Below are 144,179 nucleotides of genomic sequence, written 5' to 3' on the forward strand. Positions count from 1 at the left end.
TGCCAAGCTGCCAAATTTGCCGGTCTTCTCTCTGAAACGATTATATTTACACTGTGCGAAGCTATGTCCCGTGCTGTGGTATGCGGAGACACTATACGCACCATAGTAGAACACAGAAGAAGTTTCTAAGTTGATGTAATAGCCAGTAAGAGGCACTACAATTCAATTTTCAGTTATCGATTATTGACTTTTTAGACGGCTTTCGTGTCTTGGACATGTGCTAGGACCTTACGATTTTGCACGAAGGGAGGTCTAGCACCCACGTTGCATTGGAGATTTTGAAAAGTGATCATATGCAGTAAAAACCTGAGAAATCCGCACGTTTTCGTCAATTGCTATCGAATCAACTTCGTGCCACGTTGTCACATTTGCCGCTCTTATCTCTGAAACGATTATATTTATCGTGTGCAAGGCTATGTCGGGTGCTGTGGGATGTGGAGACACTATACGCACCATAGTAGAACACAGAAGAAGCCTCTAAGCTGATGTAATAGCCAGTAAGAGGCAGTACAATTCGAGTTTTAGCTATCGATTATTGACTTTTTAGCCGTCTTTGGTGCCTTGGACGTTAGCTATGACCTTAAGATTTTGCATGAAGGGAGGTCTAGCACAGATGTTAGACGGGAGAATATGAAAAGTGTTCATACGTGGTAAAAACCTGAGAAATCCGCACGTTTTCGTCATTTGCTATCGAATCAACTTCATGCCAGATCGCCACATTTGCCGCTCTTCTCTCTGAAACGATAATATTTATCGTGTGCAAAGCTATGTCGCGTGCTCTGATATGCGGAGACACTAAACGCACCATAGCAGAACACAGAAGAAGCTTGAAAGTTGATGTAACAGATAGTAAGAGGCAGTACAATTCAAATTTTAGTTGTCGATAATTGACTTTTTAGACGGCTTTGGTGCCTTGGACATGCGCTAGGACCTTAAGATTTTGCATGAAGGGAGGTCTAGCACCCACGTTGCACTGGAGAATTAGATAAATGTTCATATGTAATAAAAACCTGAAAAATCCGCACGTTTTCGTCATTTGCTATCGAATCAACTTAATGCCAAGCTGTCAAATTTGCCGGTCTTCTCTCTGAAACGATTATATTTACACTGTGCGAAGCTATGTCCCGTGCTGTGGTATGCGGAGACACTATACGCACCATAGTAGAACACAGAAGAAGTTTCTAAGTTGATGTAATAGCCAGTAAGAGGCACTACAATTCAATTTTCAGTTATCGATTATTGACTTTTTAGACGGCTTTCGTGTCTTGGACATGTGCTAGGACCTTACGATTTTGCACGAATGGAGGTCTAGCACCCACGTTGCATTGGAGATTTTGAAAAGTGATCATATGCAGTAAAAACCTGAGAAATCCGCACGTTTTCGTCAATTGCTATCGAATCAACTTCGTGCCACGTTGTCACATTTGCCGCTCTTATCTCTGAAACGATTATATTTATCGTGTGCAAGGCTATGTCGGGTGCTGTGGGATGTGGAGACACTATACGCACCATAGTAGAACACAGAAGAAGCCTCTAAGCTGATGTAATAGCCAGTAAGAGGCAGTACAATTCGAGTTTTAGCTATCGATTATTGACTTTTTTGCCGTCTTTGGTGCCTTGGACGTTAGCTATGACCTTAAGATTTTGCATGAAGGGAGGTATAGCACAGATGTTGCACGGGAGAATGTGAAAAGTGTTCATACGTAGTAAAAACCTGAGAAATCCACAGGTTTTCGTCATTTGCTATCGAATCAACTTCATGCCAGGCTGTCACATTTGCCGCTCTTCTCTCTGAAAAGATTATATTTACCGTGTGCAAAGCTATGTCACGTGCTGTGGTATGCGGAGACACAATACGCACCATAGTAGAACACAGAAGAAGCTTCTAAGGTGTTGTAATTGCCGGTAAGAGGCAGTAAAATTCGAGGTTTAGCTATCGGTTACTGACTTTTTAGCCGGCTTTGGTGCCTTCGACATGAGCTAAGATCTTATGATTTTGCATGAAGGGATGCGTAGCACCCTCCTTGCACGGGAGAATGTGAAAAGTGTTCATATGTAGCAAAAACCTGAGAAATACGCACGTTTTCGTCATTTGCTATCGAATCAACTACATGCCAGTTCGTCACATTTGCTGCTCTTCTCTCTGAAACGATAATATTTATCGTGTGAAAGCTATGTCGCGTGCTCTGGTATGCGGAGACACTATACGCACCATAGCAGAACACAGAGAAAGCTTGAAAGTTGATGTAACAGATAGTAAGAGGCAGTACAATTAAAATTTTAGTTGTCGATAATTGACTTTTTAGACGGCTTTGGTGCTTTTGGACATGAGCTAGGACCTTAAGATTTTGCATGAAGGGAGGTCTAGCACCCACGTTGCACTGGAGAATTTGATAAATGTTCATATCTAATAAAAACCTGAGAAATCCGCACGTTTTCGTCATTTGCTATCGAATCAACTTAATGCCATGCTGTCACATTTGCCGCTCTTATCTCTGAAACGATTATATTTATCGTGTGCAAAGCTATGGCGCGTGCTGTGGTATGCGGAGACACTATACGCACCATAGTAGAACACAGAAGAAGCTTCTAAGCTGATGTAATAGCCAGTAAGAGGCAGTACAATTCGAGTTTTAGCTATCTATTATTGACTTTTTTGCCGTCTATAGTGCCTTGGACGTTAGCTATGACCTTAAGATTTTGCATGAGGGGAGGTCTAGCACAAATGTTGCACGGGAGAATGTGAAAAGTGTTCATACGTAGTAAAAACCTGAGAAATCCACACGTTTTCGTCATTTGCTATCGAATCAACTTCATGCCAGGTTGTCACATTTGACGCTCTTCTTTCTGAAACGATTTCATTTATCGTGTGCAAAGCTATGTCGCGAGCTGTGGGATGTGGAGACACTATGCGCACCATAGTAGAACACAGAAGAAGCTTCTAAGTTGATGTAATAGCCAGTAAGAGGCAGTACAATTCTGGTTTTAGTTATCGATTATTGACTTTTCAGACGGCTTTGGTCCATTGCACATGAGCTAGGACCTTACGATTTTGCATGAAGGGAGATCTTGCACCCACGTTGCACGAGATAATGTGAAAAGAGTTCTTATATAGTAAAAACCTGAGAAATCCGCACGTTTTCTTAATTTGCTATTGAATCAACTTCATGCCAGATCGACACATATTCCGCTCTTCTCCCTGAAACGTTTTTATTTATCGTGTGTAAAGCTATGTCGCGTGCTGTGGTATGCGGAGACACGATACGCACCATAGCAGATCACAGAAGAAGCTTCTGAGCTTTTGTAATAGCCAGTAAGATGCAGTACAATTAGAGTTTTAGCTATTGATTATTGACTTTTTAGCCGGCTTTGGTGCATTGGACGTGAGCTATGACCTTAAGATTTTGCATGAAGGGAGGTCTAGCACCCACGTTGCGCGAGAGAATGTGAAAAGTGTTCATATGTAGTAAAAACCTGAGAAATCCGCTCGTTTTCCTCATTTGCTATCGAATCATCTTCATGAGAGGTCGTCACATTTGCCGCTTTTCTCTCTGAAACGATTATATTTATCGTGTGCAAAGCTATGTCGCGTACTGTGGGATGTGGAGACATTATACGCAGCATAGTAGAACACAGAAGAAGCTTCTAAGCTGATGTAATAGCCAGTAAGAGGCAGTACAGTTCAATTTTCAGTTATCGATTATTGACTTTTTAGACGGCTTTCATGTCTTGGACATGTGCTAGGACCTTACGATTATGCACGAAGGGAGGTCTAGCACCCACGTTGCATTGGAGATTTTGAAAAGTGATCATATGCAGTAAAAACCTGAGAAATCCGCACGTATTCGTCAATTGCTATCGAATCAACTTCGTGCCACGTTGTCACATTTGCCGCTCTTATCTCTGAAACGATTATATTTATCGTGTGCAAGGCTATGTCGGGTGCTGTGGGATGTGGAGACACTATACGCACCATAGTAGAACACAGAAGAAGCCTCTAAGCTGATGTAATAGCCAGTAAGAGGCAGTACAATTCGAGTTTTAGCTATCGATTATTGACTTTTTAGCCGTCTTTGGTGCCTTGGACGTTAGCTATGACCTTAAGATTTTGCATGAAGGGAGGTCTAGCACAGATGTTGGACGGGAGAATGTGAAAAGTGTTCATACGTAGTAAAAACCTGAGAAATCCACACGTTTTCGTCATTTGCTATCGAATCAACTTCATGCCAGGTTGTCACATTTGCCGCTCTTCTTTCTGAAACGATTATATTAATCGTGTGCAAAGCTATGTCGCGAGCTATGGGATGCGGAGACACTATGCGCACCATAGTAGAACACAGAAGAAACTTCTAAGTTGATGTAATAGCTAGTAAGAGGCAGTACAATTCTAGTTTTAGTTATCGATTATTGACTTTTCAGACGGCTTTGGTCCATTGCACATGAGCTAGGACCTTACAATTTTGCATGAAGGGAGGTCTTGCACCCACATTGCACGAGATAATGTGAAAAGAGTTCTTATGTAGTAAAAACCTGAGAAATCCGCACGTTTTCGTCATTTGCTATCGAATCAACCTCATTACAGGAGGTCACATTTGCCGGTCTTCTTTCTGAAACGATTATATTTACCGTGTGCAAAGCTATGTCACGTGCTGTGGTATGCGGAGACACAATACGCACCATAGTAGAACACAGAAGAAGCTTCTAAGGTGATGTAATTGCCGGTAAGAGGCAGTAAAATTCGAGGTTTAGCTATCGGTTACTGACTTTTTAGCCGGCTTTGGTGCCTTCGACATGAGCTAGGACCTTACGATTTTGCACGAAGGGAGGTCTAGTACCCACGTTGCACGGGAGAATGTGAAAAGTGTTCATATGTTGTAAAATCCTGAGTAATCCGCACGTTTTCGTCATTTGCTATCGAATCAACCACATTACAGGTCGTCACATTTGCCGGTCTTCTCTCTGAAACGATTACATTTACCGTGTGGAAAGCTATGTCACGTGCTGTGGTATGCGGAGACACAATACGCACCATAGTAGAACACAGAAGAAGCTTCTAAGGTGATGTAATTGCCAGTAAGAGGCAGTAAAATTAAGGGTTTAGCTATCGGTTACTGACTTTTTAGCCGGCTTCGGTGCATTCGACATGAGCTAAGATCTTATGATTTTGCATGAAGGGATGCGTAACACCATCCTTGCACGGGAGAATGTGAAAAGTGTTCATATGTAGCAAAAACCTGAGAAATACGCACGTTTTCGTCATTTGCTATCGAATCAACTTTATGCCAGGTCGTCTCATTTGCTGCTCTTCTCTCTGAAACAATAATATTTATCGTGCGCAAAGCTATGTCGCGTGCTCTGGTATGCGGAGACACTACACGCACCATAGCAGAACACAGAAGAAGCTTGAAAGTTGATGTAACAGATAGTAAGAGGCAGTACAATTCAAGTTTTAGTTGTCGATAATTGACTTTTTAGACGGCTTTGGTGCCTTGGACATGAGCTAGGACCTTAAGATTTTGCATGAAGGGAGGTCTAGCACCCACGTTGCACTGGATAATTTGATAAATGTCCATATGTAATAAAAACCTGAGAAATCAGCACGTTTTCGTCATTTGCAATCGAATCAACTTCATGCCATGCTGTCACATTTGCCGCTCTTCTCTCTGAAACGATTATATTTATCGTGTGCAATGCTATGTCGCGTGCTGTGGGGTGTGGAGACCCTATACGCACCATAGTAGATCACAGAAGAAGCTTCTAAGCTGATGTAATAGCCAGTAAGAGGCAGTACAGTTCAATTTTCAGTTATCGATTATTGACTTTTTAGACGGCTTTCGTGTCTTGGACATGTGCTAGGACCTTGCGATTTTGCACGAAGGGAGGTCTAGCACCCACGTTGCATTGGAGATTTTGAAAAGTGATCATATGCAGTAAAAACCTGAGAAATCCGCACGTTTTCGTCAATTGCTATCGAATCATTTTAGTGCCACGTTGTCACATTTGCCGCCCTTATCTCTGAAACGATTATATTTATCGTGTGCAAGGCTATGTCGGGTGCTGTGGGATGTGGAGACACTATACGCACCATAGTAGAACACAGAAGAAGCTTCTAAGGTGATGTAATAGCCAGTAAGAGGCAGTACAAATCGAGTTTTAGCTATCGATTATTGACTTTTTAGCCGTCTTTGGTGCCTTGGACGTTAGCTATGACCTTAAGATTTTGCATGAAGGGAGGTCTAGCACAGATGTTGGACGGGAGAATGTGAAAAGTGTTCATACGTAGTAAAAACCTGAGAAATCCACACGTTTTCGTCATTTGCTATCGAATCAACTTCATGCCAGGTTGTCACATTTGCCGCTCTTCTTTCTGAAACGATTATATTAATCGTGTGCAAAGCTATGTCGCGAGCTATGGGATGAGGAGACACTATGCGCACCATAGTAGAACACAGAAGAAGCTTCTAAGTTGATGTAATAGCTAGTAAGAGGCAGTACAATTCTAGTTTTAGTTATCGATTATTGACTTTTCAGACGGCTTTGGTCCATTGCACATGAAATAGGACCTTACGATTTTGCATGAAGGGAGGTCTGGCACCCACGTTGCACGGGAGAATGTGAAAAGTGTTCATATGTTGTAAAATCCTGAGACATCCGCACGTTTTCGTCATTTGCTGTCGAATCAACCACATTACAGGTCGTCACATTTGCCGGTCTTCTCTCTGAAACGATTACATTTACCGTGTGCAAAGCTATGTCACGTGCTGTGGTATGCGGAGATACAATACACACCATAGTAGAACACAGAAGAAGCTTCTAAGGTGATGTAATTGCCAGTAAGAAGCAGTAAAATTAAGGGTTTAGCTATCGATTATTAACTTTTTAGACGGCTTTGGTGTCTTGGACATGAGGTAGGACCTTACGATTTTGCACGAAGGGAGGTCTGGCACCCACGTTGCACGGGAGAATGTGAAAAGTGTTCATATGTTGTAAAATCCTGAGACATCCGCACGTTTTCGTCATTTGCTGTCGAATCAACCACATTACAGGTCGTCACATTTGCTGGTCTTCTCTCTGAAACGATTACATTTACCGTGTGCAAAGCTATTTCACGTGCTCTGGTATGCGGAGACACTATACGCACCATAGCAGAACATAGAAGAAGGTTGAAAGTTGATGTAACAGATAGTAAGATGCAGTACAATTCAAATTTTAGTTGTCGATAATTGACTTTTTAGACGGCTTTATTGCCTTGGACATGAGCTAGGACCTGAAGATTTTGCATGAAGGGAGGTCTAGCACCCACGTTGCACTGGAGAATTTGATAATTGTCCATATGTAATAAAAACCTGAGAAACCAGCACGTTTTCGTCATTTGCTATCGAATAAACTTAATGCCATGCTGTCACATTTGCCAGTCTAATCTCTGAAACGATTATATTTATCGTGTGCAAAGCTATGTCGCGTGCTGTGGTATGCGGAGACACTATACGCACCATAGTAGAACACAGAAGAAGCTTCTAAGTTGATGTAATAGCCAGTAAGAGGCAGTACAATTCAAGTTTTAGTTATCGATTGTTGACTTTTAGACGGCTTTGCTGCCATGGAAATGCGCTAGGAACTTACGATTTCATATGAAGGGACGTCTAGGACCCACGTTGCACACGAGAATGTGAAAAGTGTTCATATGTAGTAAAAAACTGAGAAATCCCCACGTTTTCGTCATTTGCTATCGAATAAACTTCATGCCAGATCGTCACATTTTCCGCTCTTCTCTCTGAAACGATTTAATTTATCGTTTGCAAAGCTATGTCGCGTACTGTGGGATGTGGAGACACTATACGCACCATAGTAGAACACAGAAGAAGCCTCTAAGCTGATGTAATAGCCAGTAAGAGGCAGTACAATTCGAGTTTTAGCTATCGATTATTGACTTTTTAGCCGTCTTTGGTGCCTTGGACGTTAGCTAGGACCTTACGATTTTGCATGAAGGGATGCCTAGCACCCTCCTTGCACGGGAGAATGTGAAAAGTATTCATATGTAGCAAAAACCTGAGAAATACGCACGTTTTCGTCATTTGCTATCGAATCAACTTCATGCCAGTTCGACACATTTGCTGCTCTTCTCTCTGAAACGATAATATTTATCGTGTGCAAAGCTATGTCGCGTGCTCTGGTATGTGGAGACACTATACGCACCATAGCAGAACACAGAAGAAGCTTGAAAGTTGATGTAACAGATAGTAAGAGGCAGTACAATTCAAATTTTAGTTGTCGATAATTGACTTTTTAGACGGCTTTGGTGCTTTTGGACATGAGCTGGGACCTTAAGAGTTTGCATGAAGGGAGGTCTAGCACCCACGTTGCACTGGAGAATTTGATAATTGTTCATATCTAATAAAAACCTGAGAAATCCGCACGTTTTCGTCATTTGCTATCGAATCAACTTAATGCCATGCTGTCACATTTGCCGCTATTATCTCTGAAACGATTATATTTATCGTGTGCAAAGCTATGGCGCGTGCTGTGGTATGCGGAGACACTGTACTCACCATAGTAGAACACAGTAGAAGCTTCTAAGGTGATGTAATTGCCAGTAAGAGGCAGTAAAATTAAGGGTTAAGCTATCGATTATTAACTTTTTAGACGGCTTTGGTGTCTTGGACATGAGGTAGGACCTTACGATTTTGCACGAAGGGAGGTCTGGCACCCACGTTGCACGGGAGAGTGTGAAAAGTGTTCATATGTTGTAAAATCCTGAGACATCCGCACGTTTTCGTCATTTGCTATCGAATCAACCACATTACAGGTCGTCACATTTGCCGGTCTTCTCTCTGAAACGATTACATTTACCGTGTGCAAAGCTATTTCACGTGCTCTGGTATGCGGAGACACTATACGCACCATAGCAGAACATAGAAGAAGGTTGAAAGTTGATGTAACAGATAGTAAGATGCAGTACAATTCAAATTTTAGTTGTCGATAATTGACTTTTTAGACGGCTTTATTGCCTTGGACATGAGCTAGGACCTGAAGATTTTGCATGAAGGGAGGTCTAGCACCCACGTTGCACTGGAGAATTTGATAAATGTCCATATGTAATAAAAACCTGAGAAATCAGCACGTTTTCGTCATTTGCTATCGAATAAACTTAATGCCATGCTGTCACATTTGCCGCTCTAATCTCTGAAACGATTATATTTATCGTGTGCAAAGCTATGTCGCGTGCTGTGGTATGCGGAGACACTATACGCACCATAGTAGAACACAGAAGAAGCTTCTAAGTTGATATAATAGCCAGTAAGAGGCAGTACAATTCAAGTTTTAGTTATCGATTGTTGACTTTTAGACGGCTTTGCTGCCATGGAAATGCGCTAGGAACTTACGATTTCATATGAAGGGACGTCTAGGACCCACGTTGCACACGAGAATGTGAAAAGTGTTCATATGTAGTAAAAAACTGAGAAATCCCCACGTTTTCGTCATTTGCTATCGAATCAACTTCATGCCAGATCGTCACATTTTCCGCTCTTCTCTCTGAAACGATTTAATTTATCGTTTGCAAAGCTATGTCGCGTACTGTGGGATGTGGAGACACTATACGCACCATAGTAGAACACAGAAGAAGCCTCTAAGCTGATGTAATAGCCAGTAAGAGGCAGTACAATTCGAGTTTTAGCTATCGATTATTGACTTTTTAGCCGTCTTTGGTGCCTTGGACGTTAGCTAGGACCTTACGATTTTGCATGAAGGGATGCCTAGCACCCTCCTTGCACGGGAGAATGTGAAAAGTATTCATATGTAGCAAAAACCTGAGAAATACGCACGTTTTCGTCATTTGCTATCGAATCAACTTCATGCCAGTTCGACACATTTGCTGCTCTTCTCTCTGAAACGATAATATTTATCGTGTGCAAAGCTATGTCGCGTGCTCTGGTATGTGGAGACACTATACGCACCATAGCAGAACACAGAAGAAGCTTGAAAGTTGATGTAACAGATAGTAAGAGGCAGTACAATTCAAATTTTAGTTGTCGATAATTGACTTTTTAGACGGCTTTGGTGCTTTTGGACATGAGCTGGGACCTTAAGATTTTGCATGAAGGGAGGTCTAGCACCCACGTTGCACTGGAGAATTTGATAAATGTTCATATCTAATAAAAACCTGAGAAATCCGCACGTTTTCGTCATTTGCTATGGAATCAACTTAATGCCATGCTGTCACATTTGCCGCTATTATCTCTGAAACGATTATATTTATCGTGTGCAAAGCTATGGCGCGTGCTGTGGTATGCGGAGACACTGTACTCACCATAGTAGAACACAGAAGAAGCTTCTAAGTTGATGTAATAGCCAGTAAGAGGCAGTACAATTCAAGTTTAAGTTATCGATTGTTGACTTATAGACGGCTTTGGTGCCATGGAAATGGATTTCACACTGGAGAGTGTGAAAAGTGTTCATATGTAGTAAAAAACTGAGAAATCCGCACGTTTTCGTCATTTGCTATCGAATCAACTTTATGCCAGGTCGTCACATTTTCCGCTCTTATCTCTGAAACGATTATATTTATCATGTGCAAAGCTATGGCTCGTGCTGTGGTATGCGGAGACACTGTACTCACCATAGTAGAACACAGAAGAAGCTTCTAAGCTGATGTAATAGCCAGTAAGACGCAGTACAGTTCAATTTTCAGTTATCGATTATTGACTTTTTAGACGGCTTTCGTGTCTTGGACATGTGCTAGGACCTTACGATTTTGCACGAAGGGAGGTCTAGCACCCACGTTGCATTGAAGATTTTGAAAAGTGATCATATGCAGTAAAAACCTGAGAAATCCGCACGTTTTCGTCAATTGCTATCGAATCAACTTCATGCCAGGTTGTCACATTTGCCACTCTTCTTTCTGAAACGATTACATTTATCGTGTGGAAAGCTATGTCGCGAGCTATGGGATGCGGAGACACTATGCGCACCATAGTAGAACACAGAAGAAGCTTCTAAGTTGATGTAATAGCTAGTAGAGGCAGTACAATTCTAGTTTTAGTTATCGATTATTGACTTTTCAGACGGCTTTGGTCCATTGCACATGAGCTAGGACCTTACGATTTTGCATGAAGGGAGGTCTCGCACCCATGTTGCACGAGATAATGTGAACAGTGCTCTTATGTAGTAAAAACCTGAGAAATCCGAACGTTTTCGTCATTTGCTATCGAATCAACCTCATTACAGGAGGTCACATTTGCCAGTCTTCTATCTGAAACGATTATATTTACCGTGTGCAAAGCTATGTCACGTGCTGTGGTATGCGGAGACACAATACGCACCATAGTAGAACACAGAAGAAGCTTCTAAGGTGATGTAATTGCCGGTAAGAGGCAGTAAAATTCGAGGTTTAGCTATCGGTTACTGACTTTTTAGCCGGCTTTGGTGACTTCGAAATGAGCTAAGATCTTATGATTTTGCATGAAGGGATGCCTAGCACCCTCCTTGCACGGGAGAATGTGAAAAGTGTTCATATGTAGCAAAAACCTGAGAAATACGAACGTTTTCGTCATTTGCTATCGAATCAACTTCATGCCAGTTCGTCACATTTGCTGCTCTTCTCTCTGAAACGATAATAATTATCGTGTGCAAAGCTATGTCGCGTGCTCTGGTATGCGGAGACACTATACGCACCATAGCAGAACACAGAAGAAGCTTGAAAGTTGATGTAACAGATAGTAAGAAGCAGTACAATTCAAATTTTAGTTGTCGATAAATGACTTTTTAGACGGCTTTGGTGCTTTTGGACATGAGCTAGGACCTTAAGATTTTGCATGAATGGAGGTCGAGCACCCACGTTGCACTGGAGATTTTGATAAATGTTCATATCTAATAAAAACCTGAGAAATCCGCACGTTTTCGTCATTTGCTATCGAATCAACTTAATGCCATGCTGTCACATTTTCCGCTCTTCTCCCTGAAACGATTTCATTTATCGTGTGCAAAGCTATGTCGCTTACTGTGGGATGTGGAGACACTGTACGCACCATACTAGAACACAGAAGAAGCTTCTAAGTTGATGTAATAGACAGTAAGAGAATGTACAATTCAAGTTTTAGTTATCGATTACTGAAATTTTAGCGGGCTTTGGTGTCTTGGAAATGAGCTATGACGTTAAGATTTTGCATGAAGTCGGGTCTAGCACTCATGTAGCACGAGAGAATGTGAAATGTGTTCATATGTAGTAAAAACCTGAGAAATCCGCACGTTTTCCTCATTTGCTATCGAATCAACTTTATGCCAGGTCGTCACATTTTCCGCTCTTATCTCTGAAACGATTATATTTATCATGTGCAAAGCTATGGCTCGTGCTGTGGTATGCGGAGACACTGTACTCACCATAGTAGAACACAGAAGAAGCTTCTAAGCTGATGTAATAGCCAGTAAGAGGCAGTACAGTTCAATTTTCAGTTATCGATTATTGACTTTTTAGACGGCTTTCGTGTCTTGGACATGTGCTAGGACCTTACGATTTTGCACGAAGGGAGGTCTAGCACCCACGTTGCATTGAAGATTTTGAAAAGTGATCATATACAGTAAAACCTGAGAAATCCGCACGTTTTCGTCAATTGCTATCGAATCAACTTCGTGCCACGTTGTCACAATTGCCGCTCTTATCTCTGAAACGATTATATTTATCGTATGCAAGGCTATGTCGGGTGCTGTGGTATGTGGAGACACTATACGCACCATAGTAGAACACAGAAGAAACTTCTAAGCTGATGTAATAGCCAGTAAGAGGCAGTACAATTCGAGTTTTAGCTATCGATTATTGACTTTTTAGCCGTCTTTAGTGCCTTGGACGTTAGCTATGAAATTAAGATTTTGCATGAAGGGAGGTCTAGCACAAATGTTGCACGGGAGAATGTGAAAAGTGTTCATACGTAGTAAAAACCTGAGAAATCCACACGTTTCCGTCATTTGCTATTGAATCAACTTCATGCCAGGTTGTCACATTTGCCGCTCTTCTTTCTGAAACGATTTCATTTATCGTGTGCAAAGCTATGTCGCGAGCTATGGGATGTGGAGACACTATACGCACCATAGTAGAACACAGAAGAAGCTTCTAAGTTGATGTAATAGCCAGTAGGAGGCAGTACAATTCTGGTTTTAGTTATCGATTATTGACTTTTCAGACGGCTTTGGTCCATTGCACATGAGCTAGGACCTTACGATTTTGCATGAACGGAGATTTTGCACCCGTGTTGCGCTAGAGAATGTGAAAAGTGTTCATATGTAGTAAAAACCTGAGAAATCCGCACGTTTTCCTCATTTGCTATCGAATCATCTTCATGCCAGGTCGTCACATTTGCCGGTCTTCTCTGTGAAACGATTATATTTATCGTGTGGAAAGCTATGTCGCGTACTGTGGGATGTGGAGACACTATACGCACCATAGTAGAACACAGAAGAAGCTTCAAAGCTGGCGTAATAGCCAGTAAGAGGCAGTACAATTCAACTTTCACTTATCGATTATTGACTTTTTAGACGGCTTTGGTGTCTTGGACATGAGCTAGGACCTTACGATTTTGCACGATGGGAGGTCTAGCACCCACGTTGCACGGGAGAATGTGAATAGTGTTCATATGTTGTAAAAACCTGAGTAATCCACACGTTTTCGTTATTTCCTATCGAATCAACCTCATTACAGGTCGTCACATTTGCCGGTCTTCTCTGTGAAACGATTATATTTACCGTGTGCGAAGCTATGTCACGTGCTGTGGTATGCGGAGACACTATACGCACCATAGTAGATCACAGAAGAAGCTTCTAAGCTGATCTAATTGCCAGTAAGAGGCAGTAAAATTCGAGGTTTAGCTATCGATTACTGACGTTTTAGCCGGCTTTGGTGCTTTCGACATGAGCTAAGATCTTATTATTTCGCATGAATGGATGCCTAGCACCCTCCTTGCACGGGAGAATGTGAAAAGTGTTGATATGTAGCAAAAACCCGAGAAATACGCACGTTTTCGTCATTTGCTATCGAATCAACTTCATGCCAGGTCGTCACATTTGCTGCTCTTCTCTCTGAAACGATAATATTTATCGTGTGCAAAGCTATGTCGCTTGTTCTGGTATGCGGAGACACTATACGCACCATAGCAGAACACAGAAGAACCTTTAAAGTTGATGTAACAGGTAGTAAGATGCAGTACAATTCAAATTTTAGTTGCCGATAATTGACTTTTTAGACGGCTTTGGTGCTTTTAGACACGAGCTAGGACCTTAAGATTATGCATGAATGGAGGTCTAGCAGCCACGTTGCACTGGAGAATTTGATAAATGTTCATATGTAATAAAAACCTGAGAAATCCGCACGTTTTCGTCATTTGCTATCGAATCAATTTAATGCCATGCTGTCACATTTGCCGCTCTTACCTCTGAAACGATTATATTTATCGTGTGCAAAGCTGTGTCGCATACTGTGGGATGTAGGGACACTATACGCACCATAGTAGAACGGAAGAAGCTTCTAAGTTGATGTAATGTCCAGTAAGAGGCAGTACAATTCAAGTTTTAGTTATCGATTATTGATTTTCAGACGGCTTTGGTGACTTGGACATGAGCTAGGACCTTACGATTTTGCACGAAGGGAGGTCTAGCACCCACGTTGCACGGGAGAGTGTGAAAAGTGTTCATATGTTGTAAAAACCTGAGATATTGGCGCGATTTCCTCATTTGCTATCGAATCAACTTCATGCCAGATCGTCACATTTGCCGCTCTTCTCTCTGAAACGATAATATTTATCGTGTGCAAAGCTATGTCGCGTGCTCTGGTATGCGGAGACACTAAACGCACCATAGCAGAACACAGAAGAAGCTTGAAAGTTGATGTAACAGATAGTAAGAGGCAGTACAATTCAAATTTTAGTTGTCGATAATTGACTTTTTAGACGGCTTTGGTGCCTTGGACATGAGCTAGGACCTTAAGATTTTGCATGAAGGGAGGTCTAGCACCCACGTTGCACTGGAGAATTAGATAAATGTTCATATGTAATAAAAACCTGAAAAATCCGCACGTTTTCGTCATTTGCTATCGAATCAACTTAATGCCAAGCTGTCAAATTTGCCGGTCTTCTCTCTCAAACGATTATATTTAACCTGTGCGAAGCTATGTCCCGTGCTGTGGTATGCGGAGACACTATACGCACCATAGTAGAACACAGAAGAAGTTTCTAAGTTGATGTAATAGCCAGTAAGAGGCAGTACAATTCTAGTTTCAGTTATCGATTGTTGACTATTAGACGGCTTTGGTGCCATGGAAATGCGCTAGGAACTTACGATTTCGCATGAAGGGACGTCTAGGACCCACGTTGCACGGAGGAATGTGAAAAGTGTTCATATGTAGTAAAAAACTGAGAAATCCGCACGTTTTCGTCATTTGCTATCGAATCAACTTCATGCCAGATCGTCACATTTGCCGCTCTTCTCTCTGAAACGATAATATTTATCGTGTGCAAAGCCATGTCGCGTGCTCTGATATGCGGAGACACTAAACGCACCATAGCAGAACACAGAAGAAGCTTGAAAGTTGATGTAACAGATAGTAAGAGGCAGTACAATTCAAATTTTAGTTGTCGATAATTGACTTTTTAGACGGCTTTGGTGCCTTGGACATGCGCTAGGACCTTAAGATTTTGCATGAAGGGAGGTCTAGCACCCACGTTGCACTGGAGAATTAGATAAATGTTCATATGTAATAAAAACCTGAAAAATCCGCACGTTTTCGTCATTTGCTATCGAATCAACTTAATGCCAAGCTGCCAAATTTGCCGGTCTTCTCTCTGAAACGATTATATTTACACTGTGCGAAGCTATGTCCCGTGCTGTGGTATGCGGAGACACTATACGCACCATAGTAGAACACAGAAGAAGTTTCTAAGTTGATGTAATAGCCAGTAAGAGGCACTACAATTCAATTTTCAGTTATCGATTATTGACTTTTTAGACGGCTTTCGTGTCTTGGACATGTGCTAGGACCTTACGATTTTGCACGAAGGGAGGTCTAGCACCCACGTTGCATTGGAGATTTTGAAAAGTGATCATATGCAGTAAAAACCTGAGAAATCCGCACGTTTTCGTCAATTGCTATCGAATCAACTTCGTGCCACGTTGTCACATTTGCCGCTCTTATCTCTGAAACGATTATATTTATCGTGTGCAAGGCTATGTCGGGTGCTGTGGGATGTGGAGACACTATACGCACCATAGTAGAACACAGAAGAAGCCTCTAAGCTGATGTAATAGCCAGTAAGAGGCAGTACAATTCGAGTTTTAGCTATCGATTATTGACTTTTTAGCCGTCTTTGGTGCCTTGGACGTTAGCTATGACCTTAAGATTTTGCATGAAGGGAGGTCTAGCACAGATGTTAGACGGGAGAATATGAAAAGTGTTCATACGTGGTAAAAACCTGAGAAATCCGCACGTTTTCGTCATTTGCTATCGAATCAACTTCATGCCAGATCGCCACATTTGCCGCTCTTCTCTCTGAAACGATAATATTTATCGTGTGCAAAGCTATGTCGCGTGCTCTGATATGCGGAGACACTAAACGCACCATAGCAGAACACAGAAGAAGCTTGAAAGTTGATGTAACAGATAGTAAGAGGCAGTACAATTCAAATTTTAGTTGTCGATAATTGACTTTTTAGACGGCTTTGGTGCCTTGGACATGCGCTAGGACCTTAAGATTTTGCATGAAGGGAGGTCTAGCACCCACGTTGCACTGGAGAATTAGATAAATGTTCATATGTAATAAAAACCTGAAAAATCCGCACGTTTTCGTCATTTGCTATCGAATCAACTTAATGCCAAGCTGTCAAATTTGCCGGTCTTCTCTCTGAAACGATTATATTTACACTGTGCGAAGCTATGTCCCGTGCTGTGGTATGCGGAGACACTATACGCACCATAGTAGAACACAGAAGAAGTTTCTAAGTTGATGTAATAGCCAGTAAGAGGCACTACAATTCAATTTTCAGTTATCGATTATTGACTTTTTAGACGGCTTTCGTGTCTTGGACATGTGCTAGGACCTTACGATTTTGCACGAATGGAGGTCTAGCACCCACGTTGCATTGGAGATTTTGAAAAGTGATCATATGCAGTAAAAACCTGAGAAATCCGCACGTTTTCGTCAATTGCTATCGAATCAACTTCGTGCCACGTTGTCACATTTGCCGCTCTTATCTCTGAAACGATTATATTTATCGTGTGCAAGGCTATGTCGGGTGCTGTGGGATGTGGAGACACTATACGCACCATAGTAGAACACAGAAGAAGCCTCTAAGCTGATGTAATAGCCAGTAAGAGGCAGTACAATTCGAGTTTTAGCTATCGATTATTGACTTTTTTGCCGTCTTTGGTGCCTTGGACGTTAGCTATGACCTTAAGATTTTGCATGAAGGGAGGTATAGCACAGATGTTGCACGGGAGAATGTGAAAAGTGTTCATACGTAGTAAAAACCTGAGAAATCCACAGGTTTTCGTCATTTGCTATCGAATCAACTTCATGCCAGGCTGTCACATTTGCCGCTCTTCTCTCTGAAAAGATTATATTTACCGTGTGCAAAGCTATGTCACGTGCTGTGGTATGCGGAGACACAATACGCACCATAGTAGAACACAGAAGAAGCTTCTAAGGTGTTGTAATTGCCGGTAAGAGGCAGTAAAATTCGAGGTTTAGCTATCGGTTACTGACTTTTTAGCCGGCTTTGGTGCCTTCGACATGAGCTAAGATCTTATGATTTTGCATGAAGGGATGCGTAGCACCCTCCTTGCACGGGAGAATGTGAAAAGTGTTCATATGTAGCAAAAACCTGAGAAATACGCACGTTTTCGTCATTTGCTATCGAATCAACTACATGCCAGTTCGTCACATTTGCTGCTCTTCTCTCTGAAACGATAATATTTATCGTGTGAAAGCTATGTCGCGTGCTCTGGTATGCGGAGACACTATACGCACCATAGCAGAACACAGAGAAAGCTTGAAAGTTGATGTAACAGATAGTAAGAGGCAGTACAATTAAAATTTTAGTTGTCGATAATTGACTTTTTAGACGGCTTTGGTGCTTTTGGACATGAGCTAGGACCTTAAGATTTTGCATGAAGGGAGGTCTAGCACCCACGTTGCACTGGAGAATTTGATAAATGTTCATATCTAATAAAAACCTGAGAAATCCGCACGTTTTCGTCATTTGCTATCGAATCAACTTAATGCCATGCTGTCACATTTGCCGCTCTTATCTCTGAAACGATTATATTTATCGTGTGCAAAGCTATGGCGCGTGCTGTGGTATGCGGAGACACTATACGCACCATAGTAGAACACAGAAGAAGCTTCTAAGCTGATGTAATAGCCAGTAAGAGGCAGTACAATTCGAGTTTTAGCTATCTATTATTGACTTTTTTGCCGTCTATAGTGCCTTGGACGTTAGCTATGACCTTAAGATTTTGCATGAGGGGAGGTCTAGCACAAATGTTGCACGGGAGAATGTGAAAAGTGTTCATACGTAGTAAAAACCTGAGAAATCCACACGTTTTCGTCATTTGCTATCGAATCAACTTCATGCCAGGTTGTCACATTTGACGCTCTTCTTTCTGAAACGATTTCATTTATCGTGTGCAAAGCTATGTCGCGAGCTGTGGGATGTGGAGACACTATGCGCACCATAGTAGAACACAGAAGAAGCTTCTAAGTTGATGTAATAGCCAGTAAGAGGCAGTACAATTCTGGTTTTAGTTATCGATTATTGACTTTTCAGACGGCTTTGGTCCATTGCACATGAGCTAGGACCTTACGATTTTGCATGAAGGGAGATCTTGCACCCACGTTGCACGAGATAATGTGAAAAGAGTTCTTATATAGTAAAAACCTGAGAAATCCGCACGTTTTCTTAATTTGCTATTGAATCAACTTCATGCCAGATCGACACATATTCCGCTCTTCTCCCTGAAACGTTTTTATTTATCGTGTGTAAAGCTATGTCGCGTGCTGTGGTATGCGGAGACACGATACGCACCATAGCAGATCACAGAAGAAGCTTCTGAGCTTTTGTAATAGCCAGTAAGATGCAGTACAATTAGAGTTTTAGCTATTGATTATTGACTTTTTAGCCGGCTTTGGTGCATTGGACGTGAGCTATGACCTTAAGATTTTGCATGAAGGGAGGTCTAGCACCCACGTTGCGCGAGAGAATGTGAAAAGTGTTCATATGTAGTAAAAACCTGAGAAATCCGCTCGTTTTCCTCATTTGCTATCGAATCATCTTCATGAGAGGTCGTCACATTTGCCGCTTTTCTCTCTGAAACGATTATATTTATCGTGTGCAAAGCTATGTCGCGTACTGTGGGATGTGGAGACATTATACGCAGCATAGTAGAACACAGAAGAAGCTTCTAAGCTGATGTAATAGCCAGTAAGAGGCAGTACAGTTCAATTTTCAGTTATCGATTATTGACTTTTTAGACGGCTTTCATGTCTTGGACATGTGCTAGGACCTTACGATTATGCACGAAGGGAGGTCTAGCACCCACGTTGCATTGGAGATTTTGAAAAGTGATCATATGCAGTAAAAACCTGAGAAATCCGCACGTATTCGTCAATTGCTATCGAATCAACTTCGTGCCACGTTGTCACATTTGCCGCTCTTATCTCTGAAACGATTATATTTATCGTGTGCAAGGCTATGTCGGGTGCTGTGGGATGTGGAGACACTATACGCACCATAGTAGAACACAGAAGAAGCCTCTAAGCTGATGTAATAGCCAGTAAGAGGCAGTACAATTCGAGTTTTAGCTATCGATTATTGACTTTTTAGCCGTCTTTGGTGCCTTGGACGTTAGCTATGACCTTAAGATTTTGCATGAAGGGAGGTCTAGCACAGATGTTGGACGGGAGAATGTGAAAAGTGTTCATACGTAGTAAAAACCTGAGAAATCCACACGTTTTCGTCATTTGCTATCGAATCAACTTCATGCCAGGTTGTCACATTTGCCGCTCTTCTTTCTGAAACGATTATATTAATCGTGTGCAAAGCTATGTCGCGAGCTATGGGATGCGGAGACACTATGCGCACCATAGTAGAACACAGAAGAAACTTCTAAGTTGATGTAATAGCTAGTAAGAGGCAGTACAATTCTAGTTTTAGTTATCGATTATTGACTTTTCAGACGGCTTTGGTCCATTGCACATGAGCTAGGACCTTACAATTTTGCATGAAGGGAGGTCTTGCACCCACATTGCACGAGATAATGTGAAAAGAGTTCTTATGTAGTAAAAACCTGAGAAATCCGCACGTTTTCGTCATTTGCTATCGAATCAACCTCATTACAGGAGGTCACATTTGCCGGTCTTCTTTCTGAAACGATTATATTTACCGTGTGCAAAGCTATGTCACGTGCTGTGGTATGCGGAGACACAATACGCACCATAGTAGAACACAGAAGAAGCTTCTAAGGTGATGTAATTGCCGGTAAGAGGCAGTAAAATTCGAGGTTTAGCTATCGGTTACTGACTTTTTAGCCGGCTTTGGTGCCTTCGACATGAGCTAGGACCTTACGATTTTGCACGAAGGGAGGTCTAGTACCCACGTTGCACGGGAGAATGTGAAAAGTGTTCATATGTTGTAAAATCCTGAGTAATCCGCACGTTTTCGTCATTTGCTATCGAATCAACCACATTACAGGTCGTCACATTTGCCGGTCTTCTCTCTGAAACGATTACATTTACCGTGTGGAAAGCTATGTCACGTGCTGTGGTATGCGGAGACACAATACGCACCATAGTAGAACACAGAAGAAGCTTCTAAGGTGATGTAATTGCCAGTAAGAGGCAGTAAAATTAAGGGTTTAGCTATCGGTTACTGACTTTTTAGCCGGCTTCGGTGCATTCGACATGAGCTAAGATCTTATGATTTTGCATGAAGGGATGCGTAACACCATCCTTGCACGGGAGAATGTGAAAAGTGTTCATATGTAGCAAAAACCTGAGAAATACGCACGTTTTCGTCATTTGCTATCGAATCAACTTTATGCCAGGTCGTCTCATTTGCTGCTCTTCTCTCTGAAACAATAATATTTATCGTGCGCAAAGCTATGTCGCGTGCTCTGGTATGCGGAGACACTACACGCACCATAGCAGAACACAGAAGAAGCTTGAAAGTTGATGTAACAGATAGTAAGAGGCAGTACAATTCAAGTTTTAGTTGTCGATAATTGACTTTTTAGACGGCTTTGGTGCCTTGGACATGAGCTAGGACCTTAAGATTTTGCATGAAGGGAGGTCTAGCACCCACGTTGCACTGGATAATTTGATAAATGTCCATATGTAATAAAAACCTGAGAAATCAGCACGTTTTCGTCATTTGCAATCGAATCAACTTCATGCCATGCTGTCACATTTGCCGCTCTTCTCTCTGAAACGATTATATTTATCGTGTGCAATGCTATGTCGCGTGCTGTGGGGTGTGGAGACCCTATACGCACCATAGTAGATCACAGAAGAAGCTTCTAAGCTGATGTAATAGCCAGTAAGAGGCAGTACAGTTCAATTTTCAGTTATCGATTATTGACTTTTTAGACGGCTTTCGTGTCTTGGACATGTGCTAGGACCTTGCGATTTTGCACGAAGGGAGGTCTAGCACCCACGTTGCATTGGAGATTTTGAAAAGTGATCATATGCAGTAAAAACCTGAGAAATCCGCACGTTTTCGTCAATTGCTATCGAATCATTTTAGTGCCACGTTGTCACATTTGCCGCCCTTATCTCTGAAACGATTATATTTATCGTGTGCAAGGCTATGTCGGGTGCTGTGGGATGTGGAGACACTATACGCACCATAGTAGAACACAGAAGAAGCTTCTAAGGTGATGTAATAGCCAGTAAGAGGCAGTACAAATCGAGTTTTAGCTATCGATTATTGACTTTTTAGCCGTCTTTGGTGCCTTGGACGTTAGCTATGACCTTAAGATTTTGCATGAAGGGAGGTCTAGCACAGATGTTGGACGGGAGAATGTGAAAAGTGTTCATACGTAGTAAAAACCTGAGAAATCCACACGTTTTCGTCATTTGCTATCGAATCAACTTCATGCCAGGTTGTCACATTTGCCGCTCTTCTTTCTGAAACGATTATATTAATCGTGTGCAAAGCTATGTCGCGAGCTATGGGATGAGGAGACACTATGCGCACCATAGTAGAACACAGAAGAAGCTTCTAAGTTGATGTAATAGCTAGTAAGAGGCAGTACAATTCTAGTTTTAGTTATCGATTATTGACTTTTCAGACGGCTTTGGTCCATTGCACATGAAATAGGACCTTACGATTTTGCATGAAGGGAGGTCTGGCACCCACGTTGCACGGGAGAATGTGAAAAGTGTTCATATGTTGTAAAATCCTGAGACATCCGCACGTTTTCGTCATTTGCTGTCGAATCAACCACATTACAGGTCGTCACATTTGCCGGTCTTCTCTCTGAAACGATTACATTTACCGTGTGCAAAGCTATGTCACGTGCTGTGGTATGCGGAGATACAATACACACCATAGTAGAACACAGAAGAAGCTTCTAAGGTGATGTAATTGCCAGTAAGAAGCAGTAAAATTAAGGGTTTAGCTATCGATTATTAACTTTTTAGACGGCTTTGGTGTCTTGGACATGAGGTAGGACCTTACGATTTTGCACGAAGGGAGGTCTGGCACCCACGTTGCACGGGAGAATGTGAAAAGTGTTCATATGTTGTAAAATCCTGAGACATCCGCACGTTTTCGTCATTTGCTGTCGAATCAACCACATTACAGGTCGTCACATTTGCTGGTCTTCTCTCTGAAACGATTACATTTACCGTGTGCAAAGCTATTTCACGTGCTCTGGTATGCGGAGACACTATACGCACCATAGCAGAACATAGAAGAAGGTTGAAAGTTGATGTAACAGATAGTAAGATGCAGTACAATTCAAATTTTAGTTGTCGATAATTGACTTTTTAGACGGCTTTATTGCCTTGGACATGAGCTAGGACCTGAAGATTTTGCATGAAGGGAGGTCTAGCACCCACGTTGCACTGGAGAATTTGATAATTGTCCATATGTAATAAAAACCTGAGAAACCAGCACGTTTTCGTCATTTGCTATCGAATAAACTTAATGCCATGCTGTCACATTTGCCAGTCTAATCTCTGAAACGATTATATTTATCGTGTGCAAAGCTATGTCGCGTGCTGTGGTATGCGGAGACACTATACGCACCATAGTAGAACACAGAAGAAGCTTCTAAGTTGATGTAATAGCCAGTAAGAGGCAGTACAATTCAAGTTTTAGTTATCGATTGTTGACTTTTAGACGGCTTTGCTGCCATGGAAATGCGCTAGGAACTTACGATTTCATATGAAGGGACGTCTAGGACCCACGTTGCACACGAGAATGTGAAAAGTGTTCATATGTAGTAAAAAACTGAGAAATCCCCACGTTTTCGTCATTTGCTATCGAATAAACTTCATGCCAGATCGTCACATTTTCCGCTCTTCTCTCTGAAACGATTTAATTTATCGTTTGCAAAGCTATGTCGCGTACTGTGGGATGTGGAGACACTATACGCACCATAGTAGAACACAGAAGAAGCCTCTAAGCTGATGTAATAGCCAGTAAGAGGCAGTACAATTCGAGTTTTAGCTATCGATTATTGACTTTTTAGCCGTCTTTGGTGCCTTGGACGTTAGCTAGGACCTTACGATTTTGCATGAAGGGATGCCTAGCACCCTCCTTGCACGGGAGAATGTGAAAAGTATTCATATGTAGCAAAAACCTGAGAAATACGCACGTTTTCGTCATTTGCTATCGAATCAACTTCATGCCAGTTCGACACATTTGCTGCTCTTCTCTCTGAAACGATAATATTTATCGTGTGCAAAGCTATGTCGCGTGCTCTGGTATGTGGAGACACTATACGCACCATAGCAGAACACAGAAGAAGCTTGAAAGTTGATGTAACAGATAGTAAGAGGCAGTACAATTCAAATTTTAGTTGTCGATAATTGACTTTTTAGACGGCTTTGGTGCTTTTGGACATGAGCTGGGACCTTAAGAGTTTGCATGAAGGGAGGTCTAGCACCCACGTTGCACTGGAGAATTTGATAATTGTTCATATCTAATAAAAACCTGAGAAATCCGCACGTTTTCGTCATTTGCTATCGAATCAACTTAATGCCATGCTGTCACATTTGCCGCTATTATCTCTGAAACGATTATATTTATCGTGTGCAAAGCTATGGCGCGTGCTGTGGTATGCGGAGACACTGTACTCACCATAGTAGAACACAGTAGAAGCTTCTAAGGTGATGTAATTGCCAGTAAGAGGCAGTAAAATTAAGGGTTAAGCTATCGATTATTAACTTTTTAGACGGCTTTGGTGTCTTGGACATGAGGTAGGACCTTACGATTTTGCACGAAGGGAGGTCTGGCACCCACGTTGCACGGGAGAGTGTGAAAAGTGTTCATATGTTGTAAAATCCTGAGACATCCGCACGTTTTCGTCATTTGCTATCGAATCAACCACATTACAGGTCGTCACATTTGCCGGTCTTCTCTCTGAAACGATTACATTTACCGTGTGCAAAGCTATTTCACGTGCTCTGGTATGCGGAGACACTATACGCACCATAGCAGAACATAGAAGAAGGTTGAAAGTTGATGTAACAGATAGTAAGATGCAGTACAATTCAAATTTTAGTTGTCGATAATTGACTTTTTAGACGGCTTTATTGCCTTGGACATGAGCTAGGACCTGAAGATTTTGCATGAAGGGAGGTCTAGCACCCACGTTGCACTGGAGAATTTGATAAATGTCCATATGTAATAAAAACCTGAGAAATCAGCACGTTTTCGTCATTTGCTATCGAATAAACTTAATGCCATGCTGTCACATTTGCCGCTCTAATCTCTGAAACGATTATATTTATCGTGTGCAAAGCTATGTCGCGTGCTGTGGTATGCGGAGACACTATACGCACCATAGTAGAACACAGAAGAAGCTTCTAAGTTGATATAATAGCCAGTAAGAGGCAGTACAATTCAAGTTTTAGTTATCGATTGTTGACTTTTAGACGGCTTTGCTGCCATGGAAATGCGCTAGGAACTTACGATTTCATATGAAGGGACGTCTAGGACCCACGTTGCACACGAGAATGTGAAAAGTGTTCATATGTAGTAAAAAACTGAGAAATCCCCACGTTTTCGTCATTTGCTATCGAATCAACTTCATGCCAGATCGTCACATTTTCCGCTCTTCTCTCTGAAACGATTTAATTTATCGTTTGCAAAGCTATGTCGCGTACTGTGGGATGTGGAGACACTATACGCACCATAGTAGAACACAGAAGAAGCCTCTAAGCTGATGTAATAGCCAGTAAGAGGCAGTACAATTCGAGTTTTAGCTATCGATTATTGACTTTTTAGCCGTCTTTGGTGCCTTGGACGTTAGCTAGGACCTTACGATTTTGCATGAAGGGATGCCTAGCACCCTCCTTGCACGGGAGAATGTGAAAAGTATTCATATGTAGCAAAAACCTGAGAAATACGCACGTTTTCGTCATTTGCTATCGAATCAACTTCATGCCAGTTCGACACATTTGCTGCTCTTCTCTCTGAAACGATAATATTTATCGTGTGCAAAGCTATGTCGCGTGCTCTGGTATGTGGAGACACTATACGCACCATAGCAGAACACAGAAGAAGCTTGAAAGTTGATGTAACAGATAGTAAGAGGCAGTACAATTCAAATTTTAGTTGTCGATAATTGACTTTTTAGACGGCTTTGGTGCTTTTGGACATGAGCTGGGACCTTAAGATTTTGCATGAAGGGAGGTCTAGCACCCACGTTGCACTGGAGAATTTGATAAATGTTCATATCTAATAAAAACCTGAGAAATCCGCACGTTTTCGTCATTTGCTATGGAATCAACTTAATGCCATGCTGTCACATTTGCCGCTATTATCTCTGAAACGATTATATTTATCGTGTGCAAAGCTATGGCGCGTGCTGTGGTATGCGGAGACACTGTACTCACCATAGTAGAACACAGAAGAAGCTTCTAAGTTGATGTAATAGCCAGTAAGAGGCAGTACAATTCAAGTTTAAGTTATCGATTGTTGACTTATAGACGGCTTTGGTGCCATGGAAATGGATTTCACACTGGAGAGTGTGAAAAGTGTTCATATGTAGTAAAAAACTGAGAAATCCGCACGTTTTCGTCATTTGCTATCGAATCAACTTTATGCCAGGTCGTCACATTTTCCGCTCTTATCTCTGAAACGATTATATTTATCATGTGCAAAGCTATGGCTCGTGCTGTGGTATGCGGAGACACTGTACTCACCATAGTAGAACACAGAAGAAGCTTCTAAGCTGATGTAATAGCCAGTAAGACGCAGTACAGTTCAATTTTCAGTTATCGATTATTGACTTTTTAGACGGCTTTCGTGTCTTGGACATGTGCTAGGACCTTACGATTTTGCACGAAGGGAGGTCTAGCACCCACGTTGCATTGAAGATTTTGAAAAGTGATCATATGCAGTAAAAACCTGAGAAATCCGCACGTTTTCGTCAATTGCTATCGAATCAACTTCATGCCAGGTTGTCACATTTGCCACTCTTCTTTCTGAAACGATTACATTTATCGTGTGGAAAGCTATGTCGCGAGCTATGGGATGCGGAGACACTATGCGCACCATAGTAGAACACAGAAGAAGCTTCTAAGTTGATGTAATAGCTAGTAGAGGCAGTACAATTCTAGTTTTAGTTATCGATTATTGACTTTTCAGACGGCTTTGGTCCATTGCACATGAGCTAGGACCTTACGATTTTGCATGAAGGGAGGTCTCGCACCCATGTTGCACGAGATAATGTGAACAGTGCTCTTATGTAGTAAAAACCTGAGAAATCCGAACGTTTTCGTCATTTGCTATCGAATCAACCTCATTACAGGAGGTCACATTTGCCAGTCTTCTATCTGAAACGATTATATTTACCGTGTGCAAAGCTATGTCACGTGCTGTGGTATGCGGAGACACAATACGCACCATAGTAGAACACAGAAGAAGCTTCTAAGGTGATGTAATTGCCGGTAAGAGGCAGTAAAATTCGAGGTTTAGCTATCGGTTACTGACTTTTTAGCCGGCTTTGGTGACTTCGAAATGAGCTAAGATCTTATGATTTTGCATGAAGGGATGCCTAGCACCCTCCTTGCACGGGAGAATGTGAAAAGTGTTCATATGTAGCAAAAACCTGAGAAATACGAACGTTTTCGTCATTTGCTATCGAATCAACTTCATGCCAGTTCGTCACATTTGCTGCTCTTCTCTCTGAAACGATAATAATTATCGTGTGCAAAGCTATGTCGCGTGCTCTGGTATGCGGAGACACTATACGCACCATAGCAGAACACAGAAGAAGCTTGAAAGTTGATGTAACAGATAGTAAGAAGCAGTACAATTCAAATTTTAGTTGTCGATAAATGACTTTTTAGACGGCTTTGGTGCTTTTGGACATGAGCTAGGACCTTAAGATTTTGCATGAATGGAGGTCGAGCACCCACGTTGCACTGGAGATTTTGATAAATGTTCATATCTAATAAAAACCTGAGAAATCCGCACGTTTTCGTCATTTGCTATCGAATCAACTTAATGCCATGCTGTCACATTTTCCGCTCTTCTCCCTGAAACGATTTCATTTATCGTGTGCAAAGCTATGTCGCTTACTGTGGGATGTGGAGACACTGTACGCACCATACTAGAACACAGAAGAAGCTTCTAAGTTGATGTAATAGACAGTAAGAGAATGTACAATTCAAGTTTTAGTTATCGATTACTGAAATTTTAGCGGGCTTTGGTGTCTTGGAAATGAGCTATGACGTTAAGATTTTGCATGAAGTCGGGTCTAGCACTCATGTAGCACGAGAGAATGTGAAATGTGTTCATATGTAGTAAAAACCTGAGAAATCCGCACGTTTTCCTCATTTGCTATCGAATCAACTTTATGCCAGGTCGTCACATTTTCCGCTCTTATCTCTGAAACGATTATATTTATCATGTGCAAAGCTATGGCTCGTGCTGTGGTATGCGGAGACACTGTACTCACCATAGTAGAACACAGAAGAAGCTTCTAAGCTGATGTAATAGCCAGTAAGAGGCAGTACAGTTCAATTTTCAGTTATCGATTATTGACTTTTTAGACGGCTTTCGTGTCTTGGACATGTGCTAGGACCTTACGATTTTGCACGAAGGGAGGTCTAGCACCCACGTTGCATTGAAGATTTTGAAAAGTGATCATATACAGTAAAACCTGAGAAATCCGCACGTTTTCGTCAATTGCTATCGAATCAACTTCGTGCCACGTTGTCACAATTGCCGCTCTTATCTCTGAAACGATTATATTTATCGTATGCAAGGCTATGTCGGGTGCTGTGGTATGTGGAGACACTATACGCACCATAGTAGAACACAGAAGAAACTTCTAAGCTGATGTAATAGCCAGTAAGAGGCAGTACAATTCGAGTTTTAGCTATCGATTATTGACTTTTTAGCCGTCTTTAGTGCCTTGGACGTTAGCTATGAAATTAAGATTTTGCATGAAGGGAGGTCTAGCACAAATGTTGCACGGGAGAATGTGAAAAGTGTTCATACGTAGTAAAAACCTGAGAAATCCACACGTTTCCGTCATTTGCTATTGAATCAACTTCATGCCAGGTTGTCACATTTGCCGCTCTTCTTTCTGAAACGATTTCATTTATCGTGTGCAAAGCTATGTCGCGAGCTATGGGATGTGGAGACACTATACGCACCATAGTAGAACACAGAAGAAGCTTCTAAGTTGATGTAATAGCCAGTAGGAGGCAGTACAATTCTGGTTTTAGTTATCGATTATTGACTTTTCAGACGGCTTTGGTCCATTGCACATGAGCTAGGACCTTACGATTTTGCATGAACGGAGATTTTGCACCCGTGTTGCGCTAGAGAATGTGAAAAGTGTTCATATGTAGTAAAAACCTGAGAAATCCGCACGTTTTCCTCATTTGCTATCGAATCATCTTCATGCCAGGTCGTCACATTTGCCGGTCTTCTCTGTGAAACGATTATATTTATCGTGTGGAAAGCTATGTCGCGTACTGTGGGATGTGGAGACACTATACGCACCATAGTAGAACACAGAAGAAGCTTCAAAGCTGGCGTAATAGCCAGTAAGAGGCAGTACAATTCAACTTTCACTTATCGATTATTGACTTTTTAGACGGCTTTGGTGTCTTGGACATGAGCTAGGACCTTACGATTTTGCACGATGGGAGGTCTAGCACCCACGTTGCACGGGAGAATGTGAATAGTGTTCATATGTTGTAAAAACCTGAGTAATCCACACGTTTTCGTTATTTCCTATCGAATCAACCTCATTACAGGTCGTCACATTTGCCGGTCTTCTCTGTGAAACGATTATATTTACCGTGTGCGAAGCTATGTCACGTGCTGTGGTATGCGGAGACACTATACGCACCATAGTAGATCACAGAAGAAGCTTCTAAGCTGATCTAATTGCCAGTAAGAGGCAGTAAAATTCGAGGTTTAGCTATCGATTACTGACATTTTAGCCGGCTTTGGTGATTTCGACATGAGCTAAGATCTTATGATTTTGCATGAAGGGATTCTTAGTACCCTCCTTGCACGGGAGAATGTGAAAAGTGTTCATATGTAGAAAAAACCTGAGATATACGCACGTTTTCGTCATTTGCTATCGAATCAACTTCATGCCAGGTCGTCACATTTGCCGCTCTTCTCTCTGAAACGATTATATTTACCGTGTGCGAAGCTATGTCACGTGCTGTGGTATGCGGGACACTATAAGCACCATAGCAGAACACAGAAGAAGCTTGAAAGTTGATGTAACAGATAGTAAGAGACAGTACAATTCAAATTTTAGTTGTCGATAATTGACTTTTTAGACGGCTTTGGTGCCTTGGACATGAGCTAGGACCTTAAGTTTTTGCATGAAGGGAGTCCTAGCACCCACATTACACTGGAGAATTTGATAAATGTTCATATGTAGTAAAAAACTGAGAAATGCGCACGTTTTCGTCAATTGCTATCGAATCAACTTAATGCCATGCTGTCACATTTGCCGCTCTTATCTCTGAAACGATTATATTTATCGTGTGCAAAGCTATGGCGCGTGCTGTGGTATGACGAGACACTGTACTCACCATAGTAGAACACAGAAGAAGCTTCTAAGTTGATGTAATAGCCAGTAAGAGACAGTACAATTCAAGTTTAAGTTATCGATTGTTGACTTTTAGACGGATTTGGTGACATGGAAATGCGCTAGGAACTTACGATTTCACATGAAGGGACGTCTAGGACCCACGTTGCACGGGAGAGTGTGAAAAGTGTTCATATGTAGTAAAAAACTGAGAAATCCGCACGTTTTCGTCATTTGCTATCGAATCAACTTCATGCCAGATCGTCACATTTGCCGTTCTTCTCTCTGAAACGATTTCATTTATCGTGTGCATAGCTATGTCGCTTACTGTGGGATGTGGAGACACTATACGCACCATACTAGAACACAGAAGAAGCTTCTAAGTTGATGCAATAGCCAGTAAGAGGCAGTACATTTTTATTTTTAGTTATCGATTATTTACTTTTCAGACGGCTTTGGTGCATTGCACATGAGCTAGGACCTTACGATTTTGCATGAAGGGAGGTCTTGCACCCACGTTGCACGAGATAATGGGAAAAGGGTTAATATGTAGTAAAAACCTGAGAAATCCGCACGTATTCGTCATTTGCTATTGAATCAACTTCATGCCAGATCGACACATATTCCGCTCGTCTCTCTGGAACGATTATATTTATCTTGTGCAAAGCTATGTCGCGTGCTGTGGTTTGCGCAGACTCTATACCCACCATAGTAGAACACAGGAGCTTCTAAGTTGACGTAATAGCCAGTAAGATGCATTACAATTCAAGTTTTTGTTACCGATTATGGACTATTTAGCCGGCTTTGGTGCCTTTGACATGAGCTAGGATCTTATGATTTCGCATGAAGGGAGGCCTAGCATCCTCGTTGCACGGGAGAATGTGAAAAGTGTTCATATGTAGTAAAAACCTGAGAAATCCGCCCGTTTTCGTCATTTGTTACGGAATGAACTTCATGCCAGGTCGTCACATTTGCCGTTCTTCTCTCTGAAACGATTATATTTATCGTGTGCAAAGCTATGTCGTGTGCTGTGATATGCGGAGACACTATACGCACCATAGTAAAACACAGAAGAAGCTTCTAAATTGATGTAATAGCCAGTAAGAGGCAGTACAATCAAGTTTTAGTTATCGATTGTTGACTTTTAGACGGCTTTGGTGCCATGGAAATGCGCAAGGAACTTACGATTTCACATGAAGGGACGTTGCACGGGAGAATGTGATAAGTGTTCATATGTAGCAAAAAACTGAGAAATCCGCACGTTTTCGTCATTTGCTATCGAATCAACTTCATGCCAGATCGTCACATTTGCCGCTCTTCCCTCTGAAACGATTTCATTTATCGTGTGCAAAGCTTTGTTGCGTACTGTGGGATGTGGAGACACTATACGCACCATACTAGAACACAGAAGAAACTTCAAAGTTTATGTAATAGCCAGTAAGCAGCAGTAAAATTCTAGTTATAGTTATCGATTATTGACTTTATAGACGGCTTTAATGCCTTGGACATTATCTAGGATCTTACGATTTTGCATGAAATGAGGTCCTGCACCCACGTAGCATGGGAGAATGTGGAAAGTGTTCATATGTGGTAAAAACCTGAGAAATTCGCACGTTTTCGTCATTTGCTATAGAATTAACTTCATGCCAGATCGTCACATTTGCCGTTCTTCTCTCTGAAACGATTATATTTATCGTGTGCAAAGCTATGTCGTATGCTGTGGTATGCGGAGACACTATACGCACCATAGTAGAACACAGCAGAAGCTTCTTAGTTGATGCAATAGCCAGTAAGAGGCAGTACAGTTCAATTTTTAGTTATCGATTATTGACTTTTCAGACGGCTTTGGTGTCTTGGACATGAGCTACGACCTTACGATTTTGCATGAAGGGAGGTCTAGCACCCATGTTGCACGGGAGATTGTGAAAAGTGTTCATATGTAGTAGAAAACCTGAGAAATCCGCACGTTTTCGTCATTTGCTATCGAATCAACTTCATGATAGATGGTCACATTTGCCGCTCTTCTCTCTGAAACGATTATATTTATCGTGTGGAAAGCTATGTCGCGTGCTGTGGTATGCGGAGACACTATACGCACCATAGCAGAACACAGAAGAAGCTTGAAAGTTGATGTAACAGATAGTAAGAGGCAGTACAATTCGAGTTTTAGCTATCGATTATTGACTTTTTAGCCGGCTTTGGTGCCTTGGACGTTAGCTATGACCTTACGATTTTGCATGAAGGGAGGTCTAGCACCCACGTTGCACGGGATAATGTGAAAAGTGTTCATATGTAGTAAAAACCTGAGAAATCCGCACGTTTTCGTCATTTGCTATCGAATCAACATCATTACAGGTCATCACATTTGCCGGTCTTCTCTCTGAAACGATTATATTTACCGTGTGCAAAGCTATGTCGCGTGCTGTGGTATGCGGAGACGCTATACGCACCATAGTAGAACACAGAAGAAGCTTCTAAGTTGATGTAATAGCCAGTAAGAGGCAGTACAATTCAAGTTTTAGTTATCTATTGTTGACTGTTTAGACGTCTTTGGTGCTTTGGACATGAGCTAGGACCTTACGATTTCACATGAAGGGACGTCTAGGACCCACGTTGCACGGGAGAATGTGAAACGTGTTCATATGTAGTCAAAAACTGAGAAATCCACACGTTTTCGTCATTCGCTATCGAATCAACATCATGCCAGGTTGTCACATTTTCGCTCTTCTCCCTGAAACGATAATATGTATCGTGTGCAAAGCTATGGCGCGTGCTGTGGTATGCCGAGACACTATACGCACCATGGCAGAACACAGACAAAGCTTGAAATTTGATGTAACAGATAGTAAGAGGCAGTACAATTCAAATTTTAGTTGTCGATAAATGCCATTTTAGACGGCTTTGGTGCCTTGGACATGAGCTAGGACCTTAAGATTTTGCATGAAGGGAGTCCTAGCACCCACATTACACTGGAGAATTTGATAAATGTTCATATGTAGTAAAAAACTGAGAAATGCGCACTTTTTCGTCATTTGCTATCGAATCAACTTAATGCCATGCTGTCACATTTGCCGCTCTTATCTCTGAAACGATTATATTTATCGTGTGCAAAGCTATGGCGCGTGCTGTGGTATGCCGAGACACTGTACTCACCATAGTAGAACACAGAAGAAGCTTCTAAGTTGATGTAATAGCCAGTAAGAGGCAGTACAATTCAAGTTTAAGTTATCGATTGTTGACTTTTAGACGGCTTTGGTGACATGGAAATGCGCTAGGAACTTACGATTTCACATGAAGGGGCGTCTAGGACCCACGTTGCACGGGAGGGTTGAAAAGTGTTCATATGTAGTAAAAAATTGAGAAATCCGCACGTTTTCGTCATTTGCTATCGAATCAACATCATGCCAGATCGTCACATTTACCGTTCTTCTCTCTGAAACGATTTCATTTATCGTGTGCAAAGCTATGTCGCTCACTGTGGGATGTGGAGACAGTATACGCTCCATAGTAGAACACAGAAGAAGCTTCTCAGCTGATGTAATAGCCAGTAAGAGGCAGTACAGTTCAATTTTCAGTTATCGATTATTGACTTTTTAGACGGCTTTCGTGTCTTGGACATGTGCTAGGACCTTACGATTTTGCACGAAGGGAGGTCTAGCACCCTCCTTGAACGGGAGAATGTGAAAAGTGTTCATATGTTGTAAAAACCTGTGAAATCTGCACGTTTTCGTCATTTGCTATCGAATCAATTTTATGCCAGATTGTCACATTTGCCGATCTTCTCTATGAAATGTTTATATTTATCGCGTGCAAAGCTATGTCGCGTACTGTGGTATGCGGAGACACTATACGCACCATAGTAGAACGGAAGAAGCTTCTAAAATGATGTAATATCCAGTAAGAGGCAGTACAATTCAAGTTTAGTTATCGAGTATTGATTTTTAGACGGCTTTGGTGGCTTGGACATGAGCTAGGAGCTTACGATTTTTCATGAAGGGAGATCTAGCACCCACGTTACAAGGGAGAATGTGAAAAGTGTTCATATGTAGTAGAAAATATGAGAAATTCGCCCGTTTTCGTCATTTGCTATCGAATCAACTTCATGCCAGATGGTCACATTTGCCGCTCTTCTCTCTGAAACGATTATATTTATCGTGTTGAAAGCTATGTCGCGTGCTGTGGTATGCGGAGACACTATGCGCACCATAGTAGAACACAGAAGGAGCTTCTAAGTTGATGTAATAGCCAGTAAGAGGCAGTACAATTCAAGTTTTAGTTATCTATTGTTGACTGTTTAGACGTCTTTGGTGCTTTGGACATGGGCTAGGACCTTACGATTTCACATGAAGGGACGTCCAGGACCCACGTTGCACGGGAGAATGTGAAACGTGTTCATATGTAGTCAAAAACTGAGAAATCCACACGTTTTCGTCATTCGCTATCGAATCAACATCATGCCAGGATGTCACATTTGCCGCTCTTCTTTCTGAAACGATTTCATTTATAGTGTGCAAAGCTATGTCGCGTGCTGTGCTATGTGGAAACACTATACGCACCATAGTAGAACACAGAAGAAGCTTCTAAGTTGATGTAATAGCCAGTAAGAGGCAGTACAGTTCAACTTTCAGTTATCGATTATTGACTTTTTAGACGGCTTTGGTGCCTTGGACATGAGCTAGGACCTTAAGATTTTGCATGAAGGGAGTCCTAGCACCCACATTACACTGGAGAATTTGATAAATGTTCATATGTAGTAAAAAACTGAGAAATGTGCACGTTCTCGTCATTTGCTATCGAATCAACTTAATGCCATGCTGTCACATTTGCCGCTCTTATCTCTGAAACGATTATATTTATCGTGTGCAAAGCTATGGCGCGTGCTGTGGTATGCCGAGACACTGTACTCACCATAGTAGAACACAGAAGAAGCTTCTAAGTTGATGTAATAGCCAGTAAGAGGCAGTACAATTCAAGTTTAAGTTATCGATTGTTTACTTTTAGACGGCTTTGGTGACATGGAAATGCGCTAGGAACTTACGACTTCACATGAAGGGACGTCTAGGACCCACGTTGCACGGGAGAGTGTGAAAAGTGTTCATATGTAGTAAAAACCTGAGAAATCCGCCCGTTTTCGTCATTTGTTACGGAATGAACTTCATGCCAGGTCGTCACATTTGCCGTTCTTCTCTCTGAAACGATTATATTTATCGTGTGCAAAGCTATGTCGTGTGCTGTGGTATGCGGAGACACTATACGCACCATAGTAAAACACAGAAGAAGCTTCTAAATCGATGTAATAGCCAGTAAGAGGCAGTACAATTAAAGTTTTAGTTATCGATTGTTGACTTTTAGACGGCTTTGGTGCCATGGAAATGCGCAAGGAACTTACGATTTCACATGAAGAGATGTTGCACGGGAGAATGTGAAAAGTGTGCATATGTAGTAAAAAACTGAGAAATCCGCACGTTTTCGTCATTTGCTATCGAATCAACTTCATGCCAGATCGTCACATTTGCCGCTCTTCTCTCTGAAACGATTTCATTTATCGTGTGCAAAGCTACGTTGCGTACTTCATGCCAGATCGTCACATTTGCCGCTCTTCTCTCTGAAACGATTTCATTTATCGTGTGCAAAGCTATGTTGCGTACTGTGGGATGTGGAGACACTATACGCACCGTACTAGAACACAGAAGAAGCTTCATAGTTGATGTAATAGCCAGTAAGCAGCAGTAAAATTCTAGTTATAGTTATCGATTATTGACTTTATAGACGGCTTTAATGCCTTGGACATGATCTAGGATCTTACGATTTTGCATGAAATGAGGTCCTGCACCCACGTAGCATGGGAGAATGGGGAAAGTGTTCATATGTGGTAAAAACCTGAGAAATTCGCACGTTTTCGTCATTTGCTATAGAATTAACTTCATGCCAGATCGTCACATTTGCCGTTCTTCTCTCTGAAACGATTATATTTATCGTGTGCAAAGCTATGTCGTATGCTGTGGTATGCGGAGAAACTATACGCACCATAGTAGAACACAGCAGAAGCTTCTAAGTTGATGTAATAGCCATTAAGAGGCAGTACAGTTCAATTTTTAGTTATCGATTATTGACTTTTCAGACAGCTTTGGTGTCATGGACATGAGCTACGACCTTACGATTTTTCATGAAGGGAGGTCTAGCACATACGTTACAAGGGAGAATGTGAAATGTGTTCATATGTAGTAGAAAACCTGAGAAATCCGCACGTTTTCGTCATTTGCTATCGAATAAACTTCAAGATAGATGGTCACATTTGCCGCTCTTCTCTCTGAAACGATTATATTTGTCGTGTGGAAAGCTATGTCGCGTCCTGTGGTATGCGGAGACACTATACGCACCATAGCAGAACACAGAAGAAGCTTGAAAGTTGATGTAACAGATAGTAAGAGGCAGCACAATTCGAGTTTTAGCTATCGATTATTGATTTTTAGCCGGCTTTGGTGCCTTGGACGTTAGCTATGACCTTACGATTTTGCATGAAGGGAAATCTAGCACACACGTTGCACGGGATAATGTGAAAAGTGTTCATATGTAGTAAAAACCTGAGAAATCCGCACGTTTTCGTCATTTGCTATCGAATCAACATCATTACAGGTCGTCACATTTGCCGGTCCTCTCTCTGAAACGATTATATTTACCGTGTGCAAAGCTATGTCGCGTGCTGTGGTATGCGGAGACGCTATACGCACCATAGTAGAACACAGAAGAAGCTTCTAAGTTGATGTAATAGCCAGTAAGAGGCAGTACAATTCATTTTTTAGTTATCTATTGTTGACTGTTTAGACGTCTTTGGTGCTTTGGACATGAGCTAGGACCTTACGATTTCACATGAAGGGACGTCTAGGACCCACGTTGCACGGGAGAATGTGAAACGTGTTCATATGTAGTCAAAAACTGAGAAATCCACACGTTTTCGTCATTCGCTATCGAATCAACATCATGCCAGGTTGTCACATTTGCCGCTCTTCTTTCTGAAACGATTTCATTTATAGTGTGCAAAGCTATGTCGCGTGCTGTGCTATGTGGAAACACTATACGCACCATAGTAGAACACAGAAGAAGCTTCTAAGTTGATGTAATAGCCAGTAAGAGGCAGTACAGTTCAACTTTCAGTTATCGATTATTGACTTTTTAGACGGCATTGGTGTTTTGGACATGAGCTAGGACCTTACGATTTTGCATGAATGGAGGTCTAGCACCCATGTTGCACGTGAGAATGTGAAAAGTGTTCATATGTAGTAATAACCTGAGAAATACGCACGTTTTCGTCATTTACTATCGAATCAACTTCATGCCAGGTCGTCACATTTGCCGCTCTTCTCCCTGAAACGATAATATGTATCGTGTGCAAAGCTATGTCGCGTGCTCTGGTATGCGGAGACACTATACGCACCATGGCAGAACACAGACAAAGCTTGAAATTTGATGTAACAGATAGTAAGAGGCAGTACAATTCAAATTTTAGTTGTCGATAAATGACTTTTTAGACGGCTTTGGTGACTTGGACATGAGCTAGGACCTTAAGATTTTGCATGAAGGGAGGCACAGCACCCACGTTGCACGGGGGAATTTGAGAAATGTTCATATGTAATAAAAACCTGAGAAATCCGTACGTTTTCGTCATTTGCTATTGAATCAACTTCATGCCAGGTCATCACATTTGCCGCTCTTATCTCTGAAACGATTATATTTATCGTGTGCAAAGCTATGCCTCGAGCTGTGGTATGCGGAGACACTATACGCACCATAGTAGAACACAGAAGAAGATTCTAAGTTGATGTAATGGCCAGTTAGAGGAAGTACAATTCAAGTTTTAGTTATCGATTGTTGACTTTTAGACGGCTTTGGTGCCATGGATATGCGCTAGGAACTTACGATTTCACATGAAGGGACGTCTAGGACCCACGTTGCACGGGAGAATGTGAAAAGTGTTCATATGTAGTAAAAAACTTAGAAATCCGCACGTTTTCGTCATTTGCTATCGATTCAACTTCATGCCAGGTCGTCACATTTGCCGCTCTTCTCTCTGAAACGATTATATTTACCGTGTGCAAAGCTATGTCGCGTGCTGTGGTATGTGGAGACTCTATACGCCCCATAGTAGAACACAGAAAAAGCTTCTAAGTTGATATAATAGCCAGTAAGAGGCAGTACAATTCTAGTTTTAGTTATCGATTATTCACTTTTTAGACGGCTTTGGTGCATTCGACATGAGCTAGGACCTTACGATTTTGCATGAAGGGAGGCCTAGCACCCATGTTTCACGGGAGATTGTGAGAAGTGTTCATATGTAGTAATAACCTGAGAAATTCGCACGTTTTCGTCATTTGCTATCGATTCAACTTCATGCCAGGTCGTCACATTTGCCGCTCTTCTCTCTGAAACGATTATATTTACCGTGTGCAAAGCTATGTCGCGTGCTGTGGTATGTGGAGACTCTATACGCCCCATAGTAGAACACAGAAAAAGCTTCTAAGTTGATATAATAGCCAGTAAGAGGCAGTACAATTCTAGTTTTAGTTATCGATTGTTGACTTTTAGACGGCTTTGGTGCCATGGATATGCGCTAGGAACTTACGATTTCACATGAAGGGACGTCTAGGACCCACCTTGCAAGGGAGAATGTGAAAAGTTTTCATATGTAGTAAAAAACTGAGAAATCCACACGTTTTCGTCATTTGCTATCGAATCAACTTCATGCCAGATCGTCACATTTGCCGCTCTTCTCTCTGAAACGATTTCATTTATCGTGTGCAAAGCTATGTCGCGTACTGTGGTATGCGGAGACACTATACGCACCATAGTAGAACACAGAAGAAGATCCTAAGTTGATGTAATAGCCAGTAACAGGAAGTACAATTCAAGTTTTAGTTATCGATTATTGAATTTTTAGCCACCTTTTGTGCCTTGGACGTGAGCTATGACATTAAGATTTTGCATGAAGGGATGTGTAGCACCCACGTGCATTGGAGATTTTGAAAAGGATCACATGCAGTCAAAACCTGAGAAGTGCACACATTTTCGTCATTCACAATCGAATCAACTTCATGCCAGATCGTCACATTTGAAGCTCTTCTCTCTGAAACGATTATATTGCACCCACGTTGCACGAGATAATGGGAAAAGGGTTAATATGTAGTAAAAACCTGAGAAATCCGCACGTATTCGTCATTTGCTATTGAATCAACTTCATGCCAGATCGACACATATTCCGCTCGTCTCTCTGGAACGATTATATTTATCTTGTGCAAAGCTATGTCGCGTGCTGTGGTTTGCGCAGACTCTATACCCACCATAGTAGAACACAGGAGCTTCTAAGTTGACGTAATAGCCAGTAAGATGCATTACAATTCAAGTTTTTGTTACCGATTATGGACTATTTAGCCGGCTTTGGTGCCTTTGACATGAGCTAGGATCTTATGATTTCGCATGAAGGGAGGCCTAGCATCCTCGTTGCACGGGAGAATGTGAAAAGTGTTCATATGTAGTAAAAACCTGAGAAATCCGCCCGTTTTCGTCATTTGTTACGGAATGAACTTCATGCCAGGTCGTCACATTTGCCGTTCTTCTCTCTGAAACGATTATATTTATCGTGTGCAAAGCTATGTCGTGTGCTGTGATATGCGGAGACACTATACGCACCATAGTAAAACACAGAAGAAGCTTCTAAATTGATGTAATAGCCAATAAGAGGCAGTACAATCAAGTTTTAGTTATCGATTGTTGACTTTTAGACGGCTTTGGTGCCATGGAAATGCGCAAGGAACTTACGATTTCACATGAAGGGACGTTGCACGGGAGAATGTGATAAGTGTTCATATGTAGCAAAAAACTGAGAAATCCGCACGTTTTCGTCATTTGCTATCGAATCAACTTCATGCCAGATCGTCACATTTGCCGCTCTTCCCTCTGAAACGATTTCATTTATCGTGTGCAAAGCTTTGTTGCGTACTGTGGGATGTGGAGACACTATACGCACCATACTAGAACACAGAAGAAGCTTCAAAGTTTATGTAATAGCCAGTAAGCAGCAGTAAAATTCTAGTTATAGTTATCGATTATTGACTTTATAGACGGCTTTAATGCCTTGGACATTATCTAGGATCTTACGATTTTGCATGAAATGAGGTCCTGCACCCACGTAGCATGGGAGAATGTGGAAAGTGTTCATATGTGGTAAAAACCTGAGAAATTCGCACGTTTTCGTCATTTGCTATAGAATTAACTTCATGCCAGATCGTCACATTTGCCGTTCTTCTCTCTGAAACGATTATATTTATCGTGTGCAAAGCTATGTCGTATGCTGTGGTATGCGGAGACACTATACGCACCATAGTAGAACACAGCAGAAGCTTCTTAGTTGATGCAATAGCCAGTAAGAGGCAGTACAGTTCAATTTTTAGTTATCGATTATTGACTTTTCAGACGGCTTTGGTGTCTTGGACATGAGCTACGACCTTACGATTTTGCATGAAGGGAGGTCTAGCACCCATGTTGCACGGGAGATTGTGAAAAGTGTTCATATGTTGCAAAAAACCTGAGAAATCCGCACGTTTCCGTCGTCTGCTATCGAATCAACTTTATGCCAGATCGTCACATTTGCCGCTATTTTCTATGAAACGTTTATATTTATCGCGTGCAAAAGCTATGTCGCGTACTGTGGTATGCGGAGACACTATACGCACCATAGTAGAACGGAAGAAGCTTCTAAGTTGATGTAATATCCAGTAAGAGGCAGTACAATTCAAGTTTTAGTTATCGATTATTGATTTTTAGATGGCTTTGGTGGCTTGGACATGAGCTAGGACCTTACGACTTTTCATGAAGGGAGGTCTAGCACATACGTTACAAGGGAGAATGTGAAATGTGTTCATATGTAGTAGAAAACCTGAGAAATCCGCACGTTTTCGTCATTTGCTATCGAATCAACTTCATGATAGATGGTCACATTTGCCGCTCTTCTCTCTGAAACGATTATATTTATCTTGTGGAAAGCTATGTCGCGTGCTGTGGTATGCGGAGACACTATACGCACCATAGCAGAACACAGAAGAAGCTTGAAAGTTGATGTAACAGATAGTAAGAGGCAGTACAATTCAAGTTTAAGTTATCGATTGTTGACTTTTAGACGGCTTTGGTGACATGGAAATGCGCTAGGAACTTACGATTTCACATGAAGGGACGTCTAGGACCCACGTTGCACGGGAGGGTGTGAAAAGTGTTCATATGTAGTAAAAAATTGAGAAATCCGCACGTTTTCGTCATTTGCTATCGAATCAACATCATGCCAGATCGTCACATTTACCGTTCTTCTCTCTGAAACGATTTCATTTATCGTGTGCAAAGCTATGTCGCTCACTGTGGGATGTGGAGACAGTATACGCTCCATAGTAGAACACAGAAGAAGCTTCTCAGCTGATGTAATAGCCAGTAAGAGGCAGTACAGTTCAATTTTCAGTTATCGATTATTGACTTTTTAGACGGCTTTCGTGTCTTGGACATGTGCTAGGACCTTACGATTTTGCACGAAGGGAGGTCTAGCACCCTCTTTGAACGGGAGAATGTGAAAAGTGTTCATATGTTGTAAAAACCTGTGAAATCTGCACGTTTTCGTCATTTGCTATCGAATCAATTTTATGCCAGATTGTCACATTTGCCGATCTTCTCTATGAAATGTTTATATTTATCGCGTGCAAAGCTATGTCGCGTACTGTGGTATGCGGAGACACTATACGCACCATAGTAGAACGGAAGAAGCTTCTAAAATGGTGTAATATCCAGTAAGAGGCTGTACAATTCAAGTTTTAGTTATCGAGTATTGATTTTTAGACGGCTTTGGTGGCTTGGACATGAGCTAGGAGCTTACGATTTTTCATGAAGGGAGATCTAGCACCCACGTTACAAGGGAGAATGTGAAAAGTGTTCATATGTAGTAGAAAATATGAGAAATTCGCCCGTTTTCGTCATTTGCTATCGAATCAACTTCATGCCAGATGGTCACATTTGCCGCTCTTCTCTCTGAAACGATTATATTTATCGTGTGCAAAGCTATGTCGCGTGCTGTGGTATGCGGAGACACTATGCGCACCATAGTAGAACACAGAAGGAGCTTCTAAGTTGATGTAATAGCCAGTAAGAGGCAGTACAATTCAAGTTTTAGTTATCTATTGTTGACTGTTTAGACGTCTTTGGTGCTTTGGACATGGGCTAGGACCTTACGATTTCACATGAAGGGACGTCCAGGACCCACGTTGCACGGGAGAATGTGAAACGTGTTCATATGTAGTCAAAAACTGAGAAATCCACACGTTTTCGTCATTCGCTATCGAATCAACATCATGCCAGGATGTCACATTTGCCGCTCTTCTTTCTGAAACGATTTCATTTATAGTGTGCAAAGCTATGTCGCGTGCTGTGCTATGTGGAAACACTATACGCACCATAGTAGAACACAGAAGAAGCTTCTAAGTTGATGTAATAGCCAGTAAGAGGCAGTACAGTTCAACTTTCAGTTATCGATTATTGACTTTTTAGACGGCTTTGGTGCCTTGGACATGAGCTAGGACCTTAAGATTTTGCATGAAGGGAGTCCTAGCACCCACATTACACTGGAGAATTTGATAAATGTTCATATGTAGTAAAAAACTGAGAAATTCGCACGTTTTCGTCATTTGCTATCGAATCAACTTAATGCCATGCTGTCACATTTGCCGCTCTTATCTCTGAAACGATTATATTTATCGTGTGCAAAGCTATGGCGCGTGCTGTGGTATGCCGAGACACTGTACTCACCATAGTAGAACACAGAAGAAGCTTCAAAGTTGATGTAATAGCCAGTAAGAGGCAGTACAATTCAAGTTTAAGTTATCGATTGTTGACTTTTAGACGGCTTTGGTGACATGGAAATGCGCTAGGAACTTACGACTTCACATGAAGGGACGTCTAGGACCCACGTTGCACGGGAGAGTGTGAAAAGTGTTCATATGTAGTAAAAACCTGAGAAATCCGCCCGTTTTCGTCATTTGTTACGGAATGAACTTCATGCCAGGTCGTCACATTTGCCGTTCTTCTCTCTGAAACTATTATATTTATCGTGTGCAAAGCTATGTCGTGTGCTGTGGTATGCGGAGACACTATACGCACCATAGTAAAACACAGAAGAAGCCTCTAAAATGATGTAATAGCCAGTAAGAGGCAGTACAATTAAAGTTTTAGTTATCGATTGTTGACTTTTAGACGGCTTTGGTGCCATGGAAATGCGCAAGGAACTTACGATTTCACATGAAGAGATGTTGCACGGGAGAATGTGAAAAGTGTTCATATGTAGTAAAAAACTGAGAAATCCGCACGTTTTCGTCATTTGCTATCGAATCAACTTCATGCCAGATCGTCACATTTGCCGCTCTTCTCTCTGAAACGATTTCATTTATCGTGGGCAAAGCTACGTTGCGTACTTCATGCCAGATCGTCACATTTGCCGCTCTTCTCTCTGAAACGATTTCATTTATCGTGTGCAAAGCTATGTTGCGTACTGTGGGATGTGGAGACACTATACGCACCATACTAGAACACAGATGAAGCTTCATAGTTGATGTAATAGCCAGTAAGCAGCAGTAAAATTCTAGTTATAGTTATCGATTATTGACTTTATAGACGGCTTTAATGCCTTGGACATGATCTAGGATCTTACGATTTTGAATGAAATGAGGTCCTGCACCCACGTAGCATGGGGGAATGTGGAAAGTGTTCATATGTAGTAAAAACCTGAGAAATTCGCACGTTTTCGTCATTTGCTATAGAATTAACTTCATGCCAGATCGTCACATTTGCCGTTCTTCTCTCTGAAACGATTATATTTATCGTGTGCAAAGCTATGTCGTATGCTGTGGTATGCGGAGAAACTATACGCACCATAGTAGAACACAGCAGAAGCTTCTAAGTTGATGTAATAGCCATTAAGAGGCAGTACAGTTCAATTTTTAGTTATCGATTATTGACTTTTCAGACGGCTTTGGTGTCTTGGACATGAGCTACGACCTTACGATTTTGCATGAAGGGAGGTCTAGCACCCACGTTGCACGGGAGAATGTGAAAAGTGTTCATATGTTGCAAAAAACCTGAGAAATCCGCACGTTTCCGTCGTCTGCTATCGAATCAACTTTATGCCAGATCGTCACATTTGCCGCTATTTTCTATGAAACGTTTATATTTATCGCGTGCAAAAGCTATGTCGCGTACTGTGGTATGCGGAGACACTATACGCACCATAGTAGAACGGAAGAAGCTTCTAAGTTGATGTAATATCCAGTACGAGGCAGTACAATTCAAGTTTTAGTTATCGATTATTGATTTTTAGATGGCTTTGGTGGCTTGGACATGAGCTAGGACCTTACGATTTTTCATGAAGGGAGGTCTAGCACATACGTTACAAGGGAGAATGTGAAATGTGTTCATATGTAGTAGAAAACCTGAGAAATCCGCACGTTTTCGTCATTTGCTATCGAATAAACTTCATGATAGATGGTCACATTTGCCGCTCTTCTCTCTGAAACGATTATATTTGTCATGTGGAAAGCTATGTCGCGTCCTGTGGTATGCGGAGACACTATACGCACCATAGCAGAACACAGAAGAAGCTTGAAAGTTGATGTAACAGATAGTAAGAGGCAGTACAATTCGAGATTTAGCTATCGATTATTGATTTTTAGCCGGCTTTGGTGCCTTGGACGTTAGCCATGACCTTACGATTTTGCATGAAGGGAAATCTAGCACACACGTTGCACGGGATAATGTGAAAAGTGTTCATATGTAGTAAAAACCTGAGAAATCCGCACGTTTTCGTCATTTGCTATCGAATCAACATCATTACAGGTCGTCACATTTGCCGGTCCTCTCTCTGAAACGATTATATTTACCGTGTGCAAAGCTATGTCGCGTGCTGTGGTATGCGGAGACGCTATACGCACCATAGTAGAACACAGAAGAAGCTTCTAAGTTGATGTAATAGCCAGTAAGAGGCAGTACAATTCATTTTTTAGTTATCTATTGTTGACTGTTTAGACGTCTTTGGTGCTTTGGACATGAGCTAGGACCTTACGATTTCACATGAAGGGACGTCTAGGACCCACGTTGCACGGGAGAATGTGAAACGTGTTCATATGTAGTCAAAAACTGAGAAATCCACACGTTTTCGTCATTCGCTATCGAATCAACATTATGCCAGGTTGTCACATTTGCCGCTCTTCTTTCTGAAACGATTTCATTTATAGTGTGCAAAGCTATGTCGCGTGCTGTGCTATGTGGAAACACTATACGCACCATAGTAGAACACAGAAGAAGCTTCTAAGTTGATGTAATAACCAGTAAGAGGCAGTACAGTTCAACTTTCAGTTATCGATTATTGACTTTTTAGACGGCATTGGTGTTTTGGGCATGAGCTAGGACATTACGATTTTGCATGAATGGAGGTCTAGCACCCATGTTGCACGTGAGAATGTGAAAAGTGTTCATATGTAGTAATAACCTGAGAAATACGCACGTTTTCGTCATTTACTATCGAATCAACTTCATGCCAGGTCGTCACATTTGCCGCTCTTCTCCCTGAAACGATAATATGTATCGTGTGCAAAGCTATGTCGCGTGCTCTGGTATGCGGAGACACTATACGCACCATGGCAGAACACAGACAAAGCTTGAAATTTGATGTAACAGATAGTAAGAGGCAGTACAATTCAAATTTTAGTTGTCGATAAATGACTTTTTAGACGGCTTTGGTGACTTGGGCATGAGCTAGGACCTTAAGATTTTGCATGAAGGGAGGCCCAGCACCCACGTTGCACGGGGGAATTTGAGAAATGTTCATATGTAATAAAAACCTGAGAAATCCGTACGTTTTCGTCATTTGCTATTGAATCAACTTCATGCCAGGTCGTCACATTTGCCGGTCCTCTCTCTGAAACGATTATATTTATCGTGTGCAAAGCTATGCCTCGAGCTGTGGTAAGCGGAGACACTATACGCACCATAGTAGAACACAGAAGAAGATTCTAAGTTGATGTAATGGCCAGTTAGAGGAAGTACAATTCAAGTTTTAGTTATCGATTGTTGACTTTTAGACGGCTTTGGTGCCATGGATATGCGCTAGGAACTTACGATTTCACATGAAGGGACGTCTAGGACCCACGTTGCACGGGAGAATGTGAAAAGTGTTCATATGTAGTAAAAAACTTAGAAATCCGCACGTTTTCGTCATTTGCTATCGATTCAACTTCATGCCAGGTCGTCACATTTGCCGCTCTTCTCTCTGAAACGATTATATTTACCGTGTGCAAAGCTATGTCGCGTGCTGTGGTATGTGGAGACTCTATACGCCCCATAGTAGAACACAGAAAAAGCTTCTAAGTTGATATAATAGCCAGTAAGAGGCAGTACAATTCTAGTTTTAGTTATCGATTATTCACTTTTTAGACGGCTTTGGTGCATTCGACATGAGCTAGGACCTTACGATTTTGCATGAAGGGAGGCCTAGCACCCATGTTTCACGGGAGATTGTGAGAAGTGTTCATATGTAGTAATAACCTGAGAAATTCGCACGTTTTCGTCATTTGCTATAGAATTAACTTCATGCCAGATCGTCACATTTGCCGTTCTTCTCTCTGAAACGATTATATTTATCGTGTGCAAAGCTATGTCGCGTGCTGTGCTATGTGGAAACACTATACGCACCATAGTAGAACACAGAAGAAGCTTCTAAGTTGATGTAATAGCCAGTAAGAGGCAGTACAGTTCAACTTTCAGTTATCCATTATTGACTTTTTAGACGGCATTGGTGTTTTGGACATGAGCTAGGACCTTACGATTTCACATGAAGGGACGTCTAGGACCCACGTTGCACGGGAGAATGTGAAAAGTGTTCATATGTAGTAAAAAACTTAGAAATCCGCACGTTTTCGTCATTTGCTATCGATTCAACTTCATGCCAGGTCGTCACATTTGCCGCTCTTCTCTCTGAAACGATTATATTTACCGTGTGCAAAGCTATGTCGCGTGCTGTGGTATGTGGAGACTCTATACGCCCCATAGTAGAACACAGAAAAAGCTTCTAAGTTGATATAATAGCCAGTAAGAGGCAGTACAATTCTAGTTTTAGTTATCGATTATTCACTTTTTAGACGGCTTTGGTGCATTCGACATGTGCTAGGACCTTACGATTTTGCATGAAGGGAGGCCTAGCACCCATGTTTCACGGGAGAATGTGAAAAGTGTTCATATGTAGTCAAAAACTGAGAAATCCGCACGTTTTCGTCATTTGCTATTGAATCAACTTCATGCCAGGTCGTCACATTTGCCGCTCTTCTCTCTGAAACGATTATATTTATCGTGTGCAAAGCTATGTCTCGTGATGTGGTATGCGGAGACACTATACGCACCATAGTAGAACACAGAAGATGCTTCTAAGTTGATGTAATAGCCAGTAAGAGGAAGTACAATACAAGTTTTAGTTATCGATTGTTGACTTTTAGACGGCTTTGGTGCCATGGATATGCGCTAGGAACTTACGATTTCACATGAAGGGACGTCTAGGACCCACGTTGCAAGGGAGAATGTGAAAAGTTTTCATATGTAGTAAAAAACTGAGAAATCCACACGTTTTCGTCATTTGCTATCGAATCAACTTCATGCCAGATCGTCACATTTGCCGCTCTTCTCTCTGAAACGATTTCATTTATCGTGTGCAAAGCTATGTCGCGTACTGTGGTATGCGGAGACACTATACGCACCATAGTAGAACACAGAAGAAGATCCTAAGTTGATGTAATAGCCAGTAACAGGAAGTACAATTCAAGTTTTAGTTATCGATTATTGAATTTTTAGCCACCTTTTGTGCCTTGGACGTGAGCTATGACATTAAGATTTTGCATGAAGGGATGTGTAGCACCCACGTGCATTGGAGATTTTGAAAAGGATCACATGCAGTCAAAACCTGAGATGTGCACACATTTTCGTCATTCACAATCGAATCAACTTCATGCCAGATCGTCACATTTGAAGCTCTTCTCTCTGAAACGATTATATTTATCGTGTGCAAAGTTATTTCGCGTGCTGTGGTTATCGGTGAAACTATACGCACCATAGTAGAACACAGAAGAAGCTTATAAGTTGATGTAATAGCCAGTAAGAAGCAGTAAGATTCAAGTTTTAGCTATCGATTATTGACTTTTTAGATGACTTTGGTGCCTTGGACTTGAGCTAGGACCTTAAGATTTTGCATGAAGTGAGGTCTAGCACCCACGTCGCATGGGAGAATGTGAAAAGTGTTAATATGTAGTAAAAACCAGAGAAATCCGCACGTTTTCGTCATTTGCTGGAGAATCAACTTCATGCCAGATCGTGTCATTTGAAGCTGTGGTATGTGGAGACTCTATACGCCCCATAGTAGAACACAGAAAATAATCCTAAGTTGATGTAATAGCCAGTAACAGGAAGTACAATTCAAGTTTTAGTTATCGATTATTGAATTTTTAGCCACCTTTTGTGCCTTGGACGTGAGCTATGACATTAAGATTTTGCATGAAGAGATGTGTAGCACCCACGTTGCATTGGAGATTTTGAAAAGGATCACATGCAGTCAAAACCTGAGAAGTGCACACATTTTCGTCATTCACTATCGAATCAACTTCATGCCAGATCGTCACATTTGAAGCTCTTCTCTCTGAAACGATTATATTTATCGTGTGCAAAGCTATTTCGCGTGCTGTGGTTATCGGTGAAACTATACGCACCATAGTAGAACACAGAAGAAGCTTATAAGTTGATGTAATAGCCAGTAAGAAGCAGTACAATTCAAGTTTTAGTTATCGATTATTGACTTTATAGACGGCTTTGGTGCCTTGGACATGAGCAAGTACCTTACGATTTTGCATGAAGGGAGGTCTAGCACCCATGTTGCACGAGAGAATGTGAAACGTGTTCATATGTAGTAAAAACCTGAGAAATCCACACATTTTCGTCATTCGCTATCGGAACAACTTCATGCCAGAACGTCACATTTGAAGCTCTTCTCTCTGAAACGATTATATTTATCGTGTGCAAAGGTATGTCGCGTGCTGTGGTATGCTGAGATACTATACGCACCATAGTATAACACAGAAGAAGCTTCTAAGTTGATTTAATAGCCAATAAGAGGAAGTACAATTGAAGATTCAGTTATCGATTGTGGACTTCTGAGCCAGCTTAGGTGCCTTGGACATGAGCTAGGGCCTCAAGATTTTACATGAAGGAAGGTCTAGCAACCACGTTGCATTGGAGATTTTGAAAAGTGATCATATGCAGTAAAAACCTAAGAAGTCCGCACGTTTTCGTCAATTGCTGTCGAATCAACTTCGTACCAGGTTCTCTCATTTTCCGCTCTTATCTCTGAAACGATTATGTTTATCATGTGCAAGGCTATGTCGGGTGCTGTGGGAAGTGGAGACACTATACGCACTATAGTAGAACACAGAAGAAGCTTCTAAGTTGATGTAATAGCCAGTAAGAGGCAGTACAATTCAAGTTTAATTTATCGATTATTGACTTTATAGACGGCTTTGGTGCCTTGTTCATGAGCTAAGACCTTAAGATATTGCATGAGGTGAGGTCTAGCACCCACGTTGGATGGGAGAATGTGAAAAGTGTTCATTTGTAGTAAAAACCTGAGAAATCCGCACGTTTTCGTCATTTGCTATCGTATCACCTTCATGCCGTCACATTTGCAGCTATTCTCTCTGAAACGATTATATTTATCGTGTGCAGAGCTATGTCGCGTGCAGTGGGATGTGGCGACACTATACGCACCATAGTAGAACACAGAAGAAGCTTCTAAGCTTATGTAATAGCCAGTAAGAGGCAGTACAGTTCAATTTTCAGTTATCGATTATTGACTTTTTAGACGGCTATGGTGCCTTGGACATGTGCTAGGACCTTACAATTTTGCATGAAGGGAGGTCTAGCACCCACGTTGCATTGGAGATTTTGAAAATGATCATATGCAGTAAAAACCTGAGAAATCCGCACGTTTTCGTCAATTGCTATCGAATCGACTTCGTTCCAGGTTGTCACATTTGCCGCTCTTATCTCTGAAACGATTATATTTATCGTGTGCAAGGCTATGTCGGGTGCTGTGGGATGTGGAGACACTATACGCACCATAGTAGAACGGAAGAAGCTTCTAAGCTGATGTAATAGCCAGTAAGAGGCAGTACAATTCAAGTTTTAGTTATCGATTATTGACTTTTTAGCCGGCTTTGGTGCCTCGGACGTGAGCTAGGACCTTAAGATTTTGCATGAAGCGGGGTCTATCATCCATGTTAAACGAGAGAATGTGAAATGTGTTCATATGTAGTAAAAACCTGAGAGATTCGCACGTTTTCGTCATTTGCTATCGAATCTACTTCATGCCTGGTCGTCACATTTGCCGCTCTTCTCTCTGAAACGGTTACATTTATCGTGTGCAAAGCTATGTCGCGTGCTGTGGTATGCGGAAACACTATATGCACAATAGTAGAACACAGAAGAAGCTTCTAAGTTGATGTAATAGCCAGTAAGTATCAGTACAGTTCAAGTTGTAATTATCGATTATTGACTTTTTAGACGGGTTTGGTGCCTAGGACATGAGCTAGGACCTTACGATTTTGCATGAAGGGAGGTCTAACACCAACGTTGCACGGGAGAATGTGAAAAGTGTTCATATGTAGTAAAAACCTAAAAAAATCGGCACGTTTTCGTCATTTGCTATCGAATCAACTTCATGCCATGTTGTCACATTTGCCGCTCTTATCTCTGACACTATTACATTTATCGTGTGCAGAGCTATGTCGCATGCTGTCGGATATGGAGACACTATACGCACCATAGTAGAACACAGAAAAAGCTTCTAAGTTGATGTAATAGCCAGTAAGAGGCAGTACAATTCAAGTTTTAGTTATCGATTACTGACTTTTTAGCCGGCATTGGTGCCTTTGACAAGAGGTAGGACCTTAAGAGTTTGCATGAAGGGAGGTTTGCATGTCGCGTGATGTGGTATGCGGAGACACTATACGCACCATAGTAGAACACAGAAGAATCTTCTAAGTTGATGTAATAGCCAGTAACAGCCAGTACAATTCAAGTTTTAGCTATCGATTATTGACCTTTTAGCCGTCTTGGGTGCCATGGACATGAGCTATGACCTTAAGATTTTGCATAAAGGGAGGTCTAGCACCCACGTCGCATGGGAGAATGTGAAAACTTTTCATATGTAGTAAAAACCTGAGAAATCCACACATTTTCGTCATTCGCTATCGAATCAACTTCATGCCAGAACGTCACATTTGAAGCTCTTCTCTCTGAAACGATTATATTTATCGTGTGCAAAGGTATGTCGCGTGCTGTGGTATGCGGAATTACTATACGCACCATAGTAGAACACAGAAGAAGCATCTAAGTTGATTTAATAGCCAATAGGAGGAAGTACAATTGAAGTTTCAGTTATCGATTGTTGACTTCTGAGCCGGCTTTGGTGCCTTGGACATGAACTACGTCCTTAAGATTTTGCATAAAGTGAGGTCTAGCACCCACGTCGCATGGGGAATGTGAAAAGTGTTAATATGTAGTAAAAACCTGAGAAATCCACACGTTTTCGTCACTTGCTGGAGAATCAACTTCATGCCAGATCGTCACATTTGCCGCTCTTCTCTCTGAAACGATTACATTTATCGTGTGCAAAGCTATTTCGCGTGCTGTGGTTATCGGTGACACTATACGCACCATAGTAGAACACAGAAGAAGCTTATAAGTTGATGTAATAGCCAGTAAGAAGCAGTGAAATTCAAGTATTAGCTATCGATTATTGACTTTTTAGATGGCTTTGGTGCCTTAGACTTGAGCTAGGACCTTAAGATTTTGCATGAAGGGAGGTCTAGCACCCACGTCGCATAGGAGATTTTGAAAAGTGATCATATGCAGTAAAAACCTGAGAAGTCCGTACGTTTTCGTCATTTCTATCGAATAAATTTCATGCTAGATCGTCACATTTGCCGCTCTTCTCTCTGAATCGATTATATTAGTCGTTTGTAAAGCAATGTCGCGTGCTGTGGTAGGCGGAGACTCTATACACACCATAGTAGAACACAGAAAAAGCTTCTAAGTTGATGTAATAGCCAGTAAGAGGCAGTACAATTCAAATTTTAGTTATCGATTATTGACTTTTTTCCGGCTTTGCTGCCTCTTGACATGAGCTAGGACCTTAACATTTTGCATGAATGGAGGCCTAGCACCCACGTTGCACGGGAGTATGTGAGAAGTCTTCATATGTAGAAAAAACCTGAGAAATCCGCACGTTTTCTTCAAATGCTATCGAATCAACTTCGTGCCAGGTTGTCACATTTGCCGCTCTTCTTTCTGAAACGATTTCATTTATCGTGTGCAAAGCTATGTCGCGTGCTGTGGAATGTGGGATACGCACCATAGTAGAACACAGAAGTAGCTTCTAAGCTGATGTAATAGCCAGTAAGAGGCAGTACAGTTCAACTTTCAGTTATCGATTATTGCCTTTTTAGACGGCTTTGGTGTCTTGGACATTAGCTAGGACCTTACGATTTTGCATGAAGGGAGGTCTAGCACCCACGTTGCACGAGAGAATGTGAAAAGTGTTCATATGTAGTAAAAACCTGAGAAATCCGCACGTTTTAATCATTTGCTAACGAATAAATTTCATTCCAGATCGTCACAATTGCCGCTCTTCTCTCTGAAACAATTATATTTGTCGTTTGTAAAGCTATGTCGCGTGCTGTGGTAGGTGGAGACACTATACGCACCATAGTAGAACACAGAAAAAGCTTCTAAGCTGATGTAATAGCTAGTAAGAGGCAGTACAATTCAGGTTTTAGTTATCGATTACTGAATTTTTAGACGGCTTTGGTTCATTTGACAAGAGGTAGGACCTTATGAGTTTGCATGAAGGGAGGTCTAGCACCCACGTTGCATTGGAGAATGTTAAAAGTGTTCATATGTAGTAAAACCTGAGAAATCCGCACGTTATCGTCATTTGTTATCGAATCAGTTTCATGCCAGATCATCATACTCGCCGCTCTTCTCTTTTAAAAGATTATTTTATCGTGTGCAAAGTTATGTCGCGTGCTGTGGTATGCGGAGACACTATACGCACCATAGTAGAACACAGAAGAATCTTCTAAGTTGATGTAATATCCAGTAACAGCCAATACAATTCAAGTTTTAGTTATCGATTATTGACTTTTTAGCCGGCTTTGGTGCCTTGGACATGAGCTAGGACCTTAAGATTTTGCATAAAGGGAGGTCTAGAACCCACGTCGCATGGGAGAATGTGAAAAGTGTTCATATGTAGTAAAAACCTGAGAAATCCACACATTTTCGTCATTCGCTATCGAATCAACTTCATGCCAGAACGTCACATTTGAAGCTCTTCTCTCTGAAACGATTATATTTATCGTGTGCAAAGCTATGTCGCGTGCAGTGGGATGTGGAGACACTATACGCACCATAGTAGAACACAGAAGAAGCTTCTAAGTTGATTTAATAGCCAATAAGAGGAAGTACAATTGACGTTTCAGTTATCAATTGTGGACTTCTGAGAAGGCTTAGGTGCCTTGGTCATGAGCTAGGCCCTTAAGATTTTACATGAAGGGAGGTCTAGCAACCACGTTGCATTGGAGAGGTTGAAAAGTGATCATATGCAGTAAAAACCTAAGAAATCCGCACGTTTTCGTCAATTGCTATCGATTCAACTTCGTGCTAGGTTGCACATTTGCCGCTCTTATCTCTGAAACGATTATATTTATCATGCGCAAGGCTATGTCGAGTGCTGTGGTATGCGGAGACACTATACGCACCATAGTAGAACACAGAAGAATCTTCTAAGTTGATGTAATAGCCAGTAACAGCCAGTACAATTCAAGATTTAGTTATCGATTATTGACTTTTTAGCCGGGTTTGGTGGCTTGGACAGGAGCTAAGACCTTAAGATATTGCATGAAGGGAGGTCTAGCACCCACGTTTCATGGGAGAATGTGAAAAGTGTTCATTTGTAGTAAAAACCTGAGAAATCCGCACGTTTTCGTCATTTGCTATCGTATCAACTTCATGTCGTCACATTTGCCGCTCTTCTCTCTTAAAAGATTATTTTATCGTGTGCAAAGTTATGTCGCGTGCTGTGGTATGTGGAGACACTATACGCACCATAGTAGAACACAGAAGAAGCTTCTAAGCTTATGTAATAGCCAGTAAGATGCAGTACAGTTCAATTTTCAGTTATCGATTATTGACTTTTTAGACGGCTTTGGTGCTTTGGACATGTGCTAGGATCTTACAATTTTGCATGATGGGAGGTCTAGCTTCCACGTTGAACGGGAGAATGTGAAAAGTGTTCATATGTAGTAGAAAACCTGTGAAATCCGCACGTTTACGTCATTTGCTATCGAATCATCTTCATGCCAGATGGTCACATTTGCCGCTCTTCTCTCTGAAACGATTATATTTATCGTGTGCAAGGCTATGTCGCATGCTGTGGTATGTGGAGACACTATACGCACCATAGTAGAACGGAAGAAGCTTCTAAGTTGATATAATATTCAATAAGAGGCAGTACAATTCAAGTTTTAATTATCGATTATTGATTTTTAGACGGCTTTGGTGCCTTGGACATGAGCTAGGACCTTAAAATTTTTCATGAAGGGAGGTGTAGCACCCACGTTACAAGGGAGAATGTGAAAAGTGTTAATATGTAGTAGAAAACCTGAGAAATCCGCAGGTTTTCGTCATTTGCTATCGAATCAACTTCATGCCAGGTGGTCACATTTGCCGCTCTTCTCTCTGAAACGATTATATTTATCGTGTGCAAAGCTATGTCGCGTGCTGTGGTATGCGGAGACGCTATACGCACCATAGCAAAACACAGAATAATCTTGAAAGTTGATGTTACAGATAGTAAGAGGCAGTACAATTCAAGTTTTAGCCTTCGATTATTGTCTTTTTGCCGGCTTTATTGCCTTGGACGTGAGCTAGGACCTTACGATTTGGCATGCAGAGGGGTCTAGCATCCATGTTATACGATAGAACGTGAAATGTGTTCATATGTAGTAAAAACCTGCGAAATCCGCACGTTTTCGTCATTTGCTATCGATTCAACTTAATGCCAGGTCGTCACTTTTGGCGCTCTTTCCTCTGAAACGATTATATTTACCGTGTGCAAAACCATGTCGCGTCCTGTAGTATGCGGAGACACTATACGCACCATTGTAGAACACAGAAGAAGTTTCTAATTTGATGTAGTAGCCAGTAAGAGGCAGTACAATTTAAGTTTTTTTATCAATGATTGACTTTTTAGACGGCTCTGGTGTCTTGGACATGAGCTAGGACCTTAAGATATTGCATGAAGGGAGGTGTAGCACCCACGTTGCATGGGAGAATGTGAAAAGTGTTCATATGTAGTAAAAACCTGAGTAATCCGCACGTTTTAGTCATTTGCTATCGTATCAACTTCATGCCAGATCGTCACATTTGCCGGTCTTCTCTCTGAAACGATTATATTTACCGTGTGCAAAGCCATGTCGCGTACTGTGGTATGCGGAGACACTATACGCACCATAGTAGAACACAGAAGAAGCTTCTAAGTTGATGTAAAAGCCAGTAAGAGGCAGTACAATTCAAGTTTTAGTTATCGATTGTTGACTGTTTAGACGTCTTTGGTGCCTTGGACATGCGCTAGAACCTTACGATTTCACATGAAGGGACGTCTAGGGCCCACGTTGCACGGGAGAATGTGAAAAGTGTTCATATGTAGTAAAAACCTGAGAAATCCGCACGTTTTCGTCATTTGCTATCGAAACAATTTCATGACAGGTTGTCACATTTGCCGCTCTTCTTTCTGAAACGATTTCATTTATCGTGTGCAAAGCTATGTCGCGTGCTGTGGAATGTGGGATACGCACCATAGTAGAACACAGAAGAAGCTTCTAAGCTGAAGTAATAGCCAGTAAGAGGCAGTACAGTACAACTTTCAGTTATCGATTATTGACTTTTTAGACGGCTTTGGTGTCTTGGACATCAGCTAGGACCTTACGATTTTGCATGAAGGGAGGTCTAGCACCCACGTTGCACGAGAGAATGTGAAAAGTGTTCATATGTAGTAAAAACCTGAGAAATCCGCACGTTTTAATCATTTGCTATGGAATAAATTTCATTCCAGATCGTCACATTTGCCGCTCTTCTCTCTGAAACAATTATATTTATCGTGTGCAAAGCTATGTCGCGTGCTGTGGTATGCGGAGACACTATACGCACCATAGAAGAACACAGAAGAAGCTTCTAAGTTGATGTAACAGCCAGTAACAGGCAGCACAATTAAAGCTTTAGTTATTGATTATTGACTTTTTTGACGGCATTGTTGCCTTGGACATCAGCTAGGTCCATACGATTTTGCATGAAGGGAGTTCTAGCACCCTCGTTTCCCGGGAGAATGTTAAAAGTGTTCATATGTAGTGAAAACCTGAGAAATCCGCACGTTTTCGTCATTTGCTATCGAATCAACATCATGCCAGATCGTCACATTTGCCGCTCTTCTCACTGTAACGATTATATTTATCGTGTGCAAAGCAATGTCGCGTGCTCTGGTATGAGGAGACACTATACGCTCCATAGCAGAACACAGAAGAAGCTTCTAAGTTGATGTAATAACCAGTAAGAGGCAGTACAATTCAAGTTTTTTGTTATCGATTATCGACTTTTTAGACGGCTTTGGTGCCTTGGACATGAGCTAGGACCTTACGATTTTGCATGAATGGAGTTCTTGCACCCACGTTGCACGGGAGAATGTGAAAAGTGTTCATATGTAGTAAAAACATGAGAAATCCCCACGTTTTCGTCATTTACTGGTCAATCAACTACGTGAAAGATCGTCACATTCGCCGCTCTTCTCTCTGAAACGATTATATTTATCGTGTGCAAAGTTATGTCGCGTGGTGTGGCATGCGGAGACGCTATACGCACCATAGTAGAACACCGAAGAAGTCACTAAGTTGATGTAATAGCCAGTAAGAGGCAGTTCAATCCTCGTTTTAGTTATCGATTATTGACTTTTTACACGGGTTTGGTGCTTTGGAGATGAGCTAGGACCTTACGATTTTGCGTGAACGGAGGTGTAGCACCCACGTTGCACGGGAGAATGTGAAAAGTGTCAATATGTAGTAAAAACCTGAGAATTCCGCACGTTTTCGTCATTTGCTGGCGAATCAACTTCATGCCAGATCGTCACGTTTGCCGCTCTTCTCTCTGAAACGATTATATTTATCGTGTGCAAAGCTATGTCGCGTCCTGTGGTATGCGCAGATACTATATGCACCATAGTAGAACACAGAAGAAGCTTCTAAGTTGATGTAGTAGCCAGTAAGAAGCAGTACAATTCAAGTTTTATTTATACATTATTGACTTTATAAACGGCTTTGGTGCCTTTGACATCAGCTAGGACCTTAAGATTTTGCATGAAGGGAGTTCCAGCACCCTCGTTGCCCGGGAGAATGTGAAAAGTGTTCATATGTAGTAGAAACCCGAGAAATCAACACATTTTCGTCATTCGCCATCGAATCAACTTCATGCCACAACGTCACATTTGAAGCTCTTGTCTCTGAACCGATTATATTTATCGTTTGCAAAGCTATGTCGCGTGCTGTGGTATGCGGAGATACTATACGCACCATAGTAGAACACAGAAGAAGCTACTAATATGATGTAATAGCCAGTAAGAGGCAGTACAATTCAAGTTTTAGTTATCGATTATTGACTTTTTAGACGGCTTTGGTGCCTTGGACATGAGCTAGAACCTTAAGATTTTGCATGAACGGAGGTCTTGCACCCACGTTGCCCGGAAGAATGTGAAGAGTGTTCATATGTAGTATAAACCTGAAATATCCGCTCGTTTTCATCATTTGCTATCGTATCAACTTCATGCCAGAACGTCACATTTGAAGCACTTCTCTCTGAAACGATTATATTTATCGTGTGCAAAGCTATGTCGCGTGCTGTGGTTTGCGGAGACAATATACGCACCATAGGTGAACACAGAAGAAGCTTCTAAGTTGATGTAATAGCCAGTAAGAGGCAGCACAATTAAAGCTTTAGTTATTGATTATTGACTTTTTAGACAGCATTGTTGCCTTGGACATGAGCTAGGTCCATACGATTTTGCATGAAGGGAGTTATAGCACCCTCGTTTCCCTGGAGAATGAGAAAAATGTTCATTTGTAGTGAAAACCTGAGAAATCCGCACGTTTTCGTCATTTGCTATCCAATCAACATCATGCCAGATCGTCACATTTGCCGCTCTTCTCACTGTAACGATTATATTTATCGTGTGCAAAGTTATGTCCCGTGCTGTGGTATGCGGAGACACTATACGCACCATAGTAGAACACCGAAGAAGTCACTAAGTTGATGTACTAGCCAGTAAGAGGCAGTACAATTCAAGTTTTAGTTATCGATTATTGACTTTTTAGACGGCTTTGGTGCCTTGGACATGAGCTAGAACCTTAAGATTTTGCATGAACGGAGGTCTAGCAGCCACGTTGCACGGGAGAATGTGAAAAGTGTTCACATGTAGTAAAAACATGAGAAATCCGCACGTTTTCGTCATTTACTGGCAAATCAACTACATGAAAGATCGTCACATTCGCCGCTCTTCTCTCTGATACGATTATATTTATCGTGTGCAAAGTTATGTCGCGTGCTGTGGTATGCGGAGACGCTATACGCACCATAGTATAACAACGAAGAAGTCACTAAGTTGATGTAATAACCAGTAAGAGGCAGTTCAATTCTCGTTTTACTTATCGATTACTGAATTTTACACAGATTTGGTGCTTTGGAGATGAGCTAGGACCTTACGATTTTGCGTGAACGGAGGTCTAGCACCCACGTTGCACGGGAGAATGTGAAAAGTGTTAATATGTAGTAAAAACCTGAGAATTCCGCACGTTTTCGTCATTTGCTGGCGAATCAACTTCATGCCAGATCGTCACATTTGCCGCTCTTCTCTCTGAAACGATTATATTTATCGTGTGCAAAGCTATGTCGCGTCCTGTGGTATGCGGAGATACTATATGCACCATAGTAGAACACAGGAGAAGCTTCTAAGTTGATGTAATAGCCAGTAAGAAGCAGTACAATTCAAGTTTTATTTATACATTATTGACTTTGTAGACGGCTTTGGTGCCTTTGACATCAGCTAGGACCTTAAGATTTTGCATGGTGGGTGTTCCAGCACCCTCGTTTCCCGGGAGAATGTGAAAAGTGTTCATATGTAGTAAAAACCTGAGAAATCTACACATTTTCGTCATTCGCTATCGAATCAACTTCATGCCAGAACGTCACATTTGAAGCTCTTCTCTCTGAAACGATTATATTTATCGTTTGCAAAGCTATGTCGCGTGCTGTGGTATGCGGAGATCCTATACGCACCATAGTAGAACACAGAAGAAGCTACTAATTTGATGTAATAGCCAGTAAGAGGCAGTACAACTCAAGTTGTAGTTATCGATTATTGACTCTTTAAACTGCTTTGGTGCCTTAGACATGAGCTAGAATCTTAAGATTTTGCATGAACGGAGGTCTTGCACCCACGTTGCCCGGGAGAATGTGAACAGTGTTCATATGTAGTAAAAACCTGAAATATCCGCCCGTTTTCATCATTTGTTATCGTATCAACTTCATGCCAGAACGTCACATTTGAAGCTCTTCTCTCTGAAACGATTATATTTATCGTGTGCAAAGCTATGTCGCGTGCTGTGGTATGCGGAGACACTATACGCACCATAGTAGAACACAGAAGAAGCTTCTAAGTTGATGTAATAGCCAGTAAGAGGCAATACAATTCAAGTTTCAGATTTCGATTGTGGACTTCTGAGCCGGCTTTGGTGCCTTGGACATGCTAGGGCCTTAAGATTTTGCATGATGGGAGGTCTAGCACCCACGTCGCATGGGAGAATGTGAAAAGTGTTAATATGTAGGAAAAATCTGGGACATCCGCACGTTTTCGTCATTTGCGGGCGAATCAACTTCATGCCAGAACGTCACATTTGCCGCTCTTCTCTCTGAAACGATTATATTTATCGTGTGCAAAGCTATGTCGCGTGCTGTGGTATGTGGAGACACTATACGCACCATAGAAGAACACAGAAGAAGCTTCTAAGTTGATGTAACAGCCAGTAACAGGCAGCACAATTAAAGCTTTAGTTATTGATTATTGACTTTTTAGACGGCATTGTTGCCTTGGACATCAGCTAGGTCCATACGATTTTGCATGAAGGGAGTTCTAGCACCCTCGTTTCCCGGGAGAATGTTAAAAGTGTTCATATGTAGTGAAAACCTGAGAAATCCGCACGTTTTCGTCATTTGCTATCGAATCAACATCATGCCAGATCGTCACATTTGCCGCTCTTCTCACTGTAACGATTATATTTATCGTGTGCAAAGCAATGTCGCGTGCTCTGGTATGAGGAGACACTATACGCTCCATAGCAGAACACAGAAGAAGCTTCTAAGTTGATGTAATAACCAGTAAGAGGCAGTACAATTCAAGTTTTTTGTTATCGATTATCGACTTTTTAGACGGCTTTGGTGCCTTGGACATGAGCTAGGACCTTAAGATTTTGCATGAATGGAGTTCTTGCACCCACGTTGCACGGGAGAATGTGAAAAGTGTTCATATGTAGTAAAAACATGAGAAATCCCCACGTTTTCGTCATTTACTGGTCAATCAACTACGTGAAAGATCGTCACATTCGCCGCTCTTCTCTCTGAAACGATTATATTTATCGTGTGCAAAGTTATGTCGCGTGGTGTGGCATGCGGAGACGCTATACGCACCATAGTAGAACACCGAAGAAGTCACTAAGTTGATGTAATAGCCAGTAAGAGGCAGTTCAATCCTCGTTTTAGTTATCGATTATTGACTTTTTACACGGGTTTGGTGCTTTGGAGATGAGCTAGGACCTTACGATTTTGCGTGAACGGAGGTGTAGCACCCACGTTGCACGGGAGAATGTGAAAAGTGTCAATATGTAGTAAAAACCTGAGAATTCCGCACGTTTTCGTCATTTGCTGGCGAATCAACTTCATGCCAGATCGTCACGTTTGCCGCTCTTCTCTCTGAAACGATTATATTTATCGTGTGCAAAGCTATGTCGCGTCCTGTGGTATGCGCAGATACTATATGCACCATAGTAGAACACAGAAGAAGCTTCTAAGTTGATGTAGTAGCCAGTAAGAAGCAGTACAATTCAAGTTTTATTTATACATTATTGACTTTATAAACGGCTTTGGTGCCTTTGACATCAGCTAGGACCTTAAGATTTTGCATGAAGGGAGTTCCAGCACCCTCGTTGCCCGGGAGAATGTGAAAAGTGTTCATATGTAGTAGAAACCCGAGAAATCAACACATTTTCGTCATTCGCCATCGAATCAACTTCATGCCACAACGTCACATTTGAAGCTCTTCTCTCTGAACCGATTATATTTATCGTTTGCAAAGCTATGTCGCGTGCTGTGGTATGCGGAGATACTATACGCACCATAGTAGAACACAGAAGAAGCTACTAATATGATGTAATAGCCAGTAAGAGGCAGTACAATTCAAGTTTTAGTTATCGATTATTGACTTTTTAGACGGCTTTGGTGCCTTGGACATGAGCTAGAACCTTAAGATTTTGCATGAACGGAGGTCTTGCACCCACGTTGCCCGGAAGAATGTGAAGAGTGTTCATATGTAGTATAAACCTGAAATATCCGCTCGTTTTCATCATTTGCTATCGTATCAACTTCATGCCAGAACGTCACATTTGAAGCACTTCTCTCTGAAACGATTATATTTATCGTGTGCAAAGCTATGTCGCGTGCTGTGGTGTGCGGAGACACTATACGCACCATAGTAGAACACAGAAGAAGCTTCAATGTTGATGTAATAGCCAGTAAGACGCAGTACAATTCAAGTTCCAGTTATCGTTTATTGACTTTTTAGACAGCATTGTTGCCTTGGACATGAGCTAGGTCCATACGATTTTGCATGAAGGGAGTTATAGCACCCTCGTTTCCCTGGAGAATGAGAAAAATGTTCATATGTAGTGAAAACCTGAGAAATCCGCACGTTTTCGTCATTTGCTATCCAATCAACATCATGCCAGATCGTCACATTTGCCGCTCTTCTCACTGTAACGATTATATTTATCGTGTGCAAAGTTATGTCCCGTGCTGTGGTATGCGGAGACACTATACGCACCATAGTAGAACACCGAAGAAGTCACTAAGTTGATGTACTAGCCAGTAAGAGGCAGTACAATTCAAGTTTTAGTTATCGATTATTGACTTTTTAGACGGCTTTGGTGCCTTGGACATGAGCTAGAACCATAAGATTTTGCATGAACGGAGGTCTAGCAGCCACGTTGCACGGGAGAATGTGAAAAGTGTTCACATGTAGTAAAAACATCAGAAATCCGCACGTTTTCGTCATTTACTGGCAAATCAACTACATGAAAGATCGTCACATTCGCCGCTCTTCTCTCTGAAACGATTATATTTATCGTGTGCAAAGTTATGTCGCGTGCTGTGGTATGCGGAGACGCTATACGCACCATAGTATAACACCGAAGAAGTCACTAAGTTGATGTAATAACCAGTAAGAGGCAGTTCAATTCTCGTTTTACTTATCGATTACTGAATTTTACACAGATTTGGTGCTTTGGAGATGAGCTAGGACCTTACGATTTTGCGTGAACGGAGGTCTAGCACCCACGTTGCACGGGAGAATGTGAAAAGTGTTAATATGTAGTAAAAACCTGAGAATTCCGCACGTTTTCGTCATTTGCTGGCGAATCAACTTCATGCCAGATCGTCACATTTGCCGCTCTTCTCTCTGAAACGATTATATTTATCGTGTGCAAAGCTATGTCGCGTCCTGTGGTATGCGGAGATACTATATGCACCACAGTAGAACACAGGAGAAGCTTCTAAGTTGATGTAATAGCCAGTAAGAAGCAGTACAATTCAAGTTTTATTTATACATTATTGACTTTGTAGACGGCTTTGGTGCCTTTGACATCAGCTAGGACCTTAAGATTTTGCATGGTGGGTGTTCCAGCACCCTCGTTTCCCGGGAGAATGTGAAAAGTGTTCATATGTAGTAAAAACCTGAGAAATCTACACATTTTCGTCATTCGCTATCGAATCAACTTCATGCCAGAACGTCACATTTGAAGCTCTTCTCTCTGAAACGATTATATTTATCGTTTGCAAAGCTATGTCGCGTGCTGTGGTATGCGGAGATCCTATACGCACCATAGTAGAACACAGAAGAAGCTACTAATTTGATGTAATAGCCAGTAAGAGGCAGTACAATTCAAGTTTTAGTTATCGATTATTGACTCTTTAAACTGCTTTGGTGCCTTAGACATGAGCTAGAATCTTAAGATTTTGCATGAACGGAGGTCTTGCACCCACGTTGCCCGGGAGAATGTGAACAGTGTTCATATGTAGTAAAAACCTGAAATATCCGCCCGTTTTCATCATTTGTTATCGTATCAACTTCATGCCAGAACGTCACATTTGAAGCTCTTCTCTCTGAAACGATTATATTTATCGTGTGCAAAGCTATGTCGCGTGCTGTGGTATGCGGAGACACTATACGCACCATAGTAGAACACAGAAGAAGCTTCTAAGTTGATGTAATAGCCAGTAAGAGGCAATACAATTCAAGTTTCAGATTTCGATTGTGGACTTCTGAGCCGGCTTTGGTGCCTTGGACATGCTAGGGCCTTAAGATTATGCATGATGGGAGGTCTAGCACCCACGTCGCATGGGAGAATGTGAAAAGTGTTAATATGTAGGAAAAATCTGGGACATCCGCACGTTTTCGTCATTTGCGGCCGAATCGACTTCATGCCAGAACGTCACATTTGCCGCTCTTCTCTCTGAAACGATTATATTTATCGTGTGCAAAGCTATGTCGCGTGCTGTGGTATGTGGAGACACTATACTCACCATAGTAGAACACAGAGGAAAATTCTAAGTTGATGTAATAGCCAGTAAGAGGCAGTACACCTCAAGTTTTAGTTATCGATTATTGACTTTTTAGAAGGCTTTGGTGCCTTGGATATGTGCTAGGACCTTAAGATTTTGCATGAAGGGAGTTCTTGCACCCACGTTGCACGGGTGGATGTGAAAAGTGTTCATATGTAGTAAAAACCTAAGAAATCCGCACTTTTTCATCATTTGCTATCGAATAAATTTCATGCCAGATCGTCACAATTTCCGCTCTTCTCTCTGAAACGATTATATTAGTCGTTTGTAAAGCTATGTCGCGTGCTGTGGTATGCGGAGACACTATACGAACTATAGTAGAACACAGAAGAAGCTTCTAAGTTGATGTAATACCCAGTAAGAGGCAGTACAATTCAAGTTTTAGTTATCGATTATTGACTTTTTAGACGGCTGTGGTGCCTTGGACATGAGCTAGGACCTTACGATTTTGCATGAAGGGAGGTCTAGCACCGATGTTGCACCGGAGAATGTGAAAAGTGTTCATATATAATAAAAACCTGAGGAATCCGCACGTTTTCGTCATTTGCTATCGAATCAACTTCATGCCAATTCGTCACATTTGCGCTCTTCTCTCTGAAACGATTATATTTATCGTGTGCAAAGGTATGTCGCTTGCTGTGGTATGTAGAGACACTATACGCACCATAGTAGAACACAGAAGAAGCTTCTATGTTGATGTAATAGCCAGTTAGAGGCAGTACAATTAGAGTTTTAGTTAACGATTATTGACTTTTTAGACGGCTTTGGTGCCTTGGATATGAGTTAGCGCCTTAAGATTTTGCATGATGGGAGTTGTAGCACCCACGTCGCACGGGAGTATGTGAAAATTGTTCATATGTAGTAAAAACCTGAGAAATCCGCACGTTTTCGTCAATTTCTATCGAATCAACTTCATGCCAGAACGTCACATTTGCCGCTCTTCTCTCTGAAACGATTATATTATCGTGTGCATAGCAATGTCGCGTGCTGTGGTATGAGGAAACACTATACGCACCATAGTGTAAGAAGCTTCTAAGTTGATGTAATAGCCAGTAAGAGGCAGTACAATTAAAGTTTTAGTTATCGATTATTGACTTTTTAGACGGCTTTGATGACTTGGACATTAGCTAGGACCTTAAGATTTTGCATCAAGGGAGGTATAGCACCCACGTTGGAAGGGAGAATGTGAAAAGTGTTCATATGTAGTAAAAACCTGAGAAAGCCGCACATTTTCTTCATTCGCTATCGGATAAACTTCATGCCAGAATGTAACATTTATAGCTCTTCTCTCTGAAACGATTATATTTATAGTGTGCAAAGCTATGTCGCGTGCTGTAGTATGCGGAGACACTATACGCACCACAGAAGAACACAGAAAACTTTTCTAAGTTGATGTAATTGCCAGTAAGAGGCAGTACAATTCAAGTTTTAGTTATCGATACTTGATTTTTAAAGACGGCTTCGGTGCCTTGGACATGAGCTGGGGCCTTAAGTTTTGCATGAAGGGAGGTCTAGCACTCAAGTTGCACGGGAGAATGTGAAAAGTGTTCATATGTAGTGAAAACATGAGAAATCCGCACGTTTTCGTCATTTGCTATCGAATCAACTTCATGCCAGATCGTCACATTTGCAACTCTTCTCTCTGAAACGATTATATTTATCGTGAGCAAAGCTATGTCGCGTGCTGAGGTTATTGGAGACACTAGACGCACCACAGTAGAACACAGAAGAAGCTTCTAAGTTGATGTAATAGCCAGTTAGAGGCAGTACAATTCAAGTTTTAGTTATCGATTATTGACTCATTAGACGGCTTTGGTGCCTTGGACATGAGCTAGGACCATACGATTTTGCATTAAGAGAGGTCTAACAGCCACGTTGCACGGGAGAATGTGAAAAGTGTTCATATGTAGTGAAAACCTGAGAAATCCGCTGGTTTTCGTCATTTCCTATCGAATCAACTTGATGCCAGATCGTCACATTTGCCGCTCTTCTCTCTGAAACAGTTATATTTATCGAGTGGAAAGCTATGTCGCGTGCTGTAGTATGCGAAGACACTATACGCACCATAGTAGACCACAGAAGAAGCTTCTAAGTAGATGTAATAGCCAGTAAGAGGCAGTACAATTCAAGTTTTAGTTATCGATTATTGACTTTTCAGACGGCTTTGATGCCTTGGACATGAGCTAGGACCTTACGATTTTGCATTAAGAGAGGTCAAGCAGCCACGTTGCACGGGAGAATGTGAAAAGTGTTCATATGTAGTGAAAACCTGAGAAATCTGCTGGTTTTCGTCATTTCCTATCGAATCAACTTCATGCCAGATCGTCACATTTGCCGCTCTTCTCTCTGAAACGATTATATTTATCGTGTGCAAAGCTATGTTGCGTGCTGTGGTTTGCGGAGACACTGTACACACCATAGTAGAACACAGAGGAAGCTTCTAAGTTGATGTAATAGCCAGGAAGAGGCAGTACAATACAAGTTTTAGTTATCGATTATTGACTTTTTAGACGGCTGTGGTGCCTTGGACATGAGCTAGGACCTTACGGTTTTGCATGATGGGAGGTCGGGCACCCACGTCGCACCGGATAAAAGTGTTCATATATAGTAAAAACCTGAGAAATCCGCACGTTTTCGACATTAGCTATCGAATCAACTTCATGCCAGATCGTCACATTTGCCGCTCTTCTCGCTGAAACGATTATATTTACCGTGTGCAAAGCTATGTGGCGTGCTGTGGTATGTTGAGACACTATACTCACCATAGTAGAACACAGAGGAAGCTTCTAAGTAGATGTAATAGCCAGTAAGAGGCAGTACAATACAAGTTTTAGTTATCGATTATTGACTTTTTAGACGGTTTTGGTGCCTTGGACATTAGCTAGGACCTTAAGATTTTGCATCAAGGGAGGTATAGCACCCACGTTGGAAGGGAGAATGTGAAAAGTGTTCATATGTAGTAAAAACCTGAGAAAGCCGCACATTTTCTTCATTCGCTATCGGATAAACTTCATGCCAGAATGTAACATTAGTAGCTCTTCTCTCTGAAACGATTATATTTATAGTGTGCAAAGCTATGTCGCGTGCTGTAGTATGCGGAGACACTATACGCACCACAGAAGAACACAGAAAACTTTTCTAAGTTGATGTAATTGCCAGTAAGAGGCAGTACAATTCAAGTTTTAGTTATCGATACTTGATTTTTAAAGACGGCTTCGGTGCTTTGGACATGAGCTGGGGCCTTAAGTTTTGCATGAAGGGAGGTGTAGCACTCACGTTGCACGGGAGAATGTGAAAAGTGTTCATATGTAGTGAAAACATGAGAAATCCGCACGTTTTCGTCATTTGCTATCGGATCAACTTCTTGCCAGATCGTCACATATGTCGCTCTTCTCTCCGAAACGATAATATTTATCGTGTGCAAAGCTATGTTGCGTGCTGTGGTTTGCGGAGACACTATACACACCATAGTAGAACACAGAGGAAGCTTCTAAGTTGATGTAATAGCCAGTAAGAGGCAGTACAATACAAGTTTTAGTTATCGATTATTGACTTTTTAGACGGCTGTGATGCATTGGACATGAGCTAGGACCTTACGATTTTGCATGATGGGAGGTCTAGCACCCACGTTGCACCGGAGAATGTGAAAAGTGTTCATATATAGTAAAAACCAGAGAAATAATCACGTTTTCATCATTTGCTATCGAAATCATGCCAGAACGTCACACTTGCGCTCTTCTCTCTGAAACGATTATATTAATCGTGTGCAAAGCTATGTCGCGTGCTGTGGTATGCGGAGACACTTATCGCACCATAGTAGAACACAAAGGAAGTTACTAAGTTGATGTAAAAGCCAGTAAGAGCCAGTACAATTCAAGTTTTGGTTATCGGTTATTGACTTTTTAGCTGAATTTGGTGCCTTGTTCATGAGCTAGGACGCTACTATTTTGCATGAAGGGAGGGCTAGCATCCACGTTGCACGAAAGAATGTGAAAAGTGTTCATATGTAGTAAAAACCTGAGAAATCCGCACGTTTTCGTCATTTGCTATTGAATCACCTTCATGCCAGATCGTCACATTTGCCGCTCTTCTCTCTGAAAAAATTAAGGTTATCGTGTGTAAAGCTATGTCGCGTGCTGTGGTATGCGGAGACACTATACGCACTATAGTAGAACACAGAAGAAGCTTCTAAGTTTATGTAATATCCAGTAAGCAGCAGTACAATTTAAGTTTTAGATATTGATTATTGACCTTTAGACGGCTTTGGTGCCTTGCACATTACCTAGGAACTTACGATCTTGCCTGAATGGAGGTCTAGCACCCACGTTGCATGGGAGAATGTCAAAAGTATTTATATGTAGTATAAAAGCTGAGAAATCCGCAGATTTCCGTCATTTGCTATCCAATCAACTTCATGACCGGTCGTCACATTTGCCGCTCTTCTCTCTGAAACGATTATATTTATCGTGAGCAAGCCTATGTCGCTTGCTGTTTTATGCGGAGACACTATACGCACCATAGTAGAACACAGATGAAGCTTCTAATATGAAGTAATATCCAGTAAGCAGCAGTACAATTTAAGTTTTCCATATCGATTATTGACTTTTTAGACGGCTTTGGAGCCTTGGGCATTAGTTAGGAACTTACGATCTTGCCTGAAGGGAGGTCTAGCACCCACGTTGCCCGGGAGAATGCGAAAAGTGTCCATATGCACTATAAACCTAAGAAATCCGCACGTTTTTGTCACTTGCTATCGAATCAACTTCATGCCAGGTCGTCACATTTGCGCTCTTCTCTCTGAAACATTTATATACATCGTGTGGAAATCTATGTCGCTTACTGTGGTATGCGGAGACACTATATGCACGATAGTAGAACATAGAAGAAGCTTCTATGTTGACGTAATAGCCAGTAAGAGGCAGTACAATTCAAGTTTTCGTTATCGATTATTGACTTTTTAAACGGTTTTGGTTCCTTGTACATGAGCTAGGACCTTACGATTTTGCATGAAGGGAGGTCTACACCCACGTTGCCCGGGAGAATGCGAAAAGTGTTCATATGTTGTATAAACCTAAGAAATCCGCACATTTTTGTCACTTGCTATCGAATCAACTTCATGCCCGGTCGTCATATTTGCAACTCTTCTCCCTGAAACGATAATATTTGGCGTGTGGAAACAATGTCGCGTGCTGTGGTATGCGGAGACACTATACGCACCATAGTAGAACACAGAAGAAGCTTCTAAGTTGATGTAATAGCCAGTAAGCAGCAGTACAATTCAAGTTTTAACTATCGATTGTTGACTTTTTAGACGGCTTTGGTGCCTTGGACATGAGCTAGGACCTTACGATTTTGCATAAAGTGAGGTCTAGCACCCACGTTGCATGGGAGAATGTAAAAAGTGTTCATATGTAGTAAAAACCTGAGAAATCCTCACGTTTTCCTAATTTGCTGTCGATTCAACTTCATGCATGATCGCCACATTTGCCGCTTTTCTCTCTGAAACGATTATGTTTATCGTGTGCAAAGCTATGTCGCGTGCTGTGGTATGCGGAGGAACTATACGAACCATAGTAGAACACAGAAGAAGCATCTAAGTTGATGTAATAGCCAGTTCGCACTAGTACAATTCATATTTTATTTATCGATTATTGACTTTTTAGACGGGTTTGGTGCTTTGGACATGAGCTAGTAACTTAAGATTCTGCATGGAGGGAGGTCTAGCACCGACGTTGGATGGGAGAATGTGAAAAGTGTTCATATGTAGTAAAAACCTGAGAAATCCGTACGTCTACGTCATTTGCTGTCAAATCAACTTCATGCCTGATCGTCACATTTGCCGCTCTTTTCTCTGAAACGATTATATTTATCGTGTGCAAATCTATGTCGCGTGCTGTGGTATGCGGAGACACTATACGCACCATAGTAGAACAGAGAAGATGCTTCTAAGTTGATGTAATAGCCAGTAAGAGGCAGTACAATTCAGGTTTTAGTTATCGATTGTTGACTTTTTATGCGGCTCTGGTGCCTTGGACATGAGCTATGACCTTAAGAGTTTGCATGAAGGGAGGTCCAGCACCCACGTTGCCCAGGAGAATGTGAAAAGTGTTCATATGTAGAAAAACCTGAGAAATCGGCACGTTTTCGTCATCTGCTGTCGAATTAACTTCATGCCTGATCGTCACATTTGCCGCTCTCCTCTCTAAAACGATTATATTTATCGTGTGCAAATCTATGTCGCGTGCTGTGGTATGCGGAGACACTATACAGACCGTAGTAGAACCCAGAAGAAGCTTCTAAGTTAATGTAAAAGCCAGTATGCAGCAGTACAATTTAAGGTTTAGTTATCGATTATTGACTTTTTAGATGGCTTTGGTGCCTTGGACATTAGCTAGGACCTTAAGATTTTGCATGAAGATCGGTCTAGCACCCACGTCACATGGGAGAATGTGAAATGTGTTAATATGTAGTAAAAAGCTGAGAAATCCGCACGTTTTCGTCATTTGTTGGCGAATCAACTTCATGCCAGACCGTCACATTTGCCGCTCTTCTCTCTGAACGATTATATTTATCGTGTTCAAAGCTACGTTGCGTGCTGTGGTATGAGGAGACACTATATGCACCATAGAAGTAGCCTCTAAGTTGATGTTATAGCCTGTAAGAGGCAGTACAATTCAAGTTTTAGTTATCGATTATTGACTCTTTAGACGGCTTTGGTGCCTTGGACATGAGCTAGGACCTTACGATTTGGATGAATGGAGGTCTAGCACCCACGATGCACGGGAGAATGTGAAAAGTCTTCATATGTAGTAAAAACCTGAGAAATCCGCACGTTTTCGTCATATGTTCCTCAGGGAAGCGTCCTGGGACCTCTACTGTTCCTGATCTATATAAATGACCTGGGTGACAATCTGAACAGTTCTCTCAGACTGTTCGCAGATGATGCTGTAATTTACCGTCTAGTAAGGTCATCCGAAGACCAGTATCAGCTGCAAAGCGATTTAGAAAAGATTGCTGTATGGTGTGTCAGGTGGCGGTTGACGCTAAATAACGAAAAGTGTGAGATGATCCACATGAGTTCCAAAAGAAATCCGTTGGAATTCGATCACTCGATAAATAGTACAATTCGCAAGGCTGTCAATTCAACTAAGTACCTGGGTGTTAAAATTTCGAACAACTTCATTTGGAAGGACCACATAGATAATATTGTCGGGAAGGCGAGCCAAAGGTTGCGTTTCATTGGCAGGACACTTAGAAGATGCAACAAGTCCACTAATGAAACAGCTTACACTACACTCGTTCGTCTTCTGTTAGAATATTGCTGCGCGGTGTGGGATCCTTACCAGGTGGGATTGACGGAGGACATCGAAAGGGTGCAAAAAACGGGCAGCTCATTTTGTATTATCGCGTTATAGGGGAAAGAGTGTGGCAGATATGATACACCAGTTGGGAAAGAAGTTATTACAGCATAGACGTTTTTCGTCGCGGCGAGACCTTTTTACGAAATTTCAGTCACCAACTTTCTCTTCCGAATGCGAAAATATTTTGTTGAGCCCAACCTACATAGGTAGGAATGATCATCAAAATAAAATAAGAGAAATCAGAGCTCGAACAGAAAGGTTTAGGTGTTCGTTATTCACGCTCGCTGTTCGGGAGTGGAATAGTAGAGAGATAGTATGATTGTGGTTTGATGAACCCTCTGCCAAGCACTTAAATGTAAATTGCAGAGTAGTCATGTAGATGTAGATGTAGATTTGATATCGAATCAACTTCATGCCACATCGTCACATTTGTCGCTCTTCTCTCTGAAACGATTATATTTATCGTGTGCAAAGCTATGTCATTTGCTGTGGTATGCGGAGACACTATACGCAACATAGTAGAACACTGAAGAAGCTTCTAAGTTGATGTAATAGCCAGTAAGAAGCAGTACAATTCAAGTTTTATTTATACCTTATTGACTTTATAGACGGCTTTGGTGCCTTGGGCATCAGCTAGGACCTTAAGATTTTGCATGAAGGGAGTTCCAGCACCCTCGTTGCCCGGGTATATGTGAAAAGTGTTCATATGTAGTAAAAACCTGAGAAATCAACACATTTTCGTCATTCGCTATCGAATCAACTTCATGCCAGAACGTCACATTTGAAGCTCTTCTCTCTGAAACGATTATATTTATCGTGTGCAAAGCTATGTCGCGTGCTGTGGTACGCGGAGATACTATAAGCACCATAGTAGAACACAGAAGAAGCTAATAATTTGATGTAATAGCCAGTAAGAGGCAGTACAATTCAAGTTTTAGTTATCGATCATTGACCTTTTAGACGGCTTTGGTGCCTTGGACATGAGCTAAGACCTTAAGATTTTGCATGAACGGAGGTCTTGCACCCACGTTGCCCGGGAGAATGTGAAGAGTTTTCATATGTAGTAAAAACCTGAAAAATCCGCCCGTTTTCATCATTTGCTATCGTATCAACTTCATGCCAGAACGTCAAATTTGAAGCTCTTATCTCTGAAACGATTATATTTATCGTGTGCAAAGCTATGTCGCGTGCTGTGGTATGCGGGGACACTATACGCACCATAGTAGAACACAGAAGAACCTTCTAATTTGATGTAATAGCCAGTAAGAGGCAGTACAATTCAAGTTCTACTTATCGGTTATTGACTTTTTAGACGGCTTTGGTGCCTTGGACATGGGCTACTACCTTAAGATTTGGCATGAAGGGAGGTCTAGCACCCACGTTGCACCGGAGAACGTGAAAAGTGTTCATTTATAGTAAAAACCTGAGAAATCCGCACGTTTTCGTCATTTGCTATCGAATCAACTTCATGCCAGATCGTCACATTTCCCGCTCTTCTCTCTGAAACGATTGTATTTATCGTGTGCAAAGCTAAGTCGCGTGCTGTGGTATGCGGAGACACTACAATCACCATAGTAGAACACAGAGGAAGCTTCTAAGTTGATGTAATAGCCAGTAAGAGGCAGTACAATACAAGTTTTAGTTATCGATTATTGACTTTTTAGACGGCTTTGATGCCTTGGACATGAGCTAGGACCTTACGATTTTGCATTAAGACAGGTCTAGCAGCCACGTTGCACGGGAAAATGTAAAAAGTGATCATATGTAGTAAAAACCTAAGAAATCAGCACGTTTTCGTCAATTGCTATCGAATCATCTTCATGCCAGAACGCCACATTTGCCGCTCTTCTCTCTGAAACGATTATATTTATCGTGTGGGAAGCTACGCTGCGTGCTGTGGTTTGTGGAGACACTATAGTCACCATAGTAGAACACAGAGGAAGCTTCTAAGTTGATGTAATAGACAGTAAGAGGCAGTACAATTCAAGTTTTAGTTATCGACTATTGAATTTTTAGCCCGCTTTGTTGCCTTGGACGTGAGCTATGACAATAAGATTTTGCATGAAGGGGGGGGTCTAGCACCCATGTTGCACGAGAGAATGTGAAATGTATTCATATGTAGTAAAAACCTGAGAAATCCGCAGGTTATCGTCATTTGCTATCGAATCAGTTTCATGCCACATCATCATACTTGCCGCTCTTCTCTCTTAAAAGATTATATTTATAGTGTGCAAAGTTATTTCGCGTGCTGTGATATGCGGAGACACTATTCGCACCATAGTAGAACACAGAAGACTCTTCTATTTTGATGTAATAGCCAGTAACAGCCGGTACAATTCAAGTTTTAGTTATCGATTATTGACTTTTTAGCCGGCTTTGGTACCTTGGACATCAGCTAGGACCTTAAGATTTTCTATGAAGGGAGTTCTAGCTCCCACGTTGCCCGGGAGAATGTGAAAAGTGTTCATATGTAGTAAAAACCTAAGAAATCGACACATATTCGTCATTCGCTATCAAATCAACTTCATGCCAGAACGTCACACTTGTAGCTCTTCTCTCTGAAACGATTGTATTTATCGTGTGCAAAGCTAAGTCGCGTGCTGTGGTATGCGGAGACACTACAATCACCATAGTAGAACACAGAGGAAGCTTCTAAGTTGATGTAATAGCCAGTAAGAGGCAGTACAATTGAAGTATTAGTTATCGATTATTGACGTTTTAGATGGCTTTGATGCCTTGGACATGAGCTAGGACCTTACGATTTTGCATTAAGAGAGGTCTAGCAGCCACGTTGAACGGGAGAATGTGAAAAGTGTTCATATGTAGTAAAAACCTGAGAAATCCGCACGTTTTCGTCATTTGCTATCGAATCAACTTCATGCCAGATCGTAACATTTTCAGCTCTTCTCTCTGAAACGATTATATTTATCGTGTACAAAGCTACGTCGCGTGCTGTGGCATGCGGAGACACTATACGCACCATAGAAGAACACAGAGGAAGCTTCTAAGTTGATGTAATAGCCAGTAACACGCCGTACAATTCAAGTTTTACTTATTGATTGTTGACTTTTTAGACGGCTTTGGTGCCCTGGACATGAGCTAGTACCTTAAGTTTTGCATGAAGGGAGCTCTAGCAACTACGTTGCATCGGAGAATATGAAAAGTGGTCATATGTAGTGAAAACCTGAGAAATGCGCACGTTTTCGTCATTTGCTATCGAATCAAAATCACGCCAGATCGTCACATCTGTCGCTCTTCTCTCTGAAACGATTATATTTATAGTTTGCAAAGCTATGTCGCGTGCTGTGGTATGCGGAGACACTATACGCACCATAGTGGAACACAGAAAAAGCTTCTAAGTTGATGTAATAGCCAGTAAGAGGCAGTACAATTAAAGTTTTAGTTATCGATTATTGACTTTTTAGACAGCTGTGGTGCCTTGGGCATGAGTTAGGACCTTAAGATTTTGCATGAACGGAGGTCTTGCACCCACGTTGCCCGGAAGAATGTGAATAGTGTTCATATGTTGTAAAAACCTGAAAAATCAACACGTTTTCATCATTTTCAATCGTATCAACTTCATGCCAGAACGTCACATTTGAAGCTCTTCTCTCTGAAACGATAATATTTATCGTGTGAAAAGCTATGTCGCGTGCTGTGGTATGCGGAGACACTATACGCACCATAGTAGAACACACAACAAGCTTCTAAGTTGATGTAATAGCCAGTAAGAGGCTGTACAATTCAAGTTTCAGTTTTCGATTGTGGAATTCTGAGCCGGCTTTGGTGCCTTGGACATGTGCTAGGGCCTTAAGATTTTGCATGATGGGAGGTGTAGCATCCACGTTGCACGAGAGAATGTGAAAAGTGTTCATATGTAGTAAAAACATGAGGAATCCGCACGTTTAAGTCATTTACTGGCAAATCAAGTTCATGAAAGATCGTCACATTCGCCGCTCTTCTCTCTGAAACGATTATATTTATCGTGTGCAAAGTAATGTCGCGTGCTGTGGTATGCGTAGACACTATACGCACCATAGTAGAACACAGAAGAAGTTTCTAAGTTGATGTAATAGCCATTAAGAGGCAGTACAATTCAAGTTTTAGTTATCGAGTATTGACAATTTTGACGGCTTTGGTGCCTTGGATTTAAGCTAGGACCTTAAGATTTTGCATGAAGGGAGGTATAGCATCCACGTTGCATAGGAGAATGTGAAAAGAGTTCATATGTAGTAAAAACCTGAGAAAGCCGCACATTTTCTTCATTCGCTATCGAATAAACTTCATGCCAGAACGTCACATTTGAAGCTCTTCTCTCTGAAATGATTATATTTTTCATGTGCAAAGCTATGTCGCTTTCTGTGGTTTGCGGAGACACTATACGCACCGCAGTAGAACACAGAAGAAGCTTCTAAGTTGATGTAAAAGCAAGGAATAGGCAGTACAATTCAAGTTTCAGTTATCGATTGTTGACTTCTTAGCCGGCTTTGGTGACTTGGACATAAGCTAGGACCTTAAGATTTTGCATGAAGGGAGGTCTAGCACCCACGTTGCACGGGAGAATGTGAAAATTGTTCATATGTAGTAAAAACCTGAGAAATCTGCACGTTTTCATCAATTTCTCTCGAATCAATGTCATGTCAGAACGTCACATTTCAAGCTCTTCTCTCTTAAACGATTATATTTATCGTGTGCAAAGCTATGTCGCGTGCTGTGGTATGCGGAGACACTATACGCACCATAGTAGAACACAGAGGAAGCTTCTAAGTTGATGTAATAGCTAGTAAGAGGCAGTACAATTCAAGTTTTAGTTATCGATTATTGACTTTATAGACGGCTGTGGTGCCTTGGACATGAGCTGCGACCTTACGATTTTGCATGAAGGGAGGTCTAGCACCAATGTTGCACCCGAGAATGTGAAAAGTGTTCATATATAGTAAAAACCTGATAAGTCCGTACGTTTTCGTCTTTTGCTATCTAATCAAATTCGTGCCAGATCGGCACATTTGCCGCTCTTCTCTCTGAAACGATTATATTTATCGTGTGCAAAGCTATGTCGCGTGCTGTGGTATGCGGAGACACTATACGCTCCATAGTAGAACACACAAGAAGCTTCTAAGTTGATGTAATAGCCAGTAAGAGGGTGTACAATTCAAGTCTTAGTTTTCGATTGTGGATTTCTGAGCCGGCTTTGGTGCCTTGGACATGTGCTAGAGCCTTAAGATTTTCCATGATGGGAGGTCTAGCACCCACGTTGCACGAGAAAATGTGAAAAGTGTTCATATGTAGTAAAAACATGAGGAATCCGCACGTTTTCGTCATTTACTGGCAAATCAAGTTCACGAAAGATCGTCACATTCGCCGCTCTTCTCTCTGAAACGATTATATTTATCGTGTGCAAAGTTATGTCGCGTGCTGTGGTATGCGGAGACGCTATACGCACCATAGTAGAACACCGAAGAAGTCATTAATTTGATGTAATAGCCAGTAAGAGGCAGTGGAATTCAAGTTTTAGTTATCGATTATTTTTTTTTGACGACTTTGGTGCTTTGGAGATGAGCTAGGACTTTGAGATTTTCCGTGGACGGACGTCTAGCACCCACGTTGCACGAGAGAATGTGAAAAGTGTTCATATGTAGTAAAAACCTCAGAAATCGACACGTTTTCATCATTCGTTATCGAATCAACTTCATGCCAGAAAGTCACATTTGCCGCTCTTCTCTCTGAAACGATTATTTTTATTGTGTGCAAGGCTATGTCGTGTGCTGCGGTATGCGGAGACACTATACGCACCATAGTAGAACACAGAATAAGTTTCTAAGTTGATGTAATAGCCAGTAAGAGGGAGGATAATTCAAGTTCCAGTTATCGATTGTTGACTTCTTAGCCGGCTTTGGTGCCTTGGACATAAGCTAGGACCTTAAGATTTTGCATGAAGGGAGGTCTAGCATCCACGTTGCATAGGAGAATGTGAAAAGTGTAGATATGTAGTAAAAACCTGAGAAAGCCGCACATATTCTTCATTCGCTATCGAATCAACTTCATGCCAGAACGTCACATTTCAAGCTCTTCTCTCTTAAACGATTAGTTTTATCGTGTGCAAAGCTATGTCGCGTGCTGTGGTATGCGGAGACACTATACGCACCATAGTAGAACACAGAAGAAGTTAGTAATTTGATGTAATAGCCAGTAAGAGTCAGTATAATTCTAGTTTTACTTATAGATTATTGACTTTTTAGACGGCTTTGGTGCCTTGGACATGAGGTAGGACCTTAAGATTTTGCATGAACGGAGGTCTAGCACCCACGTTGCACGGGAGAATGTGAAAAGTGTTCATATGTAGTAAAAATGAGAGAAATCCGCACGTTTTCGTCATTTGCTATAGAGTCAACTTTATGCCAGGTGAGCTGGGACCTTACGATTTTGCATGAACGGAGGTCTAGAACCCACGTTGCACGGGAGAATGTGAAAAGTGTTCATATGTAGTAAAGATCTGAGAAATCAGCACGTTTTCGTCATTTTTCTATCGTATCAACTTCATGCCAGATCGTCACATTTGCCGCTCTTCTCTCTGAAACGATTATATTTAGCGTGTGCATAGCTACTTCGCGTGCTGTGGTTATCAGGGACGCTATACGCTCCGTGGTAGAACACAGAAGAAGCTTACAAGTTGATGTAATAGCCAGTTAGAGGCAGTACTATACAAGTTTTAGTTATCGATTATTGACTTTTTAGACGGTTTTGGTACCTTGTACATGAGCTAGGACCTTAATATTTTGCATGAAGGGAGATCTAGCACCAATGTTGCACCCGAGAATGTGAAAAGTGTTCATATATAGTAAAAACCTGATAAGTCCGTACGTTTTCGTCTTTTGCTATCTAATCAAATTCATGCCAGATCGGCACATTTGCCGCTCTTCTCTCTGAAACGATTATATTTATCGTGTGCAAAGCTATGTCGCGTGCTGTGGTATGCGGAGACACTATACGCACCATAGTAGAACACAGAAGAAGCTCCCAAGTTGATGTAAAAGCCAGTAAGAGGCAGTACAATTCAAGTTTAAGTTATCGATTGCTCACTTCTTAGCCGGCTTTCGTGCATTGGACATGAGCTAGGACCTTAGGATTTTGCATGAAGGGAGATCTAGCACCAATGTTGCACCCGAGAATGTGAAAAGTGTTCATATATAGTAAAAACCTGACAAGTCCGTACGTTTTCGTCTTTTGCTATCTAATCAAATTCATGCCAGATCGGCACATTTGCCGCTCTTCTCTCTGAAACGATTATATTTATCGTGTGCAAAGCTATTTCGCGTGCTGTGGTTATCAAGGACGCTATACGCTCCATGGTAGAACACAGAAGAAGCTTCCAGGTTGATGTAATAGCCAGTTAGAGGCAGTACTATACAAGTTTTAGTTATCGATAATTGACTTTTTAGACGGTTTTGGTACCTTGTACATGAGCTAGGACCTTAATATTTTGCATGAAGGGAGATCTAGCACCAATGTTGCACCCGAGAATGTGAAAAGTGTTCATATATAGTAAAAACCTGATAAGTCCGTACGTTTTCGTCTTTTGCTATCTAATCAAATTCATGCCAGATCGGCACATTTGCCGCTCTTCTCTCTGAAACGATTATATTTCTCGTGTGCAAAGCTATGTCGCGTCCTGTGGTATGCGCAGATACTATATGCACCATAGTAGAACACAGAGGAAGCTCCCAAGTTGATGTAAAAGCCAGTAACAGGCAGTACAATTCAAGTTTAAGTTATCGATTGCTGACTTCTTAGCCGGCTTTCGTGCATTGGACATGAGCTAGGACCTTAGGATTTTGCATGAAGGGAGATCTAGCACCAATGTTGCACCCGAGAATGTGAAAAGTGTTCATATATAGTAAAAACCTGATAAGTCCGTACGTTTTCGTCTTTTGCTATCTAATCAAATTCATGCCAGATCGGCACATTTGCCGCTCTTCTCTCTGAAACGATTATATTTATCGTGTGCAAAGCTATGTCGCGTGCTGTGGTATGCGGAGACACTATACGCACCATAGTAGAACACAGAAGAAGCTCCCAAGTTGATGTAAAAGCCAGTAAGAGGCAGTACAATTCAAGTTTAAGTTATCGATTGCTGACTTCTTAGCCGGCTTTCGTGCATTGGACATAAGCTAGGACCTTAGGATTTTGCATGAAGGGAGATCTAGCACCAATGTTGCACTCGATAATGTGAAAAGTGTTCATATATAGTAAATACCTGATAAGTCCGTACGTTTTCGTCTTTTGCTATCTAATCAAATTCATGCCAGATCGGCACATTTGCCGCTCTTCTCTCTGAAACGATTATATTTATCGTGTGCAAAGCTATTTCGCGTGCTGTGGTTATCAAGGACGCTATACGCTCCATGGTAGAACACAGAAGAATCTTCCAAGTTGATGTAATAGCCAGTTAGAGGCAGTACTATACAAGTTTTAGTTATCGATTATTGACTTTTTAGACGGTTTTGGTACCTTGTACATGAGCTAGGACCTTAATATTTTGCATGAAGGGAGGTGTAGCACCCACGTTGCTTGGGAGAATGCTAAAAGTGTTCATATGGAGTAAAAACCTGAGAAATCCCCACGTTTTCGTCATTTGCTGGCGAATCAACTTCATGCCAGATTGTAACAATTTGCCGCTCTTCTCTCAGAAACGATTATATTTATCGTGTGCAAAGCTATTTCGCGTGCTGTTGTATGCGGAGACACTATACGCACCATAGTAGAACACAGAAGGAGTTAGTAAGAGTCAGTATAATTCTAGTTTTACTTATAGATTATTGACTTTTTAGACGGCTTTGGTGCCTTGGACATGAGGTAGGACCTTAAGATTTTGCATGAACGGAGGTCTAGCACCCTCGTTGCACGGGAGAAAGTGAAAAGTGTTCATATGTAGTAAAAATGAGAGAAATCCGCACGTTTTCGTCATTTGCTGTAGAGTCAACTTTATGCCAGGTGAGCTGGGACCTTAAGATTTTGCATGAACGGAGGTCTAGCACCCACGTTGCACGGGAGAATGTGAAAAGTGTTCATATGTAGTAAAGATCTGAGAAATCCGCACGTTTTCGTCATTTTTCTATCGTATCAACTTCATGCCAGATCGTCACATTTGCCGCTCTTCTCTTTGAAACTATTATATTTATCGTGTGCCAAGCTATATCGCGAGCTTTGGTTTTCGAAGACACTACACGCACCATAGGAGAACACACAAGAAGCTTCTAAGTTGATATAATAGCCAGTAAGAGGCAGTACAATTCAAGTTATAGGTATCGATTATTGACTTTTTTGACGGCTTTGGTTCCTTGGACATGAGCTAGGAACTTACGATTTGGCATGAAGGGAGTTCTAGCACCCACGTTGCACGGGCTAATGTGAAAATCGTTCATATGTAGTAAAAACCTGAGAAATCTGCACGTTTTCATCAATTTCTCTCGAATCAATGTCATGCCAGCACGTCACATTTCAAGCTCTTCTCTCTTAAACGATTATATTTATCGTGTGCAAAGCTATGTCGCGTGCTGTGGTATGCGGAGACACTATACGCACCATAGTAGAACACAGAAGAAGCTTCTAAGTTGATGTAATAGGTAGTAAGAGGCAGTACAATTCAAGTTTTAGTTACCGATTATTGACTTTATAGACGGCTGTGGTGCCTTGGACATGAGCTGCGACCTTACGATTTTGCATGAAGGGAGGTCTAGCACCAATGTTGCACCCGAGAATGTGAAAAGTGTTCATATATAGTAAAAACCTGATAAGTCCGCACGTTTTCGTCTTTTGCTATCTAATCAAATTCATGCCAGATCGGCACATTTGCCGCTCTTCTCTCTGAAACGATTATATTTATCGTGTGCAAAGCTATTTCGCGTGCTGTGGTTATCAAGGACGCTGTACGCTCCATGGTAGAACACAGAAGAAGCTTCCAAGTTGATGTAATAGCCAGTTAGAGGCAGTACTATACAAGTTTTAGTGATCGATTATTGACTTTTTAGACGGTTTTGGTACCTTGTACATGAGCTAGGACCTTAATATTTTGCATGAAGGGAGGTCTAGCACCCACGTTGCACCACAGAATGTGAAAAGTGTTCATATATAGTAAAAACCTGATAAGTCCGTACGTTTTCGTCTTTTGCTATCGAATCAACTTCATGCCAGATCGTCACATTTGCCGCTCTTCTCTCTGAAACGATTATATTTATCGTGTGCAAAGCTATGTCGCGTGCTTTGGTATGCGGAGACACTATACGCACCATAGTGGAACACAGAAGAAGCTCCTAAGTTGATGTAAAAGCCAGTAAGAGGCAGTAAAATTCAAGTTTCAGTTATCGATTGCTGACTTCTTAGCCGGCTTTCGTGCATTGGACATGAGCTAGGACCTTAAGGTTTTGCATGAATTGAGGTCTAGCCCCCGCGTTGCTTGGGAGAATGCGAAACATGTTCATGTGTAGTAAAAACCTCAGAATTTCGCACGTTTTCGTCATTTGCTATCAAATCAAATTAATGCCAGATCGTCACATTTGCCGTTCTTCTCTCTGATACGATTATATTTATCGTGTGCGAAGCTATTTCGCGTGCTGTTGTATGCGGAAGAACTATACGCACCATAGTAGAACCCCGAAGAAGCTTCTAAGTTGATGTAATAACCAGTAAGAGGCAGTACTTTTCAAGTTTTAGTTATCGATTATTGACTTTTTAGACGGCTTTGGTGAATTGGACATGAGCTAGGACCTTAAGATTTAGCATGAACGGAGGTCTAGCAGGCACGTTGCACGGGAGAATGTGAAAAGTGTTCATATGTAGTAAAAACATGAGAAATCCGCACGCTTTCGTCATTTACTGGCGAATCAACTTCATGTCAAATCGTCACATTTGACAGTCTTCTCTCTGAAACGATTATATTTATCGTGTGCAAAGCTATGTCGCGTGCTGTGGTATGCGGAGATACTATACGCACCATAGTAGAACACATAAGATGCTTCTAAAATGATGTAACAGCCTGTAAGAGGCAGAACCATTCAAGTTTCAGTTATCGATTGTTGACTTCTTAGCCAGCTTTGGTGCCTTGGACATGAGGTAGGATCTTAAGATTTTGTATGAAGGGAGGTGTAGCACCCACGTTGCATGGGGAATGCGAAGAGCGTTAATATGTAGTAAATATCTGAGAAATCGACAAGTTTTCATCATTCGTTATCGAATCAACTTCATGCCAGAACGTCACATTTGCCGCTCTTCTCTCTGAAAAGATTATTTTTATTGAGTGCAAGGCTATGTCGCGTGCTGCGGTTTGCGGAGACACTATACGCACCATAGTAGAACACAGAAGAAGCTTCTAAGTTGATGTAAAAGCAAGGAATAGGCAGTACAATTCAAGTTTCAGTTATCGATTGTTGACTCCTTAGCCGGCTTTGGTGCCTTGGACATAAGCTAGGACCTTAAGATTTTGCATGAAGGGAGGTCTAGCATCCACGTTGCATAGGAGAATGTGAAAAGTGTTCATATGTAGTAAAAACCTGAGAAAGCCGCACATATTCTTCATTCGCTAACGAATCAACTTCATGCCAGATCATCACATTTCAAGCTCTTCTCTCTTAAACGATTGTTTTTATCGTATGCAAAGCTATGTCGCGTGCTGTTGTATGCGGAGACACTATACGCACCATAGTAGAACACAGAAGAAGTTAGTAATTTGATGTAATAGCCAGTAAGAGTCAGTATAATTCTAGTTTTAGTTATAGATTATTGACTTTTTAGACGGCTTTGGTGCCTTGGACATGAGGTAGGACCTTAAGATTTACCATGAACGGAGGTCTAGCACCCACGTTGCACGGGAGAATGTGAAAAGTGTTCATATGTAGTAAAAATGAGAGAAATCCGCACGTTTTCGTCATTTGCTATAGAGTCAACTTTATGCCAGGTGAGCTGGGACCTTAAGATTTTGCATGAACGGAAGTCTAACATCCACGTTGCACGGGAGAATGTGAAAAGTGTTCATATGTAGTAAAGATCTGAGAAATCCGCACGTTTTCGTCATTTTTCTATCGTATCAACTTCATGCCAGATCGTCGCATTTGCCGCTCTTCTCTTTGAAACTATTATATTTATCGTGTGCCAAGCTATATCGCGAGCTGTGGTTTGCGGAGACACTACACGCACCATAGGAGAACACAGAAGAAGCTTCTAAGTTGATATAATAGCCAGTAAGAGGCAGTACAATTCAAGTTATAGGTATCGATTATTGACTTTTTTGACGGCTTTGGTGCCTTGGACATGAGCTAGGGCCTTAAGAATTTGCATGAAGGGAGGTCTAGCACCCACGTTGCATAGGAAAATGTGAAAAGTGTTCATATTTAGTTAAAACCTAAAGAGAGCCGCACATTTTCTTCATTCGCTATCGAATCAACTTCATGCCAGAACGTCACATTTGAAGCTCTTCTCTCTGAAACGATTATACACTCCTGGAAATGGAAAAAAGAACACATTGACACCGGTGTGTCATACCAATCATACTTGCCTTGGACACTGCGAGAGGGCTGTATAAGCAATGATCACACGCACGGCACAGCGGGCACACCAGGAACCGCGGTGTTGGCCGTCGAATGGCGCTAGCTGCGCAGCAATTGTGCACCGCCGCCGTCAGTGTCAGCCAGTTTCCCGTGGCATACGGAGTTCCATTGCAGTCTGTAACACTGGTAGCATGCCGCGACAGCGTGGACGTGAACTGTATGTGCAGTTGGCGGACTTTGAGCGAGGGCGTATAGTGGGCATGCGGGAGGCTGGGTGGACGTACCGCCGAATTGCTCAACACGTGGGGCGTGAGGTCTCCACAGTACATCGATGTTGTCGCCAGTGATCAGCGGAAGGTGCACGTGCCCGTCGACCAGGGACCAGACCGCAGTGACGCACGGATGCACGCCAATACCGTAGGAAGCTACGCAGTGCCGTAGGGGACCGCACCGCCACTTCGAAGCAAATTAGGGACACCTATGCTCCTGGGGTATCGGCGAGGACAATTCGCAACCGTCTCCATGAAGCTGGGCTACGGTCCCGCACACCGTTAGGCCGTCTTCCGCTCACGCCCCAACATCGTGCAGCCCGCCTCCAGTGGTGTCGCGACAGGCGTGAATGGAGGGACGAATGGAGACGTGTCGTCTTCAACGATGAGAGTCGCTTCTGCCTTGGTGCCAATGATGGTCGTATGCCTGTTTGACGACGTGCAGGTAAGCGCCACAATCAGGACTGCATACGACCGAGGCACACAGGGCCAACACCCGGCATCATGGTGTGGGGAGCGATCTCCTACACTGGCCGTACACCTCTGGTGATCGTTGAGAGGACACTGAATAGTGCACGGTACATCCAAACCGTCATCGAACCCATCGTTCTACCATTCCTAGACCGGCAAGGGAACTTGCTGTTCCAACAGGACAATGCACGTCCGCATGTATCCCGTGCCACCCAACGTGCTCTAGATGGTGTAAGTCAACTACCCTGGCCAGCAAGATCTCCGGATCTGTCCCCCACTGAGCATGTTTGGGACTGGATGAAGCGTCGTCTCACGCGGTCTACACGTCCAGCACGAACGCTGGTCCAATTGAGGCGCCAGGTGGAAATGGCATGGCAAGAAGTTCCACAGGACTACATCCAGCATATCTACGATCGTCTCCATGGGAGAATAGCAGCCTGCATTGCTGCGAAAGGTGGATATACACCGTACTAGTGCCGACATTGTGCATGCTCTGTTGCCTGTGTCTATGTGCCTGTGGTTCTGTCAGTGTGATCATGTGATGTATCTGACCCCATGAATGTGTCAATAAAGTTTCCACTTCCTGGAACAATGAATTCAGGGTGTTCTTATTTCAATTTCCAGGAGTGTATTTATCGTGTGCAAAGCTATAGCACGTGCTGTGGTATTCGGAGACACTATACGCACCATAGCAGAACACAGAAGAAGCTTCTAAGTTGATGGAATAGCCAGTAAGAGGCAGTACAATTCAAGTTTTAGTTATCGATTATTGACTTTTTAGACGGCTTTGGTGCCTTGGACCTGAGCTAGGACCTTACGATTTTTCATGAAGGAAGCTCTAGCACCCACGTTGCCCGGGAGAATCTGATAAGTGTTCATACCTAGTAAAAATCTGAGAAATCTGCACGTTCTCGTCATTTTCTATCGAATCAACTTCATGCCAGGTCGTCACATTTGCCACTCTTCTCTCTGAAACGATTATATTTATCGTGTGCAAAGCCATGTGACGTGCTGGGGTATCCGGAGACACTATACGCGCATAGTAGAACACAGATGAACCTTCAACGTTGATGTAATAGCCAGTAAGAGGTAGTACAATTCAAGTTTTAGTTATTGACTATTGATTTTTTATACGGCTTTGGTTCCTTGGACATGAGCTAGGACGTTAAGATTTTGCATGAATCGATGTCTAGCAGCAACGTTGCATGGGAGAATGTGAAAAGTGTTCATATGAAGTAAAAACCAAACCAATCCGCACGTTTACGTTCTTCTCTACCGAATCAGCTTCATGCCTGATCGTCACATTTGCCGCTCTTTTCTCTGAAACGATTATATTTATCGTGTGCAAAGCTATGTCGCGTGCTGTGGTATGCGGAGACACTATACGCACCATAGTAGAACACAGAAGAAGCTTCTAAGTTGATGTAATAGGTAGTAAGAGGCAGTACAATTCAAGTTTTAGTTACCGATTATTGACTTTATAGACGGCTGTGGTGCCTTGGACATGAGCTGCGACCTTACGATTTTGCATGAAGGGAGGTCTAGCACCAATATTGCACCCGAGAATGTGAAAAGTGTTCATATATAGTAAAAACCTGATAAGTCCGTACGTTTTCGTCTTTAGCTATCTAATCAAATTCATGCCAGATCGGCACATTTGCCGCTCTTCTCTCTGAAACGATTATATTTATCGTGTGCAAAGCTATTTCGCGTGCTGTGGTTATCAAGGACGCTGTACGCTCCATGGTAGAACACAGAAGAAGCTTCCAAGTTGATGTAATAGCCAGTTAGAGGCAGTACTATACAAGTTTTAGTGATCGATTATTGACTTTTTAGACGGTTTTGGTACCTTGTACATGAGCTAGGACCTTAATATTTTGCATGAAGGGAGGTCTAGCACCCACGTTGCACCACAGAATGTGAAAAGTGTTCATATATAGTAAAAACCTGATAAGTCCGTACGTTTTCGTCTTTTGCTATCGAATCAACTTCATGCCAGATCGTCACATTTGCCGCTCTTCTCTCTGAAACGATTATATTTATCGTGTGCAAAGCTATGTCGCGTGCTTTGGTATGCGGAGACACTATACGCACCATAGTGGAACACAGAAGAAGCTCCTAAGTTGATGTAAAAGCCAGTAAGAGGCAGTAAAATTCAAGTTTCAGTTATCGATTGCTGACTTCTTAGCCGGCTTTCGTGCATTGGACATGAGCTAGGACCTTAAGGTTTTGCATGAATTGAGGTCTAGCCCCCGCGTTGCTTGGGAGAATGCGAAACATGTTCATGTGTAGTAAAAACCTCAGAATTTCGCACGTTTTCGTCATTTGCTATCAAATCAAATTAATGCCAGATCGTCACATTTGCCGTTCTTCTCTCTGATACGATTATATTTATCGTGTGCGAAGCTATTTCGCGTGCTGTTGTATGCGGAAGAACTATACGCACCATAGTAGAACACCGAAGAAGCTTCTAAGTTGATGTAATAACCAGTAAGAGGCAGTACTTTTCAAGTTTTAGTTATCGATTATTGACTTTTTAGACGGCTTTGGTGAATTGGACATGAGCTAGGACCTTAAGATTTAGCATGAACGGAGGTCTAGCAGGCACGTTGCACGGGAGAATGTAAAAAGTGTTCATATGTAGTAAAAACATGAGAAATCCGCACGCTTTCGTCATTTACTGGCGAATCAACTTCATGTCAAATCGTCACATTTGACAGTCTTCTCTCTGAAACGATTATATTTATCGTGTGCAAAGCTATGTCGCGTGCTGTGGTATGCGGAGATACTATACGCACCATAGTAGAACACATAAGAAGCATCTAAGTTGATGTAACAGCCAGTTCGCACTAGTACATTTCAAGTTTTAGTTATCGATTATTGACCTTTTAGACGGGTATGGTGCATTTGGACATTAGCTAGGAACTTAAGATTCTGCATGGAGGGAGGTCTAGCACCGACGTTGCATGGGAGAATGTGAAAGGTGTTCATATGTAGTAAAAACCTGAGATGTCCGCACGTTTACGTCATTTGTTGTCGAATCAACTTCATGCCTGATCGACACGTTCGGCGCTCTTCTTAATGAAACGATTATATTTTTCGTGTGTAAATCTATGTCGCGTGCTGTGGTATGCGGAGACACAATACAGACAGAAGTAGAACCCAGAAGAAGCTTCTAAGTTAATGTAAAAGCCAGTATGCAGCAGTACAATTCAAGATTTAGTTATCGATTATTGACTTTTTAGATGGGTTTGGTGCATTGGACATGAGCTAGTACTTTACGATTTTGCATGAAGTGAGGTCTAGCACCCACGTTGCATGGGAGAATGTGAAAAGTGCTAATATGTGGTAAAAACCTGAGAAATCCGCACGTTTTCGTCATTTGCTGTCAAATCAAATTCATGACTGATCGTCACATATGCCGCTCTTCTCTCTGAAACATTATATTTATCGTGTGCAAAGCTATGTCGCGTGGTGTGGTATGCGGAGACACTATACTCACCATAGTAGGACACAGAAGAAGCTTCTAAGTTGATGTGATAGCCAGTAAGAGGCAATAAAATTCAATTTTTAGTTATGAATTAATGACTTATTAGACAGCTTTTGTGCCTTGGAATGAGCGAAGACGTAAAGATTTTGCATGAATCGATGTCTAGCACCAACGTTGCACGGGAGAACGTGAAAAGTGTTCATATGTAGTAATAACCAGACGAATACGCACGTTTACGTTCTTTTCTGTCGAATCACCTTCATGCCTGATCGTCACATTTGCCGCTCTTTTCTCTGAAACGATTATATTTATCGTAGGCAAAGCTATGTCGCGTGCTGTGGTATGCGGAGTCATTATACACACCATAGTAGAACAGAGAAGAAGCTTCTAAGTTGATGTAATAGCCAGTAAGAGGCAGTAAAATTCAAGTTTTAGTTATCGATTGTTGACTTTTAATGCGGCTTTGGTGCCTTGGACATGAGATATGACCTTAATAGTTTGCATGAATGGAGGTATAGCACCCACGTTGCATGGGAGAATGTGAAAAGTGTTCATATATAGTAAAAACCTGAGAAATCCGCACGATTTCGTCATTTGCTATCGAATCAACTTCATGCCACATCGTCACATCTGCTGCTCTTCTCCCTTAAAGAATTATATTTATCGTGTGTAAGACTATGCACGTGCTGTGGTATGCGGAGACACTATAGCACCATAGTAGATCACAGAAGAAGCGTCGAAGTTGATGTAATAGCCAGAAAGCATCAGTACAATTCAAGTTTTAGTTATCGATTATTGACTTTTTAGACGACTTGCGTGCCTTGGACTTGGGTTAGGACCTTAGATTTTGCATGATGTGAGGTCTTGCAGCCAAGTTGCATGGGAGAATGTGAAAAGTGTTCACACCTGAGAAATCCGCACGTTTTCGTTATTTGCTATCGAATCAACTTCATGCCAGGTCGTCACATTTGCCGCTCTCCTCTCTGAAACGATTGTGTCTATCGTGTGCAAAGATATGTTGCGTGCTGTGGTATGCTGAGACACTATACGCACCATAGTAGAACACACAAAAAGCTTCTATGTTGATGTAATAGACAGTAACAGGCAGTACAATTCAAGTTTTAGTTATTGATTATTGACTTTTTAGAAGGCTTTGGTGCCTTGGACATGAGCTAGGACCTTAAGATTTTGCAACGAAGGAGGTCTAGCACCCACTTGCATACGAGAATGTGAGAAGTGTTCATATGTAGTAAAAACCTGAAAAATCGGCAAGTTTTCGTCATTTGCTGTCGAATCACCTTCATACCAGATCGTAACATTTGCCGCTCTTCTCTCTGAAACGATTATATTTATCGTGTGTAAAGCAATGTCGCATGTTGTGGTATGCGGAGACACTATACGCACCATTGTAGAACACAGAAGAAGCTTCTATGTTAATGTAATAGCCAGTGGGCAGCATTACAATTCAAGTTTTAGGTATCGATTAACATACTTTTTAGACCTCTTTGGTGCCTTGGACATGAGCTAAGACCTTACGATTTTGCATAAAGGGATGTCTAGCACGCACGTAGCACGGGAGAATGTGAAAAATATTCATATCTAGTTAAATCCTGAGAAATCCGCACGTTTTCATTTGCTATGGAATCAACTTCATGCCGGATCGTCACATTTGCCGCTCTTTTCTCTGAAATGATTATATTTTTCGTGTGCAAAGCTATGTCGCGTGCTGTGGTATGCGGAGACACTATACGCACCATAGTAGAACACAGAAGAAGCATCTAAGTTGATGTAACAGCCAGTTCGCACTAGTACATTTCAAGTTTTAGTTATCGATTATTGACTTTTTATACGGGTATGGTGCTTTTGGACATTAGCTAGGAACTTAAGATTCTGCATGGAGGGAGGTCTAGCACCGACGTTGCATGGGAGAATGTGAAAGGTGTTCATATGTAGTAAAAACCTGAGATGTTCGCACGTTTACGTCATTTGCTGTCAAATCAACTTCATGCCTGATCGACACGTTCGGCGCTCTTCTTAATGAAACGATTATATTTATCGTGTGTAAATCTATGTCGCGTGCTGTGGTATGCGGAGACACTATACAGACAGAAGTAGAACCCAGAAGAAGCTTCTAAGTTAATGTAAAAGCCAGTATGCAGCAGTACAATTCAAGATTTAGTTATCGATTATTGACTTTTTAGATGGGTTTGGTGCATTGGACATGAGCTAGTACTTTACGATTTTGCATGAAGTGAGGTCTAGCACCCACGTTGCATGGGAGAATGTGAAAAGTGCTAATATGTGGTAAAAACCTGAGAAATCCGCACGTTTTCGTCATTTGCTGTCAAATCAAATTCATGACTGATCGTCACATATGCCGCTCTTCTCTCTGAAACATTATATTTATCGTGTGAAAAGCTATGTCGCGTGGTGTGGTATGCGGAGACACTATACTCACCATAGTAGGACACAGAAGAAGCTTCTAAGTTGATGTAATAGCCAGTAAGAGGCAATAAAATTCAATTTTTAGTTATGAATTATTGACTTATTAGACAGCTTTTGTGCCTTGGAATGAGCGAAGACGTTAAGATTTTGCATGAATCGATGTCTAGCACCAACGTTGCACGGGAGAACGTGAAAAGTGTTCATATGTAGTAAAAACCAGACGAATACGCACGTTTACGTTCTTTTCTGTCGAATCACCTTCATGCCTGATCGTCACATTTGCCGCTCTTTTCTCAGAAACGATTATATTTATCGTAGGCAAAGCTATGTCGCGTGCTGTGGTATGCGGAGTCATTATACACACCATAGTAGAACAGAGAAGAAGCTTCTAAGTTGATGTAATAGCCAGTAAGAGGCAGTAAAATTCAAGTTTTAGTTATCGATTGTTGACTTTTAATGCGGCTTTGGTGCCTTGGACATGAGATATGACCTTAATAGTTTGCATGAATGGAGGTATAGTACCCACGTTGCATGGGAGAATGTGAAAAGTGTTCATATATAGTAAAAACCTGAGAAATCCGCACGATTTCGTCATTTGCTATCGAATCAACTTCATGCCACATCGTCACATCTGCTGCTCTTCTCCCTTAAAGAATTATATTTATCGTGTGTAAGACTATGCACGTGCTGTGGTATGCGGAGACACTATACGCACCATAGTAGATCACAGAAGAAGCGTCGAAGTTGATGTAATACCCAGAAAGCAGCAGTACAATTCAAGTTTTAGTTATCGATTATTTACTTTTTAGACGACTTGCGTGCCTTGGACTTGGGTTAGGACCTTAGATTTTGCATGAAGTGAGGTCTTGCAGCCAAGTTGCATGGGAGAATGTGAAAAGTGTTCACACCTGAGAAATCCGCACGTTTTCGTTATTTGCTATCGAATCAACTTCATGCCAGGTCGTCACATTTGCCGCTCTCCTCTCTGAAACGATTGTGTCTATCGTGTGTAAAGCAATGTCGCAAGCTGTGGTATGCGGAGACACTATACGCACCATAGTAGAACACAGAAGAAGCTTCTATGTTAATGTAATAGCCAGTAATCAGCATTACAATTCAAGTTTTAGGTATCGATTAACATACTTTTTAGACCTGTTTGGTGCCTTGGACATGAGCTAAGACCTTACGATTTTGCATAAAGGGATGTCTAGCACGCACGTAGCACGGGAGAATGTGAAAAATGTTCATATGTAGTTAAATCCTGAGAAATCCGCACGTTTTCATTTGCTATGGAATCAACTTCATGCCAGATCGTCACATTTGCCGCTCTTCTCTCTGAAACGATTATATTTATACTGTGCAAAGCTACGTCGCGTGCTGTGGTATGCGGAGACACTATACGCACCGTAGTAGAATACAGAAGAAGCTTCTAAGTTGATGTATTAGCCAGTAAGCTGCAGAAAAATTCAACTTTTAGTTATGGATTATTGACTTTTTAGACGGCTTTAATGCCTTAGACATGAGATAGGACCTTAAGATTTTGCATGAAATGAAGTCTAGCACCCACGTAGCATGGGAGAATGTGAAAAGTGTTCATATGTAGTAAAAACCTCAGAAATCCGCACGTTTTCTTCATTTGCTATCGAATTAGCTTCATGCCTGATCGCCACATTTGACGCTCTTCTCTCTGAAACGATTATATTTATCGTGTGCAAAGCTATGTCGCGTGCTGTGGTAGGCGGAGACACTATACGCACCATAGTAGAACACAGAAGAAGCTTCTAAGTTGATGTAATAGCTAGTAAGAGGCAGTACAATTCAAGTTTTAGTTATCGATTATTGACTTTATAGACGGGTGTGGTGCCTTGGACATGAGCTACGACCTTACGATTTTGCATGAAGGGAGGTCTAGCACCAATGTTGCACCCGAGAATGTGAAAAGTGTTCATATATAGTAAAAACCTGATAAGTCCGTACGATTTCGTCTTTTGCTATCTAATCAAATTCATGCCAGATCGGCACATTTGCCGCTCTTCTCTCTGAAACGATTATATTTATCATGTGCAAAGCTATGTCGCGTGCTGTGGTATGCGGAGACACTATACGCACCATAGTAGAACACAGAAGAAGCTTCTAAGTTGATGTAATACCCATTAAGAGGCAGTACTATTCAAGTTTTAGTTATCGAGTATTGACAATTTAGACGGCTTTGGTGCCTTGGACATAAGCTAGGACCTTAAGATTTTGCATGAAGGGAGGTCTAGCATCCACGTTGCATAGGAGAATGTGAAAAGAGTTCATATGTAGTAAAAACCTGAGAAAGCCGCACATTTTCTTCATTCGCTATCGAATCAACTTCATACCAGAACGTCACATTTGAAGCTCTTCTCTCTGAAATGATTATATTTTTCGTGTGCAAAGCTATGTCACGTTCTGTGGTTTGCGGAGACACTATACGCACCGTAGTAGAACACAGAAGAAGCTTCTAAGTTGATATAATAGCCAGTAGGGGGCAGTACAATACAAGTTATAGGTATCGATTATTGACTTTTTTGACGGCTTTGGTGCCTTGGACATGAGCTAGGAACTTACGATTTGGCATGAAGGGAGTACTAGTACACACGTTGCACGGGAGAATGTGAAAATTGTTCATATGTATTAAAAACCTGAGAAATCTGCAGGTTTTCGTCAATTTCTCTCGAATCAATGTCATGCCAGAACGTCACATTTCAAGCTCTTCTCTCTTAAACGATTATATTTATCGTGTGCAAAGCTATGTCGCGTGCTGTGGTATGCGGAGACACTATACGCACCATAGTAGAACACAGAAGAAGCTCCTAAGTTGATGTAAAAGCCAGTAAGAGGCAGTACAATTCAAGTTTCAGTTATCGATTGCTGACTTCTGAGCCGGCTTTGGTGCCTTAGACATGAGCTAGGGCCTTAAGGTTTTGCATGCATTGAGGTCTAGCACCCGCGTTGCTTGGGAGAATGCGAAAAATGTTCATGTGTAGTAAAAACCTGAGAATTCCGGACGTTTTCGTTATTTGCTATCGAATCTAATTAATGCCAGATCGTCACATTTGCCGTTCTTCTCTCTGATACGATTATATTTATCGTGTGCAAAGCTATTTCACGTGCTGTGGTTTTCGGGGACCCTATTCGCACCATGGTAGAACACAGAAGAAGCTTCTAAGTTGATGTAATAGCCAGTAAGAGGCAGTACAATTCAAGCGTTTGTTATCGATTATTGACTTTTTAGACGGCTTTGATGCCTTGGACATGAGCTAAGACCTTAGGATTTTGCATGAATTGAGGTCTAGCACCCACGTTGCTTGGGAGAATGCTAAAAGTGTTCATATGGAGTAAAAACCTGAGAAATCCGCACGTTTTCGTCATTTGCTGGCGAATCAACTTCATGCTAGAACGTCACATTTGAAGCTCTTCTCTTTGAAACGATTATACACTCCTGGAAATGGAAAAAAGAACACATTGACACCGGTGTGTCATACCAACCATACTTGCTCCGGACACTGCGAGAGGGCTGTATAAGCAATGATCACACGCACGGCACAGCGGGCACACCAGGAACCGCGGTGTTGGCCGTCGAATGGCGCTAGCTGCGCAGCAATTGTGCACCACCGCCGTCAGTGTCAGCCAGTTTCCCGTGGCATACGGAGTTCCATTGCAGTCTGTAACACTGGTAGCATGCCGCGACAGCGTGGACGTGAACAGTATGTGCAGTTGACGGACTTTGAGCGAGGGCATATAGTGGGCATGCCGGAGGCCGGGTGGACGTACCGCCGAATTTGCTCAACACGTGGGGCGTGAGGTCTCGACAGTACATCGATGTTGTCGCCAGTGATCAGCGGAAGGTGCACGTGCCCGTCGACCAGGGACCAGACCGCAGTGACGCACGGATGCACGCCAATACCGTAGGAAGCTACGCAGTGCCGTAGGGGACCGCACCGCCACTTCGATGCAAATTAGGGACACCAATGCTCCTGGGGTATCGGCGAGGACAATTCGCAACCGTCTCCATGAAGCTGGGCTACGGTCCCGCACACCGTTAGGCCGTCTTCCGCTCACGCCCCAACATCGTGCAGCCCGCCTCCAGTGGTGTCGCGACAGGCGTGAATGGAGGGACAAATGGAGACGTGTCGTCTTCAACGATGAGAGTCGCTTCTGCCTTGGTGCCAATGATGGTCGTATGCCTGTTTGACGACGTGCAGGTAAGCGCCACAATCAGGACTGCATACGACCGAGGCACACAGGGCCAACACCCGGCATCATGGTGTGGGGAGCGATCTCCTACACTGGCCGTACACCTCTGGTGATCGTTGAGAGGACACTGAATAGTGCACGGTACATCCAAACCGTCATCGAACCCATCGTTCTACCATTTCTAGACCGGCAAGGGAACTTGCTGTTCCAACAGGACAATGCACGTCCGCATGTATCCCGTGTCACCCAACGTGCTCTAGATGGTGTAAGTCAACTACCCTGGCCAGCAAGATCTCCGGATCTGTCCCCCACTGAGCATGTTTGGGACTGGATGAAGCGTCGTCTCACGCGGTCTACACGTCCAGCACGAACGCTGGTCCAATTGAGGCGCCAGGTGGAAATGGCATGGCAAGAAGTTCCACAGGACTACATCCAGCATATCTACGATCGTCTCCATGGGAGAATAGCAGCCTGCATTGCTGCGAAAGGAGGATATACACCGTACTAGTGCCGACATTGTGCATGCTCTGTTGCCTGTGTCTATGTGCCTGTGGTTCTGTCAGTGTGATCATTTGATGTATCTGACCCCATGAATGTGTCAATAAAGTTTCCACTTCCTGGAACAATGAATTCAAGGTGTTCTTATTTCAATTTCCAGGAGTGTATTTATCGTGTGCAAAGCTATGTCGCGTGCTGTGGTTTGCGGAGACTCTATACGCACCATAGTAGAACAGAGAAGAAGCTTCTAAGTTGATGTAATAGCCAGTAAGAGGCAGTACAATTCAAGTTTTAGTTATCGATTGTTGACTTTTTATGCGGCTTTGGTGCCTTGGACATGAGCTATGACCTTAAGAGTTTGCATGAAGGGAGGTATAGCACCCACGTTGCATGGGAGAATGTGAAAAGTGTTCATATATAGTAAAAACCTGATAAATCCGCAGGTTTTCGTCATTCGGTATCGAATCAACTTCACGCCAGGTCGTCACATTTGCCGCTCTTCTCTCTGAAACGATTATATTTATCGTGTGCAAAGCTATAGCACGTGCTGTGGTATTCGGAGACACTATACGCACCATAGCAGAACACAGAAGAAGCTTCTAAGTTGATGGAATAGCCAGTAAGAGGCAGTACAATTCAAGTTTTAGTTATCGATTATTGATGTTTCAGACGGGTTTGGTGCCTTGGACCTGAGCTAGGAACTTAAGATTTGGCATGAAGGGAGGTCTACCACCACGTTGCCCGGGAGAATGTGAAAAGTGTTATATGTAGTAAAAACCTGAGACATCAGCACGTATACGTCATTTGCAGTTGAATCAACTTCATGCCTGATCGTCACATCTGCCGCTCTTCTCTCTGAAAGGATTATATTTATCGTGTGCAAAGCTATGTCGCGCGGTGTGGTATGCGGAGACACTATACGCACCATAGTAGAACACAGAAGAAGCTTCTAAGTTGATTTAATAGCCAGTAAGCAGCAGTACAATTCAAGTTTTAGTTATCGATTATTGACTTTTTAGACGGCTTTGGTGCCTTGGACCTGAGCTAGGACCTTACGATTTTTCATGAAGGAAGCTCTAGCACCCACGTTGCCCGGGAGAATCTGATAAGCGTTCATACCTAGTAAAAATCTGAGAAATCAGCACGTTCTCGTCATTTTCTATCGAATCAACTTCATGCCAGGTCGTCACATTTGCCACTATTCTCTCTGAAACGATTATATTTATCGTGTGCAAAGCTATGTGACGTGCTGTGGTATGCGTAGACACTATACGCGCATAGTAGAACACAGATGAACTTTCAACGTTGATGTAATAGCCAGTGAGAGGTAGTACAATTCAAGTTTTAGTTATTGACTATTGATTTTTTATACGGCTTTGGTTCCTTGGACATGAGCTAGGACGTTAAAATTTTGCATGAATCGACGTCTAGCAGCAACGTTGCATGGGTGAATGTGAAAAGTGTTCATATGTAGTAAAAACCAAACAAATCCGCACGTTTACGTTCATCTCTGTCGAATCAGCTTCATGCCTGATCGTCACATTTGCCGCTCTTTTCTCTGAAACGATTATATTTATCGTAGGCAAAGCTATGTCGCGTGCTGTGGTATGCGGAGACACTATACGCACCATAGTAGAACACGGAAGAAGCTTCTAATTTCATGTAATAGCCATTAAGAGGCAGTACAATTGAAGTTTTAGATATTGATTATTGACTTTGTAGACGGCTTTGGTGCCTTGGACATTAGCTAGGAACTTACGATCTTGCCTGAAGGGAGGTCTAGCACCCACGTTGCATGGGAGAATGTCAGAAGTATTCATATGTAGTATAAAAGCTGAGAAATCCGCACATTTCCGTCATTTGCTATCGAATCAACTTCATGACCAGTCGTCACATTTGCCGCTCTTCTCTCTGAACCGATTATATTTATCGTGTGCAATGCTATGTCGCGTGAAGTGGTATGCGGAGACATTATACGCACCATAGTGGAACAGAGAAGAAGTTTCTAAGTTGATGTAATAGCCAGTAAGGGGCAGTACAATTCAAGTCTTAGTTATCGATTATTGATTTTTAAACGGCTTTGGTTCCTTGTACATGAACTAGGACCTTACGATTTTGCATGAAGGGAGGTCTCGCACCCACGTTGCCGGGAGAATGCGAAATGTGTTCATATGTAGTAAAAACCTTAGAAATCCGCCCATTTTCGTCATTTGCTATCGAATCAACTTCATGCCAGGTCGTCACATTTGCCGCTCTTCTCACTGAAACGATTATATTTATCATGTGCAAACATATGTCGCGTGCAGTGGTATTCGGAGACACTATACGAACCATTGTAGAACACAGATGAAGCTTCTAAGTTGATGTAATTGCCAGTAAGCAGCAGTACAATTCAAGTTTTAGTTATCGATTACTGGTTTTTTAGACGACTTTGGTGCCTTGGACATGAGCTAGGACCTTTAGATTTTGCATGAAGTGTGGTATAGCACCCACGTTGCATGGGAGAATGTGAAAAGTGTTCATGTGTGTAAAAAACCTTAGAAATCCGCCCGTTTTCGTTATTTACCATCGAATCAATTTCATGCCAGGTCGTCACATTTGCCGCTCTTCTCACTGAAACGATTATATTTATCATGTGCAAACATATGTCGCCTGCTGTGGTATGCGGAGACACTATGCGCACCATAGTATAACACAGAAGAAGCTTCTAAGTTGATGTAATAGCCAGTAAGCAGCAGTACAATTCAAATTTTAGTTGTCGATTATTGACTTTTTAGACGGCTTTGATTACTTGGATCTGAGCTACGACTTTACGATTTTGCAAGAAGGGAGGTGTAGCAGCCACGTTGAATCGGAGAATGTGAAAAGTGTTCATATGTTGCAAAACCATAGAAATCCAAACGTTTTCTTCATTTGCTATCGAATCAACTTCATGCCAGATCGTCATATTTTCCGCTCTTCTCTTTGAAACGATTATATTAATCGTGTGCAAAGCTATATCACGTTTTTTGGTATGCGCAGACACTATGCGCACCATAATAGAACACAGAAACAGCTTCTAAGTTGATCTAGTAGCCAGTAAGCAGCAGTACAATTCAAGTTTTGGTTATCGCTTATTGACTTTTTAGACTTCTTTGGTGCCTTGGACATGAGGTAGGACCTTAAGATTTTGCAAGGAAGGAGGTCTAGCACCCACTTGCATGCGAGAATGTGAGAACTGTTCATATGTAGTAAAAACCTAAAAAATCCGCAAGTTTTGTTCATTTGCTGTCGAATCACCTTCATACCAGATTGACATATTTGCCGCTCTTTTCTGTGAAACGATTATCTTTATCATTTGCAAAGCTATGTCGCGTGCTGTGGTATGCGGAGTCACTATACGCACCATAGTACAAAGCAGAAGAAGTATCTAAGTTGATGTAATAGCCAGTAAGCCGCAGTACAATTCAAGTTTTAGTTATCGATTATTGACTTTTTAGAATTTTATGGTGCCCGGACATGAGCTAGGACCTTACGATTTGGCATAAAGGGAGTTCTAGCCCCCACCTCGCATTGGAGAATGTGAAATGTGTTCACATGTAGTAAAAACCTGAGAAATCCGCACGTTTTCGTCATTTGCTATCGAATCAACTTCATGCCACATAGTCACATTTGCCGCTCTTCTCCCTGAAACGATTATATTTATCATGTGCAAAGCTACGTCGCGTCCTGTGGTATGCGAAGCCACTATGTGCACCATAGTAGAACACAGAAAAAGCTTATAAGTTAATGTAATAGCCAGTAAGCAGCAGTACAATTAAAGTATTATTTATAGATTATTGACCTTTAACACAGCTTTTGTGCCTTGGCCATGATCTAGGACCTTAAGATTTTACATGAAGGGTGGTCTTGCACCCACGTTGCATGGGAGAATGTGAAAAGTGTTCATATGTATCAAAACATGAGAAATTCGCACGTTTTCGTCATTTGCTATCGAATCAACTTCATGCCAGGTCGTCACATTTGTCGCTCTTCTCTCTGAAACGATCATATTTATCGTGTGCAAAGCTATGTCGCCTGCTGTGGTATGCAGTGACACTATACGCACCATAGTAGAACACAGAAGAAGCTTCTAAGTTGATGTAATAGCCAGTAAGCAGCAGTACAATTCAAGTTTTAGTTATCGATTATTGACTTTTTAGACGCATTTGGTGCCTTGGACATGAGCCAAGACCTTGAGATTTTGCATGAAGGGAGGTGAAGCACCCACGTTGCATGGGAGAATGTGGAAAGTGTTCATATGTAGTAAAAACCTGGGAAATGCTCACATTTTCGTCATTTGCTACCGAATCAACTTCATGCCACATCGTCACATTTGCCACTCTTCTCTCTGAAACGATCATATATATCGTGTGCAAAGCTATGTCGCGTGCTGTGGTATGCAGAGACACTATACGCACCGTAGTAGAACACAGAAGAAACTCCTAAGTTGATGTAATAGCCAGTAAGCAGCAGTAAAATTCAAGTTTTAGTTATCGGTTATTAACTTTTGAGACGGCTTAAATGCCTCAGACATGAGCTAGGTTCTTAGGATTTAGCATGAAATGAGGTCTAGCACCCACTTAGCATGGGAGAATGTGAAAAGTATTCATATGTAATAAAAACCTGAGAAATCCGCACGTTTTCGTCATTTGCTATCGAATTAACTTCATGCCATATCGTCACATTTGCCGCTCTTCTCTCTGAAACGATTATATTTATCGTGTGCTAAGCTATGTCTCGTGCTGTGGTATGCGGAGACACTATACGCACCATAGTAGAACACAGAAGAAGCTTCTAAGTTGATGTAATAGCCAGTAAGCAGCAGTAAAATTCAAGTTTGAGTCATCGATTATTGACCTTTTAGACGGCTTTTGTGTCTTGGCCATTGACCTTTTAGACGGCTTTTGTGTCTTGGCCATAATCTAGGACCTTAGGATTTTGCATGAAGGGTGGTCTAGCATACACATTGCATGGGAGATTGTGAAAAGTGTTCATATGTTAAAATCCTGAGAAATCCGCACGTTTTCGTCAATTGCAAACGAACCAACTTCATACCAGATCGTCACATTTGCCGCTCTTCTCTCTGAAACGATTATATTTATCGTTTGCAAAGCTATGTCGCGTGCTGTAATATGCGGAGTCACTATACGCAAAATAGTAGAACACAGAAGAAGATTCTAAATTGATGTAATAGCCAGTAAGCAACAGTACGATTCAAGTTTTAGTTATCAGTTATTGACTTTTTAGACGGCTTTGGTGAGTTGAACATGAGCTAGAACCTTACGATTTTCCATGGAGGGAGGTCCAGCACCCACGTTGCATGGGAGAATTTGAAAAGTATTCATATGTAGTAAAAACATGAGAAATCCGATACTATTTTTCATTTGCTATCGAATCAACTTCATGCCTGATCGTCACATTTGCCGCTCTTCTCAATGAAACGATTATATTTATCGTGTGCAGAGCTATATCGCGTGCTGTGGTATGGGGAGACACTATACGCACCGTAGTACAACACAGAAGAAGCTTCTAAGTTGATGTAATAGCCAGTAAGCAGCAGTACAATTCAGGATTTAGTTGTCGATTATTGACTTTTTAGACGGCTTTGGTTACTTGGATATGAGGTGGGACCATAAGATTTTGCATGAAGTGAGGTCTAGCAACCACGTTGAATGGGAGAATGTGAAAAGTGTTCATATGTATCAAAACCATAGAAATCCAAACGTTTTCGTCATTTGCTATCGAATCAACTTCATGCCAGGTCGTCACATTTGCCACTCTTCTCTCTGAAACGATCATATTTATCGTGTGCAAAGCTATGTCGCCTGCTGTGGTATGCAGAGACACTATACGCACCATAGTAGAACACAGAAGAAACTCCTAAGTTGATGTAATAGCCAGTAAGCAGCAGTACAATACAAGTTTTAGTTATCGATTATTAACTTTTGAGACGGCTTTAATGCCTCAGACATGAGCTAGGGTCTTAAAATTTTGCATGAAATGAGGTCTAGCACCCTAGTAGCATGGGAGAATGTGAAAAGTGTTCATATGTAGTAAAAACCTCAGAAATGCACACGTTTTCGTTATTTGCTATCGAATCAACTTTATACCAGATCGACACATTTGCCGCCCTTTTCTCTGAAACAATTATATTTATCGTGTGCAAAGCTATGTCTCGTGCTGTGGTATGCGGAGACACTATACGCACCATAGTAGAACACAGAAGAAGCTTCTAAGTTGATGTAATAGCCAGTAAGCAGCAGTAGAATTCAAGTTTTAGCTATCGATTATTGACTGTTTGGACGGCTTTGGTGCTTTGGACACGAGCTAGGACCTTAAGGTTTGCATGAAGGGAGGGCTAGCACTCACTTGCATGCGAGGATGTGAGAAGTTTCATATGTAGTAAAAACCTGAGAAATCCGCACGTTTTCGTCATTTGCAACCGAACCAACTTCATGCCAGATCGTCACATTTGCCGCTCTTCTCTCTGAAACGATTATATTTATCGTTTGCAAAGCTATGTCGCGTGCTGTGGTATGCAGAGTCACTATACGCAAAATAGTAGAACACAGAAGAAGATTCTAAATTGATGTAATAGCCAGTAAGCAGCAGTACAATTCAGGATTTAGTTGTCGATTATTGACTTTTTAGACGGCTTTGGTTACTTGGATATGAGGTAGGACCATAAGATTTTGCATGAAGTGAGGTCTAGCAACCACGTTGAATGGGAGAATGTGAAAAGTGTTCATATGTATCAAAACCATAGAAATCCAAACGTTTTTGTCATTTGCTATCGAATCAACTTCATGCCAGGTCGTCACATTTGCCGCTCTTCTCTCTGAAACGATTATATTTATCGTGTGCAAAGCTATATCGCGAGCTGTGGTATGCGGAGACACTATACGCACCATGGTAGAACACAGAAGAAACTCCTAAGTTGATGTAATAGCCAGTAAGCTGCAGTAAAATTCTAGTTTTAGTTATCGATTATTGACTTTATAGACGGCTTTAATGCCTTGGACATGAGCTAGGATCTTAAGATTTTGCTTGAAATGAGGTCTAGCACTCACTTGCATGCGAGGATGTGAGAAGTGTTCATATGTAGTAAAAACCTGAGAAATCCGCACGTTTTCGTCTTTTGCTATCGAATCAACTTCATGCCACATCGTCACATTTGCCGCTCATCTCCCTGAAACCATTATATTTATCATGTGCAAAGGTACGTCGCGTGCTGTGGTAAGCGGAGACACTATGCGCACCATAGTGGAACACAGAAGAAGCTTCTAAGTTGATGTAATAGCCAGTAAGCAGCAGTACAATTCAAGTTTTAGTTATCGATTATTGACTTTTTAGACGGCTTTAATGCCTTGGACTAGGGCTAGGATCTTACGATTTTTCATGAAATGAGGTCTAGCACCCACGTAGCATGAGAGAATGTGAAAAGTGTTCATATGTAGTAAAAACATGAGAAATCCGCACGCTTTCGTCATTTACTGGCGAATCAACTTCATGTCAGATCGTCACATTTCAAGCTCTTCTCTCTTAAACGATTATTTTTATCGTGTGCAAAGCTATGTCGCGTGCTGTGGTATGCGGAGACACTATACGCACCATAGTAGAACACAGAAGAAGTTAGTAAGAGTCAGTAAAATTCTAGTTTTACTTATAGATTATTGACTTTTTAGACGACTTTGGTGCCTTGGACATGAGGTAGGACCTTAAGATTTTGCATGAACGGAGGTCTAGCACCCACGTTGCACGGGAGAATGTGAAAAGTGTTCATATGTAGTAAAGATCTGAGAAATCCACACGTTTTCGTCATTTTTCTATCGTATCAACTTCATGCCAGATCGTCACATTTGCCGCTCTTCTCTTTGTAACTATTATATTTATCATGTGCCAAGCTATATCGCGAGCTTTGGTTTTCGGAGACACTACACGCACCATAGAAGAACACAGAAGAAGCTTCTAAGTTGATATAATAGCCAGTAAGAGGCAGTACTATTCAAGTTATAGGTATCGATTATTGACTTTTTTGACGGCTTTGGTTCCTTAGACATGAGCTAGGAACTTACGATTTGGCATGAAGGGAGTTCTAGCACCCACGTTGCACGGGAGAATGTGAAAATTGTTCATATGTAGTAAAAACCTGAGAAATCTGCACGTTTTCATCAATTTCTCTCGAATCAATGTCATGCCAGAACGTCACATTTTAAGCTCTTCTCTCTTAAACGATTATATTTATCGTGTGGAAAGCTATGTCGCGTGCTGTGGTATGCGGAGACACTATACGCACCATAGTAGAACACAGAAGAAGCTTCTAAGTTGATGTAATAGCTAGTAAGAGGCAGTACAATTTAAGTTTTAGTTATCGATTATTGACTTTATAGACGGCTGTGGTGCCTTGGACATGAGCTGCGACCTTACGATTTTGCATGAAGGGAGGTCTAGCACCAATGTTGCACCCGAGAATGTGAAAGGTGTTCATATATAGTAAAAACCTGATATGTCCGTACGTTTTCGTCTTTTGCTATCTAATCAAATTCATGCCAGATCGGCACATTTGCCGCTCTTCTCTCTGAAACGATTATATTTATCGTGTGCAAAGCTATTTCGCGTGCTGTGGTTATCAAGGACGCTGTACGCTCCACGGTAGAACACAGAAGAAGCTTCCAAGTTGATGTAATAGCCAGTTAGAGGCAGTACTATACAAGTTTTAGTGATCGATTATTGACTTTTTAGACGGTTTTGGTACCTTGTACATGAGCTAGGACCTTAATATTTTGCATGAAGGGAGGTCTAGCACCCACGTTGCACCACAGAATGTGAAAAGTGTTCATATATAGTAAAAACGTGAAAAATCCGCACGTTTTCGTCATTTACTATCGAATCATCTTCATGCCAGATCGTCACATTTGCCGCTCTTCTCTCTGAAACGATTATATTTATCGTGTGCAAAGCTATGTCGCGTGCTGTGGTATGCGGAGACACTATACGCACCATAGTGGAACACAGAAGAAGCTCCTAAGTTGCTGTAAAAGCCAGTAAGAGGCAGTAAAATTCAAGTTTCAGTTATCGATTGCTGACTTCTTAGCCGGCTTTCGTGCATTGGACATGAGCTAGGACCTTAAGGTTTTGCATGAATTGAGGTCTAGCCCCCGCGTTGCTTGGGAGAATGCGAAACATGTTCATGTGTAGTAAAAATCTCAGAATTCCGCACGTTTTCGTCATTTGCTATCAAATCAAATTAATGCCAGATCGTCACATTTGCCGTTCTTCTCTCTGATACGAATATATTTTTCGTGTGCGAAGCTATTTCGCGTGCTGTTGTATGCGGAAGAACTATACGCACACTAGTAGAACACCGAAGAAGCTTCTAAGTTGATGTAATTGCCAGTAAGAGGCAGTACATTTCAAGTTTTAGTTATCGATTATTGACTTTTTAGACGGCTTTGGTGAATTGGACATGAGCTAGGACCTTAAGATTTTGCATGAAGGGAGACCTAGCACCAATGTTCCACGGGATAATGTGAAAAATGTTCATATGTAGTAAAAACCTCAGAAATTCGCTCGTTTTAGTCATTTGCTATCGAATCAACTTCATGCCAGATCGTCACATTTGCCGCTCTTCTCTCTGAAACGATTATATTTATCGTGTGTAAAGCTACGTCGCGTGCTGTGGTATGCGGAGACACTATACGCACTTTAGTAGAACACAGAAGAAGCTTCTAAGTTGATGTTATAGCCAGTAAGCAGCAGTACAAGTCAAGTTTTATTTATCGATTATTGACTGTTTAGACGACTTTGGTGCCTTGCACATGATCTAGGACCTTAACATTTTGCATGTAGTGAGGTCATGCACCCACGTTCCCCGGGAGAATGTGAAAAGTGTTCATATCTAGTAAAAACCTTAGAAATCCGCCCATTTTCGTCATTTGCTATCGAATCAACTTCATGCCAGGTCGTCACATTTGCCGCTCTTCTCACTGAAACGGTTATATGTATCGTGTGCAAAGCTATGTCGCGTGCAGTGGTATTCGGAGACACTATACGAACCATTGTAGAACACAGAAGAAGCTTCTAAGTTGATGTAATTGCCAGTAAGCAGCAGTACAATTCAAGTTTCTGTTATCGATTATTGATTTTTTAGACGGCTTTGGTGCCTTGGACATGATCTAGAACCTTACCGTTTTGCATGAAGGGAGGTCTAGCACCCACGTTGCATGTGAGAATGTGAAAAGTGTTCATATGTAGTAAAAACCTTAGAAATCCGCCCATTTTCGTCATTTGCTATCGAATCAACTTCATGCCAGGTCGTCACATTTGCCGCTCTTCTCACTGAAACGATTATATTTATCATGTGCAAACATATGTCGCGTGCAGTGGTATTCGGAGACACTATACGAACCATTGTAGAACACAGATGAAGCTTCTAAGTTGATGTAATTGCCAGTAAGCAGCAGTACAATTCAAGTTTTAGTTATCGATTACTGGTTTTTTAGACGACTTTGGTGCCTTGGACATGAGCTAGGAACTTTAGATTTTGCATGAAGTGTGGTCTAGCACCCACGTTGCATGGGAGAATGTGAAAAGTGTTCATGTGTATAAAAAACCTTAGAAATCCGCCCGTTTTCGTTATTTGCCATCGAATCAATTTCATGCTAGGTCGTCACATTTGCCGCTCTTCTCACTGAAACGATTATATTTATCATGTGCAAACATATGTCGCCTGCTGTGGTATGCGGAGACACTATGCGCACCATAGTAGAACACAGAAGAAGCTTCTAAGTTGATGTAATAGCCAGTAAGCAGCAGTACAATTCAAATTTTAGTTGTCGATTATTGACTTTTTAGACGGCTTTGATTACTTGGATCTGAGCTACGACTTTACGAAATTGCAAGAAGGGAGGTGTAGCAGCCACGTTGAATCGGAGAATGTGAAAAGTGTTCATATGTTGCAAAACCATAGAAATCCAAACGTTTTCTTCATTTGCTATCGAATCAACTTCATGCCAGATCGTCATATTTTCCGCTCTTCTCTTTGAAACGATTATATTAATCGTGTGCAAAGCTATATCACGTTTTTTGGTATGCGCAGACACTATACGCACCATAATAGAACACAGAAACAGCTTCTAAGTTGATCTAGTAGCCAGTAAGCAGCAGTACAATTCAAGTTTTGGTTATCGCTTATTGACTTTTTAGACTTCTTTGGTGCCTTGGACATGAGGTAGGACCTTAAGATTTTGCAAGGAAGGAGGTCTAGCACCCACTTGCATGCGAGAATGTGAGAACTGTTCATATGTAGTAAAAACCTAAAAAATCCGCAAGTTTTGTTCATTTGCTGTCGAATCACCTTCATACCAGATTGACATATTTGCCGCTCTTTTCTGTGAAACGATTATCTTTATCATGTGCAAAGCTATGTCGCGTGCTGTGGTATGCGGAGTCACTATACGCACCATAGTACAAAGCAGAAGAAGTATCTAAGTTGATGTAATAGCCAGTAAGCCGCAGTACAATTCAAGTTTTAGTTATCGATTATTGACTTTTTAGAATTTTTTGGTGCCCGGACATGAGCTAGGACCTTACGATTTGGCATAAAGGGAGGTCTAGCCCCCACCTCGCATTGGAGAATGTGAAATGTGTTCACATGTAGTAAAAACCTGAGAAATCCGCACGTTTTCGTCATTTGCTATCGAATCAACTTCATGCCACATAGTCACATTTGCCGCTCTTCTCCCTGAAACGATTATATTTATCATGTGCAAAGCTACGTCGCGTCCTGTGGTATGCGAAGACACTATGTGCACCATAGTAGAACACAGAAAAAGCTTATAAGTTGATGTAATAGCCAGTAAGCAGCAGTACAATTAAAGTATTATTTATAGATTATTGACCTTTAACACAGCTTTTGTGCCTTGGCCATGATCTAGGACCTTAAGATTTTACATGAAGGGTGGTCTTGCACCCACGTTGCATGGGAGAATGTGAAAAGTGTTCATATGTATCAAAACATGAGAAATTCGCACGTTTTCGTCATTTGCTATCGAATCAACTTCATGCCAGGTCGTCACATTTGTCGCTCTTCTCTCTGAAACGATCATATTTATCGTGTGCAAAGCTATGTCGCCTGCTGTGGTATGCAGTGACACTATACGCACCATAGTAGAACACAGAAGAAGCTTCTAAGTTGATGTAATAGCCAGTAAGCAGCAGTACAATTCAAGTTTTAGTTATCGATTATTGACTTTTTAGACGCATTTGGTGCCTTGGACATGAGCCAAGACCTTGAGATTTTGCATGAAGGGAGGTGAAGCACCCACGTTGCATGGGAGAATGTGGAAAGTGTTCATATGTAGTAAAAACCTGGGAAATGCTCACATTTTCGTCATTTGCTACCGAATCAACTTCATGCCACATCGTCACATTTGCCACTCTTCTCTCTGAAACGATCATATATATCGTGTGCAAAGCTATGTCGCGTGCTGTGGTATGCAGAGACACTATACGCACCGTAGTAGAACACAGAAGAAACTCCTAAGTTGATGTAATAGCCAGTAAGCAGCAGTAAAATTCAAGTTTTAGTTATCGGTTATTAACTTTTGAGACGGCTTAAATGCCTCAGACATGAGCTAGGTTCTTAGGATTTAGCATGAAATGAGGTCTAGCACCCACTTAGCATGGGAGAATGTGAAAAGTATTCATATGTAATAAAAACCTGAGAAATCCGCACGTTTTCGTCATTTGCTATCGAATTAACTTCATGCCATATCGTCACATTTGCCGCTCTTCTCTCTGAAACGATTATATTTATCGTGTGCTAAGCTATGTCTCGTGCTGTGGTATGCGGAGACACTATACGCACCATAGTAGAACACAGAAGAAGCTTCTAAGTTGATGTAATAGCCAGTAAGCAGCAGTAAAATTCAAGTTTGAGTCATCGATTATTGACCTTTTAGACGGCTTTTGTGTCTTGGCCATAATCTAGGACCTTAGGATTTTGCATGAGGGGTGGTCTAGCATACACATTGCATGGGAGATTGTGAAAAGTGTTCATATGTTAAAATCCTGAGAAATCCGCACGTTTTCGTCAATTGCAACCGAACCAACTTCATGCCAGATCGTCACATTTGCCGCTCTTCTCTCTGAAACGATTATATTTATCGTTTGCAAAGCTATGTCGCGTGCTGTAATATGCGGAGTCACTATACGCAAAATAGTAGAACACAGAAGAAGATTCTAAATTGATGTAATAGCCAGTAAGCAACAGTACGATTCAAGTTTTAGTTATCAGTTATTGACTTTTTAGACGGCTTTGGTGAGTTGAACATGAGCAAGAACCTTACGATTTTCCATGGAGGGAGGTCCAGCACCCACGTTGCATGGGAGAATTTGAAAAGTATTCATATGTAGTAAAAACATGAGAAATCCGATACTATTTTTCATTTGCTATCGAATCAACTTCATGCCTGATCGTCACATTTGCCGCTCTTCTCAATGAAACGATTATATTTATCGTGTGCAGAGCTATATCGCGTGCTGTGGTATGGGGAGACACTATACGCACCGTAGTACAACACAGAAGAAGCTTCTAAGTTGATGTAATAGCCAGTAAGCAGCAGTACAATTCAGGATTTAGTTGTCGATTATTGACTTTTTAGACGGCTTTGGTTACTTGGATATGAGGTGGGACCATAAGATTTTGCATGAAGTGTGGTCAAGCAACCACGTTGAATGGGAGAATGTGAAAAGTGTTCATATGTATCAAAACCATAGAAATCCAAACGTTTTCGTCATTTGCTATCGAATCAACTTCATGCCAGGTCGTCACATTTGCCACTCTTCTCTCTGAAACGATCATATTTATCGTGTGCAAAGCTATGTCGCCTGCTGTGGTATGCAGAGACACTATACGCACCATAGTAGAACACAGAAGAAACTCCTAAGTTGATGTAATAGCCAGTAAGCAGCAGTACAATACAAGTTTTAGTTATCGATTATTAACTTTTGAGACGGCTTTAATGCCTCAGACATGAGCTAGGGTCTTAAAATTTTGCATGAAAAGGTCTAGCACCCTAGTAGCATGGGAGAATGTGAAAAGTGTTCATATGTAGTAAAAACCTCAGAAATGCACACGTTTTCGTTATTTGCTATCGAATCAACTTTATACCAGATCGACACATTTGCCGCTCTTTTCTCTGAAACAATTATATTTATCGTGTGCAAAGCTATGTCTCGTGCTGTGGTATGCGGAGACACTATACGCACCATAGTAGAACACAGAAGAAGCTTCTAAGTTGATGTAATAGCCAGTAAGCAGCAGTAGAATTCAAGTTTTAGCTATCGATTATTGACTGTTTGGACGGCTTTGGTGCTTTGGACACGAGCTAGGACCTTAAGGTTTGCATGAAGGGAGGGCTAGCACTCACTTGCATGCGAGGATGTGAGAAGTTTCATATGTAGTAAAAACCTGAGAAATCCGCACGTTTTCGTCATTTGCAACCGAACCAACTTCATGCCAGATCGTCACATTTGCCGCTCTTCTCTCTGAAACGATTATATTTATCGTTTGCAAAGCTATGTCGCGTGCTGTGGTATGCAGAGTCACTATACGCAAAATAGTAGAACACAGAAGAAGATTCTAAATTGATGTAATAGCCAGTAAGCAGCAGTACAATTCAGGATTTAGTTGTCGATTATTGACTTTTTAGACGGCTTTGGTTACTTGGATATGAGGTAGGACCATAAGATTTTGCTTGAAATGAGGTCTAGCACTCACTTGCATGCGAGGATGTGAGAAGTGTTCATATGTAGTAAAAACCTGAGAAATCCGCACGTTTTCGTCTTTTGCTATCGAATCAACTTCATGCCACATCGTCACATTTGCCGCTCATCTCCCTGAAACCATTATATTTATCATGTGCAAAGGTACGTCGCGTGCTGTGGTATGCGGAGACACTATGCGTACCATAGTGGAACACAGAAGAAGCTTCTAAGTTGATGTAATAGCCAGTAAGCAGCAGTACAATTCAAGTTTTAGTTATCGATTATTGACTTTTTAGACGGCTTTAATGCCTTGGACTAGAGCTAGGATCTTACGATTTTTCATGAAATGAGGTCTAGCACCCACGTAGCATGAGAGAATGTGAAAAGTGTTCATATGTAGTAAAAACATGAGAAATCCGCACGCTTTCGTCATTTACTGGCGAATCAACTTCATGTCAGATCGTCACATTTCAAGCTCTTCTCTCTTAAACGATTATTTTTATCGTGTGCAAAGCTATGTCGCGTGCTGTGGTATGCGGAGACACTATACGCACCATAGTAGAACACAGAAGAAGTTAGTAAGAGTCAGTAAAATTCTAGTTTTACTTATAGATTATTGACTTTTTAGACGAGTTTGGTGCCTTGGACATGAGGTAGGACCTTAAGATTTTGCATGAACGGAGGTCTAGCACCCACGTTGCACGGGAGAATGTGAAAAGTGTTCATATGTAGTAAAGATCTGAGAAATCCACACGTTTTCGTCATTTTTCTATCGTATCAACTTCATGCCAGATCGTCACATTTGCCGCTCTTCTCTTTGTAACTATTATATTTATCGTGTGCCAAGCTATATCGCGAGCTTTGGTTTTCGGAGACACTACACGCACCATAGGAGACCACAGAAGAAGCTTCTAAGTTGATATAATAGCCAGTAAGAGGCAGTAAAATTCAAGTTATAGGTATCGATTATTGACTTTTTTGACGGCTTTGGTCCCTTAGACATGAGCTAGGAACTTACGATTTGGCATGAAGGGAGTTCTAGCACCCACGTTGCACGGGAGAATGTGAAAATTGTTCATATGTAGTAAAAACCTGAGAAATCTGCACGTTTTCATCAATTTCTCTCGAATCAATGTCATGCCAGAACGTCACATTTTAAGCTCTTCTCTCTTAAACGATTATATTTATCGTGTGGAAAGCTATGTCGCGTGCTGTGGTATGCGGAGACACTATACGCACCATAGTAGAACACAGAAGAAGCTTATAAGTTGATGTAATAGCTAGTAAGAGGCAGTACAATTTAAGTTTTAGTTATCGATTATTGACTTTTTTGACGGCTTTGGTTCCTTAGACATGAGCTAGGAACTTACGATTTTGCATGAAGGGAGGTCTAGCACCAATGTTGCACCCGAGAATGTGAAAAGTGTTCATATATAGTAAAAACCTGATAAGTCCGTACGTTTTCGTCTTTTGCTATCTAATCAAATTCATGCCAGATCGGCACATTTGCCGCTCTTCTCTCTGAAACGATTATATTTATCGTGTGCAAAGCTATTTCGCGTGCTGTGGTTATCAAGGACGCTGTACGCTCCACGGTAGAACACTGAAGAAGCTTCCAAGTTGATGTAATAGCCAGTTAGAGGCAGTACTATACAAGTTTTAGTGATCGATTATTGACTTTTTAGACGGTTTTGGTACCTTGTACATGAGCTAGGACCTTAATATTTTGCATGAAGGGAGGTCTAGCACCCACGTTGCACCACAGAATGTGAAAAGTGTTCATATATAGTAAAAACGTGAAAAATCCGCACGTTTTCGTCATTTACTATCGAATCAACTTCATGCCAGATCGTCACATTTGCCGCTCTTCTCTCTGAAACGATTATATTTATCGTGTGCAAAGCTATGTCGCGTGCTGTGGTATGCGGAGACACTATACGCACCATAGTGGAACACAGAAGAAGCTCCTAAGTTGCTGTAAAAGCCAGTAAGAGGCAGTAAAATTCAAGTTTCAGTTATCGATTGCTGACTTCTTAGCCGGCTTTCGTGCATTGGACATGAGCTAGGACCTTAAGGTTTTGCATGAATTGAGGTCTAGCCCCCGCGTTGCTTGGGAGAATGCGAAACATGTTCATGTGTAGTAAAAATCTCAGAATTCCGCACGTTTTCGTCATTTGCTATCAAATCAAATTAATGCCAGATCGTCACATTTGCCGTTCTTCTCTCTGATACGATTATATTTATCGTGTGCGAAGCTATTTCGCGTGCTGTTGTATGCGGAGATACTATACGCACCATAGTAGAACACATAAGATGCTTCTAAAATGATGTAACAGCCTGTAAGAGGCAGAACCATTCAAGTTTTAGTTATCGATTATTGACTTTTTAGACGGCTTTGGTGAATTGGACATGAGCTAGGACCTTAAGATTTAGCATGAACGGATGTCTAGCAGCACGTTGCACGGGAGAATGTGAAAAGTGTTCATATGTAGTAAAAACATGAGAAATCCGCACGCTTTCGTCATTTACTGGCGAATCAACTTCATGCCAGATCGTCACATTTGACAGTCTTCTCTCTGAAACGATTATATTTATCGTGTGCAAAGCTATGTCGCGTGCTGTGGTATGCGGAGATACTATACGCACCATAGTAGAACACATAAGATGCTTCTAAAATGATGTAACAGCCTGTAAGAGGCAGAACCATTCAAGTTTCAGTTATCGATTGTTGACTTCTTAGCCAGCTTTGGTGCCTTGGACATGAGGTAGGATCTTAAGATTTTGTATGAAGGGAGGTGTAGCACCCACGTTGCATGGGGAATGCGAAGAGCGTTAATATGTAGTAAAAATCTGAGAAATCGACAAGTTTTCATTATTCGTTATCGAATCAACTTCATGCCAGAACGTCACATTTGCCGCTCTTCTCTCTGAAACGATTATTTTTATTGAGTGCAAGGCTATGTCGCGTGCTGCGGTTTGCGGAGACACTATACGCACCATAGTAGAACACAGAAGAAGCTTCTAAGTTGATGTAAAAGCAAGGAATAGGCAGTACAATTCAAGTTTCAGTTATCGATTGTTGACTCCTTAGCCGGCTTTGGTGCCTTGGACATAAGCTAGGACCTTACGATTTTGCATGAAGGGAGGTCTAGCATCCACATTGCATAGGAGAATGTGAAAAGTGTTCATATGTAGTAAAAACCTGAGAAAGCCGCACATATTCTTCATTCGCTAACGAATCAACTTCATGCCAGATCGTCACATTTCAAGCTCTTCTCTCTTTAACGATTATTATTATCGTGTGCAAAGCTATGTCGCGTGCTGTTGTATGCGGAGACACTATACGCACCATAGTAGAACACAGAAGAAGTTAGTAATTTGATGTAATAGCCAGTAAGAGTCAGTATAATTCTAGTTTTAGTTATAGATTATTGACTTTTTAGACGGCTTTGGTGCCTTGGACATGAGGTAGGACCTTACGATTTTCCATGAACGGACGTCTAGCACCCACGTTGCACGGGAGAATGTGAAAAGTGTTCATATGTAGTAAAAATGAGAGAAATCCGCACGTTTTCGTCATTTGCTATAGAGTCAACTTCATGCCAGGTGAGCTGGGACCTTAAGATTTTGCATGAACGGAGGTCTAACATCGACGTTGCACGGGAGAATGTGAAAAGTGTTCATATGTAGTAAAGATCTGAGAAATCCGCACGTTTTCGTCATTTTTCTATCGTATCAACTTCATGCCAGATCGTCGCATTTGCCGCTCTTCTCTTTGAAACTATTATATTTATCGTGTGCCAAGCTATATCGCGAGCTGTGGTTTGCGGAGACACTACACGCACCATAGGAGAACACAGAAGAAGCTTCTAAGTTGATATAATAGCCAGTAAGAGGCAGTACAATTCAAGTTATAGGTATCGATTATTGACTTTTTTGACGGCTTTGGTGCCTTGGACATGAGCTAGGGCCTTAAGAATTTGCATGAAGGGAGGTCTAGCACCCACGTTGCATAGGAAAATGTGAAAAGTGTTCATATTTAGTTAAAACCTAAAGAGAGCCGCACATTTTCTTCATTCGCTATCGAATCAACTTCATGCCAGAACGTCACATTTGAAGCTCTTCTCTCTGAGACGATTATACACTCCTGGAAATGGAAAAAAGAACACATTGACACCGGTGTGTCATACCAACCATACTTGCTCCGGACACTGCGAGAGGGCTGTATAAGCAATGATCACACGCACGGCACAGCGGGCACACCAGGAATCGCGGTGTTGGCCGTCGAATGGCGCTAGCTGCGCAGCAATTGTGCACCGCCGCCGTCAGTGTCAGCCAGTTTCCCGTGGCATACGGAGTTCCATTGCAGTCTGTAACACTGGTAGCATGCCGCGACAGCGTGGACGTGAACTGTATGTGCAGTTGACGGACTTTGAGCGAGGGCGTATAGTGGGCATGCGGGAGGCTGGGTGGACGTACCGCCGAATTGCTCAACACGTGGGGCGTGAGGTCTCCACAGTACATCGATGTTGTCGCCAGTGATCAGCGGAAGGTGCACGTGCCCGTCGACCAGGGACCAGACCGCAGTGACGCACGGATGCACGCCAATACCGTAGGAAGCTACGCAGTGCCGTAGGGGACCGCACCGCCACTTCGAAGCAAATTAGGGACACCTATGCTCCTGGGGTATCGGCGAGGACAATTCGCAACCGTCTCCATGAAGCTGGGCTACGGTCCCGCACACCGTTAGGCCGTCTTCCGCTCACGCCCCAACATCGTGCAGCCCGCCTCCAGTGGTGTCGCGACAGGCGTGAATGGAGGGACGAATGGAGACGTGTCGTCTTCAACGATGAGAGTCGCTTCTGCCTTGGTGCCAATGATGGTCGTATGCCTGTTTGACGACGTGCAGGTAAGCGCCACAATCAGGACTGCATACGACCGAGGCACACAGGGCCAACACCCGGCATCATGGTGTGGGGAGCGATCTCCTACACTGGCCGTACACCTCTGGTGATCGTTGAGAGGACACTGAATAGTGCACGGTACATCCAAACCGTCATCGAACCCATCGTTCTACCATTCCTAGACCGGCAAGGGAACTTGCTGTTCCAACAGGACAATGCACGTCCGCATGTATCCCGTGCCACCCAACGTGCTCTAGATGGTGTAAGTCAACTACCCTGGCCAGCAAGATCTCCGGATCTGTCCCCCACTGAGCATGTTTGGGACTGGATGAAGCGTCGTCTCACGCGGTCTACACGTCCAGCACGAACGCTGGTCCAATTGAGGCGCCAGGTGGAAATGGCATGGCAAGAAGTTCCACAGGACTACATCCAGCATATCTACGATCGTCTCCATGGGAGAATAGCAGCCTGCATTGCTGCGAAAGGTGGATATACACCGTACTAGTGCCGACATTGTGCATGCTCTGTTGCCTGTGTCTATGTGCCTGTGGTTCTGTCAGTGTGATCATGTGATGTATCTCACCCCATGAATGTGTCAATAAAGTTTCCACTTCCTGGAACAATGAATTCAGGGTGTTCTTATTTCAATTTCCAGGAGTGTATTTATCGTGTGCAAAGCTATGTCGCGTGCTGTGGTTTGCGGAGACTCTATACGCACCATAGTAGAACAGAGAAGAAGCTTCTAAGTTGCTGTAATAGCCAGTAAGAGGCAGTACAATTCAAGTTTTAGTTATCGATTGTTGACTTTTTATGCGGCTTTGGTGCCTTGGACATGAGCTATGACCTTAAGAGTTTGCATGAAGGGAGGTATAGCACCCACGTTGCATGGGAGAATGTGAAAAGTGTTCATATATAGTAAAAACCTGATAAATCCGCACGTTTTCGTCATTCGGTATCGAATCAACTTCACACCAGGTCGTCACATTCGTCGCTCTTCTCTCTGAAACGATTATATTTATCGTTTGCAAAGCTATAGCACGTGCTGTGGTATTCGGAGACACTATACGCACCATAGTAGAACACAGAAGAAGCTTCTAAGTTGATGGAATAGCCAGTAAGAGGCAGTACAATTCAAGTTTTAGTTATCGATTATTGATGTTTCAGACGGGTTTGGTGCCTTGGACCTGAGCTAGGAACTTAAGATTTGGCATGAAGGGAGGTCTACCACCACGTTGCCCGGGAGAATGTGAAAAGTGTTATATGTAGTAAAAACCTGAGACATCAGCACGTATACGTCATTTGCAGTTGAATCAACTTCATGCCTGATCGTCACATTTGCCACTCTTCTCTCTGAAACGATTATATTTATCGTGTGCAAAGCTATGTGACCTGCTGTGGTATGCGGAGACACTATACGCGCATAGTAGAACACAGATGAACCTTCAACGTTGATGTAATAGCCAGTAAGAGGTAGTACAATTCAAGTTTTAGTTATTGACTATTGATTTTTTATACGGCTTTGGTTCCTTGGACATGAGCTAGGACGTTAAGATTTTGCATGAATCGACGTCTAGCAGCAACGTTGCATGGGAGAATGTGAAAAGTGTTCATATGTAGTAAAAACCAAACAAATCCGCACGTTTACGTTCTTCTCTGTCGAATCAGCTTCATGCCTGATCGTCACATTTGCCGCTCTTTTCTCTGAAACGATTATATTTTTCGTGTGCAAAGCTATGTCGCGTGCTGTGGTATGCGGGGACACTATACGCACCATAGTAGAACACAGAAGAAGCATCTAAGTTGATGTAACAGCCAGTTCGCACTACTACATTTCAAGTTTTAGTTATCGATTATTGACTTTTTAGACGGGTATGGTGCTTTTGGACATTAGCTAGGAACTTAAGATTCTGCATGGAGGGAGGTCTAGCACCGACGTTGCATGGGAGAATGTGAAAAGTGTTCATATGTAGTAAAATCCTGAGATGTTCGCACGTTTACGTCATTTGCTGTCGAATCAACTTCATGCCTGATCGACACGTTCGGCGCTCTTCTCAATGAAACGATTATGTTTATCGTGTGTAAATCTATGTCGCGTGCTGTGGTATGCGGAGACACTATACAGACAGAAGTAGAACCCAGAATAAGCTTCTAAGTTAATGTATAAGCCAGTATGCAGCAGTACAATTCAAGATTTAGTTATCGATTATTGACTTTTTAGATGGCTTTGGTGCATTGGACATGAGCTAGTACTTTACGATTTTGCATGAAGTGAGGTCTAGCACCCACGTTGCATGGGAGAATGTGAAAAGTGCTAATATGTGGTAAAAACCTGAGAAATCCGCACGTTTTCGTCATTTGCTGTCAAATCAAATTCATGACTGATCGTCACATATGCCACTCTTCTCTCTGAAACATTATATTTATCGTGTGCAAAGCTATGTCGCGTGGTGTGGTATGCGGAGACACTATACTCACCATAGTAGAACACAGAAGAAGCTTCTAAGTTGATGTAATAGCCAGTAAGAAGCAATAAAATTCAATTTTTAGTTATGAATTATTGACTTATTAGACAGCTTTTGTGCCTTGGAATGAGCGATTACGTTAAGATTTTGCATGAATCGATGTCTAGCACCAACGTTGCACGGGAGAACGTGAAAAGTGTTCATATGTAGTAAAAACCCAGACGAATACGCACGTTTACGTTCTTTTCTGTCGAATCACCTTCATGCCTGATCGTCACATTTGCCGCTCTTTTCTCTGAAACGATTATATTTATCGTAGGCAAAGCTATGTCGCGTGCTGTGGTATGCGGAGTCATTATACACAGCATAGTAGAACAGAGAAGAAGCTACTAAGTTGATGTAATAGCCAGTAAGAGGCAGTAAAATTCAAGTTTTAGTTATCGATTGTTGACTTTTTATGCGGCTTTGGTGCCTTGGACATGAGATATGACCTTAAGAGTTTGCATGAATGGAGGTATAGCACCCACGTTGCATGGGAGAATGTGAAAAGTGTTCATATATAGTAAAAACCTGAGAAATCCGCACGTTTTCGTCATTTGCTATCGAATCAACTTCATGCCACATCGTCACATTTGCTGCTCTTCTCCCTTAAAGAATTATATTTATCGTGTGTAAGACTATGCACGTGCAGTGGTATGCGGAGATACTATACGCACCATAGTAGATCACAGAAGAAGCGTCGAAGTTGATGTAATAGCCAGAAAGCAGCAGTACAATTCAAGTTTTAGTTATCGATTATTGACTTTTTAGACGGCTTTAATGCCTTAGACATGAGATAGGACCTTAAGATTTTGCATGAAACGAAGTATAGCACCCGCGTAGCATGGGAGAATGTGAAAAGTGTTCATATGTAGTAAAAACCTGAGAAATCCGCACGTTTTCTTCATTTGCTATCGAATTATCTTCATTCCAGATCCTCACATTTGCCGCTCTTCTCTCTGAAACGATTCTATTTGTCGTGTGCAAGGCAATGTCTCGTGCTGTGGTACGCGGAGACACTATAGGCACCATAGTAGAACACAGAAGAAGCTTCTATGTTGATGTAATAGCCAGTAAGCAGCATTACAATTCAAGTTTTAGGTATCGATTAACATACTTTTTAGACCTCTTTGGTGCCTTGGACATGAGCTAAGACCTTACGATTTTGCATAAAGGGATGTCTAGCACGCACGTAGCACGGGAGAATGTGAAAAATGTTCATATGTAGTTAAATCCTGAGAAATCCGCACGTTTTCATTTGCTATGGAATCAACTTCATGCCAGATCGTCACATTTGCCGCTCTTCTCTCTGAAACGATTAAATTTATCGTGTGCAAAGCTATGTCGCGTGCTGTGGTAGGCGGAGACACTATACGCACCATAGTAGAACACAGAAGAAGCTTCTAAGTTGATGTAATAGCTAGTAAGAGGCAGTACAATTCAAGTTTTAGTTATCGATTATTGACTTTATAGACGGGTGTGGTGCCTTGGACATGAGCTACGACCTTACGATTTTGCATGAAGGGAGGTCTAGCACCAATGTTGCATCCGAGAATGTGAAAAGTGTTCATATATAGTAAAAACCTGATAAGTCCATACGTTTTCGTCTTTTGCTATCTAATCAAATTCATGCCAGATCGGCACATTTGCCGCTCTTCTCTCTGAAACGATTATATTTATCGTGTGCAAAGCTATGTCGCGTGCTGTGGTATGCGGAGACACTATACGTACCATAGTAGAACACAGAAGAAGCTTCTAAGTTGATGTAATAGCCATTAAGAGGCAGTACTATTCAAGTTTTAGTTATCGAGTATTGACAATTTAGACGGCTTTGGTGCCTTGGACATAAGCTAGGACCTTAAGATTTTGCATGAAGGGAGGTCTAGCATCCACGTTGCATAGGAGAATGTGAAAAGAGTTCATATGTAGTAAAACCTGAGAAAGCCGCACATTTTCTTCAATCGCTATCGAATCAACTTCATGCCAGAACGTCACATTTGAAGCTCTTCTCTCTGAAATGATTATATTTTTCGTGTGCAAAGCTATGTCGCGTTCTGTGGTTTGCGGAGACACTATACGCACCGTAGTAGAACACAGAAGAAGCTTCTAAGTTGATATAATAGCCAGTAGGAGGCAGTACAATACAAGTTATAGGTATCGATTATTGACTTTTTTGACGGCTTTGGTGCCTTGGACATGAGCTAGGAACTTACGATTTGGCATGAAGGGAGTACTAGCACACACGTTGCACGGGAGAATGTGAAAATTGTTCATATGTATTAAAAACCTGAGAAATCTGCACGTTTTCGTCAATTTCTCTCGAATCAATGTCATGCCAGAACGTCACATTTCAAGCTCTTCTCCCTTAAACGATTATATTTATCGTGTGCAAAGCTATGTCGCGTGCTGTGGTATGCGGAGACACTATACGCATCATAGTAGAACACAGAAGAAGCTCCTAAGTTGATGTAAAAGCCAGTAAGAGGCAGTACAATTCAAGCGTTTGTTATCGATTATTGAATTTTTAGACGGATTTGATGACTTGGACATGAGCTAAGACCTTAGGATGTTGCATGAATTGAGGTCTAGCACCCACGTTGCTTGGGAGAATGCTAAAAGTGTTCATATGGAGTAAAAACCTGAGAAATCCGCACGTTTTCGTCATTTGCTGGCGAATCAACTTCATGCTAGATTGTCACATTTGCCGCTCTTCTCTCAGAAACGATTATATTTATCTTATGCGAAGCTATTTCGCGTGCTGTTGTATGCGGAAGAACTATACGCACCATAGTAGAACACCGAAGAAGCTTCTAAGTTGATGTAATAACCAGTAAGAGGCAGTACATTTCAAGTTTTAGTTATCGATTATTGACTTTTTAGACGGCTTTGGTGCCTTGGACATGAGCTAGGACCTTAAGGTTTTGCATGAAGGGAGGTCTAGCACCCACGTTGCATAGGAAAATGTGAAAAGTGTTCATATTTAGTTAAAACCTAAAGAGAGCCGCACATTTTCTTCATTCGCTATCGAATCAACTTCATGCCAGAACGTCACATTTGAAGCTCTTCTCTCTGAAACGATTATACACTCCTGGAAATGGAAAAAAGAACACATTGACACCGGTGTGTCATACCAACCATACTTGCTCCGGACACTGCGAGAGGCCTGTATAAGCAATGATCACACGCACGGCACAGCGGGCACACCAGGAACCGCGGTGTTGGCCGTCGAATGGCGCTAGCTGCGCAGCAATTGTGCACCACCGCCGTCAGTGTCAGCCAGTTTCCCGTGGCATACGGAGTTCCATTGCAGTCTGTAACACTGGTAGCATGCCGCGACAGCGTGGACGTGAACAGTATGTGCAGTTGACGGACTTTGAGCGAGGGCATATAGTGGGCATGCCGGAGGCCGGGTGGACGTACCGCCGAATTGCTCAACACGTGGGGCGTGAGGTCTCCACAGTACATCGATGTTGTCGCCAGTGATCAGCGGAAGGTGCACGTGCCCGTCGACCTGGGACCAGACCGCAGTGACGCACGGATGCACGCCAATACCGTAGGAAGCTACGCAGTGCCGTAGGGGACCGCACCGCCACTTCGAAGCAAATTAGGGACACCTATGCTCCTGGGGTATCGGCGAGGACAATTCGCAACCGTCTCCATGAAGCTGGGCTACGGTCCCGCACACCGTTAGGCCGTCTTCCGCTCACGCCCCAACATCGTGCAGCCCGCCTCCAGTGGTGTCGCGACAGGCGTGAATGGAGGGACGAATGGAGACGTGTCGTCTTCAACGATGAGAGTCGCTTCTGCCTTGGTGCCAATGATGGTCGTATGCCTGTTTGACGACGTGCAGGTAAGCGCCACAATCAGGACTGCATACGACCGAGGCACACAGGGCCAACACCCGGCATCATGGTGTGGGGAGCGATCTCCTACACTGGCCGTACACCTCTGGTGATCGTTGAGAGGACACTGAATAGTGCACGGTACATCCAAACCGTCATCGAACCCATCGTTCTACCATTCCTAGACCGGCAAGGGAACTTGCTGTTCCAACAGGACAATGCACGTCCGCATGTATCCCGTGCCACCCAACGTGCTCTAGATGGTGTAAGTCAACTACCCTGGCCAGCAAGATCTCCGGATCTGTCCCCCACTGAGCATGTTTGGGACTGGATGAAGCGTCGTCTCACGCGGTCTACACGTCCAGCACGAACGCTGGTCCAATTGAGGCGCCAGGTGGAAATGGCATGGCAAGAAGTTCCACAGGACTACATCCAGCATATCTACGATCGTCTCCATGGGAGAATAGCAGCCTGCATTGCTGCGAAAGGAGGATATACACCGTACTAGTGCCGACATTGTGCATGCTCTGTTGCCTGTGTCTATGTGCCTGTGGTTCTGTCAGTGTGATCATTTGATGTATCTGACCCCATGAATGTGTCAATAAAGTTTCCACTTCCTGGAACAATGAATTCAAGGTGTTCTTATTTCAATTTCCAGGAGTGTATTTATCGTGTGCAAAGCTATGTCGCGTGCTGTGGTTTGCGGAGACTCTATACGCACCATAGTAGAACAGAGAAGAAGCTTCTAAGTTGATGTAATAGCCAGTAAGAGGCAGTACAATTCAAGTTTTAGTTATCGATTGTTGACTTTTTATGCGGCTTTGGTGCCTTGGACATGAGCAAGAACCTTAAGATTTTCCATGGAGCGAGGTCCAGCACCCACGTTGCACGGGAGAATTTGAAAAGTATTCATATGTAGTAAAAACCTTTGAAATCCGCTACTTTTTGTCATTTGCTATCGAATGAACGTCATGTCTGATCGTCACATTTGCCACTCTTCTCAATGAAACGATCATATTTATCGTGTGCAAAGCTATATCGCGTGCTGTGGTATGTGGAGACACTATACGCACCATAGTAGAACACAGAAGAAACTCCTAAGTTGATATAATAGCCAGTAAGCAGCAGTAAAATTCTAGTTTTAGTTATCGATTATTGACTTTATAGACGGCTTTAATGCCTTGTACATGAGCTACGATCTTAAGATTTTGCATGAAATGAGGTCTAGCACCCACGTAGCATGGGAGAATGTGAAGAGTATTCATATGTAGTAAAAACCTGAGAAACCCACATGTTTTCGTCATTTGCTATCGAATTAACCTCATGCCAGATCGTCACATTTGCCGCTCTTCTCTCTGAAACGATTATATTTACCGTGTGCAAAGCTATGTCGCGTGCTGTGGTATGCAGAGACACTATACGCACCGTAGTAGAACACAGAAGAAACTCCTAAGTTCATGTAGTAGCCAGTAAGCCGCAGTAAAATTCAAGTTTTAGTTATCGGTTATTAACTTTTGAGACGGCTTAAATGCCTCAGACATGAGCTACGATCTTAGGATTTAGCATGAAATGAGGTCTAGCACCCACTTAGCATTGGAGAATGTGAAAAGTATTCATATGTAATAAAAACCTGAGAAATCCGCACGTTTTCGTCATTTGCTATCGAATCAACTTCATGCCAGGTCGTCACATTTGCCGCTCTTCTCTCTGAAACGATTATATTTATCGTGTGCAAAGCTATGTCTCGTGCTGTGGTATGCGGAGACACTATACGCACCATAGTAGAACACAGAAGAAGCTTCTAAGTTGATGTAATAGCCAGTAAGCAGCAGTACAATTCAAGTTTTAGTTATCGATTATTGACCTTTTAGACGGCTTTTGTGCCTTGGCCATAATCTAGGACCTTAGGATTTTGCATGAAGGGTGGTCTAGCACCCACATTGCATGGGAGATTGTGAAACGTGTTCATATGTAATAAAAACCTGAGAAATCCGCACGTTTTCGTCTATTGCTACCGAACCAACTTCATGCCAGATATTCACATTTGCCGCTCTTCTCTCTGAAACGATTATATTTATCGTGTGCAAAGCTATGTCGCGTGCTGTGGTATGCAGTGACACTATACGCACCATAGTAGAATACAGAAGATGCTTCTAAGTTGATGTAATAGCCAGTAAGCAGCAGTAAAATTCAAGTTTTAGTTATCGATTATTGACTTTTTTGACGGCTTTGTTTACTTGGATATGAGCTAGGACCTTAAGATTGTGCATAAAGTGAGGTCTAGCAACCACGTTGAATGGGAGAATGTGAAAATTTTTCATATGTGGCAAAACCATAGAAATCCAAACGTTTTCGTCTTTTGCTATCGAAACAATTTCATGCAGGTCGTCACATTTGCCGCTCTTCTCAATGACACGACTATATTTATCGTGTGAAAAACTATGTCGCGTGCTGTTGTATGCGGAGACAATATACGCACCATAGTAGAACACAGAAGAAACTCCTAAGTTGATGTAATAGCCAGTAAGCAGCAGTAAAATTCTAGTTTTAGTTATCGATTATTGACTTTATAGACGGCTTTAATGAGTTGGACATGAGCTAGGATCTTAAGATTTTCCATGAATTGAGGTCTAGCACCCTCGTAGCATGGGAGAATGTGAAAAGTGTTCATATGTAGTAAAAACCTGAGAAATCCGCACGTTTTCGTCATTTGCTATCGAATTAACTTCATGCCAGATCGTCACATTTGCCGCCTTTCTCTCTGAAACGATTATATTTATTTTGTGCAAAGCAATGTCGCGTGCTGTGGTATGCGGAGACACTATACGCACCATAGTACAACACAGAAGATGCTTCTATGTTTATGTAATAGCCAGTAAGCAGCAGTACAATTCAAGTTTTAGTTATCGATTATTGACTTCTTAGACGGCTTTGGAGCCTTGGACATGAGCTAGGACCTTAAGGTTTGCATGAAGGGAGGGCTAGCACTCACTTGCATGCGAGGATGTGAGAAGTGTTCATATGTATTAAAAACCAGAGAAATCCGCACGTTTTCGTCATTTGCTATCGAATCAACTTTATACCAGATCGACATGTTTGTCGCTCTTTTCTCTGAAACGATCATAATTATCGTGTGCAAAGCTATGTCGCGTGCTGTGGTAAGCGGAGACACTATACGCACCATAGTAGAACACAGAAGAAGCTTCTAAGTTGACGTAATAGCCAGTAAGCAGCAGTACAATTCTAGTTTTAGTTATGGATTATTGACCTTTTAGAATGCTTTTGTGCCTTGGCTATAATCTAGGACCTTAATATTTTGCATGAAGGGTGGTCTAGCACCCACGTAGCATGGAAGAATGTGTAAAGTGTTCATATGTAGTAAAAACCTGAGAAATCCCCACGTTTTCGTCATTTGCTAAAGAAATAACTTCATGCCACATCTTCACATTTGCCACACTTCTCTATGAAACGATCATATTTATCGTGTGCAAAGCTATGTCGCGTGGTGTGGTATGCAGAGACTTTGTACGCACCATAGTAGAACACGCCTCCCCCCATGAACCATGGACCTTGCCGTTGGTGGGGAGGCTTGCGTGCCTCAGCGATACAGATGGCCGTACCGTAGGTGCAACCACAACGGAGGGGTATCTGATGAGAGGCCAGACAAACGTGTGGTTCCTGAAGAGGGGCAGGAGCCTTTTCTGTAGTTGCAGGGGTAACAGTCTGGATGATTGACTGATCTGGCCTTGCAACATTAACCAAAACGGCCTTGCTGTGCTGGTACTGCGAACGGCTGAAAGCAAGGGGAAACTACAGCCGTAATTTTTCCCGAGGACATGCAGCTTTACTCTATGATTAAATGATGATGGCATCCTCTTGGGTAAAATATTCCGGAGGTAAAATAGTCCCCCATTCCGATCTCCGGGCGGGGACTACTCAGGAGGATGTCGTTATCAGGAGAAAGAAAACTGGCGTTCTACGGATCGGAGCGTGGAATGTCAGATCACTTAATCGGGCAGGTAGGTTAGAAAATTTAAAAAGGGAAATGGATAGGTTAAAGTTAGATATAGTGGGAATTAGTGAATTTCGGTGGCAGGAGGAACAAGACTTCTGGTCAGGTGACTACAGGGTTATAAACACAAAATCAAATAGGGGTAATGCAGGAGTAGGTTTAATAATGAATAGGAAAATAGGAATGCGGGTAAGCTACTACAAACAGCATAGTGAACGCATTATTGTGGCCAAGATAGATACGAAGCCCACACCTACTACAGTAGTACAAGTTTATATGCCAACTAGCTCTGCAGATGATGAAGAAATTGAAGAAATGTACGATGAAATAAAAGAAATTATTCAGATAGTGAAGGGAGACGAAAATTTAATAGTAATGGGTGACTGGAATTCGAGTGTAGGAAAAGGGAGAGAAGGAAACATAGTAGGTGAATATGGATTGGGGCTAAGAAATGAAAGAGGAAGCCGCCTAGTAGAATTTTGCACAGAGCACAACTTAATCATAGCTAACACTTGGTTTAAGAATCATTGAAGAAGGTTGTATACGTGGAAGAACCCTGGAGATACTAAAAGGTATCAGATAGGTTATATAATGGTAAGACAGAGATTTAGGAACCAGGTTTTAAATTGTAAGACATTTCCAGGGGCAGATGTGGACTCTGACCACAATCTATTGGTTATGACCTGTAGATTAAAACTGAAGAAACTGCAAAAATGTGGGAAATTAAGGAGATGGGACCTGGATAAACTGAAAGAACCAGAGGTTGTACAGAGGTTCAGAGAGAGCATAAGGGAACAATTGACAGGAATAGGGGAAAGAAATACAGTAGAAGAAGAATGGGTAGCTCTGAGGGATGTAGTAGTGAAGGCAGCAGAGGATAAAGTAGGTACAAAGACGAGGGCTGCTAGAAATCCTTGGGTAACAGAAGAAATATTGAATTTAATTGATGAAAGGAGAAAATATAAAAATGCAGTAAATGAAGCAGGCAAAAAGGAATACAAACGTCTCAAAAATGAGATCGACAGGAAGTGCAAAATGGCTAAACAGGGATGGCTAGAGGACAAATGTAAGGATGTAGAAGCTTATCTCACTAGGGGTAAGATAGATACTGCCTACAGGAAAATTAAAGAGACCTTTGGAGAGAAGACAACCACGTGTATGAATATCAAGAGCTCAGATGGCAGCCCAGTTCTAAGCAAAGAAGGGAAGGCAGAAAGGTGGAAGGAGTATATAGAAGGTTTATACAAGGGCGATGAACTTGAGGACAATATTATGGAAATGGAAGATGATGTAGATGAAGACGAAATGGGAGATACGATACTGCGTGAAGAGTTTGACAGAGCACTGAAAGACCTGAGTCGAAACAAGGCCCCCGGAGTAGACAACATTCCATTAGAACTACTGACGGCCTTGGGACAACCAGTCCTGACAAAACTCTACCAGCTGGTGAGCAAGATGTATGAGACAGGCGAAATACCCTCAGACTTCAAGAAGAATATAATAATTCCAATCCCAAAGAAAGCAGGTGCTGACAGATGTGAAAATTACCGAACTATCAGTTTAATAAGTCACGGCTGCAAAATACTAACGCGAATTCTTTACAGACGAATGGAGAAACTGGTAGATGCAGACCTCGGGGAGGATCAGTTTGGATTCCGTCGAAATGTTGGAACACGTGAGGCAATACTGACCTTACGACTTATCTTAGAAGAAAGATTAAGAAAAGGCAAACCTACGTTTCTAGCATTTGTAGACTTAGAGAAAGCTTTTGACAATGTTGACTGGAATACCCTTTTTCAAATTCTAAAGGTGGCAGGGGTAAAATACAGGGAGCGAAAGGCTATTTATAATTTGTACAGAAACCAGATGGCAGTAATAAGAGTCGAGGGGCATGAAAGGGAAGCAGTGGTTGGGAAAGGAGTGAGACAGGGTTGTTGCCTCTCCCCGATGTCATTCAATCTGTATATTGAGCAAGCAGTAAAGGAAACAAAAGAAAAATTTGGAGTAGGTATTAAAATTCATGGAGACGAAGTAAAAACTTTGAGGTTCGCCGATGACATTGTAATTCTGTCAGAGACAGCAAAGGACTTGGAAGAGCAATTGAACGGAATGGACAGTGTCTTGAAAGGAGGATATAAGATGAACATTAACAAAAGCAAAACGAGGATAATGGAATGTAGTCAAATTAAATCGGGTGATGCTGAGGGAATTAGATTAGGAAATGAGACACTTAAAGTAGTAAAGGAGTTTTCTATTTAGGAAGTAAAATAACTGATGATGGTCGAAGTAGAGAGGATATAAAATGTAGACTGGCAATGGCAAGGAAAGCGTTTCTGAAGAAGAGAAATTTGTTAACATCGAATATAGATTTATGTATCAGGAAGTCGTTTCTGAAAGTATTTGTTTGGAGTGTAGCCATGTATGGAAGAGAAACATGGACGATAACTAGTTTGGACAAGAAGAGAATAGAAGCTTTCGAAATGTGGTGCTACAGAAGAATACTGAAGATAAGGTGGATAGATCACGTAACTAATGAGGAGGTATTGAATAGGATTGGGGAGAAGAGAAGTTTGTGGCACAACTTGACTAGAAGAAGGGATCGGTTGGTAGGGCATGTTTTGAGGCATCAAGGGATCACAAATTTAGCATTGGAGGGCAGCGTGGAGGGTAAAAATCGTAGAGGGAGACCGAGAGATGAGTACACTAAGCAGATTCAGAAGGATGTAGGTTGCAGTAGGTACTGGGAGATGAAGCAGCTTGCACAGGATAGAGTAGCATGGAGAGCTGCATCAAACCAGTCTCAGGACTGAAGACAACAACAACAACAACAGTAGAACACGGAAGAAGCTTCTAAGTTGATGTAATAGCCAGTAAGCAGCAGTACAATTCTAGTTTTAGTTATCGATTATTGACTTTTTGAACTGTTTGGTGCCCTGGACATGAGCTAGGACCTTACGATTTTGCATGAAGGGAGGTCTAGCCCCCAACTTTCATAGGAGAATGTGAAATGTGTTCATATGTAGTAAAAACCTGAGAAATGCACACGTTTTCGGCATTTGCTATCGAATCAACTTCATGGCATATCGTCACATTTGCCTGTCTCCTCAATGAAACGATTATATTTATCGTGTGCAAAGCTATGTCGCGTGCTGTGGTATGTATAGACAATATACGCACCAAAGTAGAACACAGAAGATGGCTCTAAGTTGATGTTATAGCCAGTAAGCAGCAGTACAATTCAAGTTTTAGATATCGATTTATTACTTTTCAGACGGCATTCGTGACTTGGACATGATCTAGGACCATAAGATTTTGCATGAATGTAGGTCTAGCACCCACGTTGCATGGGAGAATGTGAAAAGTGTTCATATGTAGTAAAAACCTGAATAATCCGCACGTTTTCGTCATTTGCTATGGAATCAACTTCATGCCATATCGTCACATATGCCGCACTTATCTCTGAAACGATTATATTTATCGTGTGCAAAGCTATGTCGCCTGCTGTGGTATGCGGAGACACTATACGCACCATAGTAGAACACAGAAGAAGCTTGTAAGTTAAAGTAATAGGCAAAAAGCAGCAGTACAGTTCAAGTTTTAGTTGTCAATTATTGATTTTTAGACGGCTTTGGTTACTTGGATATGGGCTAGGACCTTAAGATTTTGCATGAAGTGAGGTCTAGCAACCACGTTGAACGGGAGAATGTGAAAAGTGATCATATGTAGTAAAAACCATAGAAATCAAAACATTTTCGTCATTTGCTATCGAATCAACTTCATGCCAGGACGTCACATTTCGTCTCTTCTCAATGAAACGATTATATTTATCGTGTTCAAAGCTATGTCGCGTGCTGTGGTATGTGGAGACAATATACGCACCAAAGTAGAACACAGAAGATGGCTCTAAGTTGATGTTATAGCCAGTAAGCAGCAGTACAATTCAAGTTTTAGTTATCGATTATTCGCCTTTTAGACGGCTTTTGTGCCTTGGCCAAGATCTAGGAGCTTACGATTTTGCATGAAGGGTGGTCTAGCACCCACGTTGCATCGGAGAATGTGAAAAGTGTACATATGCAGCAAAAACCTCAGAAATCCGCACGTTTTCGTCATTTGCTATCGAATCAACCACATGCCACATCATTTGCCGCTCTTCTCTCTGAAACGATCATATTTATCGTGTGCAAAGCTATTTCGCGTTCTGTGGTATGCGGAGACACTATACGCACCATAGTAGAACACAGAAGAAGCTTCTATGTTGATGTAATAGCCAGTAAGCAGCAGTTCAATTCAAGTTTTAGTTATCGATTATTGACTTCTTAGACGGCTTTGGTGCCTTGGACATGAGCTAGGATCTTAAGGTTTGCATGAAGAGAGGGCTAGCACTCACTTGCATGCGAGGATGTGAGAAGTTTTCATATGTATTAAAAACCTGAGAAATCCGCACGTTTTCGTCATTTGCTATCGAATCAACTTAACACCAGATCGACACATTTGCCACTCTTTTCTCTGAAACGATCATAATTATCCTGTGCAAAACTATGTCGCGTGCTGTGGTATGCGGAGTCACTATACGCACCATAGTAGAACACAGAACAAGCTTCTAAGTTGATGTAATAGCAAATAAGCAGCAGTACAATTCAAGTTTTAGTTATCTATTTTTGACCTTTTAGACGGATTTCGTGCCTTGGCCATAATCTAGGACCTTAAGATTTTGCATGAAGGGTGGTCTGGCACCCACGTTGCATGGGAGAATGTGAAAAGTGTTCATATGTAGCAAAAACCTGAGAAATCCGCATGTTTTCGTCATTTGCTATCGAATCAACTTCATGCCACATCGTCACATTTGCCGCTCTTCTCTCTGAAACGACCATATTTATCGTGTGCAAAGCAATATCGCGTGCTGTGGTATGCGGAGACACTATACGCACCATAGTAGAACACAGAAGAAGCTTGTAAGTTAAAATAATAGGCAGTAAGCAGCAGTGCAGTTCAAGTTTTAGTTGTCAATTATTGATTTTTAGACGGCTTTGGTTACTTGGATATAAGCTAGGACCTTAAGATTTTGCATGAAGTGAGGTCTAGCAACCACGTTGAACGGGAGAATGTGAAAAGTGATCATATGTAGTAAAAACCATAGAAATCCAAACGTTTTCGTCATTTACTATCGAATCAACTTCATGCCAGGTCGTCACATTTCGGCTCTTCTCAATGAAACGATTATATTTATCGTGTGCAAAGCTATGTCGCGTGCTGTGGTATGTGGAGACAATATACACACCAAAGTAGAACACAGAAGATGGCTCTAAGTTGATGTTATAGCCAGTAAGCAGCAGAACCATTCAAGTTTTAGTTATCGATTTATTACTTTTTAGACGGCTTTCATGCCTTGGACATGATCTAGGACCATAAGATTTTGCATGAAGGTTGGTCTAGCACCCACGTTGCATGGGAGAATGTGAAAAGTGTTCATATGTAGTAAAAACCTGAAAAATCCGCACGTTTTCGTCATTTGCTATAGAATCAACTTCATGCCAGATTGTCACAATTGCCGCTCTTATCTCTGAAACGATTATACTTATCGTGTGCAAAACTATGTCGCGTGCTGTGGTATGCGGTGACACTATACGCACCACAGTAGAACACAGAAGAAGTTTCTTAGTTGATGTAATAGCCCGTAAGCAGTAGTACAGTTCTAGTTTTAGTTATCGATTATTGACTTTTTGAACTTTTTGGTGCCCTGGACATCAGTTACTACCTTCCGATTTTGCATGAAGGGAGGTCTAGCCCCCAACTTGCTTAGGAGAATGTGAAATGTGTTCATATGTAGTAAAAACCTGAGAAATCCGCACGTTTTCGGCATTTGCTATCGAATCAACTTCATGCCATATCGTCACATTTGCCGCTCTTCTTTCTGAAACGATTATATGTATCGTGTGCACAGCTACGTCGCGTGCTGTGGTATGCGGAGACACTATATGCACCATAGTAGAACACAGAAGAAGCTTGTAAGTTGATGTAATAGCCAGTAAGCAGGAGTAGAATTCAAGTTTTAGTTATCGATTATTGACTTCTTAGACGGCTTTGGTGCCTTCGACATGAGCTAGGACCTTAAGGTTTGCATGACGGGAGGGCTAGCACTCACTTGCATGCGAGGACGTGAGAAGGTTTCATATGTATTACAAACCTGAGAAATCCGCACGTTTTCGTCATTAGCTATCGAATCAACTTTATACCAGATAGACACATTTGCTACTCTTTACTCTGAAACGATTATAATTATCCTGTGCAAAGCTATGTCGCGTGCTGTGGTATGCGGAGTCACTATACGCACCATAGTAGAACACAGACCAAGCTTCTAAGTAGATGTAATAGCCAATAAGCAGCAGTACAATTCAAGTTTTAGTTATCGTTTTTTGACCTTTTAGACGGCTTTTGCGCCTTGGCCATAATCTAGCACCTTAAGATTTTGCATTAAGGGAGGTATAGCATCCACGTTGCACGGGAGAATGTGAAAAGTGTTCATATGTAGTAAAAACCTAAGAAATCCGCACGTTTTCGTCATTTGTTATCGAACCAACTTCATGCCAGATCGTCACATTTGCCGCTCTTATCTCTGAAACGATTATACTTATCGTGTGCAAAACTATGTCGCGTGCTGTGGTACACGGTGACACTATACGCACCACAGTAGAACATAGAAAAAGCTTCTAAGTTGATGTAATAGCCAGTAAGCAGCAGTAAAATTCAAGTTTAAGTTATCGATTATTGACTTTTTAGACGGCTTAAATGACTTGGACATGAGCTAGGATCTTAAGATTTTGCATGAAATGAGGCCTATCACCGACGTACCATGGGAAAATGTGAAAAGTGTTCATATGTAGTAAAAACCTGCGAAATCCGCACGGTTTCGTCATTTGCTATCGAATTAACTTCATGCCCGATCGTCGCATTCGACGCTCTTCTCTCTGAAACGATTAAATTTATTGTGTGCAAAGCAATGTCGCGTGCTGTGGTATGCGGAGACACTATACGCACCAAAGTAGAACACAGAAGAAGCTTGTAAGTAGAAGTAATAGCCAGTAAGCAGCAGTACAGTTCAAGTTTTAGTTGTCAATTATTGATTTTTAGACGGCTTTGGTAACTTGGATATGAGCTAGGACCTTAAGATTTTGCATGAAGTGAGGTCTAGCACCCACGTTGAACGGGAGAATGTGAAAAGTGTTCATATGTAGTAAAAACCATAGAAATCCAAACGTTTTCGTCATTTGCTATCGAACCAACTTCATGCCAGGTCGTCACATTTCGGCTCTTCTCAATGCAACGATTATAATTATCGTGTGCAAAGCTATGTCGCGTGCTGTGGTATGTGGAGACAATATACGCACCATAGTAGAACGCAGAAGATGCCTCTAAGTTGATATTATAGCCAGTAAGCAGCAGTACAATTCAAGTTTTAGTTATCGATTCTTTACTTTTCAGACGGCTTTCGTGCCTTGGACATGATCTAGGACCTTAAGATTTTGCATGAAGGTTAGTCTAGCACCCACGTTGCATGGGAGAATGTGAAAAGTGTTCATATGTAGTAAAAACCTGAAAAATCGGCACGGTTTCGTCATTTGCTATGGAATCAACTTCATGCCAGATCGTCACAATTGCCGCTCTTATCTCTGAAACGATTATACTTATCGTGTGCAAAACTATGTAACGTGCTGTGGTATGCGGTGACACTATACGCACCGCAGTAGAACACAGAAGAAGCATCTAAGTTGATGTAATAGCCAGTAAGCAGCAGTAAAATTCAAGTTTAAGTTATCGATTATTGACTTTTTAGACAGCTTAAATGACTTGGACATGAGCTAGGATCTTAAGATTTTGCATGAAATGAGGCCTAGCACGGACGTAGCATGGGAAAATGTGAAAAGTGTTCATATGTAGTAAAAACCTGAGAAATCCGCGCGGTTTCGTTCTTTGCTATCGAATTAACTTCATGCCAGATCGTAACATTCGGCGCTCTTCTTCCTGAAACGATTATATTTATTGTGTGCAAAGCAATGTCGCGTGCTGTGGTATGCGGAGACACTATACGCACCATAGTAGAACACAGAAGAAGCTTGTAAGTTGAAGTAATAGCCAGTAAGCAGCAGTACAGTTCAAGTTTTAGTTGTCAATTATTGATTTTTAGGCGGCTGTGGTTACTTGGATATGAGCTAGGACCTTACGATTATGCATGAAGTGAGGTCTTGCAACCACGTTGAACGGGAGAATGTGAAAAGTGTTCATATGTAGTAAAAACCTAAGAACTCCGCACGTTATCGTCATCTGCTGGCAAATGAACTTCATGCAAGGTCGTCACATTTGCCGCTCTTCTCTCTGAAACGATTACATTTATCGTGTGCAAAGCAATGTCGCGTGCTGCGGTATTCGGAGACATTATACGCCCAATAGTAGAACACAGAAGAAGCTTCTAAGTTGATGTAATAGCCAGTAAGAGTAAGTACAATTCAAGTTTTAGTTATCGATTATTGACTTTTAGACGGCTTTGGTGCCTTGGACCTTAGGATTTTGCATGAAGGGAGGTCTAGCACCCATGTTGCACGTAAGAATGTGAAAAGTGTTCATATGTAGTAAAAACCTGAGGAATCCGCACGTTTTCGTCATTTGCTATGGAATCATTTCATGCGAGAACGTCACATTTGGTCTCTTCTCTCTGAAACGATTATATTTATCGTGTGAATAGTTATGTCACGTGTTGTGGTATGCGGAGGCACATTACGCACCATAGTAGAACACAGAAGAAGCTTCTACGTTGATGTAATAGGCAGTAAGAGGCAGTAAAATTCAGGTTTTAGGTATCGATTATTGATTTTTTAGACGGCTTTCCTGCCTTGGACATGAGCTATGACCTTAGGATTTTGCATGAGGGAGGTCTAGCACCCACGTGGCACGTGAGATTGTGAAAAGTGTTCATATCTAGTAAAAACCTGAGAAATCCGCACGTTCTCGTCATTTGCAATCGAATCAACTTCATGCCAGATCGTCACATTTGCCGCTCTTTTCTCTGAAACGATTATATTTATAGTGTGCAAAGCTATGTCATGTGATGTGGTATGCGGAAACACCATACGTACCATAGTAGAACACGGAAGAAGCTTCTAAGTTGATGTAATAGCCAGTAAGAGTATGTACAATTCAAGTTTTATTGATCGATTATTGACTTTTTAGACGGCTTTAATGCCTTGGACATGAGCTAGGACGTTACGATTTTGCATGAACGGAGGTCTAGCACCCACGTTGCATGGGAGAATGTGAAAAGTGTTCATATGTAGTAAAAACCTGAGAAATCCGCACGTTTTCGGCATTTAGTTTCGAATCAACTTTATGCCAGAACGTCACATTTGAAGCTCTTCTCTCTCAAACAATTATATTTATCGTGTGCTAAGCTATATCACGTGCTGTGGTATGCGGAGAGACTATACGCACCATAGTCGAACAGAGAAGAAGCTTCTAAGTTGATGTAATAGCCAGTGAGAGGCAGTACAATTCAAGTTTCAGATATCGATTTATGACCCGGCTTTGCTGCGTTGGACATGAGATAGGATCTTAAGATTTTGCATGAAGGGAGGTCTTACACCAACGTTGCATGTGAGAATGTGAAAAGTGTTCATATGTAGTAAAAACCTAAGAAATCTGCACGGTTTCGTCATTTGCTATCGAATCAGCTTCATGGCAGAACGTCACATTTGAAGCTCTTCTCTCTGAAACGATTATATTTATCGTATGCAAAGCTATGTCGCGTGCTGTGGATGCGGAGTCACCATACGCACCCTAGTAGAACACAGAAGAAGGTTCAAAGTTTACGTAATAGCCAGTAAGAGGCAGTACAATTCAAGTTTTAGTTATCGATTATTGACCTTTTTGCTTGCTTTGGTGCCTTGGACATGAGCTACGACCTTACGATTTTGCATGAAGGGAGGTCTAGCACCCTCGTTGCACGGGAGATTGTGAAAAGATTGATATGTAGTAAAAACCTGATAAATCCACACGTTTTCGTCATTTGCTATCGAATCAACTTCATTCCAGATCGTCACATTTGCCGCTCTTCCCTCTGAAACGATTATATTTATAGTGTGCAAAGCTATGTCGCGTGCTGTGATATGCGGAAACACTATACGCACCATAGTAGAACACAGATTAAGCTTCTAAGTTGAAGTAATAGCCAGTAAGAGGAAGTGCAATTGAAGTTTTAGTTATCGATTATTGACTTTATGTCCGCCTTTGGTGCCTTGGACATGAGCTAGAACCCTACGATTTTGCATGAAGGGAGGTCTAGCACCCTCGTTGCACGGGAGATTGTGAAAAGATTGATATGTAGTAAACACCTGATAAATCCGCACGTTTTCGTCATTTGCTATCGAATCAACTTCATTCCAGATCGTCACATTTGCCGCTCTTCCCTCTGAAACGATTATATTTATAGTGTGCAAAGCTATGTTGCGTGCTGTGATATGCGGAAACACTACACGCACCATAGTAGAACACAGATTAAGCTTCTAAGTTGAATTAATAGCCAGTAAGAAGCAGTACAATTCAAGTTTTAGATACCGATTATTGACTCTATTGACGGACTTGGTGCCTTGGACACGAGCTAGGACCTTACGATACTGCATGAACGGAGGTCTAGCACCCACGCTGCACGGGAGAATGTGAAATGTGTTCATATGTAGTAAAAACCTGAGAAATCCGCACGTTTTCGTCATTTGCTATCGAATCAACTTAATTGCAGATCGTCACATTTGCCGCTCTTCCCTCTGAAACGATTATATTTATAGTGTGCAAAGCTATGTCGCGTGCTGTGATATGCGGAAACACTATACGCACCATAGTAGAACACAGATTAAGCTTCTAAGTTGATGTAATAGCCAGTAAGAGGCAGTACAATCCAAGTTTTAGATATCGATTGTTGACTTTTTTGACGGCTTAGGTGTCTTGGTCATGAGCTAGGAACTTACGATTTGCATGGATGAAGGTCAAGCACCCACGTTGCATGGGAAAATGTGTAAAGTGTTCATATGTAGTAAAACCTGAGAAATCCGCACGTTTTCGTCATTTGCTATCGAATCAACTTCATTCCAGATCGTCACATTTGCCCCTCTTCCCTCTGAAACGATTATATTTATAGTGTGCAAAGCTATGTCGCTTGCTGTGGTATGTGGAGACACTATGCGCACCATAGAAGAACACAGGGGAAGCTTCTAAGTTGATGTAATAGCCAGTAAGAGGCAGTACATTTCTAGCTTTAGTTACCGATTATTGAATTTATTGCCGGCCTTGGTGCCTTGGACATGAGCTAGGACCTTACGATACTGCATGAACGGAGGTCTAGCACCCACGTTGCACGGGAGAATGTGAAAAGTGTTCATATGTAGTTAAAAACAGAGAAAACCGACCGTTTTCTTCATTTGCTATCGAATCAACTTAATACCAGGTCGTCACAATTGCCGCTCTTCATTATGAAACGATTATATCTATAGTGTGCCAAACTATGTCGCGTGCTGTGGTATGCGGAGACACTATACGCACCATAGTAGAACACAGAGGAAACTTCTAAGTTGATGTAATAGCAAGTAAGAGGCAGTACATTTCAAGTTTCAGTTGTCGATTGTTGACTTCTTCGCCGGCTTTGGTGCCTTTGACATGACCTAGGACCTTACGATTTTGCATGAAGGGAGGTCTAGCACCCACGTTGCATGGGAGAATGTGAATAGTGTTCATATGTAGCAAAACCCAGAGAAATCCGAACGTTGTCTTCATTTGCTATCGAATCAACTTCATGCCAAGTCGTCACATTTGCCGCTCTTCTCTTAGAAACGATTATATTTATCGTGTGCCAAGCTATGTCGCGTGCTGTGGCATGCGGAGTCACTATACGCACCATAGTAGAACACAGAAGAATCTTCTAAGTTGATGTAATAAACAGTAAGAGGCAGTAAATTTCAAGTTTCAGTTGTAGATTGTTGACTTCTTAGCCAGCTTTGATGCCTTGGACATGAGCTAGGACCTCACGATTTTGCATGAAGGGAGGCCTAGCACCCACGTTGCATGGGAGAATGTGAAAAGTGTTCATATGTGGTATAAACCTGAGAAATCCGCACGTTTTCGTCATTTGCTGGCGAATCAACTTCATGACAGGTCGTCACATTTTCCGCTCTTCTCTCTGAAACGATTATATTTATCGTGTGCAAAGCTATGTCGCGTGCTGTGGATGCGGAGTCACCATACGCACCATAGTAGAACACAGAAGAAGGTTCAACGTTTACGTAATAGCCAGTAAGAGGTAGTACAATTCAAGTTTTAGTTATCGATTATTGACCTTTTTGCTTGCTTTGGTGCCTTGGACATGAGCTACGACCTTACGATTTTGTATGAAGGGAGGTCTAGCACCCTCGTTGCAGGGGGGGAATGTGAAAAGAGTTCATATGTAGTATAAACCTGAGAAATCCGCACGTTTTCGTCATTTGCTATCGAGTCAACTTCACGCCAGGTCGTCACATTTGCCGTTCTACTCTCTGAAACGATTATATTTATCCTCTGCAAACCTATGTCGCGTGCTGTGAGGTGCGCAAACACTATACGCACCATAGTAGAACACAGATTAAGCTTCTAAGCTAATGTAATAGCCAGTAAGAGGAAGTACAATTGAAGTTTTAGTTATCGATTATTGACTTTATTGCCGGCTTTGGTGCCTTGGACATGAGCTAGGACCCTACGATTTCGCATGGAACAAGGTCTAGCACCCACGTTGCATGGGAAAATGTGTAAAGTGTTCATATGTAGTAAAAACCTGAGAAATCCGCACGTTATCGTCATTTGCTATCGAATCAACTTCATTCCAGATTGTCACATTTGCCGCTCTTCCCTCTGAAACGATTATATTTATAGTGTGCTTAGCTATGTCGCGTGCTGTGGTATGCGGAGACACTATACGCACCATAGAAGAAAACAGAAGAAGCTTCTAGGTTGATGCAATAGCCAGTAAGAGGCTGTACAATTCAAGTTTTAGTTTCCGATTATTGACTTTATTGCCGGCCTTGGTGCCTTGGACATGAGCTAGGACCTTACGATTTTGCATGATTGGAGGTCTAGCACCCACGTTGCACGGGAGAATGTGGAAAGTGTTTATATGTAGTAAAAACCTGAGAAATCATCACGTTTTCGTCATTTGCTGGCGAATCAACTTCATGACAGGTCGTCACATTTTCCGCTCTTCTCTCTGAGACGATTATATTTATCGTGTGCAGAGCTATGTCGCGTTCTGCGGTATGCGGAGACACTACACGCACCATAGTAGAACAACAGAAGAAACTTCTACGTTGATGTAATAGCCAGTAGGAGGAAGTACACTTAAAGTTTCAGTTATCGAATGTTGACTTCTTAGCCCGCTTTGGTGCCTTGGACATGAGGTAGGACCTTAACATTTTGGATGAGGGGAGTTCTAGCAACCACGTTGCACTGGAGAATGTGAAAAGTGTTCATATGTAGTAAAAACCTAAGAAATCCGCACGTATTCGTAATTTGCTATCGAATCAACTTCATTGCAGATCGTAACATTTGCCGATCTTCTCTCTGAAACGATTATATTTATAGTGTGCAATGTTATATCGCGTGATGTGGTATGCGGAGACACTATACGCAACACAGTTGAACACTGAAGAAGCTTCTAAGTTGATGTAATAGCCAGTAAGAGGCAGTACAATTCAAGTTTTAGTTATCGATTATTGACTTTTTAGATGGCTTTAGTGCCTTGGACATTAGCTAGGACTTCAAGTTTGCATGAAGGGAGGTCTAGCACCTACGTTGCACTGGAGAATGTGAAAAGTGTTCATATGTAGTAAAAACTTCAGAAATCCGCACGTTTTCGTCATTTGCTATCGAATCAACTTCATGCCAGGTCGTCACATTTCCCGCTCTTCTCCCTGATACGTGTATATTTATCGTGTGCAAAGCTGTGTCGCGTGCTGTGGTATGCGGAGACACTATATGCCCTATAGTAGTACACAGAAGAAGCTTCTAAGTTGATGTAATAGCCAGTAAGAGGCAGTACAATTCAAGTTTTATTTTTCGATTACTGACTTTTTAGACGGCTTTGGTGATTTGGACATGAGCTAGGACCTTACGATTTTGTATGAAGGGAGGTCTAGCACACACGTTTTATGGGAGAATGTGAAAAGTGTGCATATGTAGTAAAAACCGGGGAAATCCGCACGTTTTCGTCATTTGATATCGAATAAACTTCATTCCATATCGTCACATTTGCCGCTCTTCCCTCTGAAACGATTATATTTATAGTGTGCAAAGCTATGTCGCGTGCTTTGGTATGCGGAGACACTATACGCACCATAGTACAAGAAAGAAGAAACTTCTAAGTTGATGTAATAGCCAGTAAGAGTAAGTACAATTCAAGTTTTAGTTATTAATTACTGACTTTTTAGACGTCTTTGGTGCATTAGACATGCGCTAGGACCTTATGAATTTGCATGAACTGAGGTCTAGCAGCCACGTTGCACGGGAGAATGTGAAAAGTGTTCATATGTAGTAAGAACCTGAGAAATCCGCACGTTTTCGTCATTAGCTATCCAATCAACTTCATGCCAGAACATCACATTTGAAGCTCATCTCTCTGAAACGATTATATTTATCGCGTGCCAAGCTATGTCACGTGCTGTGGTATGCGGAGACACTATACGCACCGTAGTAGAACACAGAAGAAGCTTCTAAGTTGATGTAATAGCCACTAAGAGGCAGTACCATTCAAGTTTCAGTTATCGATGGTTGACTTCTTAGCCGGCTTTGCTGCCTTGGACACTAGCTACGACCTTAAGATTTTATATGAAGGGAGGCCTAGCACCGACGTTGCAAGGGAGAGTGTGAAAAGTGTTCATATGTAGTTAAAATCTGAGAAATTCGCACGTTTTCATCATTTGGTATCGAATCAACTTCATGCGAGATCGTCACACTTGCCTCTCTTCTCTCTGAAACGATTATATTTACCGTGTGCAAGCTATTTCGCGTGCTGTGGTATGCGGAGACACTATACGCACCACAGTAGAACACAGAAGAAGCTTCTAAGATGATGTAATAGAAAAAGAGAGTAAGTACAATTCAAGTTAAGTTATCGATTATTGACTTTTTTGACGTCTTTGGTGCCTTGGACATGAGCTAGGACATTAGGATTTTGCATGAAGGGAGGTCTAGCACCCACGTTGCACGTGAGAATGTGAAAAGTTTTCATATGTAGTAAAAACCTGAGAAATCCCCAAGTTTTCGTCATTTGCTATCGAATTAACTTCATGCCAGATCGTCACATTTGCCTCACTTCTCTCTGAAACGATTATATTTATCGTGTGCAAAGCTATGTCACGTGCTGTGGTATGTGGAGACACTATACGCACCATAGTAGAACTCAGAAGACGCTTCTATGTTGATGTAATAGCCAGTGCAGGCTGTACAATTCAAGTTTTATTTTTCGATTATTGACTTTTTAGACGGCTTTGGTGCCTTGGACATGAGCTAGGACCTTACGATTTCGCATAAACGGAGTTCCCGCACCCACGTTGCAAGGGAGAATGTGAAAAGTGTTCATATGTAGTAAAATCCTGAGAAATCCGCACATTTTGTCATTTGCTATCGAATCAACTTCATGCCAGAACGTCACATTTGAAGCTCTTCTCTCTGAAAAGATTATATTTATCGTGTGCAAAGCTATGTCACGTGCTGTAGTACGCGGAGACACTATACGCACCATAGTAGAACACAGAACCATCTTCTATGTTGATGTAATAGCCAGTAACGGGCAGTACAATTCAAGTTTCAGTTATCGATTATTGACTTTATTGCCGGCTTTGGTGCCTTGGACATGAGCTAGGTCCTTACGATTTTGAATGAAGGGAGGTCTAGCACCCACGTTGCATGGAGGGATGTGAAAAGTGTTCATATGTAGTAAAAACCTGAGAAATCCGCACGGTTTCGTCATTTGCTATCGAATCAACTTCACTCCAGATCGTCACAGTTGCCGCTCTTCTCTCTGAAACGATTATATTTATAGTGTGCAAAGCTATGTCGCGTGCTGTGGTATGCGGAGACACTATACGCTCCATAGTAGAACACAGAAGAAGCTTCTAAGTTGATGTAATAGCCAGTAAGAGGCAGTACTATTCATGTTTTAATTATCGATTTTTTACTTTTTAGACGGCTTTGGTGTCTTGGACATGAGCTAGGACCTTACGATTTTGCATGAAAGGAGGTCTAGCACCCACGTTGCACCGGATAGTGGGAAAAGTGTTCATATGTAGTAAAAACCTGAGAACTCCGCACGTTTTCGTCATTTGCTGGTGAATCAACTTCATGCCAGGTCGTCACATTTGCCGCTCTTCTCTCTGAAACGATTATATTTATCGTGTGCTAAGCTAAGTCGCGTGCTGTGGTCTGCGGAGACACTATACGCACCATAGTAGAACACATAAGAAGCTTCTGAGTTGATGTAATAGAAAAAGAGAGTAAGTACAATTCAAGTTTTAGTTATCGATTATTGACTTTTTTGACGTCTTTGGTGCCTTGGACATGAGAGAGGACGTTAGGATTTTGCATGAAGGGAGGTCTAGCACCCACGTTGCACTGGAGAATGTGAAAAATGTTCATATGTAGTAAAAACCTGAGAAATCCGCACGTTTTCGTCATTTGCTATCGAATCAACTGCATGCCAGGTCGTCACATTTCCCGCTCTTCTCCCTGATACGTTTATATTTATCGTGTGCAAAGCTATGTCGCGTGCTGTGGTATGCGGAGACACTATACGCACCATAGTAGTACACAGAAGAAGCTTCTAAGTTGATGTAATAGCCAGTAAGAGGCAGTTATATTCAACTTTTAATGATCGATTTTTTACTTTTTAGACGGCTTTGGTGCCTTAGACATAAGCTAGGACCTTACGATTTTGCATGAAAGGAGGTCTAGCAGCCACGTTGCACGGGAGAATGTGAAAAGTGTTCATATGTAGTAAGAACCTGAGAAATCCGCACGTTTTCGTCATTAGCTATCCAATCAACTTCATGCCAGAACGTCATATTTGAAGCTCTTCTCTCTAAAACGATTATATATATCGTGTGCGAAGCTATTTCGCGTGCTGTGGTATGCGGAGACACTATACGCACCGTAGTAGAATACAGAAGAAGCTTCTAAGTTGATGTAATAGCCACTAAGAGGTAGTACAATTTAAGTTTCAGTTATCGATGGTTGACTTCTTAGCCGGCTTTGCTGCCTTGGACACTAGCTACGACCTTAAGATTTTGTATGAAGGGAGGTCTAGCACCCACGCGCCATGGGAGAATGTGAAAAGTGTTTATATGTAGTGAAAACCTGAGAAATCTGCACGTTTTCGTCATTTGCTGGCGAATCAACTTCATGCCAGGTCGTCACATTTGCCGCTCTTCTCTCTGAAACGATTATATTTATCGTGTGCACAGCCATGTAGTGTGCTGTGGTATGCGGAGACACTATTCGCACCATAGTAGAATACAGAAAAAGCTTCTAAGTTGATGTAACAGATAGTAAGAGGCAGAACAATTCAAGTTTTAAGTATAGATTATTACTTTCTGGACGGCTTTAGTGCCTTGGATATGAGCTAGGACTTTAAGATTTGCATGAAGGGAGGTCTAGCACCCACGTTGCACGTGGCAATGTGAAAAGTGTTCATATGTAGTAAAAACCTGTGAAATCGACACGTTTTCGTCATTTGCTATCGAACAACTTCATGCCAGGTCGTCACATTTGCCGCTCTTCTCTCAGAAACGATTATATTTATCGTGTGCAAAGCTATGTCGCGTGCTGTGGTATGCGGAGACACTCTACGCATAATAGTAGAACACAGAAGAAGCTTCTAAGTTGATGTAATAGCCAGTAAGGGGAAGAACAACTCAAGTTTTAGTTATCGATTAATGCCTTTATAGACGGCTTTGGTGCCTTGGACATGAGCTAAGACCTTTAGATTTTGCAATAAGGGAGGTCTAGCACCCATGTTGCATGATAGAATGTGAAAAGTGTCCATATGTAGTAAAAACCTGAGAAATCCGCACGTTTTCTTCATTTGCTATCGAATCAGCTTCATCCCAGAGCGTCACATTTGCCGCTCTTCCCTCTGAAACGATTATATTTATAGTGTGCAAAGCTATGTCGCGTGCTGTGGTATGCGAAGACACTATACGCACCATAGTAGAACACAGAAGAAGCTTCTAAGTTGATGTAATGGCCAGTAATAGAGAGTACAATTCAAGTTTTATTTATCGATTATTGACTTTTTAGATGGCTTTTGTGCCTTGGACATGAGCTAGGACCTTTCGATTTTGCATGAA

This window comes from Schistocerca gregaria, chromosome 1 (genome assembly GCF_023897955.1).
Source record: "Schistocerca gregaria isolate iqSchGreg1 chromosome 1, iqSchGreg1.2, whole genome shotgun sequence".
NCBI lineage: Eukaryota > Metazoa > Arthropoda > Insecta > Orthoptera > Acrididae > Schistocerca > Schistocerca gregaria.